Genomic DNA, 140,687 nt, shown 5'->3' with positions numbered 1-140,687 from the left:
AGCTCAAAAATATTCCTGAGAACCTACAGGGCCACATGCATGTACAGGGTTATGCACATACCCAGGAAAGACCTAAAACGGCACTAATCTCTCCCCTCTGGCTGACCTTGAGGCTCTGTGCAAGATGAGGTAAAGGATAAGGCAGAGTTGTCAGCTGCTCACCTGAATGATGAAGGCAGGCCCCCACATGCACACAGAGCCCCTTGGCAAAGACTGGGACACATTTTGGTTCCAAGCATTTTAGAAAATCTCTAGTCAGTCATTAGCTGACCACTAAACTAACCAAGTAGAGACATTAGTAGCCATATATGATGAAGAATACAGACTTTATAAATTAGTTGAGAAAAGTCACTAAAAAATAGCAAGCGGCAGTAATGACAACAAGCATGAGAGAATCTGATTTCTAGAGTGGCCACATTGTATTACTTCAAATGTCCTCTTATAATAAAAATTATGAGAAGTACAAAGAAACAAAAAAGAATGGTCCATAAACAGAAAGAAACTCAACTAATAGAAACTGTCCCTAAGGATACTCAGATATTGCACTTACTAGACAAATCAGCTATTTAAAATACATTGAAAGAGGCTGGGCATGGTGGCTCACACTTGTAATCCCAGCACTTTGGGAGGCCAAGGTAGATGGATCACTTGAGGCCAGGAGTTCAAGACCAGCCTGGCCAACATGTGAAACCCCATCTCTGCTGAAAATACAAAAATTAGCCAGGCGTGGTGGTGCACATCTGTGGTCCCAGCTACTTGGGAGGCTGAGGCAGGAGGATTGCTTGAACCCAGGAGGCAGAGGTTGCAGTAAGCCAAACAAAACTATCTTTCAAAAATTAAGAAGAAATTAAGACATTCCCAGATAAACAAAAACAGAGTATTTGTCCTTAGCAAGTGTGTTTGTTCTACATAATAAAGGAAGTCCTTTGGGCTGAAATGAAAGGACTCTAGGCAGTAACTGGAATCCACATAAAGATCACTGGTAAAGGCAACAACACAGGTAAATAAAAAAGACATTATAAATATATTTTTGTTCATAATTCTCTTTTCTTCCTACCTTCTAGAGATAACGTTTCAACTTTGCAGCTGTCTGAGGCAGTGGATAACAGTTGGGCAAATGATAAGCTTACCAAAAAACTTAAGAGGAAAGCTGGAAAATGACATTGCTTGTTTTTATTTACAAAGCAACTTCATAGAACAATACTTATAAATCAGCGTTGATTTATACACAGTATATAAAAATGTAATTTTTATGATAACAGCACAAAAGTTGGGGAAAGGAATGGAGCCATAGGCAGCTTTACTATAGGTTTACTATAGGACTAATGTTTTTCCATACAACTGAAATTAAAATGATGTATTAGTCATCTTGGCCTGCCAGAACAAAATGCCATAGAAGAGATGGCTTAAACAGAAGTTTATTTTGTCACAGTTCTGGATAGTGAAAGTCTGAAATCAGAGAGAGGGGCAGCATGATTGGATTCTGGTAAGAGCTCTCCTCTGGCTTGCAGATGGTTGCCCTCTCACTGTGTTCTCATATGGGAGAGAGAGAGAGAAAGAAAGAAAGAGAGTGGGAGAGATAAGGCCATTCTTATGACCTCATTTAACCTTAATCACCTCTTAATCTGGGGATTAGAACTTCAACATATGAATTTGGAAGTGGGGTGAGGACCCAATTAAGTCCATAGTAGATGGTATTAATTTGAACTAGATTTTTATAAATCAAGATGTAATTGTAATCCCCAGGGCAACCAATAAGAAAGTAATTTTCAAAATATAGTAAAATAAATGACAAGGGGCTGGACACAGTGGCTCATTCACTCACTTCTGTAATCCCAGCACTTTGGGAGGTTAAGATGAGAGAATCACTTGAGCCCAGGAATTCGAGACCATCCTGGACAACATAGTGAGACCTTGACCTTACAAAATAAATATGAAAAAAATTAGTTGAGTTTGGTGGTGCATGCCTGTAATCCCAGCTACTCAGGAGGCTGAGGCAGCAGGATTGCTTGAGCCCAGAAGGTCAGGATTGCAGTGAGCTATGATCATGCCACTGCACTCCAGCCTGGGAGAGAAAGTGAGATCCTGTCTCAAAAAATAAATAAAATAAAATAAAATAAAATAAAATAAAATAAAATAAAATAAAATAAAATAAAATAAATAAAAATGACAAGAGAATGAAAATGGCACACTAGAAAATGTCTATTTAACACAAAGGGGCCAGGCATGGTGGCTCACACCTGTAATCCCAGCACTTTGGGGGGCCGAGGCAGGTGGATCACCTGAGGTCAGGAGTTCAAGACCAGCCTGGCCAACATGGTGAACCCCGTCTCTACTAAAAATACAAAAAAAATTAGCCAGGCATGGTGGTGGGTGCCTGTAGTCCCAGCTACTTGGGAGGCTGAGGCAGGAGAATTGCTTGAGCTCAGAAGGCAGAGGTTGCAGTGAGTTGAGATCGCACTATTGTACTCCAGCCTGGGCAACAACAGCAAAACTCCACCTCAAAAAAACCTAAAAATACAAAAAAAGAAACCACAAAGGAAGCAGTAATAGAGGAATAGAGGAACAAAGAAGATATATAGAAAACAAATAACAAAATAGCACATGTAAATCTTAACTTATTGGCCAGGCGCAGCAACTCACATCTGTAATCCTAACACTTTGGGAGGCTGAGGTGGGCAGATCACTTGAGGTCAGGAGTTTGAGACCAGCCTGGCCAACATGGCAAAACCTTGTCTCTACTGAAAATACAAAAATTAGCCAGGCATGGTGGTGGGTGCCTATAATCCCAGCTACTCAGGATGCTGAGGCAAGAGAATCACTTGAACCCAGTGGGGAAGGGGTGGGTGGAGGTTGCAGTGAGCTGAGATCATGCCACTACATTCCAGCCTGGGTGAAAGAGTGAAACTCCATCTCAAAAAAAAAAAAATATATTCACAATTACATTAAATGTAAATGGATTAAAAACTCCATTGAAAAAGCAGAGATTTGCAGAGTAGATTTAAAACTATGATCCATGTATATCCTGTCTACAAGAGGCACAGTTTAGTTTCAAAGACACAAATAGGCTGAAATTAAAAGAATGGAAAAAAGTATACATGCAAATACTTAAACCAAAATGGACATAATACCAGACATAATAGACTTCAAGACAAAAAATCAATACTAGATATAAATAATGGTCATTTAAAAAAGATAAGAGGGAATACATCCAAAATATTTAACAATTATAAACATATATGCACCTAACAACAAAGCCCTAAATTACATGAAGCAAAACTGTCAGGGTTGAAAAGAAGAACAAATAGTTCAGCAATAATAGTTGGAGACTTTTGATAGTCCAGTTTCAATAATGGGTAGAACAAAACAGAAAGTTAACAAGAAAATAGAAGACTTGAACAACATTATAAACAACCTAGACCTAAAACACGTCTATAAACCACTCCACCCAACAACAGAAGTGCATGTGAACATTCTCCAGTATAGGCCATAAAACAAGCCTCGATAAATTTAAAAAGATTGAAATCATATAAAGTATATTGTTCAACCACAATGGAATGAAATTAGAAATCAATAACAGAAGGAAAGTTGGGAGATTAATAAATACATGGAAATTAAACAGCATACTCCTAAATAACCAATGGGTCAAGGAAGAAATCACAAGAGAAATTGGAAAATACTTTGAGATGAACAAATATGAAAATATAACATACCAAAACTTATGAGAGAAAGTAAAAGCAGTGCTTAGAAGGAAATTTATAGCTGTAAATGTCTATTATGAAAAAAATAAATATGATCTAGCAATTCCACTTCTGAGACACAATTCAGTCCATAGCAGTGTGGCTTATATCAGATGACATGAACTGAAGTAGCTGGTAGATATGGAGGGGGGTTGTTTTTGTGTTGTATATTCCTACATGGCTCTGTTTAACTAGGTGCCAGTTGTCTGTATTCACTTTCTTGCAGAAGAAATCACATATAAGTTATGCTCAAACTGTTTCCTAACATATTAATAGTGTTGGAACAAATTCAGGTTTTCAAATCAAGCATTATAGCAGAACTGACTATAACACCAGGATTTTTTGTAGATATTGACAGCTGATTCTAGAATTCATATGGAAAAGCAAAAGATCTAGAATAGCCAAAACTATCTTGAAAAAGAACAAAGTCAGAATACTAACATTACCTAATTTCAAGTCTTATAAAGCAATAGTAATCAAGATAGTGTGGTATAAACATAGACAAACAGATCAGTGGAACAGAATGGAGTGTCCAGAAATAAACACATCTACATATGGACAACTGATTTTTGACAAAGATACAAAGGCAATGCAATGAATAGTGCTGTAAAAATTGGATAAACACATGCAAAAAAAGAAAGAAATTCAGAAAGGAAGAGAGAAAGAAAAGAGCTTTAATTCATACCTTGCACCATATATAAAATTTAATTAAAAACTGATCATAGACCTAAATGTAAAACATAAAATTATAACACTTCTAGAAGAAACCAGGGCCTGGCACTCAGAACAATAAATACCGAGTTCTGAGTGGGGGCGGGCCTCCCACTGCTGCCTGGGCTATCCCTTCTTTGAGACACACTCAGCACATCCCAGAGTTCCTGCAAAACTGGTCCCACACCACAGCACTGAAGCTGTCATGGGAACATGGAGAAGTGGATTACCCCATATGGGAAATTTAATAAATCCCCACTAGACTCCCCTGATCTACCAGTGGCCTTGTTTTCCTCCTCTTCCTCTTGCTTGTTTCTGTTAGAATCTCTCACATCTCTTAATGGCCTTGAACAGATCAGCTCAGACCCCAAGCTTATACCGTCCCTTCAATATAATCCTGCCTTTAGAAGGCAGTTTGGAGAGCACGACCTCTGGGGGTGTCACTTCCCCGGATACACAGCTGAGTGGCTTAGTTAGTATTCCTCCAACGAAAGTGGATTTCCTTGGTCAGTGGGAGTATGTTCTGTGCTTAAGAAAAATTAGCATTTCTCCATTTTACTACAATTAAAAAGGATAGTCTAGTGGTTAGGAGACTGTGCTTTGGCCTGAAACAGACCTGAGTTCACATCTGTGTTCTGCATTGATCTGTGGAGCCTTGGGCAAGTTCTCTATTCTCACTAAGGCTCGGTTTTCTCTTCTGTAAGATGGGGATAAAAATCCCTACTTTAAGGCCGGGCTTGGTGGCTCACGCCTGTAATCTCAGCTCTTTGGGAGGCCGAGGTGGGTAGATCACCTGAGGTCAGGAGTTGAGACCAGCCTGACCAACATGGTAAAACCCCGTCTCTACTAAAAATACAAAAATTAGCTGGGCGTGGTGGTGGGCGCCTGTAATCCCAGCTACTTGGCAGGCTGAGGCAGGAGAATCGCTTGAACCCGGGAGGCAGAGGCTGCAGTGAGCAGAGATGGTGCCACTGCACTCTAGCCTGGGTGACAGAGTGAGATTCCGTTTCAAAAAAAAAAAAAAATCCCTAATTTTATGGGTTGTGGTGATGATGAATAAGATCATTTATGTAAAGAGCTTGGCACAGCTGGGCACAGTGGCTCACGCCTGTAATCCCAGCACTTTGGGAGGCCAGGGCTGGTGGATCACTTGAGGTTAGGGGTTTGAGACCAGCCTGGCCAACATAGTGAAACCCTGTCTCTACTAAAAATACAAAAATTAGTTGGGCATGGTGGTGCGTGCCTGTAATCCCAGCTACTTGGGAGGCTGAGGCAGGAGAATCGCTTGAACCCAGGTGGAGGTTGTAGTGAGGTGGAGGTTGTAGTGAGCTGAGATTGCACCATTGCACTCCAGGCTGGGTGACAGCGAGACTCCATCTCAAAAACAACAACAACAACAAAAAAGATCTTGGTACATGATAAGTGCTCAGTAAGAGTTATTATTAGCAGAAATCTTCCAGAATTTCTAGAAGTTTCATTCATCACTAAAGTCCCCAGGAGGGAACTCAAGAAGCCACGACAGCCACTGTGGGTCATGAAAGGTTGCTGTGTAGCCTCTTCATTTATCTGGCTCCCCAAGAATGTCTGCAGATGAGAATCCTTATCTCACGATCCCACTCAATCTTTCTTCCTAGCTCTTTGCTTAAATTTCCCTTTTGTGATGCCCCTGTACTTTCTAATGTCCTCACTCTCTCCCTCCACAACCATGGGCACATACGAAGCAGGGGGTACCACTGGGCATCGTGTGGTTCACAGCCCTCAATTGTTCAAGGAAGGAGCTAGATACATGGAAGTCCTGATGCCAGTCTCCAATGGTGGATATCAGTGGCTGTTAACGTTTTCTGGGTCAGAGACCCTTTTAGAATCTGATGAAAGGTAGCGACTGTCTGTCTAGAAAGATATATATTCTCACATGCACACAACACTTGCCTACAATCTCAGGGGCTCTTGGATGCAGGGATGCCCTTCCAGTGCCGCCTAAGTGTTCCCAAGACCCAGGTAGCCTGGATGACACCTTCAGTACCTTCCCGGGAGGTCTCTCACAGAGCTGCAGCAGCAGAAAAACAGACCTCAACTCTTTCCCCTTTTCCTGCCTTCCCTTTGTCAGGAGGTGCCAGGAGAAGGAAATAGTAACTGCTCTAAGGGGGTCAGGGAGAGAAAGGAACAAAATCAGGCTGGGCGAGGTGGTTCACGCCTGTAATCCCAGCACTTTGGGAAGCCGAAAGGGGTGGATCACTTGAGTCCAGGAGCTTCAGATCAGTCTGGCCAACATGGTGAAACACTGTCTCTACTAAAAATACAAAAATTAGCCAGGCGTGGCAGTGTGCCCCTGTAAACCCAAATACTCGGGAGGCTGAGACATGAGAATTGCTTGAACCCCACTGCTCTCCAGCTTGGGCGATAGAGCAAGACTCCGTCTCAAAAAAAAAAAAAAAAAAATTTCAGCCAGTACTTAAAGTCAGTCTGTGAGCAGTGAGAAATGACTAAGTGCACAGGAGCATGTTTTGTGAGCTTCACAAAGATTCATGGTATCAATGAAAGATATATGGTGACCAAGAAGAACTCTGTGGATTGCAGCAGAAATAGAGGTTGGAATGGGAGAAGGGGGAGAATGGCCTAGAAATGTTACTGGGGCTAAGAGGAAAAGAGCTCTGGAGATTGGTTACACAACAATGTCAGTGTACGTAACACTACTGAACTTAAATGTAAGACACTTAAATGCTAAGACAAAATCTCACTGCCACCCAGGCTGGAGTGCAGTGGCACGTTCATGGCTTACTGCATCCTCGACCTCCTGGGGTGAGCCCAGGCCAAGCTAATTTTTAAATTTTTTTTAGAGGCGAGGTCTTGTTATGTTGCCTAGGCTGGTCTCGAACTCCTGGCCTCAAGTGATCCTCTTGCCTTGGTCTCTCAAAGTGCTGGGATTACAGGCGTGAGCCACTGTGCCTGGCCTTCACCATAATTTTTAGTTACTGGCCATCATATCCTCCATGAGAATGTTTAGGGTCTACCCTACCAGACCCTGGGCAGTTACCCATCCCTACCTTCTAGAAAGTGCAGAAGCTCAATGACAGACTTTGGTCTAGGGCCTGTTTTGTCAATGGTAAGTTAATGATGGTGGGATCATTGATGGTGCCAGTGCTGGAATTAGTGTAAAGCTATAGAAAATGGGTAAGTTTAATTGAAAGGCCGGGCACAGTGGCTCATGCCTGTAATTCCAGAACTTTGGGAGGCTGAGGTCAGGAGTTTGAGACCAGCCTGGCCAACATAGTGAAACACTGTCTCTACTAAATATACAAAAATTAGCTGGGCGTGGTGGGATGCGCCTGTAATCCCAGCTACTCGGGAGGCTGAGGCAGGCGAATTGCTTTGAACCCAGGAGGCGGAGGTTGCAGTGAGCATTGTGCCACTGCACTCCAGCCTGGGCAGCAGAGTGAGACTTGTCTCAAAAAAAAAAAAAAAAAAAAGAAAAGAAAGAAAAGAAAAGAAAGAAAAAGAAAAAAAAAAGTGAGTTTAATTGGAAGGGCGGGAGGAGGGAGCACAAAGCTGGCCTGCAGGTATATCCTGCCCTCTGCCTTTCAGGAGAGTCTCACGGCGCACCCTAATCGGGAACCTGGAAGGTTCACATGTGCATTGCTACTTTCCAGTTGCATGACTTCTGAGGCAGCAGATGGTGCTGTTTAGCAAACCTGGGCGCCAAGAACAAGAAACCTGAGCTTTTAACTTGAGAGGTCAGCCCCTGCACCCGGGTAACTCTCCCTTCCATCTGCCAGGGCAGAGGAAGGTATGGAAGGTGGGAGTCTTCTTCCTCTTTAAGCTCCTTAGAGCTCCTCTGCTGGCCCCAGGGAGGAGGGAGGGCTGAGATCTGTTTTCATGTGTGTTTCCCACGTGTGTTGGTATCCCAAACGTCTCTGGAATGCGGCTCAGGTGCAGCCTTTCCGGGAGGGGTGAGGAAGTTCGAAGGCATCCTCACACACCCCTCCATCGGCTGGGCTGACTCACCCACTCCTCAGCTCAGGGTAGCTTCAACAGCTTTATGAGCTCCTCCTGACCCTAGGATTACCTCCTTTCCTTAGGAAGCTGGAATTGCTCTCAGGTTTCTGGGGCTCCACAGTAAAACAGACAAAACACTTGAAAAACCTCTCCTTACGTGCATTTTTAAATTTCATATTTTTATCCAGTGAACTACACAGGTTCCAGAACTATGGTGCTTTCTGTGTGGGTTAGAGCGTGGGATTAGGGAGGAGGTCTCCTTCTACCCTGGGGATCAGTATTTGATTGTTTCACTGGGCTTTGCCCCCAACAATGCTAGGATTCTGGGATGTGAGAACACAACACTGGTTTGGCAGCTTCAGCAAGTTTTAAAAAGCCCTGCACTCCAAAGCCTGTGGAACCTCACTGCACGCTGGTGTTCACTCTTAGCATACCTCTGTGTCCCTACCCTTGTTTTCCCTTGGCCTCACCTTTCTCATGGTGTTCTAATTTATGTTGTTTAACTTCATTTATGTGGTGTTGTAAACAACCTTAAATCTTTTTTGAAACAGGACAGGGTACAAATAAATAGAAAAACACAGCTCTAAAAGGTTAGATGTTTTGATATTTGCTGAACCTTGTGCTGATGTAAGAAAATTACTACATCCCTCAGGGACTATAATATCTAGAAGCCTCCAAGACTGGTGGGAGAGAGATGAACTCCTTATGGGAAAAGGCAGCAGAATCAGATAGCCATGACTTTGGGCCCCTGGGATTCCTGATGTCTCCCCTGGGCATTTTTCTAGGGTTGCTGCTGTTACCACCAAGTTTTCCGGTGGGGTGGAGTGGGATGTTTTAACCATCTTGTCATTATGGACTCATGAACTTTCCCTTGATGCTTTAGAAGCAGAGCTGCTAAAGCTCTAAACTCATAAGACTGAAACTTTATTTATTATTATTATTTAGAGATAGGGCTTGCTCTGTCCCCCAGACTGGAATGCAGTAGCATAATCATAGCTCATTGCAGCCTCCAAATCTTCAGTTCAAGCGATCCTCCTCCCGAGTACCTGCGACCACAGGCATGTGCCACCATGCCTGGCTAATTTTTAAATTTTTTTTGTAGAGATGGGATCTCGTTGTGTTGCCCAGGCTGATCTCAAACTCCTGAGCTCAACTGATCCTCTTGCCTCGGCCTCCCAAAATGCTAAGATTACCGGCGTGCGCCACTGTGGCTAGCTAGTTGATTCTAAAATACATATGAAAATGCAAAACTCCAGGTGGGGCGCAGTGGCTCATGCCTGCAATCCCAGAACTTTGGGAGTCTGAGGAGGCTGGATCGCTTGAACGCAGAAGTTTGAGACCAGCCTGGGTAATGTGGTGAAACTCTGTCTCTACCAAAAATACAAAAGATTAGCTGGGCGCGGTGGCACTCACCTGTAGTCCCAGCTACTCGGGAGGCTGAGACAGGGGGATTGCTTGAGTCCTGGAGGATGAGGTTGCAGTGAGCCGAGATTGTGCCACTTTACCCTGGACTGGGTGACAGAATGAGACCCTGTCTCAAAATAAAAAAAATAAAAAAAAAAAAAAGAAAGAAAGAAAAAAGAAAAAAATGAAAAAAAGAAATGCAGAGGTCTAAGAATAGCTGGTAAATCTTGACAGAGGAAGTACAAAGCTGAAGACTTTACACTACTAGATATTAAGATATGTCATGAAACTGTGGTAATTAAGACAGTATGGTATTGGGTCAGTAATAATGAAATAGACCAGGGAACAGAATAGAGTTCAGAAACATGATATTGACGAGCCCATAGGGGAAAGCTGGGTCATTCAATAAATGGCACTGGGTCTATGGGATATTGTAGGAGCTGAGGAAAAACTTTCCCTTTACCCTCTGAAAGTTCACTGAAAAATCAACTCACAAAAGGCAGATTAGGAAGAGAAATGGCCCACAAATTTTTTTAACGTGAACAGGAATCTTATCAAAATATAAGATCTCAAAGAAAAATATCATTGATGCTTTTATACTATCTTGAAGTTACAGAAAGAATAGGGGCTTGGATTCATGGCAAAATAGGTTATGGGAAGGAGAGAAGAGAGGACTGGCTAGCAAAGGTGTCTTGTTATATGGAGGTGATCTCACAGGTTGGAGCCTTCAGAGAGAATAGGTGGTAAATGTTTCTTTCAGACCTTTAATGGTGTCAGACTCTCAGTTCATCTTTCCTGGATCCAGGCAAGGGAGGATCTCAGAGAAAGCCTGGCTGCATCACGCAGATTCTCAACAGATGCAAATCTCCCCGACAAAAGACAGCTTGGGGTTGGGCGCGGTGGCTCATCCCTGTAATCCCAGTACTTCGGGAGGTCTAGGCAGGCAGATCACTTGAGGTTAAGAGTTCGAGACCAAGGCCGGGCGCGGTGGCTCACGCCTGTAATCCCAGCACTTTGGGAGGCTGAGGCAGGCAGATCACCTGAGGTCGGGAGTTCGAGACCAGCCTGACCAACATGGAGAAACTCTGTCTCTACTAAAAATACAAAATTAGCTGGGTGTGGTAGCACATGCCTGTAATCCCAGCTACTTGGGAGGCTGAGGCAGGAAAATTGCTTGAAAACCCAGGAGGTGGAGGTTGCAGTGAACCGAGATTGCGCCATTGCACTCCAGCCTAGGCAACAAGAGTGAAACTGTCTCAAAAAAAAAAAAAAAAAAAAAAGAGTTCAAGACCAACCTGACCAACATGGTGAAACTTCATCTCTACTAAAAATACAAAAATTAGCCAGGTGTGGCGGAGGGCACCATAATCTCAGCCAGTCAGGATGCTGAGGCAGGGAGAATTGCTTGAATCTAGGAGGTGGAGGTTGCAGTGAGCCTAGATGGTGTCCCTGCACTCCAGCCCGGGCAACAGAGTGAAATTCCATCTCAAAAAAAAAAAGAAAAAGACAGCTTGGTAGGACTCCTTCTGTCCACAGGTCCTCTGAACAACCATCTCAAAATATGTCAAACTAGGACGGATGTGGTAGCTCATGCTTGTAACTCCAATACTTTGGGAGGCTGAGGTGGGAAGATTGCTGGAGCCCATAATGAGCTATGATCGCATCTCTGCCCTCCAGCCTGGGGGACAGAGAGAGATGCTGTCTCAGAAAAAATTTAAGGCGGGCCCGGTGGCTTATGCCTGTAATCCCAACAGTTGGGGAGACCAAGGCAGGTGGATCACTTGAGGCCAGGAGTTCGAGACTAGCCTGGCCACCATGGTGACACTCTGTCTCTACTAAAAATACAAAAATTAGGCCTGGCGCAGTGGCTCATGCCTGTAATCCCAGCACTTTGGGTGGCCGAGATTGGCGGATCACCTGAGGTCAGGTATTCAAGACCAGCCTGGCCAATATGGTGAAACCCCATCTCTACTAAAAATACAAAAATTAGCCAGGTGTGGTGGCTCATGCCTGTAATCCCAGCTACTTGGGAGGCTGAGGCAGGAGAATCGTTTGAACCCAGGAGGCGGAGGTTGCAGTGAGCCAAGATTGTGCCACTGCACTCCAGCATGGGCAACGACAAAAAAAGCGAGACTCCATCTCAAAAAAAAAAAAATAATAATAATAATTAGCCAAGTGTGGTGGTGCATGCCTGTACTCCCAGCTACTCAGGAGGTTGAGGCGGGAGAATCACTTGAACCTGGGAGGCGGAGGTTGCAGTGAGTGATGGTGCCACTACACTCCAGCCTGGGTGACAGAGTGAAACCCTGTCTCAAAAAATTTTTTTTAAATGTCAAAGTATATTTTGGAGTGAAATCTTTTGGGTTCCTTCAGTATTCATATGGGGAAAAATGAATCTTGATCCCAACAGATACTATATGGTAGGGAAAATTTTGTGCTTCAGTGGAAAATTGCATTATCTATAGTACATTCTCTGGATTATCTGATTTTGATTCTATGATAGCTATTTTACAGCTCTGTGTCTGGTAGACAATTGAAAGCAATGCAAAATTCATAAAAGCAAATTGTCTAGTGGAGGGACACTCCCTGCCCCCTCCTCCAGAAAAACAAGCTTTGCCTCCATTTGCATATTCATTTCAATATTTCTGGTCTCTAAATGCGTCTATTCTTTGGATTCACCTTTGAACTGGTTGTAACACCTTACTAGTTTTTCTTAATAATAAGTGTAATAAAATTTTAACATGTTTATTTTTATGTCTGTATGAAAGTTCATAATTTTATGTTTTTTAAAAAATTAATTTTTGGGTTGGGCGCAGTAGCTCATGCCTGTAATCCCAGCACTTTGGGAAGCCGAGGGGGGTGGATCACCTGAGGTCAGGAGTTCGAGACCAGCCTGGCCAACATGGCGAAACCCCATCTCTACTAAAAATACAAAAATTAGCCAGGCGTGGTGGCTCATGCCTGTAATCCCAGCTACTCGGGAGCCTGAGACAGGAGAATTGCTTGAACCCAGGAGGCAGAGGTTGCAGTGAGGCGAGATGGAGCCACTGCACTCTAACCTGGGTGACAGAGCAAGACTCCATCTCAAAAAAAATAAAATTAAATTAACTTTTGGCCAGGCACAGTGGCTCACGCTGTAATCCCAGAACTTTGGGAGGCCGAGGCAGGTGGATAACTGGAGCTCAAGAGTTTGAGACTAACCTGGGCAATGTGGAGAAACCCTACACCTACAAAAACTACAAAAATTAGCCAAGCATTGTGGCTCATGCCTATAGTCCCAGCTACTAACACTTGGGAGGCGGAGGTAGGAGGCTCACTTGAGCCTGGGAGGTTGAGGCTGCTGTGAGCCATGATCATGCAGCCTGGGTGACAGAGCAAGACCCTGTCTCAAAAAAATTAACTTTGAATAATACAAAAAATTAGGTGGATTGCTAATATAAAGGTGGAAGGCAAACCAAAATGCTTTTAGAAGACAATAAAGGAGAATATATTCATGACTTTGAGACAGCAATGATTTCTTAGAAAGGACTTAAAGCACTAACCATAAAAGAAAAGATTGATCATTTGGGTGTCATTAAAATTAAGACTGCTTTTCATCAAGAAACACCACTAAGAGAGTGAAAAGGCATGCCACAGAGTGGGAGAGGATACTTGCATTACATTATAGACTTGATATCTCTATCTTTGTAATGACATCTACAAATCAATACAAAGACAGAAGAAAAATGGGCCAAAGATATGAGTAGGCCCATCACGAGAAAACCATATCCAAATGGTGAAAAAGCTTAAGAAAAAGCATACAGCCTCATTAGTCACCAGGGAAATAAAAATTAAAATTATTACACAGCCGCCAGAAGGGTGAAATGCAAAAGACAATACTAAATGTCTTCATCTGCTTGTGTTACTATAAGGAATACCCAAGGCTGGGTAATTTATAAAGAAAAGAGGTTCATTTGGCTGCTGGTTCTGCTGGCCATACAAGAAGCATGGCACCAACATCTACTTCTGATGGGGGCCTCAACCTGCTTCCACTCATGGCAGAAGGCAAACGGAAGCCTGCGTGTGCAGAGACCATAGGGTGAGAGAGAAAGCAAGAGAGAGAGGGGAGGTAGCAGTCTTTTTTTTTTAATAACCAGCCCAGGCTGGATGCGGTGGCTCATGCCTGTAATCCCAGCACTTTGGGAGGCGGAGGCGGGTGGGTCACTTGAGGCCAGCAGCTCAAGACCAGCCTGCCCAACATGGCGAAACCCCGTCTCTACTAAAAATACAAAAATTAGCTGGGCATGGTGGCAGGAGCCTGTAATCCCAGCTACTTGGGAGGCTGAGGCAGGAGAATTGCTTGAACCTGGGAGGCGGAGGTTGCAGTGAGCCGAGGTCGTGCCACTGCCCTCCAGCCTGGGTGACAGAGCAAGACTCCGTCTCGAAGAAAAACAAACAAACAACAAACGAAACGAAAAAAAACCCAATCAGCCCTCACAGGAACTTACAGGACGAGAACTTACTCACTACTTCCAAGACTGCACCAAGCTGTCATGAAGTCTTGAGGGATCCGCCCCCATGACCCAAACACCTCCTATTAGGTCCCACCTCTGACACTGGGGATCACATTTCAACATGAGGTTTGGAGGGGTCAAATATTCAAACCATAGCACTGAGGCTGACAACCATGTGGAGAAACTGGATCTCAAACATTGGTGGGAGTATAAATTGCTATAACCTCTTTAGAAAATTGTTTAGCAATATCTCTTAGTGCTGAACATACACCCACCCTGTGATCCAGCAATTCCATTCTTGGGTGTGGGTGCACACTTATGTCTATGCACTGAAAGACAGAGGAGAATTTAGAGTGATTTCATTCCCCATACCCCTGTATTCGCTTCCTGTGGCTGCTGTCACAAATTACCACTAACTTGGTGGCTTAAGACAACAGATGGCCGGGCGCAGTGGCTCACACCTGTAATCCCAGGACTTTGGGAGGCCAAGGCAGGAAGATCACCTGAAGTCAGGAGTTCAAGACCAACCTGGCCAACATGGTGAAACCCCTGTCTCTACTAAAAATACAAAAATCAGCTAGGCATGGTGGCGGGCACCTGTAATCCCACCTACTTGGGAGGCTGAGGCAGGAGAATTGCTTGAACCTGGGAGACGGAGATTGTAGTGAGCTGAGATTGTGCAACTGCACTGCAGCCTGGGTGACAAAGAGAGACTCCATCTGAAAAAAAAAAAAAAAAGGCAACAGATATTTATTCTCTCACTGTCAGTTCTGGAGGTTGAAAGTCCAGAATGAAGGTGTCAGCAGGGTTGAACTCTGTCCAGAGGCTCTAGGGAGGTGTTGTCACTCGTGTCCTCTGGCTTCTGGTGGCCTTGGGCATTCCTTGGTTTGTGGATGCATCAGTCTTATCTCTGCCTCCTCCTTCTCAGGTCTTTCTCCTCTTGTTTGTGTAGTCTCGCTCTGCCTTGTTATGTTAGGACACTTGTCACTGGAGTGAGGGTCCTTCTGGATAATCCGAGATGATCGTGTCATATCAAGGGCCTTAATTTAGTTACATTGGCGAAGACTCTTGTTTATATATATATATATATATATATATATATATATATATATATATTATTTATTTATTTTAGAGATAGGGTCTTGCTATGTTTCCCAGGCTGGAGTGCAGTGGCTGTTCACAGGTGTGATCCCACTACTGATCAGCACAGGAGTTTTGACCTGCTCCGTTTCCAACCTGGGATGGTTCATCCCTCCTTAGGCAACCTGGTGGTCCCATGCTCCCAGGAGCTCACCGTATTGATGCTGAACTTAGTGCAGACACCAAATCAACCTAGTGCCCTACAGCCCAGAACTCCTGGGCTCAAGCAATCTTCCAGCCTTAGACTCCTGAGTAGCTGGGACTACAGGTGCATACCACCATGCCCCATGAGACCCTTATTTCTAAACAAGGTAGCATTCACATGTCTGAGGATTAAGACATGGACATATCTTCTGGAGAGCCATCGTTCAGTCCACTGCAGGCCCCAGACTACAAATAACATGAATGTCTATCAGCTTTAGAATGGAAAATAAATTGTGGTATATTCATACCATGGAATACTATAAACCAATATGAATGAAAAAATTACTGCTACAGGAACTGCATTAGTGAATCTCATAAACATAATGCTGATTGAAAGAAGCCAGACTGGCCGGGTGTGGTGGCTCACGCCTGTAATCCCAGCAGTTTGGGAGGCCGAGGTGGGTGGATCACCTGAGGTCAGGAGTTTGAGACCAGCCTGGCCAACATGGTGAAACCCCATCTCTACTAAAAATACAAAAATTAGCCAGGCATGGTAGTGTGTGCCTGTAATCCCAGCTACTCAGGAAGCTGAGGCAGGAAAATCGCTTGAACCCAGGAGGCGGAGGTTGCAGTGAGCTGAGATTGTGCCCCTGCACTCCAGCCTGGATGACAGAGCAAGACTCTGCCTCAAAAAAAAAAAAAAAAAAATGCCAGACCCAAATGTCTGATAAATGTCTGATTCACTTATGTTCAAAAATGGCAAAACTAAGCTGGGTGAGGTGGCTCACACCTGTAATCCCAAGTACTTGGGAGGCTGAGGTGGGAGGATCACTCGAGCCCAGGAGTTTGAGGCTGCAGTGAGCTATGATTGTGCCTCTGCACTCCAGCCTTGATGACAAATGAGAGCCTGTCACTTAAAAAAAAAAAAAAAAAAAAGCAAAACTAATGTATGAAGATAGAAATTAGGACAGGGGGTTGGGCGCAGTGGCTAATGCCTGTAATGCCAGCACTTTGGGAGGCCGAGGTGGGCAGATCATGAGGTCAGGAGATCGAGACCATCCTGGCTAACACGGTGAAACCCCGTCTCTACTAAAAATACAAAAAATTAGCTGGGCGTGGTGGCAGGTGCCTGTAGTCCCAGCTACTCGGGAGGCTGACGCAGGATAATGGTGTGAACCCGGGAGGCAGAGCTTGCAGTGAGCTGAGATCGTACCACTGCACTCCAGCCTGGGCGACAGAGTGAGACTCCATCTCAAAAAAAAAAAAAAAAAAAAGAAAGAAAGAAAAGAAAGAAAGAAATTAGGACAGGGGTAACTTTTGGAGGGGAGGGGGACTGGGAAGGACTCACAGGCAGATTTCTGTAGGTGCTGATACTATTTCTTTACCTGGGTGGTGAAAATTCACCAAACCAAACATTTTGGTACACTTTTTCTGCATAGGATGGCTATAATACATTTTTCTTTTCATCCTCTTTCCTTTATTATAACTATGCTACATTTTAATGAAGTTTATTTTTAAAAATCTTGTTACTGGCTGGGTGCAGTGGCTCACGCCTGTAATCCCAGCACTTTGGGAGGCTGGGGTGGGCGGACCACCTGAAGTCAGGAGTTCGAGAGACTAGCCTGGCTAACATGGTGAAATCCCATCTCTACTAAAAATACAAAAATTAGCCAGGCATGGTGGTGCGCGCCTGTAATCCCAGTTACTCAGGAGGCTGAGGCAGGAGAATTGCTTCAACATGGGAGGTGAAGGTTGCAGTAAGCCAAGATCGCATCATTGCACTCCAGCCTGGGCAATAGACTGAGACTCCGTCTAAAAAAATTTTAAAAATATGTTACTGTACAGGTGTGAGCCACCACGCCTGACCTATGATGAACAGATATATTTTTAGCATCAGAAAAAAAAATATATATGTATATATACATATTGATGGCTGCTGCCCAGGCTGTAGTGGAGTGGCACAATCTCAGCTCACTTTAACCTCTGCCTCCTGGGTTCAGGCGATCCTTGTGCCTCAGCCTACTGAGTAGCTGGGATTACAGGCACCCACCATCACAGGCTAATTTTTATTTTTTTTTAGTAGAGACAGGGTATTGCCATGTTGGCCAGGCTGGTCTCAAACTCCTGACCGTAAGTTATCCACCCTCCTCGGCCTCCCAAAATGCTGAGATTACAGGCATGTCCAGCCAAAAAATAATTTTTAAATTTAAAAATAGGGATGGGGGGTCTCACTATGTTACCCAGGCTGGTCTTGAACCCCTGAGCTTAAGGGATCCTCCCACCTCAGCCTCCCAAAGTGCTAGGATCACAATCAAGAGCCACTATGCCTGGCCTAAACCTTGTATTTTAGAAAGCTAATTATACAGGGTGTAGTGCTAAAGGTGGCAAGGATTGAATGGACAGATGCTGAAGCTTTGCAAGTTATTTGTGTCTGTTCTACTTAACTTGAACTGCCTTCTATTTACAAAGAATCAGGAGAACTAGAAATGGTGGTACAAAGGTGAAGTACTGGCCTGGTACTGTGGCTCATACCTGCAAGCCACTGATTTGGGAGGCCCAGGTGGGAGGTCGGCTTGAGGCCAGGAGTTTGAGACCAGCCTGGGCAACACAGTGAGACCCCATCTCTACAAAAAATTAAAAGTTAGCCAGGCATAGTGGCACACAGCTGTAGTCCCAGCTACTTGGGAGGTTGAGGCAGGAGGATTGCTTGAACCTAACAGGTCAAGGTTGCAGTTAAGGTAGGAGAATAGGGAATCAGGGTAACTAAGGGTTAAGGCATAAGCAAAAGAACAACAGGTGCAGCCAGTTCTAGGCAAGATTAGGCAACATCCAGGCCACATCCTCGCTCCTCTGATAACACTTCAGACTCCGATTGGTTGCGTGCCAATCCTTCATAGGGTGTAACCAATGGAGGCCTCTAAAGGGCACCTGGGGTGTTACCAAATTCTCTTATCTTAATAAAAACCCTAAAGAACATTGCAGTTGGGGCTCTTGAGCCGCTTGCTAGAGCCTGCTCCCACTCTGTGGCATGCGCTTTCACTTCAATAAATCTGCGCTTTCATTGCTTTTTCCTTTTGTTGCTTTGTGTGTTTTGTTCAATTCTTCATTCAATGAGTCAAGAACCTGGACAACTCACAGTCAAGACTTCCTATCCGATAACACAGTGAGTGATGATTGCATCATTGCACTCCAGTTTGGGTGACAGAGTGAGACCCTGTCTCTAAAAACAAACTAACAAACAAAAAACCAAAACAAGAAACAAAGGTGAGGTGCCCGTTTCCTGCTTTTGAGATGATACCAAGTGAATAAAGCAAGTCCTGAATAAAGCATAAGAAATAAGCTAGGAAACAGAAGCAATCTGGCTAGGAGAGGCCTAAAGGAAGGATTTGTGCAGTGGGAAGGGAAGGAAAGGGGTGCACATTTTCTACTACATTGTGTTTGTGGGATCCAGGGGTCTTCTTTGAGGGGACCTGACAAATTGGAAAGACAATACCTTTGCATTATCTATAACATAAGCTTTGTTCAACAAAGCCGTGCTCTTAACACGGTTGCAGGGGAAATGGTTAGCCACTTGCCTGTTGAGATCATTTTCTGTCCGGTTTTCTGTCCATGCTGAAGGCTTGCATGTCATTTATGGATCTTCTACTTACCTTGAACTGCCTTCTATTTGCAAGCAATCAGGAAAGCTAGAAATGGTAACACAGAGGTGCCCTACTGGCCGGCACGGTGGCTCGTGCCTACAAGCCACTGCTTTGGGATGCCGAGGCAAGAGGATTGCTTGAGCTCAGGAATTCAAGACCAGCCTGGGCAACATAACAAGACCCCTGTCTCTACGATAAAATTTAAAAAATTAGCCAGGCATGGTGGTGTGTGCCTGTAGTCCCAGCTACTTGGGAGGCTGAGGCAGGAGAATTGCTTGAACCCAGGAGTTTGAGGCTGCAGTGAGCTGTGACTGCAGCACTGCGGGGACTGCAGTGAGTCTCAGTACAATGTGTTTTGCCTTGGTAAAGGGGAGAAAACAGCTACCAAGGTGCCTGGGCCATGGTTTCAACCTCCACATTGCCACAGCTACTGGGGCAAGGGAAAGAGAACCCGATGTCAGGCACTTTGACCTCCCTTCTTCTCACTGACCCCCCAAGGCAAGAAGCCCTTGCTCCTCAAACCTACAACTGAAAGGTGCCCATGGCCAACCAAGTGGGCAGGAGGCTGAGGCAGCTGGACACGGGGAAGCCCGAGGGCTGTTTAGAGCCAGGTGAGTGAATCACCCTGTGTGGACATTTGTCACCACACCCCAGAGTCTGAAGCAGAGCAGAAGGTCAAGGAGCCATTTCCAGCCCCTTTCTGCTCCTCCATGGGCTAGCACAAGAGCCCACCTGGAGTCCCCAGAGATGGTTTCTGAGCTAGTGTCCCTGCAGCAGGGGGATCAGGGACACTGAAGGGCTCTAGGGGAGTGACTGTCAGGAGGATTCTCTCCCTGGAACCCCTTTTCTCCTCTTCCCCAGCGTGGCCCCAGGGACTCTCTTATGGAAGAGGTGCTTCCCGCTGGTCTAGACACAGCCCTGCCTTCTCATCAGCTCTAACTGCACAGCTCGGCTGCCCAGGGCCATCCAGGTGGCTGGGAGTCCTGGCACTCTCTGCTCTGCTGCTTTTGAAGGAGGACAGGTGTCTCACCTGTCCAGTCTAACCTGCCAGGCTTGTCCATGTGCTCAGGGTTGATTGAAACTCTTCCTCTTTCAGTCCAAGCTGGAGGCAGGGCAGGATGGGAGGAAGGAGCAGCCTTCCTGTTCTGCCGCACCCTGGCTGCGGGAGGTATTTACAAACACTCCTGGAACTCAGTGACCCTGCACGGGTTCAGCCGGCCAGCATAGCCTGGCCTTTGGGAGTGGGGAGGAGCGGCCACGATGGAGTCTTCCCAGGGCCAGTGGGGAGCCAGGGGCCTGCAGGGTGCCTGCCTTGTCACTGCCCTTGTTGTTGTCCCTGTGCATCCCCCAGCCTGGATTCTGGGTCTGGAAAATTGGGAGAAGACAGAGGGTGACTCCTGGGCAGAGTCATGGGAACAACGTGCTCTGGGCTGGTGGAGGGGAAAAAACAGCCACCAAAGCAGCTGGAGGCAGCAAGGCACACCTGGTGCTGGGGCTCCGGCCTCTTCCTTCTCTGAAAAATTTCCAGTTCCTGCCTTGGGAAGCCCCCACTCCTTTGAGCTAACCCCTGCCAGTGGTCAGTGTCTGATGAGAGTGGTCTAGATTTCTCCTGGGTGGTGAGGCAGCTGTGCCTGCCTCCAAACTACCACATCTGCTTTCACCAAAGTCTATTTGTGTCTCACAGAAACTCAAACACATGAGGTCACAGGTGCTTCCCCACCCTCTTTGTCCTCTAATCCTTTCCATGGGTGGAAGACATGCTTTGTTTCATACTCAGCTGGGGAGGCTGTCCAGCTAGGTTTTATGCCTTGTTCTCTTTATTGGGGGAGCAGCACTAAAAATGTGAGTGTTGGAGAGGAGGGGGAACTAGAGCTGAAAAACTTCCTCCCAGGCTGAGTTGTTTGTTTGTTTGTTTTTAAAGACAGGGTCCCACTCTGTTGCCGAGGCTGGAGTGCAGTGGTGCAATCATAGCTCACTGCAGCCTCGAACTCCTGGGCTCCAGCAATCCTCCCACCTCAGCCTCCCCAGTAGCTGGGACTACAGGTGGACGCCACCACACTCAGCTAATTTTTGAAGTTTGTTTTATAGAGACAGAATCTCAGTATGTTGCCCAGGCTGGTCTTGAACTCCTGGGCTCAAGTGATCCTCTAGCCTTGGCCTCTCAAAGTGTTGGGATTACAGGTGTGAGACGCTGTGCCCCACCTCCCCAGGTCAGTTTTGAACTGAAATCTATGACTTTGTCCAGCTGGCGTGTAGTAGAACATTGGACAGGTAGGATAATCAAGAGGAAAGTGTATACCCTCTTATTTAATTCAGTACCAACTTAGAAGAGACTCCAAGATGGGGAAGGGGTAGGCAGATTGGGGCAGAAGGCAGACAATCCTCAGGTGAAAATGAATGAAGGCATCTGGCTGTGACCTGCCTGCCAAGCTGTTGGCTGCTGGACTCCTTCTTCTCATACCTCCCTTGCAATTTGAGAACAGCCTAACCAGGTCACTGCTCAAAGTTCTCTGAAGGCTGGCTCCCCTGGTCTCACACTGTGGCATAAACTCCTTAGCCTGGTGTTCATGGTCTGAGTGCAGCCTGTCTTATTTCTGTCTTATTTCTACCACTCATTCTCAGTGGCCTCCTAAAGCATCCTACATTCCAGCCACAATGGGGTATGTGAAACCTGGAAACGCCACGACTCTCTGGTCCCCATATCTTCGTGTAGGCTGTTCTCCTGTTCTCTCCTGAAATGCTCTTCTCATATGTCTCCTCCTGTTTCTGTCAAATCTGATATATCCTTCAGGGCCCAGCTGAGCCCCTCCTACTTCACAAAAATCCACCAACTTACAGAAATCGCTCTCTCCTCAAAACACCCAAAGCATCATAGTAATCAGGACTTCCTTTAGATGATGCTGGAGTGCCTTGGAACTGAGTCTCATTCAGCTTTGTGCCCTTGGTAGCACCTGGCACATGCCTGGCACAAAGTAAATGCTCAACAAATCGTAACAGGGTCTCGCTCTATTGCCCAGGCTGGAGTGCAGTGACATAATCATAGCTCACTGTAGCTTCAAACTCCTGGGCTCCAGTAATCCACTCACCTTAGCCTCCTGAGTAGCTGGGACTATAGGTGCGCACTACCATGCCTGGCGAATTATTGGTTTTATTTTTTATCTTTTTGTAGTAACGAGATCTTGCTGTGTTGCCCAGGCTGGTCTTGAAGTCCTGGCTTCAAGTGATCCTCCCACCTCAGCCTCCCAAAGCACTGGGATTACAGGTATGAGTCACTGCATCTGGCCTCAAGAAGCCTTTATGGAAATTAACTGAGTCATAATGTTGAATGAGTACAATGGATCATCCAGAAGGGAAAATGGCACCAAAACAACACAGTTCTGTTAGGCTTTCTTGCCCCTTCTATGCCTGCTGGCTTCTTTCCCCCACTCCTCCCATCATCGTTACATATTTCCAACATGGCCAGGTGCAGTGGCTCACACCTGTAATCCCAGCACATTGGGAGGCCGAGGTGGGCAGATCACTTGAGGTCAGGAGTTCGAGACCAGCCTGGCCAACATGGTGAAACCCCATTTCTACTAAAAATACAAAAATTAGCGGGCATGGTGTCGTACATCTGTAATCCTAGCTACTTGGGAGGCTGAGGTACAAGAATCGCTTGAACCTGGGAGGCAGAGGTTGCAGTGAGCTAAGATTGCGCCATTGCACTCCAGCCTGGGAGACAGAGCAAGACTCTGTCTCCAAAAAAAAAAAAAAAAAAAAAAAGAAAAAAAAATATTTCCAACATACTAAACAGGCCTTTCTCACACTGCAGCTGCCCTCAGTTGCAAACCTGAGGCATACCTCTGTCTTCTAATTTCCTACATGGTAAAAGGAAACACTTGGTCCTCATGGTTGGCCGACTTAACCTGCAAACTCTTGAGTTCAGTAGCACTTCCCGGGTACCTACTGTGCACCCAGGTTTGTGCTGGAGGCTGTGAAGGAGACAAGTTGAATAAGTCACTACCTGGTCCCTGCCCTCAGCAGGGCATAGGAAGTCAAACCTTGGAGAAATATGAGTGAACCCTTGCAGTGGGAGGTTGGCAAAGACAGTCAAGGGTACAACGTAAAGGCCTGGAGGTAAAAAGTGTCTGGGCTACAGGTTTGTTTGTTCGGGAGATAGAGGAGAATGAGGTAGGGTGGGGTCAAAATGGAGTACCTTGAAATCTCTGTTCAGTCCGAAGGTAATGCGGTTGCTGGTGAGGCAGCCAGCAGGTTAGTGAAGCAATGTGCAGTGTGAACCAGAGGGAGGAGAGCCTGGAGATCAGAGGGACACGAGTAGCCATCCAAGATTGGGGTTCTGTGGATCTGGAAGAATCAAGAGATGCACTGAACAGCTGTTTGGGAGTCAGGACACTGGGATCCCAGTCCCAGCTCTGCAGAGGGACCTTGGACATGTCACTCCTCTCTTCTGAGTCTTTCCTTAACTGTAAAACTTTAAAACCTTCCAAGTGACCTTTCCAATCTGATGACTCAGTTAAACAGTTGAGCCTTTGAACTAGGACCTGTGAAATGAAGGGAAGCAGCCGATCTATTAGGCATTTGGAACAAGAAAGGGACTGCCTGGGAGCCCAGGGATAGAGGCAGGGAGAGACTAAAGAGGGCCTGGCAAGGGAGAAATGGGGAACTGCGGGCTGGGGGCCTGCCACTGTCCCGATGTTTGATTTGGCAATCCCATTTTCAGTTCCTCCTTTCTTCCCTTTTTCTAACTCAGCCTCGCCTTATCTGGTGGGGGGAGGGCAAAATAGGACACTCCCACATTGAACTCATGCCCCCCAGGATACCTTCCCCTTTTCCGGCCCTCACAAGGTCCTCACCTTCCTCTGCAGCTGCCTTCCTCCAGAGCAAGGCTTTCCAGCGGGAGAAGTAGAAAGCACAGTGAATTGGGTGGGCATCTTCCTTAGCACCCTCATAGTTACCAACTTTATTTTTTTGAGACAGGGTCTTGCTCTGTTGCCCAGGCTGGGAGTGCAGTGGCACGATCTCGGCTCACTGCACCTCGACCTCCTGGGCTCGAGATCCTCCAGACTCAGCCTCCCAAGTAGCGGGGACCACAGGCGCTTGCCACCACTCCTATCTAATTATTTTTAATTTTTTTTGTAGAGATGGGGATCTGGCTATGTTGCCCAGGCTGGTCTCGAACTCCTGGGCTCAGGAGATCCTCCTGTCTCAGCCTCCCAACGTGCTGGTCATGGTTATTTACTGAGAACTCACCATGAGCCAGGCACTGGGCCAAGAACTGTAATGCATTATTATTATTATTTTTTACAGCAATCCTAGGAGGTGATTGTCAGGTGAAGAAATTGAGACTTGATGTTAGGTAATCCGCGCAAGGCCACGACTGGCGATGTGACCCTGGAAATGAGGTCTGACTTCCAAGTCAGTGCTTCGACCAGCTCCTTCCCGCCGTGCGACCTTTGGCAGCTGGGGACTCCATCCGTCACCTACCACCTCTCAGATTAGATTCTCGATGCGCCCGCCCCTGCGCACGTGATCCCCTGCCTGCCTGGCCGCGCCAGCCCCGCCTCCGGCGCCCGGGTGCCCGGAGCTGCCCGCGCTGCTGAGGCCGGCGGGGCGGGGCGGGGCGCGGCGCGGCGCAGCAGGTGGAGCAGGCGGCTCGGGCAGGGGCGTGGCCTTGGCCGTGAGGGGGCGTGGCCTGGAGGGGGTGTGGCCGGAAGCCTTAAAGTGGCCTGGTCGCCGGGGCGGGCCGTGGAGGCCGCCAGTCGCGGCGATCTTCTCCTCGCTTCTGGAGTGTTATCGTCACCATGTCCCTAATGGTCTCGGCTGGCCGGGGCCTGGGGGCCGTGTGGTCCCCAACCCACGTGCAGGTGACGGTTCTGCAGGCGCGGGGCCTGCGGGCCAAGGGCCCCGGGGGCACGAGCGACGCGTACGCGGTGATCCAGGTGGGCAAGGAGAAGTACGCCACCTCGGTGTCGGAGCGCAGCCTGGGCGCGCCCGTGTGGCGCGAGGAGGCCACCTTCGAGCTGCCATCGCTGCTGTCCTCCGGACCCGCGGCCGCCGCCACCCTGCAGCTCACCGTGCTGCACCGCGCGCTGCTCGGCCTCGACAAGTTCCTGGGCCGCGCCGAGGTGGACCTGCGGGATCTGCACCGCGACCAGGGCCGCAGGAAGACGCAGTGAGTGCGGGCGGGGAGGGGAGGGCCCGGCCTGGGGGCGCGGACCCCTCCGGCAGGGCGGTCTGGGCGCTGGACCCTTCGAGAGTAAGCCGGGCAGCAGCGGGGAAGGCCTTTCGGGACGGAGCCCTCGGCCGGTGCTGGTGTTCTCACCTGGCTTCCCCTTCTGCGGCTGTCCCGCCCAGCTCTGCCAGCTTTGGGTCTTTTTGGAAGAAGGGGCCGTATCTGGGGCGCTTTTTTTTTTTTTTTTTTTTAGACAGAGTCTCTGTCGCCCGGGCTGGAGTGCAATGGCAATGGCACGATCTCAGCTCACTGCAACCTTCGCCTCGCTGGTTCACGTGATTCTCCTGCCTCAGCCTCCCGAGTAGCTGGGATTACAGGCGCGCACCACCACGCCCGGCTAATTTTTTTTTTTTTTTTTTTTTTTTGAGACTGAGTCTCACTCTGTCGCCAGGCTGCAGTGCAGTGGCACGATCTCGGCTCACTGCAACCTCCGCCTCCTGGGTTCAAGCGATTCTCCTGCCTGAGCCTCCCGAGTAGCTGGGACTACAGGCGTGCGCCACCACGCCCTGCTAATTTTTGTATTTTTAGTAGAGACGGGGTTTCATCAGATTGGCCAGGATGGCCTTGAACTATTGACCTCGTGATCCACCCACCTCGGCCTCCCAAAGTGCTGGGATTACACGCGTGAGCCACCGCGCCCGGCCCGCCTGGCTAATTTTTGTATTTTTAGTAGAGACGGGGTTTCACCGTGTTGGCCAGGCTGGTCTCGAATTTCTGACTTCAGGTGATCCGCCCACCTCGGCCTCCCAAAGTATTGGGATTACAGGCGTGAGCCATCGCGCCCGGCCTGGGGCGCTTTTGAATCTGCAGGACGCCCCTCAGCGTCTGGCACACAGTAAGCACTAAGTGAATTTTAGATGAATTCCAACTATACGTGGGCAGGTGCCTTCTTCTTACTAGGGTGGTAGCCCGTGTCTGATACTCGCCTTCGCTTGGGTGGAAGGCCTCCTGGGTATTTCACTGAATAGAAGAACACTTCGAGCCGAGAATGACTGGGCCAGGGCGCAGGGCAGAGGAACCGGAGGCATGAAACCAGCTGACACCCCCACCCTAAAGGCTAACCCCGGGCGCAACGCCTTTACAATGCGGGGCGGGTGGAGGTTGGGGGAGGGGAATGGCGTTTGCCGGCTGTCACATGACTTGCTAACCCCTTCCCCTACCTCATACTTGCCTAGGGGGTTGGTGAAGAGAATTTGCCCCTACAGAAAGAATGTTACAACAGTGTGGTGTGTGCCCTGGGCCCCATGTTAGTAAAGATTTCTCCAGGTTGGAAGGAGCCCGAGTGGGCCCTTGACGGAGCAGAACTGGGCATTGTTTCCTTTTGGAGTTGGTAGAGTTCTTCTCTCTGGTCCTAATCCTGGTGGATGTCTGCTCGCCCGTAGCTCCCAAAGATTGTGTCAGGTTATTTCACTTCTGCAGTAAAAACTGGGCAAAAACCATTCACTCCATGATATTACCGAATTATTTGTTTCACAGGTGTTCGGAAAGGGCAGTGCTTCACCCAAAGGAACGTTTGATTATGTTCATCTAGTATGCCAAAGCTAGCCTCGATTAGCTTAGCTGGTTACTTTGTTAGATCTTAAATACACAGGCCAGTCAGTTAGCACCGAAAGCCTATAGTTTAGGAAGCACACTGATTTGCTTTGTGTGTTTTAGATATACATAGCCTTTTAACTTTCCCTTGTGTGGGAGACAGGAAAAGCCAGAGGGTTTGTCCTCTGGAGGCTCCCTTTACTGTGGGGTGAGTTCCATTTCAGCATGTAGGCTTGCAAATGGAATATTTGATGATGCAAACTTACCTGGCCAGAGATGAATAGGCATTTCTGAACTCACATCAGATAAAACTAGCCTTGATGTGAGGATGGATGGGGTATCTCACAGCATCAATTTACAAGCCATAAGGTGAGCAGTGTTTTTGCTAAGGAGGGGCTGCAGCAATGCTGATCTTCCATCTGATTAAATGACACTGGGGGTGTTGGGTTGGCTTCCCTTCAGCTTCAAATGGGTGCTGTTGGCCATCCGTTGTCTTGTGCCATCCCAACATGTGTGTATTCACTTCCTTCTCTGCCACCTGTTTCTTATGTGGACATTTTATCCCCTTGAGAGGTAGATCACATCTCCCTGCCAGAGATGGAGATTCCAGAGTCCTGGGTCCAGTGCCCACAGCAGCCCTGACTCATTGTTGGGCTTCTCTGTCCCTAAACACCCAAGTTTCTCTATTTGTAAATAGAGCATGTTGCCAGACTTAATTGATGTTTGTAAGATGTTTCTGGGTTCCTGGATTAATGGGGCCAATGTATCCAAGAAGTGATTGAAAAGGTTGGTAACTGCTTTGTGAGAGATTGAAACCTTGAGCTCTCTTTTTTTCAGGAAGAGTTCAGTCTCTGCATCTTCATTTTTCTTATTTTATCCAATGTAACCCTAAACCTATACAATAACTCCCACCTATTATGTGAACTGATTACCACCTAGTCACAGTATTGACTTCCAGGAAAATGGTGCTTAGTTGATTTTTTTTTCTTTCTTAAAATAACTGCAAAGGAAGGCTTCTTTGCATCTCTATGGGTAGATGAAATTTCCACTTTCCATCTACAACTTTCTGGGACTTTCCAAGGTGCCAAGGGTGCTGTCTGATGCCCTGGTGCCCAAGATAGCTGAGATTTAAAGAATAAGATATGCATTGAAAGGTGGAATTTTTTTTTTTTTTTTTTGAGATGGCGTCTCACTCTGTCCCCCAGGCTGGAGTGCAATGGCGTGATCTCGGCTCACTGAAACCTCTGCCTCCTGGGTTCTAGCAATTCTCCTGCCTCAGCTTCCCGAGTAGCTGGGATTACAGGCACCCGCCACCATGTCCGGCTAATTTTTGTATTTTTAGTAGAGATGGGGTTTCACCATGTTGGTCAGGCTGGTCTCGAACTCCTGACCTCAGGTGATCCACCCACCTCAGCCTCCCAAAGTGCTAGGATTATAGGTGTGAGCCACCGTGCCCGGCGAAAGGTGAAATTTTAACAGAAGGAAATGAGGTGTGCTAGAAAAGTCATTTGAACGGGTGATTAATGGTTTGACTCCATTTCAGACTTAAGAAACAAAAGCTAAAATCTTGGTCTGTAGATTGTGTGTGTGTGTGTGTGTGTCTGTCTGTCTGTCTTTGTCTTAATCTCTAGCAAAGAAGAGTTGCTGCAACAGAGTATGACTTTTTTCTTGGGTCCAGAAGCTGAAACTCAAGGAGTTAAGAGCTAACTGTGCAAATATTTCCATTTGTTTTCTTGATAAGGCCCCAGTGTCATTTATTTAGAGTCAAGATGTGATGACATACACTCTTAAAACATCAGAGGCTAACATATAAATAGGATATATCTAGTAGGGAAGAATGTGTGGCCCATTAGGAAAAATTGAAATGAATTGACTTTGCACTTACACATCTGTTAAGGACCTGGGGTCTTAGTGGGTCTCAGATAAATGGGAATCGGCTAAGTACTGTGACTGCAAAACAGACATGAATCTAACAGGTAGAATCGGGTGACCAATATGAGGGATTCTCTGCTCAACTCTCTAGTCTCATATAGTTTGGGACCCTAGACTGATAGAAACCTTTTTAGGAGGCTAGACATGGTGGTTCCTACCTGTAATCCTAGCACTTTGGGAGGCCGAGGCAGGAGGATCACTTGAGCTCAGGAGTTCAAGACCAGCCCGGGTAACGTGAGACCCAAACTCTACCAAAAAAAAAAAAAAAATATATATATATATATATATATATATATATATATATGTATATATTGGCAGGCACCTGTAGTCCCAGCTATTCCGGAGGCTGAGGTGAGAAGATCATTTGAGCTCAAGAGTTAAAGGTTAGGGTGAACTGTGATCAGGCTACTGCACTCCAGCTTGGGCAACAGAGTAAAAGCCTGTCTCTAAAAAAAAAAAAAACATATATATATATGGCTGGGCGTAGTGGCTCATGCCTGTAATCCCAGCACTTTAGGAGGCCAAGGTGGGTGGATCACCTGAGGTTAGGAGTTCGAGACCAGTCTGGTCAACATGGTGAACCCTGTCTCTACTAAAAACACAAAAAATTAGCTGGACGTGGTGGCAGGTGCCTGGGTGCCTGTAATCGCAGCTACTCGGGAGGCTGAGGTAGGAGAAATGCTTGAACCCAGGAGGTGGAGGTTGCAGTGAGCTGAGATCGCACCACTGCATTCCAGCCTGGGCGACAAGAACGAAACTCCATCTCAAAATATGTACGTATGTGTGTGTGTATATATATATATATATATGTATATATATATGTATTTATGTATATATAAATCAAAATGAAAAACCTTTTTGGATACTAAGAGCAACAAAATTTAGGGAAGTAATTTCTTAAGTATAGATTAAAACAAATATTTATGCAGCCTGGTGACTAGAAGGCTGTTGTGTAACTAAACACCATGAAACTTAATATTGCGATAGTCCTCCCCACATGAAGAGAGAGTGTGAGTGATGAAGGGCCATGTTCTTATATCTATTAAAACTCAAGAGGGAATTTGGTTGCATATGAAAGGACTTAGGTATTATAAAGGGTTAGATACTTGGAAGAACTGCAAGTTTAATAAGATGCTGAAATAAGTTGCCAACAGAAATGTTGGTTATTAAAAAAAAGAAAAAAGCAAGGGCTAGATAGTTGTTTTTCTGGGAGAGTTGGATGCAGAAAAACGACATAGATGACCACAGAGGTCCATAATCCACAAATTATAAGCAATGGGTGTTTGTTTTTATACCTTTAGGTTTCCTAAGAACATTTAGATTTTGCTTAATAGGTTGGAAAATTCGAGTAATGTTATTACTGATTACATTTTTCTTTTCTTGGAATTTCCCTTAAAGATAATATTGAGCCTTACTGGAAACCTCCCCAGGTCTTTCGAAGCCACAGTCCCCTCCCACTCTAGTGTAGGAAACTGAGATAGCTCAGTGCTCAAGCCTGAATTCTCTGTAGGTTCTAGAATAAACAACCCTAAACTGCGTATAACAAAGGAATGAAATGACTAAAAAGGATGAGAGTCCTTCAGAGTTGTTCTGGTGACATGGAAGATATTCCCTCATGGTTTTTTTTGATGGTATTGTTTATGATTTCATTTGTAAGACATTCAGTTAGTATGGAGAAAGTTCTACCTGCTTTTTTTCCATCTTCTTGTTTCTAAAGTTTATCCTTTTTTTTTTTTTTTTTGGAGACAGGGTCTCACTCTTTCCCAGGCTGGAGTGCAGTGACATGATCACAGCTCACTGCAGCCTCGACCTCCTGGGTTCAAGCAATCCTCCCAGCTCAGCTTCCCGAGTAGCTGGGACTACAAGGGTGTGCCACCATACCGAGCTAATTTATTTTTTGGTTTTGTTTTTGTAGAGATGGGATCTCACTATGTTACAGGCTGTGCTTGAACTCCAGGGCTCAAGCAGTCCTCCTGCTGTAGCCTCCTGAAGTGCTGGGATTACAGGTGTGCGCCACCTTGCTCAGCCTCATCCATTCTTGTAGTCAATATTTTTTAATGCCTACTATGTGCCAGGTGCTAGATATACAGTGTAAACAATGGTGAAGAAAACAGGGATGATCCCTGCTTTCAGGAAGCCCAGAGCCTTGTAGGGGAGTAGGCATTAAACGAATGAACATGTAATCTCAGCACTTTGGGAGGCCGAGGCGGGCGGATCACCTAAGGTCAGGAGTTCGAGACCAGCCTGGCCAACATGGTGAAATCCTGTCTCTCCTAAAAATACAAAAATTAGCTGAGTGTGGTCGTGTGCACCTGTAATCCTGGCTACTTGGGAGGCTGAAGCAGGATAATTGCTTGAACCCAGGAGGCAGAGATTGCAGTGAGCCGAGATTGCTCCACTGCACTCCAGCCTGGGCTATAGAGTGAGATTCTGTCTCAAAAAAAAAAAAAAAAAAAAAAGAACTCACAAATAAATAATCATATATTGTGGTAAGTACTGTGGAGAAAGAGGACAGGGTATTATAGAAGAAAAGGGCAGGAAGGACATGATTTAAAGAAGGAGATTGCAGGTAGCCTCTCTGAGGCAGAGAGCTGAAGAAAGAAGAGGAATTTTTCTAGTGAGGAGTGGAGGAAGGGGGCCTGGTGGAGGAGTAGCAGCCTGTGCAAAGGCCCTGAGGCAGGAATACCTGGGAAGTGGGGGCGTGCTTGTGTAAGATGAGGCTGAAGAGGAAGGTGAGGCTTTACTTAGGAGGAATGGGAAGCCACTGAGTGTTAAAATTAAAAGCAGTGGGGGCTGGGCACAGTGGCTTACACCTATAATCCCAGTACTTTGGGAGGCCAAGGTGGGTGGATCACCTGAGGTCAGGAGTTTGAGACCAGCCTGGCCCAACATGGGCTCTACTAAAAGTACAAAAATTAGCTGGCCATGGTGGCGGGCGCCTGTAATCCCAGGAGGCTGAGGCAGGAGAATTGCTTGAACCTGGGAAGCAGAGGTTGCGGTGAGCTGAGACTGCGCCATTGCACTCCAGCCTGGGCAACAAGAGCAAAACTCCGTCTCAAAATAAATAAATAAATAAATAAATAAATATAAATAAAAGTAGTGGGTTGATACGGTCCAATTTATTTGTCAGAGATCACCGTGGCTCTTGGGTAGAGAATGGATTTGAAGCTGGCCTAACCTAGAATTGGACAGACAAAATGGGAGGCTGTTGCAGTAATCTAGATGGTGGATGGTGGTGGCTTGGACTAGAATGATGTCCAAGCCACCTGTGGAGGTGGACAGAGGTGGGTGGATTTAAGAAATATCTTGGAGGTTCGACTGACCTGACATATGATGGATTGGATATGGTAGGGTGAGAGGGAAAGAAAGTAATAAGAATGAACACATAAAATCAGGAGAGCTTGGTGTTGAAAGTGAACCAGGAAGTGGCAGCTGCTTTCTTTCCCTTACAGTCACTGTGATACCAGGGTGAGGTCACCATTACAAAGACAGCTTTGGGCTGTGACACCTGTGAGTGGAGATTTCTGTTGGAGATTTCTGTTGAAGTGAATTACTAGGAAATGCCATTGAAACCAGGGCGTGTATGTATGTGTCTGCAAGTGATTACCCACTCAGTACCGCCAAGTCTTTGTCTTGTAACAGCAGAGCTGCTGTGATCTCATTGATGTGCTGTCACACAGCAGATGAAGTCACTGCTTTAAGGGATATAGGACTAAGAAAAGGAGAACATAATATATAACATTAGTAAAGTTAGACCCATAAATGAAAAAAAAAATTCTCAAGTAAGTGAACCAGTTAAATGTTTTTTGCATTACGAACTGTAAGCATAGAAAAGAGTCTTGTGCCTTTCTCATTTTACTTAAACTGCCTTTGGTTACAAAGACTTCTATTGTATTTCTGTAACTCCCATCAGAGGAAGGTTTTTATAAATAGTATCTGATATGTCATTTTAATTGTAGTTATTAACTAAAAAATGTTATAATTACATTACAAGCAGTCCACATGCTTATTAAAATGCCATCAACTCTAACATGTATTTGCTGACATTACTTTTCCTATCCCTTAACAATAATCTTAGACATCCATTAAGATACTATGGTTTTCATTGCTATACGCCCTGGAAAATTGTGCTTCTTACCCTATACTTTTGAAGGAGGGACAGCTAGCTCTGGCTTAGCTCCAGAAGGATTAAGAAGGTCTAGCCTTGAATAGAGAGAGTGATGGGAGGTCATTTTAGGCCTTATCTTCATCTCAGAGCACTTCCCTAGGTGGCCTTTGGTTCTGGGTCTGGCACAGATCTCTAGACCTAAGGGTCTCTGAATTACAACAAAATTAACCCCCAGACCCTTGTATTGGCAAAGAGAGAGGTTTTGCTCTCCATAAGATGTCCTGGTTCAGATCTCATGCCCCAGCTGGCTCAGGAGGAGACCAAGCCTGACTTTGCCCTGTTTTCCTCTGGGACAGGGACAATGTCTGTTGTGTCCTTTGCTGTGTGACCCAGCGTAGGGGCTCAATAAACGCGTCTGTGAGGGAGGGAGTGGTTGTGGTTCCTGTAGGCACAGGGCAGGCAGTAAATTGCCTGGGTGAACGTGGAGAAGCATTTAATCTTATGTTTAGCCTGGTAGATTACAGACTGGGGATGTCCGAAGTATGAAATCAAAGCTCTGCTTCTTTCGGTTTCCCAGTTTGGGCTATGGCTTTGTGGTCAGTGCCCTTTTCTTTCTTTCTTTTTTTTTTTTTTTTGGCAGAATTTTGCTCTTGTTGCCCAGGCTGGAGTGCAATGCCTCAATCTTGGCTCACTGCAACCTCCGCCTCCCAGGTTCAAGCAATGATTCTCCTTCCTCAGCCTCCTGAGTACCCTTTTCTTCTTGAAGAAGCAGGTTACTTTCTGCGGCTTGCTGGCTAATGATGCCTGTGGCAAAGGAGGCAGTTTTCACCACTAATGAGACAGAAATTCCTCTCCTGCAGGGAGACGATTGTTGATAATCTGTTAGAGGAAAATCAAGGGCTTTAGTCTCCAGGGTGTTCCTGGGGGACACATTTAGGAATGTGCCTGTGGAGAGAAAAAAGGCAATGGTAATTAAGTATCTTTTCCTGAATGCTGGCCTTTGAATGGAGTAGAGGGAAGGCATTTATAAGAAATCCCCAAAAAATATTTCTAGAGGTGTGACTGCCACTTCACTTTTTAAAAAGGACATGGCTAGCGTCTAGGTAGAACAATTAAGGCCTCTAGAAAGCCTGGTCTAAAGAGGCCTCTGGTTATTATAAAAGAATGGGCATCCTGTGTGAAATACAGTAGCAGTCGACTGGGGCCCCAGATGTTTCTTCAGTCTGCTCCTTTCCCATGCAGAGAACTGTGACATGTGGTTCACCAAAATAGAACTTTTCATTTTTACTAATCATTTGTTATTAAAACAGGATTTAGAAATGCTTTGGTGAGGCCAGGCTCATGCCTGTAAATCCCAGCACTTTGGGAGGCCGAGGTGGGTGGATCACTTGAGGTTAGGAGTTCGAGACCAGCCTGGCCAACATGGTGAAACCTTGTTTCTACTAAAAACACAAAAAATTAGCCAGGTATGGTGGCGGGCACCTGTTATCCCAGCTACTCAGGTGGCTGAGGCAGAAGAATCACTTGAACCTGGGAGGCAGAGCTTGCGGTAAGCCAAGATCCCGCCACTGCACTCCAACCTGGGTGACTCTGTCTCAAAGAAAAAAAAAAAGAAATGCTTTTGGTGTAATTATTTTCCCTTCCTTTGGACTTACCTTGCTTATGGAATAAATCATAGATACTCTGCTTCCTTGCCAGGAACTCTCATGGCAAGAAGTATGGGAGTTTATGTGGTGAGGAAGGGCTGAGTGTTCTCTGATGTCAGTCATGCTGAAGTTTGTTTTCTTTTGTCCTGGTTAAGGGGTGGTGAACCAAACTATTGCATTTTATTTTTCCATTCTTAAAGTCTCTGTATGTGAGGACCCCATGGTTGCCACAAGACAATATTCTTTGACAGAACAAATAAATGCATCAGTGGCATTTACATTTGAGCAAGAGGTGAGATACTGGATTTGATGGTAGAATATTAACATATGTGGCTTTTTGAGATAGGATCGAGCTTTGTAAAGAATTGGTAAGTCATGATGATGGGTGTGGTAGACTTAAATGTTTAAAAATGAGTTAATTTTTCTAATTCTTAGAGAATTGTTAAGATAAAGATGCTTGGTATTTCCTTTAGTCTTCACCTACAAGAAATTTAGTATTGCCCTCCACTTAGAAGACCTATCTTGATTCATAGACTTAATTATGCCATCTTGGCCTATTTCTGAGAGTTCGAGGGCCCTCTGTTTCTTGTCTCTTTCTTTTCTGTGTAGAAACCCTGAAGGGGTCCATAAGGATCATGACATCTCTCAGTAAGTTGCGGAAAGTAAAGCCAGGCGCGGTGGCTCATGCCTGTAATCCCAGCACTTTGCGAGGCCGAGGCGGGCAGATCACGAGGTCAGGAGATCGAGATCATCTTGGCTAACACGGTGAAACCCCGTCTCTACTAAAAATACAAAAATTTAGCTGGGCGCGGTGGCGGGTGCTTGTAATCCCAGCTACTCAGGAGGCTGAGGCAGGAGAATGGTGTGAACCCGGGAGGTAGAGCTTGCAGTGAGCTGAGATAGCGCCACTGCAGTCCGGCCTGGGCAAAAAAGCGAGACTCCATCGCAAAAAAAAAAAAAAAAAAAAAGTTGCAGAACGTATACACTGAGGGGCTGGGTGCAGTGGTGGCTCATTCCTGTAATCCCAGTACTTTGGGAGGATCACTTGAATCCAGGAGTTTAAAACCAGCTTAAGCAACATGATGAGACCCTGTCTCTACAAAAAATAAAACATTAGCAGAGTGTGGTGGTGCATGCCTGTAATCCTAGCTACTTCGTAGGCTAAGGTGGGAGGATTGCTTGAGCCTGGGAAGTTGAGACTGCAGTGAGCCGTGATGGCATCACTGCAGTCCAGCTTGGGCAACAGAGCCCGTCTGAAAAAAATGAAAACAAATACATTTTTTTTTTTTAAAGAAAGTACACACTGATCATGGTTTGTTAAAAATTTTATATATCTTTTAAGTTTGGAAATGTAGCTAGGTGTGGTGGCTCACGCCTGTAATCCCAGCACTTTGGGAGGCCAAAGGGGGCGGATCACCTGAGGTTAGGAGTTTGAGACCAACCTGGCCAGCATGGTGAAACTCCGTCTCTACTAAAGATACAAAAATTAGCTGGGTGTAGTGGTGGGCGCCTGTAATCCCAGCTACTCAGGAGGCTGAGGCAGGAGAATCACTTGAACCCAGGAGGCAGAGGCTGCAGTGAGCTGTGATTGCGCCACTGCACTCCAGCCTGGGCTACAGAATGAGACTCCGTCTCAAAAAATAGATAAACAGATACATAATTTTGGAAATTATATAATACAAACCAATTTTGGAAGTGAGTCATTTCTGTTCCCTTCAAATGCAAATCATTGTTATTTATATTTGGTCGATAAGTTAGGGTGGTTAGTAATACAGTGTGTCAAAACTGTTAAAATCCTAAGTTCCCTTTTGAGAATCACCTGAATGGGTAGATAAACTATGGCATATACCCACTTCACGGAATATCATTTAGCCATTCAAAATTATAAGTTTGACGATTATAAGCCAGTAATGTATAATGCACTACAAAGAAAATTGCATATGTACAGCTAAGTAGGAGTTATAGCTAAGACTTATGGCCAGGTACTGTTCTAAGCACTTTGCATACATTAAGCCATTTAATCTTCCTAACATTCTTATGAGGTGGGTGTTCCTAACCCTGTTTCAGAAGAGGATCATGTCCCACAGAGAGGTTAAATATCTTGCCTAAGGTTTCTCAGCTGCTAGTTGTTAAAATGTATGGGAAAAAGACTTAAAGAAGATTTATAAAAAGGCAGTGGTCAGATTAGCATGGGACTGAGTCCATTTTTGCTTTTTTTTTTTTTTTTTTTTTTGAGATGGCGTCTCACTCTGTCACCCAGGCTGGAGTGCCGTGGCGCGATCTTGGCTCACTGCAACCTCCGCTTTCCAGGTTCAAGCAATTCTCGTGCCTCAGCCTCCCGAGTAGCTGGGATTACAGGTGTGTACCACCACACCCGGCTCATTTTTGTATTTTTAGTAGAGGCGGGGTTTCACCATGTTGGCCAGGCTGGTCTCGAACTCCTGACCTCAAGTGATCTGCCCGCCTCGGCCTCCCAATGTGCTGGGATTACAGGCGTGAGCCTCCATGTCTGGCTGTCATTTACCAGTTCTTAGAATTCAGTGTGGTGGCTACAAACAGCCTTTCCATGCTGCTGGAGTGGCTGTTTTGGGAATTAAGGTCAAAAAAACGAGCCATGACCTATTTGCCAGTCTCATGATTTACGAATTTTTCCAAGTAGCTGACAATGGGCAGAGGGCAAGGTCTAGGGAGGCAATGTTGGCTGATGGGTAATTCTGTGTTCAGAGTTAGGTTATGATGACTAGCTACCTTCTTCAATACCAGCGCTCGTTAAACTGCATAGCTTCTGGAAGGTACACAGCACAGATGTTTTATAGGTCATAAACATTTCTGTCTGTTTGCTGTGCATTGCTTCTAGGTGACCAGAAGAAGAGACTGGACGTTTTACCCATATGCAATCACTCCTTTTCAGATCCTTTTTAAAAGATGTTCTCAGCTGCTAACTACATGATTTGCAGCCTGATTTTTTATTTCCTGGGGAAGACAGTTCATGAACTGCTTTTAAAATTTCTTCATCTAAGAAAGGTTGTGTGTCCTCTGTCCCACACTAGGTCAGGGGTGGTTCTGTTCTTCCTGCTTCTTTCCTCACTCGAGGCCATCATCCCCTGTGTCATGATGCCTGGTTAACGTGGAGATGACTCATGCTATAAGTCAGGATTGGGATTTTGTATAGCCAAGGAAGTAGGCAGTCCTCACCGAACCCGGAGTCCAAACTGGATACAGAAATGATGATCCCTTGAAATTAACACTGACACATGTAAAGTGTGGAGGTAACCCAGAGAGCTGGTGGTCCTCCTTGCCTGGCCTTTCCTGGAGACCTGTGTTTAATACGGGGATGCAGTATTTATTCACTTCCTGAACAGTCCCTAGATAGGTGGTTCTGATAGCCTGTTGGGGCTTAAATGACCTGAAACCTTATTTGTATGTGAGTCATTATTGTGATGAAATTGTGTACTTCAGCAAGAGTTTTACCTGTAATTAATTTCTCTCATGCCTGAAAGTTAGAAAGTTGGAAGCAGTTGCCCCAATGTAACAAATGCTTTGTGATCTTGAGTGAGCCTGTTCCCCATCCCATTGCAGGGTAAGCTTTTTAGTCCTCCTCATTCTCTGTATTTCCAGCGTCTGGCATGTAAAAACGTTGGAACTGAATCTCCGAAGGCATCATTTCTCTGCATATGTCTGCTCTCTGGAATGTTCTAAAGGGAAAAAACATGTTTGTTTCAGCTGCAGAAAGATTATTTTTGAGACATACCAGTCAGTCCTTTACCAGCGTAATCGTGAATATCTGCAGGGCTGCACGGGAAGGCTTTTCATTTCCCCATAGCAAGAGCCATGCTGCCCTGACCCTGCCACATTCCGACAGAAGGCCCCCTGGGATCAGCTCTGGGTATGTTTGGGAAGCCAACTCCATGTTCTGAGGCACACCGGCCCTGAGGATAGGGCATGGTTGAATGGTCTTAGCTGTTCCAGAAGGACTGAAAAGCCCAAGAGATTTCACAGTATGGATGCAGGCACGGGCTTCCCAGCGGGCTACTCAGGAGGTGGGCTGGTGCCCTGCACCCCGCTCTTGTGTGTGGGCACAGGCTCATGTTTTTTTCTGCATTGTATTTAGCTCATTCTTTTTCTGTGTTCCCTTATTTCTCTTCATAAAACATCTTTTTGAAAGTGTAGAAAACTTAAATGACTTTTTGTATACTTTTATCTGTGCCTTGTCTTGTGTTTGACCAAAAAAAAATAAGATCCCCAAAAACAAAAACTGCAGGGTAGCCTATTTGGATAATACACAGTTTTGCTTGTCTGTGGCAAGACCACCATTTGGGAGGGTGTATAAAACTGATAATAGTGGTTGTCTCTAGTACGGAGACTGAGGGGCATGGGATCAGGAGGGGTGGGAAGATGGAATTTTTCATCCTATACCATTTTGTATGATTTGAATTTTTACCCAATGCCTGTTATTACTTAAAAATATAGGCTGGGGGCCGGGCCTTGTGGCTCACACCTGTAATCCCAGCACTTTGGGAGGCCAAGGTGGACGGATCATCTGAAGTCAGGAGTTCGAGACCGGCCTGGCCATCACGGTGAAACCCCGTCTCTACTAAAAATACAAAACTTAGCTGGGTATGGTAGCACATGCCTGTTATCCTGGCTACTCAAGAGGCCGAGACAGGAGAATTGCTTGAATCTGGGAGGCAGAGGTTGCAGTGAGCTGAGATCGCGCCACTGCACTCCAGCCTGTGCAACACAGTGAGACTCCATCTCAAAAAAAAAAAAAAAAACAATTAAAAAATATAGGCCGAGTGCAATGGCTCACACCTGTAATCCCAGGCACTATGAGAGACTGAGGTGAGAGGATTCTGTGTGGCCAGGAATTTAAGACCAGCCTGGGCAGCATAGCAAGACCCTATCTCTAAAACAAAACAAAAGACTAGCTGGCATAGTGGTTCACACCTGTAATCCTGGCACTTTGGGAGGCTAAGGCAGGCAGATCACTTGAGGTCAGGAGTTCGAGACCAGCCTGGCCAACATGGTGAAACCCTGTCTCTACTAAAAATACAAAAATTAGCTGGGCATGATGGTATATGCCTGTAATACCAACTACTCTGGAGGCTGAGGCATGAGAATTGCTTGAACCCGGGAGGTGGAGGTTGCAGTGAGCCGAGATCATGCCACTGCACTCCAGCCTGGGCAACAGAGCAAGACTATCTCAACAACAACAACAACAACTAGTTGGGTGTGGTGGCACATGCTTTTAGTCCCAGCTCCTCAAGAGGCTGAGGTGGGAGGATGGCTTGAGCCTAGAACTTTGAAGCTGCTGTGAGCTATGAATGTGCACTGTACTCCAGCCTGGACAACAGAGCAAGACCCCATCTCAAAATATATATGTGTGTGTGTATAGTTTATAGAAATTTTATGTTGGCCGGGTGTGGTAGCTCACGCCTGTATTCCCAGCACTTTGGGAGGCCGAAGCAGGTGGATCATGAGGTCAGGAGTTCGATACCAGCCTGGCCAAGATGGTGAAACCCTGTCTCTAGTAAAAATACAAAAATTAGCCGGATGCAGTGGCGTGCGCCTGTACTCCCAGCTACTCGGGAGGCTGAGGGAGGAGAATCACTTGAACCTGGGCGACGGTGGTTGCAGTGAGCTGAGATCATGCCACTGTACTCCAGCCTGGGCAATAGACAATAGAATGAGACTCTGTCTCAAAAATAAATAAATAAATAAATAAATAAATAAATAAATAAATAAAATTATGTCACTTTGTACATATCCAGAGATCCTTTTAATTCTTGCAGGACTGAGTTTAATGATAAGCAATAATAATTTGCTTATTGAAGGGATCATTTGATTTTTACTTTTGATAGGTGGCAAGATTTTTTCAGAATATGGGCTTAAAAATAAACTTGCTACATTGGGATTATGGCTCTCTTTTTCTGCCCTTTGGACTAGGGAAATGGACCCAACCCTGATTTCTGAGATAATTCAAGCTTTCGGGGCCTATGTGAAAGATAATACTGGAACACACCCACACTGCCATCACATGCTGTGTTGCTAGGCTGGGACTTTATTATTTATGAGCTACTTCTGTGAGGTGCAGGAATTAAGTGAACTTTAAAACACATGGGCAGTAACACTTAGAAACTGAGTTGATCTTAAATATAAAAATCCCCAGATGTGTTCTTCTGGTTTGGGATTTCTTAGGGCAAGATATTCAAGCACTGTGGCTTTCACTGTCTTATCAAAGTATGCTTCTATCAAACATCCCTTGCTTAAACTGTTTTTGAATTTGAGGATAATATTGCTAGTAAAAGAAACAATTCTTGGCCGGGCACAGTGGCTCACGCCTGTAATCCCAAAACTTGGGGAGGCTGAGGCAGGCGGATCACCTGAGGTCAAGAGTTTGAGACCAGACTGGCCAACATAAAATTAGTTGGGCATAGTTGCGCATGCCTGTAATCCCAGCTACTCAGCAAGCTGAGGCAGGAGAATCGGTTGAACCCAGGAGGAGGAGGTTGCAGTGAGCTGAGATCACGTCACTGCACTCCAGCCTGGGCGATAGAGTGAGACTCCGTCTCTAAAACAAACAAACAGACAAACAAACAAACACCAAGAAAAAAAAAACCAGAAAAAAAAAAACGAAACAATTCTTGTTTTGCTTTCCAGCTTTAATACATCGAGCACAGATTTGTAAATTCTGCCTCTTTGCCTGGGCTGTTTCCCTGCTGGCCTGTGATTCAGCCTGTTTCATATCCTTCAATAGCCCCGTGGCTGGTGCCTGGCTACCTGGTGTTTGGCTTTAGGTTTGCTTGTGAAATTAAGCAGCAAGAACAGTTGGTGACGTTTATATTTGCACTTCCTAATGGTGTTGGAAGTTTCCAAAGCAAATCCCACTTTAGGACCCAGGGATTGGACCTGAGAATCAGGTAATAATTGGTCCCGAGGGAGGATTCTGGAATCGGTTGTAGTTTTGCTCAAAAACCATTAGGAAGTGCAAAGAAAACCTCACTGATACTTTCGGAAAGGCAAGGCTGGCCCTTGGAATTGTCAACTGGCTATGTTACAGGAAAGGGGTCCTGATCCAGACCCCAAAAGAGGGTGTTTGGATCTCCCGCAAGAAAGAATTCAGGGCAAGTCTGCAGTGCAAAGTAAAAGCAAGTTTATTAAGAAAGCAAAGTTTTGAAGGTACAGCTACTCCATAGACAGAGTAGGACGTTCCCGAAAGTAAGAGGAGGAACGCATCCACTCTAGGCACTATGCTTATTCATACACACGATAGAAAGATCATTGAGAGATGTGCCCTACTACAAGGGTTTGTGATAAAGGATTAATTTTCTTAATTACTATATTTTGTGAGAATCAATATTATTAGCTTCAAAGCAAAATTAGGATAGCCTTTGTTCTCCAGATTTGGGGCTATTAGAACACTCCCAAGTCTGGGTCTGTTTGGTAAACATTATCCATCTGTTCCCTTACCCATAAACATCTAGAGGCTAGGAATACCTAACTTTCTGGGAATGCAGCGCAGCAAGTCCCAGCCTCATTTTCCTAGCCCTCACTCAAGATGGAGTTGCTCTGGTTTGAATGCCTCTGACAGCTGCTTTGGAGGCCTGTCACATTTGTGCATCCCCGCGGAGGGCTAATAGAATGGGCTGTGTGGAAGAGCTGTGGAGAAACCCCTGCCTGAAGCTCCTGCCCTGGGCGGGGAGGTGAAGCGTGCTGCCCGCCTGCGGTTGGTGAGGTCATCGAAACCTCCTCAGTTAGCGTTCAGCAACTTCTCCTTTTCAGGTGGCTGCAACTGGTATTTACAAAAGCTAAACACCCTTCATCACCAAGGCTACCATTTACCACATGACTGTCAGAAGAGAAAAATATAAATAATCCTCTCAAAATTGAAGTGACAAATATGCAAACGATTCCAGGCCAGGCCCTGGAAAATGTATTAGACAGACACTAGGCTGGCAAGGGTGACATTGTCTATAAAGACCTTGCATTTTCCACTTGAGCCCAGGAGTCCAGGGCTGCAGTGAGCTATGATCGCACCACTGCACTCCAGCCTGGGCAAGAGAGTGAGACCCTGTTGCAAAAAATAAAAAATAAAAAAAGACCTTGCGTCTTGCAACACCCACCACTCCCCGCCTGCCCAGCTCTGGATTGAGGTTATAAAAACCATAAAAGATTTGTCTCCTAAGGGTCCAAAATTATAGCTCATATAATTTTATCCTCTCCTTGCTGTATTTTGTGAATTCATTTTAAGTTCTTCTTGATGACTTTGTATACTGGCCTTTAAGTAATCTCAACGATTTATGACTGATGGCAAGCTATGTTAGTTTCCTTCCTTTCTTCTTTCATCTTTGGACATTTAAATGAGAAGCTTAAATGTTTCTCAAAAAGAATTTAAATTTGAACCCTCCTTTCTCTATGTTACAAAAGATGGCCCATCCAAGATAAATTAGGAGAGAATTTAAAGCAGGAGTCTTGGTGTAGGAGAAAGAATAGGAGAAAGAATAGGGGAAACTGATTTGGAATCCTAGCTGTACCCCATAGTGGTTGCAAGACCTTGTGCCAATTCTCAGACCTCTGAGCTTCAATTTCTTCATCTATAAAATGGGTATAATATCTACTCCGTGTCGTTCTTGTGAGGCTGAAATGAAGATGTCTCTGTGCGTATGCAGTGTCAGGTATGCCACAGGTGCTGTTTAGGTGTTAGGTTTCGACTTTCCCCTGTGCCTTTCCTCTAAGTGTAGAAGGAGCCGTAGCAGTGGGGGCAGGGGTCTGCCCTGTGAGCGAGCCACCAGCCATGGCTGAAGGTGAAAGAGGAAGTTGTGCTCATTTGGGCAAAACCATCATTTCCTTTAAGTCCACTACCTTCCGCTCTTAAATAGGTCACCGAAAAGAACTTCAGAATGTGAGTTCTCAGTTTGTGAGGGTGACCTGGTGGACAGCTCACTATAGACCAGGTATTTGGAGTTATTTGTCCCATTGTATGGTCTTGCTACAAACTGGGCTCACATTTTTTTTTGAAAGGGATAGGGTCTCACTCTGTTGCGCAGGCTGGAGTGCAGTGGTGCAATCATAGCTCTTACTACAGCCTTGAACTCCTGGGTTCAAGTGATCCTCCTGCCTCAACCTCCCAAGTAGCTGGGACTATTAAGTACGCACCACTGCACCCAGCTAATTAAAAAAAAATATTTTTAGCCACGCTTGGTGGCTTATGCCTGTAATCCCAGCACTTTGGGAGGCCAAGGTGGGTGGATCACTTGAGGTCAGGAGTTTGAGACCAGCCTGTCTAACCAAACCCTGTCTCTACTAAAAATACAAAGAATAGCTGGGCATTGTGGCATATACCTGTAGTCCCAGCTACTCGGGAGGCTGAGGCAGGAGAATCACTTGAACCCAGGAGGCGGAGGTTGCAGTGAGCCGAGATCGCGCCATTGCACTCCAGCCTGGGGGACAGAGCGAGACTCTGTCTCAAAAAAAAAAAAATTTTTTTTTGGAGAATGGGATCTTGCCTTGTTGCCTATACTGGTCTCAAACTCCTGGATCCAACCAATCCTCCTCTCTCAGACTCCCAAAGCACTGGGATTACAGGTGTGAGCCACTGTACCCAACCTGGCTCACATTCTTACAGTTCACCAAAGGTATAGGGCTCCTAAATGGAAAATGAATGCCATGAGATCTCCTTTTTCTGAAGCTTGTCTCTCAGTGGAGTTGGACTGGTATAATGTCATTTTTCACATCTTGAAGTGGGTTGCAAATGACCAAGTGTAATTCTTGGATAGTGTTTGAAATGTGACATTTTCTGATTATTAAGCTAGGGAAGAAGGCTTCCTTTCCAACTAACCATTTTTTTTTATTGTGGCAAAATATATGTAACATTAAATTTACCATTTTAACCTGTTTTTTTGAGACAGAGTCTCACTCTGTCACCCAGGCTGGAGTGCAGTAGTGTGATCTTGGCTCACTGCAACCTCCCTCTCCTGGGTTCAAGCGATTCTCCTGCCTCAGCCTCTAGAGTAGCTGAAATTACAGGCATGTGGCACAACACCCGGCTATTTTTTGTATTTTTAGTAGAGATGGGGTTTCACCATGTTGGTCAGGCTGGTCACAAACTCCTGACCTCAAGTGATCTGCCTGCCTTGGCCTCCCAAAGTGCTGGGATTACGGGCGTGAGCCACTGTGCCTGGCCCCATTTTAACCATTTTTAAGTGTGCAGTTCAATGTCATTAAGAATATTCACATTGTTGTGTGATCATCACTGCCATCCATCTCCAGAACTTTTTCATTTTCCACAACTGAAGCTCTATACCCATCAAACATTAACTCCTCATTCTCTCCTTCCCCTCCTCCGGCAATCACCATTCTACTTTCTGACTGGATGAATTTGACTAACCCAGGAACCTCACATAAGTGGACTCATATAGTGTTTGTCATTTTCTAACTGACTGATTTCACTTTTTTTGTTGTTTTTTTGAGATGGAGTCTGGCTCTGTCGCCTAAGCTGGAGTGCTGGAGTGCAGTGGCATGATCTTGGCTCACTGCAACCTCCGCCTCCCGGGTTCAAGCAATTCTCCTGCTTCAGCCTCCTGCGTAGCTGGGATTACAGGTGCTCGCCATGATGCCCGGCTAATTTTTGTATTTTTAGTAGAGACGGGGTTTCACCATGTTGGCCAGGCTGGTCTTGAGTTCCTGACCTCAGGTGATCTGCCTGCCTCAGCCTCCCAAAGTACTGGTATCACAGGTGTGAGCCACTGTGCCTAGCCTGATTTCACTCTTTTAAAAAATTCTTTATTTTTATTTAGTTATTTTTAGAAACAGAGTCTCACTTTGTCACCCAGACTAGAGTGCAGTGGTGCAATTATAGCTCACTGCAGCCTCGAATTCCTAGGCTCATGTTGAGTAGCTGAGAGTATAGGCGCACACCACCATGCTGGCAAATTTTTTAATTTTTTATGGAGATGGAGTCTCGCAATATTGCCCAGGCTGGTCTTGAACTCCTGGCCTCAAGTGATCCTCCTGCCTCAGGCTCCCAAATCTCTGGGATTACAGGTGTGAGCCACCATGCCCAACCCCCTCCCCACTTTTTTTTTTTTTTAATTCTGTGTTGTATTATTATTATTTTTTTTACTCCCTGGCAGGGACCATTCCTTACTACAAACTTGATTTTCTCTGAGATTTAATTATACATCATTTGCACGCCACCCTTCTTAGCTGTTTGTGTATGATCTTTGCTTTTTTTTTTTTTTTTGAGATGGAGTCTCACTCTGTTGTCCAGGCTGGAGTGCAGTGGTGCGATCTCGGCTCACTGCAATGTCTGCCTCCTGGGTTCAAGTGATTCTCCTGCCACGGTCTCCTGAGTAGCTGGGACTACAGGCGCCTGCCACCACACCCGGCTAATTTTTTATATTTTTAGTAGAGATGGGGTTTCACCATATTGGCCAGGCTGGTCTCGAACTCCTGACCTTGTGATCCACCCACCTCAGCCTCCCAAAGTGCTGGGATTACAGGTGTGAGCCACCGCACCTGCCCTGATCTTTGCATTTTTACCCTACTGAAGGAAAACATCACTCATCGGAAGTGATTCCATGGAATATTTTTTTTTCTTTATTTTTAGAATGAGCTCTTTATTGAATCAGGATTTGAGGTGATTATACGCTAAGCACAACACTGGATCCTATCTTTGTCTAGCGCATGTCTTCTCAAAAATAAAAGTGCAAAATAAAAAACAAAACAAAAGAAATAAAAGTGCAAATTCTGCTCTCAGCCGGGTGCAGTGGCTCACGCCTGTAATCCCAACATTTTGGGAGGCTGAGGCGGGCGGATCATCTGAGGTCAGGAGTTTGAGTCCAGCCTGGCTAACATGGTGAAACCCCATCTCTACTAAAAATACAAAAATTAGCTGGACATGGTCACGCGCTCCTGTAATCCCAGCTACTCAGGAGGCTGAGGCAGGAGAATCACTTGAACCCAGGAGGCAGAGGCTGCAGCGAGCCGAGATGGTAGCATTGCACTCCAGCCTGGGTGACAGAGCAAGACTCTGTGTCAAAAAAAAAAAAAAAAAAAAAAATTCTGCTCTCATCTACCACTTCCCGAAGAGAAAGCATGAGAATGCATGCATTGAAGAGGCTGCTGGTAGCAGAGAGGAGAGGCCAGTTCATGGGGATTGTGAACATTGTTGCAGTTGCTTCCATTCAAAGGTAACTCCTCAGCCTTTCTCCTTTCAGGTGGTATAAGTTGAAATCCAAACCAGGAAAGAAGGACAAGGAGCGAGGAGAAATTGAGGTTGACATCCAGTTTATGAGAAACAACATGACTGCCAGCATGTTTGACCTTTCTATGAAAGACAAGTCTCGGAATCCATTTGGAAAGCTGAAGGACAAGATCAAGGGGAAGAATAAGGACAGTGGGTCAGACACCGCCTCCGCCATCATCCCTAGCACGACACCTTCGGTCGACAGTGATGATGAGTCTGTGGGCAAAGACAAGAAAAAGAAATCAAAGATCAAGACCTTACTTTCCAAGTCAAATTTGCAGAAGACGCCTCTTTCCCAGTCCATGTCTGTCCTGCCGACTTCAAAGCCAGAAAAAGTGCTGCTTCGTCCCGGAGACTTTCAGTCCCAGTGGGATGAAGATGACAATGAGGATGAGTCCTCCTCGGCCTCGGATGGTGAGTTTCTGCCTCTTCCTGCTTGACCTCTCTTCTTCCACTTACCATGCTTCGTTCTGAGAGAGAAGAAACAGGCAAATCTCAAGAGAAAGAGTTTAATTCAATTCCTCAATTACAAAATCATGGTGGTGGGGGTGATGATAGCGGTGGTTAAGATGCCCTCTCTAAGGCCAGGCGTGGTGGCTCACGCTTGTAATCCCAGCACTTTGGGAGGCTGAGGCAGGCAGATTGCTTGAGCCCAGGAGTTTGAGACCAGCCTGGGCAACATGGTGAAACCCTGTCTCTACAAAAAATATAAAACTTAGCCAGATGTGATGACACACTCCTGTAGTCCCAGCTACTCAGGAGGCTAGGCTGGGAGGATTGCTTGAGCTCAGGAAGTAGAGGCTGCAGTAAGCTATGATCGTGCCACTGCACTCCAGCCTGGGTGACAGAGTGAGACTCTGTCTCAAAAAAAAAAAAAAATGCCCTCTCTGTTTCTTTTTTTAAAATATTTTTTGTTTGTTTGTTTTAGAGACAGGGTCTTGCTCTATTGCCCACGCTGGAGTGCAGTGGCGCGATCATAGCTTACAGCAGCCTCCAACTCCTGGGCTCAAGGAATCCTCTCACCTTGGCCTTCTGAGGAGCTGGGACTACAGGTGTGCACCATCACACCTGATTAATTAAAAAAAATTTTTTTTTTAGAGATGATGTCTCACTATGTTGCCCAGGCTGGTCTGAAACTCCTGGCTTCAAGTGATCCTCCTGCCTCAGCCTCTCAAAGGGCTCTTATGACCGGTGTGAACCATTGCCCATGGCTGAGATGCCCTCTCTATTTCTAAGCCCTCTGGTTTCTTTCCTTCTTTCTTTCTTCCTTCCTTCCTTCCTTCCTTCCTTCCTTCCTTCCTTCCTTTCTTTCTTTTCTTTTCTTTTGAGATGGAGTGTTGCTCTGTCACCCAGGCTGGAGTGCAATGGTGCAATCTTGGCTCTTTGCAACTTCCGCCTCCTGGGTTTAAGCAATTCTCCTTCCTCAGTCTCCCGAATAGCTGGGATTACAGGTCCGTGCCACCACACCCGGTGAATTTTTGTATTTTTAGTAGAGTTGGGGGTTTCACCATGTTGGCCAGGCTGGTTTTGAACTCCTGACCTCAAGTGATCCACCTGCCTTGGCCTCCCAAAGTGCTGGGATTATACCCTCTGGTTTCTAAGAATGTATAAATTCCTTTTCCAGAGTTCCTGGCTCTATAAATGATGTCCACTAGTACAAGCTTTTAGAGCTGACAGAATGAGTGTCTTCCAAGTTTTTTTTTTCTTTTTTTTAAGGGTAAAACCATGGAACCTTATGGTAATTCTGACATTTCATTAATTCATCAGGTAGTTATTGAGTTCCTGTGATGTGCTCAACCCTTGTGGGATATAGCCTTATCAGAAGCCAAGGAATCTGCTTCCTTTAGCTCTGAGTTAATTATGTATTTTGAACTTCAATTTCAATGTCTAAATCCCTCCCATTGGCCGGATTCTGCTACTCTACCAAGAGTGCTACCCTTTTCATTGGTTTAATCCAGAGTTTCTCAACCTCAGCACTGTGGACAGTTTAGACTAGACAGGCCTTTGTCGTGGGGGGCTGTGCTATACGTTGTAAGATGTTCAGTATCATCCTTGTCCTCTACCTGCTAGATACAAACAGCAGCACACCCCCTCCAAGTTGTGGCAACCAGAAAGGTATCCAGACGTTGACAGATGCCCCTACACTGCAAACCACCCGTTTAACATCTTATCCCCTTTCTGTTCTTTTTCTTCCCAAAGTCATGTCTCACAAGAGAACAGCGAGTACGGATCTTAAGCAACTGAACCAGGTCAACTTTACCCTTCCCAAGAAGGAAGGACTTTCCTTTCTTGGTGGCCTTCGGTCTAAGAATGATGTCCTTTCCCGCTCTAATGTCTGCATCAATGGGAACCATGTTTACCTGGAGCAGCCAGAAGCCAAGGGTGAGACCAAGGATAGCAGCCCGTCCTCCTCCCCATCCCCCAAGGGCTTCAGAAAGAAGCATTTGTTCTCTTCTACAGAGAACCTGGCGGCTGGGTCTTGGAAGGAGCCTGCTGAAGGAGGTGGGCTGTCTTCTGACAGGCAGCTCTCCGAATCTTCCACCAAGGACTCCTTGAAGTCTATGACCCTGCCGTCCTACCGACCTGCCCCACTGGTCAGTGGGGACCTCAGGGAAAACATGGCCCCCGCAAACTCAGAGGCCACAAAAGAAGCTAAGGAGAGCAAGAAGCCAGAGAGCAGGAGGTCCTCTTTGCTGTCTCTGATGACGGGGAAGAAGGATGTGGCTAAGGGCAGTGAAGGTGAAAACCCTCTCATGGTCCCAGGGAGGGAGAAGGAAGGCATGCTGATGGGGGTTAAGCCAGGGGAGGACGCATCGGGGCCTGCTGAAGACCTTGTGAGAAGATCTGAGAAAGATACTGCAGCTGTTGTCTCCAGACAGAGCAGCTCCCTGAACCTCTTTGAAGATGTGCAGATCACAGAACCAGAAGCTGAGCCAGAGTCCAAGTCTGAACCGAAACCTCCAATTTCCTCTCCGAGGGCTCCCCAGACCAGAGCTGTCAAGCCCCGGTGAGTTTTGGCTCTTCTCGTGCAGGGCATTTCTGCCTCGCCATTGGTGGTTTTCAGGCTTACGTTAGACCAGCTCTTGTGGGTCCCATAATATCATAGTACCCATATATGCCAAAGGTTTGCTGGTCTAAATTATTTTTTTAACCAGTCCCTACTGCCAGCCTGGCCTGCCCTGTATAAATTGCAGTGATGTTTCCCAGCTCAGAGCTACTGCCCAGCAGGCATGGTCTGTCCTTTCAGTCAGCTTATCAGATCTCAGTGGAACGCAGTGGTTTGTAGCAGATTGTGGGTGTTGCAAGTTGGGAATACTGAGTTTGGGTTGTAGTGTATGCAGAACCTGTGTTTTCGAAGTTCTTATCTCACATTTCCCTTTGAGCCAGATGTTATCCTGCCTCCTTGCCTTTTGGCATTGGTTTCTGGTATGAGAGACCCTCGGTCCTCTCTCAAGTGACAGTGACGGTTCTTTGTGTCCACTCTGCCCCTTGTTGTAAGAGCCGGCATAAGCCTTGGGGACTGGCCTTGGGGACTTCTGCTTTTCTGTGTGACTCACATTCACATTGACAATATTTCTGTGGTCTGGGGAGTGAGATTTTTTTTTTAGAGATTCTGCTTACTTTGACATGCACACACACACACACACACATACACACACATACACACTGTTCCTCTTAAACTTATCTGTGCCTGTTGCTTTGTGTTACATCTTTAACCACTTTAAACCTTTTAGGTGCATTTTGTCCTGTAATAATCAAATGCTCGGGCCTTGTGTTAATCACCACAAGAAACCAGAGGCTATTGCTTTACCAGGATCTTTTCATTTCTATTGCAACAGACTTTTGTGTGACGGATCTGCTTGGTTATAAAAGTGTCTGTTGTGTATGTTAAGTGTTAGTGTTCCTTTTTTTTTTTTTGAGACAGTCTCCCTCTATCGCCCAGGCTGGAGTGCGGTGGCACGATCTCAACTCACTGCAACCTCCACCTCCCAGGTTCAAGCAGTTCTCCTGCCTCAGCCTCCCGAGTAGCTGGGACTACAGGTGCACACCACCACACCTGGCTAATTTTTGTATTTTTCAGTAGAGATGAGGTTTCACCATGTTGACTGGGCTGGTCTTGAACTCCTGACTTCAGGTGATCCGCCTGCCTCGGCCTCCCACAGTGCTGGGATTACAGGCGTGAGCCACCGCGCCCGGCTAGCATTCCTTTTTTAACTTCTTAAGGTACTGCCCCACGTGTAAAGACGTTCTCCCCTGGTGAATGACTTGTTTTTGTGTATTTTCTTTGTCTCTCGTGATGCATCTGCACTGACCTGCAGATTTTATTTTGTCCTTTTTGCAGACTGGAAGTGTCTCCAGAGGCGCAACCCACAGCCAGGCTTCCTTCCCCCACTGACTCCCCTTCCTCTCTTCCTCCTCTTCCTTCTAGCTCTGGCCAGGCACCTGTCCCCTCTGAATTGGGACATGGTGCAGACACACAGTCCTCTGAGAGTCCTTCTGTCTTCTCCCCTCTCTCATCTCCCATAGCAGCTCCCATTTCCACATCCACTCCAATTGAAAGCTGGCCTCTCGTAGACAGGGGCCAGGCCAAGTCTGAAGAACCACCCCTGCTCCCTAAGGCAGAGTTGCAAACTGAGAGTTTAACACCGGTTCCAAATTCTGGTTCTTCTGCCCTGGGATCACTTTTCAAACAGCCATCCTTTCCAGCAAATAAAGGGACAGAAGATTCTCTGATGGGCAGGACCCGTGAGACAGGCACAGAGAAGAACACCAGCAGCCTTGAGTTGGAGGAGTCTCTCCCAGAGCAGCCTGAAACAGGGCGACAAGAGGAAGAACTTCCGAGATTCCCCTGCAAAAAACAAGACTACAGCCCATCATCTGGAGAAGCCCAGGAAGTACCGTTTGCCCTTTCACTCAGCAGTGATGGAGCTGTGAGCCCTGTTGGGGAGCTTGCAGCAGGAGGAGACAGAGACTTGGAGAGTCAGGCTGGGTCTCTTGTGGAGAGCAAAGCCAGGGATGCAGTTGAAGAAGTGGCGCCCCCTCTTCCCATGGGAGCATCGGTCCCTTCCATTGATTCCATGATGCAGAAGCTGGAAGAGATGGGTCTGAACCTCCGCAAGGACCAGAAGAAAACCAAGAAGCGTGTGTCATTTTCTGAGCAGCTCTTCACGGAAGAGGCAGTGGCGGGGGCTGCCTTGCTGGTGGAAGGACACAGCAGTTGTCCCCAGGAGCTGAACCCTGCATGGTCTGTTGCTGGAAACGCGTCTGACGGAGAGCCTCCTGAGTCTCCCCACGCAGAGGACTCAGAAAGGGAATCGGTGACCACACCTGGGCCAGCGACGTGCGGTGCGCCAGCCTCCCCAGCGGATCACCTCCTCCTCCCCTCCCAGGAGGAGAGTTTCTCCGAAGTCCCCATGAGTGAAGCAAGCTCAGCGAAAGACACTCCACTCTTTAGGATGGAGGGAGAGGATGCCCTTGTGACTCAGTATCAGAGCAAAGCCAGTGACCACGAAGGTTTATTGTCTGACCCCTTGAGTGACCTTCAGTTGGTCTCAGATTTTAAATCTCCAATCATGGCCGATCTGAACTTAAGCCTTCCTTCCATTCCTGAAGTCGCATCGGATGATGAAAGAATAGATCAGGTTGAAGATGACGGAGATCAGGTTGAAGATGATAGAGAGACAGCAAAGTCGTCAACTCTGGACATAGGAGCTTTGTCCTTGGGCTTGGTAGTCCCCTGTCCTGAGAGGGGAAAGGGGCCCAGTGGCGAGGCAGATAGGTTGGTACTGGGGGAGGGCCTGTGTGATTTCAGTCTGCAAGCACCCCAGGCATCTGTGACAGCTCCTTCAGAGCAGACCACAGAGTTCGGAATTCACAAACCACATCTTGGCAAGAGCTCAAGCTTGGATAAACAGCTGCCAGGCCCCAGTGGTGGCGAGGAAGAAAAACCGATGGGAAATGGGAGTCCAAGCCCGCCTCCTGGCACATCCCTGGACAATCCTGTACCCAGCCCTTCCCCTTCTGAGATCTTTCCTGTCACACACTCTTTCCCCAGCTCTGCACATTCTGACACTCACCACACCAGCACAGCAGAATCTCAAAAAAAAGCCACAGCAGAGGGCTCCGCTGGTAGAGTTGAAAATTTTGGCAAGAGGAAGCCACTCCTCCAGGCCTGGGTCTCACCCTCGGAGACACATCCAGTCTCAGCTCAGCCAGGCGCTGGAACTGGGTCAGCCAAGCACAGGTGAGAGATGGGGGAGATTGTCTATGTAAATGTGAGCAATGTCCCCCTTTGCTTCCTACCTGCAGAGGTTATGGCTTTCTAACCACACAGACGTCTGATGTGACAACCCACCTGTCACTGTCCTGCTGGTAGGGCTGCCCCTTGTGGTGGTAATACCTCAAGACACTGCTGCGTTTATAGCAAGAACATAATAGTAGTCTGTAAATATAGCTTAGGAATTGTTCTGCACGGTCAGATTTGGAGCTCGCACATTGCAGAAACGCAATGCCACCAGTATCTTAACTGTCTCAGAACTAACTGGCATTGAGTGGTAGTAGTATCTAGCAGTGTCAAAAACTTCTTCAAGCACTCCCCAACGTGAGGCTTGTAAGTTTGTTTTGAGCTGTCTTTACTGTGGAGGGACAGAAGCCTCTGCAGAGTTTTACAGTGAATGCCTAGGCTCTAGTTGACTTCAAAAAATAAGAGACTGCCTTTAATGTTCTGATGTTTGTAACAAGACCAAGCGTCCCGTGAAGATATCAGGACATCTGGACAAGGACATGCTTTCCTGGCTTGCATGTGGCAGCCGTGTCCTGACTGCTTTTGTTTCCACAGGAACTGAGACATTGGAGTGCTTTGGCCCAGAGATGAGGGCAGCATATGACCCACCTGCCCCTTGTCTGGCTTACTGGCTGCCGTCTTTGCAGTGGGCAGTTGCTCAGTTTTGCCATGACCGGAGGGTCTAAAGATCCTTTTCCCCTTCTCTTTAGACTTCATCCTGTGAAGCCAATGAATGCAACGGCCACCAAGGTTGCTAACTGCAGCTTGGGAACTGCCACCATCATCAGTGAGAACTTGAACAATGAGGCCATGATGAAGGTATGTCCTCTGAGAAGCTGGTGTGTTCGTTAGGGATTGACAGAACACCCGTTTCCATAGTCACCATCGTATACCTCTCCCTGGGCAGCAGGTGGTGCCAGGAGCACTTAGTCATACATCTTGAGTCTTTGAGTAAACTTTGGAAGCCCCCAGACATTCCATTGGATAATTACTTTATTCCCTTATACTTGTTTAGTTATTGTTAATTTTTTTTTTTTTGTCTCAAGCAACATGATTGACACTGGCCCTTCTTTTTTAAAAAAATTATTTAAAAATTTTCCTTCTTAATAGAGATGGGGTCTTGCTATGTTGCCTAGGCTGGTCTTGAAATCCTGGGCTCAAGTGATCCTCCCACCTTGGCCTCCCAAAGTGCTGGGATTATAGGCGTGAGCCACCACACCCAGCCTGGCACTTCTTTTTAAGGAGAAGAAAATGTCACCCACAGTCTGGCCCATTCAGGTCAGGTATTTTCTTTTTCCCTCATGTTTCCTTTCCTTTGGCAAGAATGTAAAATTCTGATAATTGCAATCATTGCATAGATATACTTTTTTGGTAACATTATTTTGAAATAATTTCAAATGTTAAAAAAAAGTTGCAGGAACAGTACAAATAGCTCCTACAAACCCTTCCTCCCAGTTCTCTAGTGGTTAACATTTGACCACATTTGCCCATCAGGCTCATCCTCTCTGCTTCCTCTCCCCAACCTTCTCTCTTTCTGGATATACACACGCAGGTGTATGCCTAAATTTTTTTAAAAATCATTTGGAAGTAAGTTGTGTACCTCATGTTCCTTTTAACCCTAAATACTTAACTATGTAATTCCTAACAGTAAGGACATTTATTAAAATCAGGGAACTTTTTTTTTTTTTTGAGATGGCATCTCACTCTGTCACCCAGGCTGGAGTGCAGTGGTGCAATCTCGGCTCACTGCAACCTCCCCCTCCTGGGTTTAAGCGATTCTCCTGCCTCAGCCTCCCAAGTAGCTGGGACTATAGGTGCGCGCCACCACGCCCGGCTAATTTTTGTATTTTTAGTAGAGACAGGATTTTGCTATGTTGGCCACGCTCATCTCGAACTCCTGACCTCAGGTGATCCACCTGCCTTGGCCCCTCAAAGTGCTGGGATTACAGGGATGAGCCCCTGCGCCCGGCCTACCTCATGCTCCTTTTACCCCTAAATACTCCTAACAGTAAGGACATTCATCAAAATCAGGAATTTTTTTTTTTTTTTTGATACAGGATCTCACTCTGTTGCCCAAGCTGGAGTGGAGTGGCATGATCACGGCTCATCATAGCCTCGACCTCCTGGGCCCAATCAATCCTCTCACCTCAGCCTCCCAAGTAGCTGGGACTACAGGCGAGCACCACCATGCCCAGCTAATTTATGTATTTTTTGTAGAGATGGGGTTTCATCATGTTGCTCAGGCTGGTCTTGAACTCCTGGGCTCAAGTGATCCACCTGCTTTGGGCTCCCAAAGTGCTGGGATACAGGCGTGAGGCAAGATGCACAGCCTGTTTTCTGTTTTTCAGTATGAATTAATACTATAGTCAACAATTTCCTATATGGAATTTTTTCTTCTCCTTTAGATTTTTTCCTTAAGGTAAATTTCCAGGAAGTATCTTGCTCATTTGGAGGGTCTCTAAAAGTATGGGCTAATATTAAAAAACAACTCCCCACAAAACAAAACCAGCCTCCCAGATGAACTCTGCCTAGGATTGTCTTCATCCTGCTCTTTCTGGTTCTAGAATCTGAAGGATTTAGAATACTGCCTTGCTGCAAATCCCTGGTCTTCAACTCATTATCTGGACTAGAAGAGAATGATTTACTGAGGGATTGGTGACCTTTAGTGGGCAAGGATATATTGTATTTCAAATATGTAGAGAGGGACTTCCCAACTGACACTGGGAACTGCAGTCTATAGAAATAAACTTTGTTTTTATTTTAGTTCAGAGCAGCTAAAATTTCATTCCATCATATATTTTACAGTCCCATGGACTCTGGATATTGAATAGTTTTTTTTCTTTTTTTTTTTTTTGAGATGGAGTTTTGCTCTTATCGCCTAGGATGGAGTGCAATGGCGCCATCTTGGCTCACCGCAACCTCCACCTCCCGGGTTCAAGGGATTCTCCCACCTCAGCCTCCAGAGTAGCTGGTATTACAGGCACCCGCCACCATGCCTAGCTAATTTTTATATTTTTAGTAGAGACGGGGTTTTGCCATGTTAGCCAGGCTGGTCTTGAACTCCTGACCTCAGGTGATCCACCCGCCTCAGCCTCCAAAAGTGCTGGGATTACAGGCGTGAGCCACTGCGCCCAGCCTTGTTTTGTTTTTTAATGGAGATGGGGTCTTGCTCTGTTGCCTAGGCTGGCGGGCAATGGCTATTCACAGGTGCAATCATAGCTCATCGCAGCCTCGAACTCCTGGGCTCAAGTGATCGTCCTACCTCAGCCTCCCAAGTAGCCGGGACTACAGATGTGCCACCATGCTTGACTGAAAGTGTTTTTCAAGTGCTGGGTACTTGTTATTCCCTCTGGCTTCACTGCATGTCTACCAGTAAGAGCTGGGATAAAGGTTTACAGGAAGCTGGAGGTCCAAGTTTTTGGTAAAAGAAGAGAAGTAATCATAACTGATGATTGCTGAAAACAAGTCAGCATCTTCTTGCTGCCTTGCCCCACTTTTTTCTTCCTTCCTTCCTTCTTTCCTTCTTTCCCTCCCTCCCTTCCTTCCTTCCTTTTTTTTTTTCTTTTTTGATGGATTTTCGCTCTGGTTGATCAGGCTGGAGTGCAATGGTGCAATATCAGCTCACTGCAACCTCTACCTCCCAGGTTCAAGCAATTCTTATGCCTCAGCCTCCCAGGTAGCTGGGATTACAGGCATGCACCACCACACCCAGCTAATTTTTTTGTATTTTTAATAGAGACGGGGTTCTACCATGTTGGTCAGGCTGGTCTTGAACTCCTGACCTCAGGTGATCCACCCGCCTCGGCCTCCCAAAGTGTTGGGATTACAGGTGTGAGCCACTGCGCCTGGACCCCACTCTTTCTTTGTAGGACACATTGACAGGGCAGGTGGCAAGCATTGGTCTCAAAATTATCAGCCACAGCCAGAATTGTGTACCTACTACATTTCAGCCCTAGCCTAAAAATGTACAATATGTCAACCAGCTTGCCTGGCTTCTGTGTGTTGCAGATAGATGAGGCAGCACTTGTCTTCCTGGAATTAATGATATTTATCAGGAAATGGGATAAAAGGACAGCATAAAGGGACAGCAATGAAAATTGGAGTCATTCAGCAGCTTCCCATCCATCTTCCTTTTACTGTGGAATGCAGTGTGGCTCCAAAGAGAAACAAACACCTTGTTTCTGGGAAGTTAGCAAGACCTTTGTCTCCCATTTTATTTCCTCTTCAAAGCTCATTTAATTCAAGGGCTTATCTACTGGCCCTAAGAGAATAACTTAGCTCAAAACAAAGGCAACTGCTGCTTATTTTGCTCATGATTTGTAAGCCTGGCTGCCACCCCGCTGCCTGCCTGCAACACATCTCTTGGTTCTGGACCATGCCTAGTAAACATTCTGGGTAAATATGGGACGTTTCCTGGAGGCTCTGCAATTGGCCTGCCACATGCTAGATGCTTTGTGTTAAGGCACAAGACAGTATTTATAAAGATACCTACTCTTTGGAATGTTGCAAAGTAAGAGAGGTTTAAGGGAAAGAAATTGCATAGCTAAAGTTATGAAATGCTAGCTGGATCATTACTACAGTGTTTTTTTTTTCTTTTCTTGGTTGTTGTTTTAGCGCCTCCATCCTTTATAGATGATTTATAACTGGGAGAGTATTATTTACCCAGGTGGCTTTAACATTTCCGTTTTAAAATAGTAAAGCCAACTAGATCCAAAAATCATCTGTGATATGGAAAAAGTTGGATGTACATTTGAGTGTATGTCATTATCACAACTATGTAAAAGGAAAAGTCCAGGGTAAGAATCCTGGTGAGAAATACATGACAATGGGCACCATTCTTTCTTGCATTTGTGGGTATTTTCTCTGTGCTTCTTCTTCTTCTCCAAGGCCATTACTCACTTTTTATGATGCTGGCTTATTTATAATTTTTTTTTTTTTTTTAGATGGGGTCTCGCACTGTTGCCCATGCTGGAGTGCAGTGGCACGATCTTGGCTCACTGCAACCTCCGCCTCCCGAGTTCAAGCGATTCTCCTGCCTCAGCCTCCCGAGTAGCTGGGACTACAGGTGCCCGCCACCATGCCTGGATAATTTTTTGTATTTTTAGTAGAGAAGAGGTTTCACCATGTTGGCCAGGCTGGTCTCAAACTCCTGACCTCATGATCCGCCCACTTCAGCCTCCCAAAGTGCTGGGATTACAGATGTGAGCCACCATGCCTGGCCCTGTTTTATAATTTTTAAATATTGCAAAACTAGGCTCTTCTAATGATTTTAAAGTCCTTTATATCCTTTTTCCCTTTGAATTACAGAATCCAAATTAAATAGCTGTTTGACGGTTCGTATGAAGTACCTTAAGTGTGTACACATTTTCAATTCTAGGCATTTATCTTAAGGAAGTACTTAGAGATATGGCCAAAGATTTATGTTCATGCATTTTGATAAAAATGTTATATATAATTGTACAAATTGAAAACAACATAAATATCCAGCAATAGAGGAATAGTTAAAATATAATGAGATTTTAAGCATCCATTAGAAAAGCAAGTTTTGCTAAAATGTTATGATGGAAAAAATGCTTATTAAATAGTAAAAAGCTGTAAAACTATTATTTTGTATGAGGCTGACATTATAAAACATATCATCAAGAACCCCAGGAAGGCCGGGCTCAGTGGCTCATGCCTGTAATCCCAGCACTTTGGGAGGCTGAGGCAGGTGGATCACTTGAGGTCAGGAGTTCAAGACCAGCCTGGCCAACATGGTGGAACCCTGTCTCTACTAAAAATACAAAAATTAGCTGGATGTGGTGGCAGGTGCCTGTAATCCCAGCTGCTCGGGAGGCTGAGGCAGGAGAAGCACTTGAACCTGGGAGGCAGAGGTTGCAGTGAGCCGAGATCGTGTCACGGCACTCCAGCCTGGGTGTCGCAGTGAGAATCTGTCTCAAAAAAAGAAAAAAAAAAAGAATCCCAGGAAAAATAAAGAGACCCAAATGTTAGGTGTTGGAATTAATTATATGACACCCTACAGGTGTCAGCCTCTGCATCCCTCTCTCTTTCAAACTCCATGCAGAGTATCTTATGTATTGAGACTTTTAAAAAATAAATAAATAAGATCCTTATATGACAGAGATATAATCTAAAATCCCTTGAGGACGTATTCTTTGCCATTATTTACAAAGGTGACTCTTTTTTCTTGATATAAAATGTAAGGCTGGGTGTGGTGGCTCATGCCTGTAGTCGCAGCACTTTGGGAGGCCAAGGTGGGAGGATCACTTGAGCTTGGGTTTGAGACCAGTCCAGGCAACATAGAGAGATCCCGTCTCTATGGGGGAAAAAAAAAAAAAAAGGCATCAAGTACATTCACATTGTTGTGTAATCAATCGCTAGGGCTCTTTTCCAGACTTGCAACTTTTCAATGAAATATTGTTTTGGAAGTCACATCTACAGTGACTGAGGTCCAGAGGAGGTGTACTGTGAATGCATGCCTTCAAAGTTTTAAAAAACAAAGATTAGGGGAGAAGCAGGTTTTGGAAAAGCAGTCCAGTGTCTCACCTCTGAATGTGCAGCCTGTGTGGGGTTGAACCCGCTCTGTCTATGGAAACGTTGGTGTTGTGTGTCTAAGTTAGTACCGCCATCATCTTGCTTTTGTTCCTGGCCAGGATGGGAGGGCTGGGATCCCTCCTTTGACTTCTGGCTCGTGTCCAGGCAGTTTGCGTCACTGACTGAACTGGGGCTCCTATCATGTCACTGAGGAACTAGTGTTGATTCTTGGATAAGGTAGTCTCTTGGCCTTCCTGGTAGGCAGTGAAACCGTTAGACCCTCAGGGCGGTAAAGCTATTCCTGCCTCAGAGCTCTGCCAGCAAAATCATCTTGATTCTTTAAACATGTAAATCTCAGGCTACAGATTTCAGGAAAAGTCACTTTTTTTTCCTTACTGGGGACTTACACAGCATGTGACTTTTCATTTAAGCTTTACCTTACATCTCCTCCTGGTTCAAGCTGCTTGGGCTTGCAGGGGCCCCAGATCATAAATGCTGATAAAGCACAGTGACTCCGCAGGGTGTGTGCTCTCCTCGGGAGTGGAACACTCAGCTCTGGGACACGCCGCTGTGTACCCAAGGGCATGCCTAGACGGCCGCGGGTGAGGACGGGGCATGGTGGCACCTGGCTCTGACTCCGCATATTTCTCAAATATGAAGTGATGTGAAGTGGGGTCCCTGGGTGTCCTCTGCATCCACCTGCTCATTGAGTCCTTCTGAGCGCAGCTTTGGCAGGAGCAGACAGTCTGGGCTGGACCTCGACCTGCTGCCCTGGAAAGAAAGCCCTTGCCCCCTGCACTTGCTGTCACAGCTGTGTCTTCCTGGGCCCCCTCTGGCTTGGGAGTCATCTCCAGCTCTGCACTGGTGTTTGGTTGTGTGAGCTCCTAGTGTTCCCAAAGGAGTGAGCACTCATTTGGAGAACTGAGTCCTCCCATGATGGCACTGCTTAAAATCCAAACCCAGAGTCAAGTCCAGAGGTCCTCGACCTGTGAGGCAAGTATGGTTTTTACATTTTTAAAAGTTCATACAACAAAATAAAACAAAACAAACAGACCAAAAAACCAGGGAAGAACATGTTAACAAAGGCTGTCTGTGGCCCGCAAAGGCTCAAATATGTGCTATCTGGCCCTTTCCAGAAGACTTCATCAGTCAACAACCTGTTTTCACTGTAAATTGAAAACAGATTCCCTGGCTGGGCACGGTGGCTCACGCCTGTAATCCCAGCACTTTGGGAGGCTGAGGCAGGTGGATCACCTGGGGTCAGGAGTTCAAGACCAGCCTGGCCAACATGGTGAAACCTTGTGCCTACTAAAAAAATACAAAAATTAGTCAGGCATGGTGGTGCACGCCTATAGTCCTAGCTACTCAGGAGGCTGAGGTGGGAGAATCACTTGAACCCAGGAGGCGGAGGTTGCAGTGAGCTGAGATCGCGCCACTGCACTCCAGGCTGGGTGACAGAGTGAAACTCAGTCTCAAAAAGAAAGAAAGAAAATGGATTCCCAAGAGACCCAGATCACTAGTCACTTTTTCCTCCTTTGTACTTCTTTTAGGTTTTAGATTTCTGTGCTAATTTTATAACTCCTTTTTCCCGACTATTTCCCCCCCTCCAAAGAAATACAGCCCCTCGGACCCTGCATTTGCATATGCGCAGCTGACCCACGATGAGCTGATCCAGCTGGTCCTCAAACAGAAGGAAACGATAAGCAAGAAGGAGTTCCAGGTCCGCGAGCTGGAAGACTACATTGACAACCTGCTTGTCAGAGTCATGGAAGAAACCCCCAATATCCTCCGCATCCCGACTCAGGTTGGCAAAAAAGCAGGAAAGATGTAAATCAGCAGAAAAAAAACACCGAGACGTTTCTGTGACTTCACTTTCACCTGCTCCAGGGGTCAAGGACTTGCCTTGCCTGATAACCAGCCAGCAGGCTCCGAATCACCATCTCCCTCACATGTTATCCGGCAAGAGTGAATTCTACCAATGGAAGCCAGGTTAATGATTACAATTAATCTTTTACTGTACATTCCCAAGGCTTTAGTTTTAAATGCCACTGTGCCTTTAACAAGGTTGTAAATATTTTATGCCCACCAGAGATGTGGTCATAAGATCTGATCCTGAGCCAGAGATTCAGATGGCACAGAAAGTATTCATGTATTTTAACACTGGGGTTTTCTTTCTTTCATACTGAGATTTTTTTTCAGTATGTATCCTCCAGCTCTTAAAGCTTACCTGAGAAAGCTTTAAATGAGAAAAGGACCATGCGATTGGTGCTGTGTTACATACACATACTTTCTTGGCTTCTGAGTAGCTCAGGTGTGGCTTTTGGCTGCAGATGTTAAATTTTGATACCATGTAAACCTACCCAGCTTCTCAGACTTGGGTCTTGTTTTTTGATGGGAGCAGAGGTGTTTAGAGAAAGCCTCTGAGTGTGCCTTTCAGATTTTGAACAAGCGGCCTTTTCTAAACATCGACTTCTACTACTCTCTAGCCTTAAAATAACTTCTGCTTAGATCCAGGGCCCTTCTACTGGAGATAGGAAAAGTAGAATTCAGGAATTAAAAGAATTACTCTTTATTCAATTTGAGGAACTTGGTGAAAGCCCCTCCTCTTATGACAGCCAGGTTCCTGCTGTCTAGACCAGCCTATTCAGCGCTTTGCTAGGGGATCGGGTGGTCCACGCACTCGCTAATACAGTTCTCCAGGTGTGGAATGATGTCAATACGATTGCTTGGCCTTTTCCCCCTGTGCCTTTGCTCGGTGCTCTGGTTTCCTCAGCAACACTCCTTGTAAGGGGCAGAGACAGGGTCCACCAACTCCCCAAGATGAGGAAGCCCCTTCAGGCCAGGCGCGGTGGCTCACGCCTGTAATCCCAGCACTTTGCAAGGCCGAGGAGGGTGGATCACTTGAGGTCAGGAGTTCGAGACCAGCCTGACCAACATGGCGAAACCTCGTCTCTACTAAAAATACAAAAATTAGCTTGGCATGGTGGTGCGTGCCTGTAATCCCAGCTACTCGGGAGGCTGGGGCAGGAGAATTGCTTGAACTTGGGAGATGGAGGCTGCAGCGAGCCAAGATCGTGCCACTGCACTCCAGCCTGGGCAAGAGTTTTTTTAAGACTCTTAAAAAAAGAGCCTGGGCAATTTTTTTAAGACTCTGTCTTAAAAAAAACTAAAAAGAAAAAAAGAAGCCCCTTCACTCTACAGGGGACGGGAGACCATGGATTGGACCCCAAAGGGATTGAACTGCATCTGCATGTCTGTCCTTTGAACACTTTCTCTCCCTGCCCAAAAGGAAACCCAAATTATTTGTGGGATACTGGGGAAATTGTAGTGAAGGGCTTAATGTAGTTAATAAAAGTTAAAAGTCAGTAGAAAACAGGTGCCTCCGCCTTCAAATGGTTGCTTTTTTTCCATTTTCCCTCATGAATAGACTCACCAGCATTTTACCCCCTTGTTATAAAACTGTGCAGAGCAAGAAGATGATACTTATTTTTGAATTTGTATTTTTAAAACTAGATTTATAGACTTTTTTTTTTTTTTTAACTAGGGCACTTGCTTCCTTCTTAGCTAAAAGCACCAGTTGAGATTTTTCAGGTAATTTTGTTGTTACTCACTTAAGACTGGAATTAGAATGTTTCTGGTATTTCTCATTTTTTTCCCTGGCTATGATAGAATCTCATCTAATCTTGACATCTCTCCTAGGGGAAGAATATCACAGGCTAATAGCGTGGGCGGGGGTGAAGATGATAGCAGTTATTAAATCAGGAATCTCTTTTATGTATGTCCTTGTTACACTGAGGTTAAGAGACAAAATCATTGGCAGTGCAATCTCTTTCCAGGATTTCGTTTGCTGTGGCATTGGTTATATCAGAGCACTTTAATCTGAAGGATGATACTGTAACTTGATTTATCTAATTAGCTTTTAATTATCTACAGCTATTTTATTTTATTTAATTCTCTCCTACAGTACCGGGACCACTGTAAACTTCTCAGATGACTTGTATTTTTGTAGTGCTATGAAATTTATTTACATACTTATAAAGAAAACTGTATATTCACTTGAACTCTGAAAATGTACATGTATGGCTGGACGCGGTGGCTCACGCCTGTAATCCCAGCACTTTGGGAGGCTGAGGCGGGTGAATCACTTGATTGAGGTCAGGAGTTCGAGACCAGCCTGGCCAACATGGCAAAACCCCGTCTCTACTAAAAAATACAGAAATTAGCTGGGTGTGGTGGCAGACAGCTGTAATCTCAGCTGCTCGGGAGGCTGAGGCACAAGAATCGCTTGAGCCAGGGAGGCGGAGGTTGCAGTGAGCTGAGATCACATCATTGCACTCCAGCCTGGGCAACGGGCGAGACTCTGTCTCAAAAAAAAGAAAGAAAGAAAATGTACATGTATATATTTGTCCTGCATTATGTTTTTTACTTGATATAAATGTATTTTTACTGTGATAGTCCAAGTGCACTGGGGGGCAGGTGTGCTCTGTGTGGTTCTTCTTCCATTGGAGAGCTGGCGTAGAGATCTGCAGTGTTCACAAGGATGTTGGTTTGGAGATGTCTGCTGCTAGGACCTGGGGTGTGTGACTCAGTCCATATGAGAGGGACATCTGGGTGGAGGAGTAAATTCCTGTGCTCTGAAATGCCACTTGGTAGCTCTGGACAATGAAGGACAATTGACTCGAGGGTGCCTGGCTTCTGCTGCTGCTGGGAAAAAATTCAGTTTATAGCATTCCTGCACCTCCCAAAGTAGATAACCTGGAGGTCATCCAGTTAACAACTGTCCCTGAGGACTCAGTTTTGGGGGAGGGGTTATCTGGGAGAAGCTTTAGCCTGTTCTGAGCCATTAGGAGACATTAGTGAATTGGAGCACTGGAGAATCCTACAAATGGACTATGTCTCAGAAGAGCTGGGACCTCCTTCCAGCTGCTGCAGATGCTGACAGGCCCTGGGAGGCTGCTGTGCTCTGGAGAAGCTGGAGCAGCTCATTTCTTGGCCTAGCCTGGCTGCCTCAGAAAGAGCAGTCAGGACTTGAGGGAAGCATCAAATTCTATACCCATAAACTGCAGTTGGAAGTCAGCTTTTTGAAATGTCCAGCCTTTGCCCAATTGTTTCAGATCATCTCATTCCTCAGGCTTTGGCAGGTATCCTGCCCTCCATCTTATTCCAGTGTGTTCACCTCATCAAGGCAGCAGAGTGGATGAAGGAGTAAGTCTGCCCTTTGCCATACTGAACAGCTGTGGACCCCGATTGGTGAGGGCTCTGCATATGCCTGTATGAAGGAGATACAGGTGTGTGTGCACATGCTGGTATGAAGAAGATACAGGCATGTGCTTCTCAGTTTTGCTAACAGTGGGAGCTCAACGGGGCAGAGGGAGGAAGGTCCATGATGCTCAGCCACATACTGTAGAGAGAGGCAATTTAATGTTAAATGACGCACCATCCTCCCTCCCACCCTTCTTCCAGTCAACTTTTTTTCTTTTTCTAGAACTACTAATTATCTCTCATGGCTGAAAAATTAATTGCCTTAGGTGGAGAACTTAATTCCTAGTATCCACCAAACTTAACTCCGTATCTCCATATGGTGTCTCCATATCTACTGTGTGAGCTACTTAACTGACACCCTCTTCCTCCAACTGAAGGATCGCCCAACGTTTTTGGATTATAGAATTATTATTTCCTGCTTTCTTTCTTTGGGACTTTTGAATTTCTTTGGTTTCGTTTTTAAGAAGTAACCCAACATTTCCTACAACACTAAATAAAATGGTACTTACCTTTCAAAGATTTGTGTCTGTAGTTTGGTATGGGTGCAATAAAAATTTATTTTGTCTTCCTGGAAAACCTCTCTTGGTGGGGGTGGGGGGATGACCAGTGTTTCTCATCCCATGAGGGTCTCTCACTGGGATTTCTGTTGCTGCCATCTTGCCTGGTTCCCAGGAGTCCCAAGGCCCTTTTTCTCAAAGAGGACGGACATGTCTGGTCCCTTCGGATGCACCCTTCATCTTGGCCTGAGGGACCATGGCACTGGCCAGAGAAACTGAGTTGGAACGTGCTGCCCCCTTTTCCTTTGCAGCCGGTACCCTTGGCTGAGCATTTGGACAGGGTCTTTCCTCAGTTCCCACCCCCACCACACACACAGGTTCCCACAGAGTGATGTCTTCACTTTGGGGGCATGAGTTGAATTCAGGCTGGGCTCAACTGCCCCATCTGGGAACCAGGTCCTTGTTCAGTTGACTTAGTTGGTCCATGTGTGAATAGAGGGTATTAGGGATGCACAGGAGTCTCCTGGAGTTCATCTCTCCAAACCCCAGGCCTTTCCCAAGGAGGTGAGAGGTGTGCCTGCCCCGCGAGCGGTGCACGTGGTCCACACTCCAAGGTCCCAGACCTCTTGGAATGGAAGCGATACTTTTGCTCTTAGAGATGAGTCACATTGTAGAGAGACAGAGGCAGGCGGTGCCTGTGAGACTCCTGGGCTGGGATGGGGGAGCTTCCCTGAAGGCCTCCCTGGTTTTGGTGGAGAGGCCTGGTGATTCCAAGTGGACATTGACTGCCATGTGTAGTGACATGAAGACACTTAATAAATTTTATTTTATTTATTAAATCTCTTAATAAAACAACCCTCTAAATGGAAGGTCTTCAAGGAAGGAAAGTTTAATTACACAAATGACCCCAACTTTTCTCTCCCAGATTTATTCCCCTTGCTTTGGAGTTCTGTTTGGTTCCTGCTATTACCACCAAACCCAGCCCTCAGGGCCAGGCTATTATATTTTTCAAATTCCAGCCCAAGGAGGGAGACACAACCATCTTTTCTTTTGAGTCCCCTTAGCCCAGCAGCTAGTAATGGAAAGCTTTAAAAAAAAAAAAAAAACCAGGCCTGGCACAGTGACTCACTCCTGTAATCCCAGCACTTTGGGAGGCCGAGGCGGATGGATCACCGGAGGTCAGGAGTTCAAGACCAGCCTGGCCAACATGGTGAAACCCCGTCTCTACTAAAAATACAAAAATTAGCCGGGCATGGTGGTGGATGACTGTAATCCCAGCTACTTGGGAGGCTGAGGCAGGAGAATTGCTTTAACCCAGGAGGCAGAGCTTGCAGTGAGCCAAGATCATGCCATTGCACGCCAGCCTGGGTGACAGAGCAAGACTCTGTCTCAAAAAAAGAAAACAAAAAAACAAGAAAATAAGGGAAATAATTATAGGATATATGAACAACATAAAAGGTGAACTTTCCCAAATCCAGAATTCTGAGTCGAAGTCAAGCCCCAAAGGTCTAGAGGCACCCAGTCACTCGGCTAGGTGGCCCCAGTTGTTCTTAGGTGACCTGAGTTCCCTTGTGCTCCATTCTGGAGGAGCAATAGACGCTGTTCCCCTCCTCCACTCCCCTGTCTGCTCACTTACTCTAGATTTTTCTTTTTTTGAGATGAAGTCTCACTCTTGTCGCCCAGGCTGGTGTGTAATGTTGCAATCTCAGCTCACTGCAACCCCTGCCTCCCAGGTTCAAGCGATTCTCCTGCCTCAGCCTCCTGAGTGGCTGGAATTACAGGCACCCGCCACCATGCCTGGCTAATTTTTCCATTTTTAGTAGAGATGGGGTTTCACCATGTTGGCCAGGTTTGTCTCTGAGGCCAGCTTGACCTCAGGCAATCCACCCGCCTCCGCCTCCCAAAGTGCTGGGATTACAAGCATGAGCCACCGCTCCCAGCCCTCACTCCAGATTTTTCTAAGTAACAGCATAACATGTTTGTTCTTGGAAAAGAAAAAAGTCCTAATTTCCTCACTACCAAGAGGTAACCACTGTAGTTTTGACTTGTCTCAGGATTTTTCCTCTCATGTAAATAGCCACACTTTACAAGGAAGATAGGATCACACCGTCTGTACTGTTTTGAACGTATCTCCACGACTTGGTAGCTGGCAGCTATGTGTGTTCTGCGACAAGGACTGATAGGATTCCCAGGAGAAACTTTCCTGGCTAACAATTCCCTTTGGCAAAAAAAAAAAAAAAAAAAAAAAAGCTGCAGCAGTCACAAAGATAATCTAGGTCCCTTCCGGCCCAGGTTATAATCGTAGCCACCTGTGGACCAAAGTGGGGACTTGCCGGGGACACCCTGCCCACTCCCAACCAGGAAAACAGTCACTTACTGGGCGTGGTTACCATTCTTTACTGGGGCCAGTGGTCAGCACGACAGCCGCCATTAGCCCTTGGACCCAATCTCTCAACACAGGCAGCTTGCCCCTGGGCTGCTCTGCGGGTGTCAGCTTTTGGGCCCTGCAGTTTTCCCCTACTGGGACGTCATGAACTATCACTTCTGACTCGAAACTGGCTTCCTTGAGCCCTTTGAGGGCAGGGTTTCCCAATGCCAAAAAGCCTCCTAAGGGGATATGTCCTTACTCCGCCTTTTGACTTTCTATTACTTTACACAGAAACCTGTGTCTTGAGCCTGGGAAAGAATCGCCTTGGGGACATGATATGGCTCTCACAGAGTTGAGAATAAGCTGCCTCTGTCCTTATGGACTGCTCACTTCAGGCTAAACCTTGACTGCAAAAGGAAGGCCTGCTTCTTGAAGCACTGAGGTGTACTATTTTTAATAATTCTCATTCAGGTCAATGTCTCCATCGTGCAGCTGGGCAAACAGACCCAGAGAGGCAGCAGCACTCTCATTTGCCTAAGTCACACTGTGAGTTGTTAAGAGAGGATTCGATCTTATAACCTGTCTGACTTGCAGGCCTAGAACAGGGGTCAGCAAACTACAGCCTGCCTCCTGTTTTTGTACAGCCTTTTCAAGTCAAGAATGGTTTTTACATTTTTTTTTTTTTAATGCTTCAAAAAAAGTCAGCTGGGTGCAGAGGCTCACGCCTGTAATCCCAGCACTTCGGAAGCTGAGGCACAATACTGTGAGCCCAGGAGTTTGAGTCCAGCCTGGGCAACATAGTGAGACCGCCCCCCACCACCATCTCTACAAAATAGAGAATAAAAAATGAATAAGTTGGGCATGGTGCACATCTATAGTCCCAGCTTCTTGGGAGGCCAAGTAGGGAGGACTGCATGAGCCCAGGAGTTTAAGGCTGCAGGGAGCCTGGGTGACAGAGTAAGACCCTGTCTCCAAAAAATAAAGAAAACAACCAAAACAACAGTATTTCATGACACATACAAATTATATGGAGGGCTGGGTGCAGTGGCTCACATGTGCAATTCCAACACTTTGGGAGGTTGAGGTGGGCAGATCACCTGAGGCCAGGAGTTCAAGACCAGCCTGGCCAACATGGTGAAACGCCATCTTTACTAAAAATACAAAAATTAGGCCGGGTGTGGTGGCTCACGCCTGTAATCCCAGCACTTTGGGAGGCTGAGACAGGTGGATCATGAGGTCAGGAGATCGAGACCATCCTGGCTAACACAGTGAAACCCCATCTCTACTAAAAATACAAAAAAAATTAGCCGGACGTGGTAGTGGGCACCTGTAGTCCCAGCTACTTGGGAGGCTCAGGCAGGAGAATGGTGTGAGCTTGCAGTGAACCGAGATCGCACCACTGCACTCCAGCCTGGGCAACAGAGCGAGACTCTGTCTCAAAAAAAAAAAAAAATTAGCCAGGCATGGCATGGTGGCGGGCACCTGTAATCCCAGGTACTTGGGAGGCAGAGGCAGGAGAATTGGTGGAACCCAGGAGGCAGAGGTTGCATTGAGCCGAGATTATGCCACTGCACTCCAGTCTGGGCGACACAACGAAACTTCCATGTCAGGGGAAAGAAAATTATATAGAGGCCTGTTCCAGGGCAGGGGCGGGCCCTGAGGAGGCGCCTTGGCCAGACCAGGCTGCACCCAGAGACCACAGGCTGTCTGCTCACCTCATGCCCGTCAGCCACCCTTCCCCTCCCTGCTCCCAGTCCCTGGTAGGGCCAGAGAGGCCACCACCATTGTCCGGTGGGGATCTGGTGGGAGTCTGGTGAAGGGAAGCCGAGAAATGGGTCCTGGGCAGGAGCTCACTGTGCTCCTGAGGGACGGGAGATGGAGGCTGAGTCACTCTGCTCATTGCTGGAGGCCGGGGTGCTGCCTTTCTAACGTGACCATTTGGCTCTCAGCTCTCACCCCTGCCGGTTTGATTCTGTTTTCCCTGGGTCCTGAATACCTAGAGACCCAGCAGAATGTCAGCCAGTGCCGCTCCTGTTAAAGCACTTCTGACTGATTTCTGTTAGTTTAGCTACTGTTCACTAGTTGATGCTGAAATTGCTCTTATTAAAGTTAGATAGCATTAGGATTGTATGGTACTATTGGTACTATTTTTCAAATAAAGATTGTTTAATACGATTCTTACGAATACATGACTTCCACATCTCTGGACCCTCCAGAAGTACATAGGATAAGTATTGTATTTTCATTTAGAGAAAGGGTCTCTCAGCTGGGTGCAGTGGCTCATGCCTATAATCCCAGCACTTTGGGAGACCGAGGTGGGTGGATCACCTGAAGTCAGAAGTTCGAGACCAGCCTGGCCAAGATGGTGAAACCCTGTCTCCACTAAAAATACAAAAATTAGCTGGGTGTGGCGGCACACACCTGTAATCCCAGCTACTCAAGAGGCTGAGGCATGAGAATTGCTCGAACCCAGGAGATGGAGGTTACAGTGAGCCGAGATGGTACCACTGCACTCCAACCTGGGCAATAGAGCAAGACCCTGTCTCAAAAAAAAAAAAAAGAAGAAGAAGAAAGGGCCCCTTTTACCTCAACATCATTGTGTTCAATATGGATAGGAAGGTTTAAAACAGACCATTTCTGATCTATGAGCTGTTATCATACCAGTACGATAAGTTGGCCGGAATAAACTTTGGTTTTAAAACAAAACAAAAAATTATATGAAATTGAATTTCAGCATCCATAGATGAAGCTTTATTGGATACAGCCATGACCGTTTGTTTGTTTACGTAACTGTCTATGGCTGTTTTCACATTACAACAGCTGAGTTGAGTAATTCCAACAGAGTAGCTATTGTCCCAAAAACCCAAAATATTTACTATTTGGCCTTTTATAGAAAAGGTATGATGGCCGGGTAAGTCTGATGGCTGGGTGTGGTGGCCCATGCCTGTAAACCCAGCATTTTGGGAGGCGGAGGCAGGAGGATCGTCTGAGCCCAGGAGTCTGAGACCAGCCTGGGAAACATAGTGAGATCCTGTTTCTACAAAAAAAAATTTTTTTAAATTAAAAATATTTTTAAAAAATAGAAAAGAATAAGTTTGCCAACCCCTAGGCTAGGATCGCTTTGAGGGGCAGGAACATAACATTATATCATTCACTTGGAATTGCGGAGGATTGGGGCGGGCAAGGAAAATGGAGGCCATATGACTCAATCCTCTCTCAGGACTTTCCATAAGGCCAGATGAGCCTCAGCCTCCCAGCAGAGAGGCGTTCCAGGTCAGGTTGCCCTGGACTACGCAGTGCACCAGGTCTGTGCTGTGACCACCTTCCTGGAGTTACCAGATGCCTTTGTTCCTAGGAGTTCAAGAAATTGAACGTGTGAATCTTTAGCCCAGAGAGAAGTGGCTGGGAGGGGCAGACTAAACTATGCAGAGGGGAAGCTGCATATGAGTGAGGAAAGGTGCTTGGCACGGGGATTTGGGAAGCCCTGGCCATGCTCTGCCCTGAGGCTATCTCATCGGGAAGTGCCCACTAAAGAGTGGTGGGAAGGAAGTCCAGTCAGAAAGGCTCCAAAGCCTGAGGCAACTGCCAGGCCCAGTGCCACCGTGCGAGCTGTACTCAGGGCTCGGTGAAACTGGGTCAGGGTCGCAAAGCATCATCAGCTAAGCTGAGAGGAGCCCAGGGCTGAGGCTGGAAGGCAGGCCTGGAGAGCAGCCCGCTCTCAGCAGTCACTTGCTCTAGATGGAAATGGGTCTGCTTCGGAGGAACTGGGTCTATGTGGTGCTCCTTCTTCTTCATCTTTTTTTTTTTTTGAGTCAGGGTCTCACTCTGTTACCCAGGCTGGAGTGCAGTGGTGCAATCATAGCTCATGGCAACCTTTTAACTCCTGGGCTCAGGTGATCCTCCTGCCTTAGCCTCCCAAGTAGCTGGGACTACAAGTGCACACCACTATACCCTGCTATTTGTTTTGAGAGGGGCTGCGGTCTCACTATGTTGCCCAGGACAGTCTCGAACTCCTGGCCTCAAGCTGTCTTCCCACATCAGACTCCCAAAGTGTTAGGGTTACAGTCATGAGCCACGTGCCTGGCCCATTTGGTGCTTTGGATAGGCCCACCTAGGACAGGAATTCACGGGAGTTGAACTCCTCTTTACTGAATGCCAGCCCTCATTTTAGGAGGTACTCCTGGGGACACAAGGATGAGAAAGCCAGCTTCTTCCCATAGAGACTTCCATCCAAAGAGATAGTCAAACAACGAACTAGAATGTACACAGCCAATCGAGGGAGGAAGAGGACTGCATTCAGGTGCCAGATCCTCCTCTTCCTCAGTGCCTTCCTCTACTCTCCCCTCTACAAAGAACTCTGGCCTCAATGTCAGCATTATACATCTGGACCACAGCTGGGCTGCTGTTCAATGGCCTCCCCATGACTAGCTTTCTGCTCTGGCCAAGCCTACCCTGGGCACTCGGGGCATCTGTTAAAAAGATAATCACTGCCAGGCATGGTGGCTCATGCCTGTAATCCCAGCACTTTGGGAGGCCGAGTTGGGCAGATCACCTGAGGTCAGAAGTTTGAGACCAGCCTGGCCAACACGGTGAAATCCCGTCTCTACTAAAAATACAAAAACTAGCCAGGCATGGTGGTGGGCGCGTGTGGTCCTAGCTACTTGGGAGGCTGAGGCAGAAGAATTGCTTGAACCCGGGAAGTGGAGGCTGCAGTGAGCTGAGACTGTGCCACTGCACTTCAGCCTGGGCGACAGAGTGAGACTCCTCTCAAAATAAATAAATAAATAAAATAAAAAAATAAGATAATCACTACCAGGAATGATAACTCTTAGAAGAATTGGGAGCAGTGGAGAGGGCACCGAGATGATTTCCACGTCTGTCCAGATTTCCTGGAGCAAGGCAAATACATTTCCCAAATAAATGGACTTCTTCCTGAGAAAGTGGAGAACCCCAAACTTACACATCTTAGTAGAGGGCGCCATCTTCTGGCCTGGACCCTGCCCCCTCCCAGCCTGTGTGTGCCCGAGGACCAGGCTCTCCTAGGCTCCCAGTAAGTACATCATGTGTGACTGGGAAAGACAACCAGCTTTCTCCTTCCGTGGCTGGCTGCAGGATCATAAAACTGCTTTTCCACTTTACAATCAATCAGGTTGGGTCAGGCAGGATTTCAAGGCTTCTGTCCTAGGTAGATGGGCTCTGTAAAGTCCCGCTTAAAAAAAAAGTGAAGGTAGGTTCAAGATCTGCACACAACTGGGGATGAGGGGAGTCTGATGCTCTGCTGTGTGATCATGCAACGAACTGTTCCCAGTGCAAGTTATGTCGCTTTCAGGGACACTTTCTTCATCCAAATAAGAATGTCAACCACACTAAAACTAATGGATGTCTCTGAGTGGTTTGTGTGTGCGGGTGCGCATGTGCAAATGTATCTTAATATTTAACTGTCAGACAGCCAGAAATAAGCTCTCATCCTGTATCTCACGCTAGTGGGGAGGTCTAGAAAAGGCGGGGGGGGCTTGGACTGCCGGATCCCACCCACGATTAATGTGCTGAAGCCCCCTTCTGTTATGATACTAAAGTAATTCAAATTGAAGAGAAAGGACCGTTGGATATTATTGTGTCTCTTGGCCCTCCAATGTGAGCAATCCCCATGGGAATGGATGGGATGTCTCTGAAAAGGAGTAGTGATTCTAACACTCTGAGAAAGCAGTCTCTTAGGGAAGGGATGGTGTCTTTAGGTTTGGATATCACGTGTAAAAACTGGGTGTGGAAAAGAAGGGAGTGACACTTCTTAAAGGTATGTTTTATTTTGTTTGAGATGGAGTCTCGCTCTGCCACCCAGGCTGGAGTGCAGTGGCGCGATCTTGGCTCACTGCGCCTCCTGCGCCTCCTGGGTTCAAGCGATTCTCCTGCCTCAGCCTCCCGAGTAGCTGGGATTAGAGACGTGCACCACCACGCCCAGCTAATTTTTGTGTATTTTTAGTAGAGACGGGATTTCACCATGTTGCCCAGGCTGGTCTCAAACTCCCGAGCTCAGGTGATCCACCTGCCTCGGCCTTCCAAAGTGCTGGGATTACAGGCGTGAGCCACCACGCCCAGATAGCTCAAGGTTTTTAAAAAAACATCTGAATCTGCGTGCTTGCGCCGCTCCAGGTCTCCATCACTCCATATTCTTTCACTCCAAACTCCTTTAGACATTCCTGCCTGGCCTCCAAAAGCATTTGGGTTTGCCTCTCTGGATTTTTTTTCAACTTCCTCATTTTACAGTTGAGAAAAACAGGAGGTAAAGAGAGGAAGGAATCTGCTTTAGGAAGCAGCTCTGGAAAGCAGAACACAGTTTCCTGCTCCCGCTCTCTCTCCACTACTCTCCCTTTAAAAAATATACTTTCTTCTATGGCCAATTAAACATTCATTACCAACCTGCGATTCCCTTAGGACTTTAAAAGGAGGGTTGTTCAGGGGTGACAACAATCTTCTGTCTGTTATACGTGTCCATGTAGGCAAAAACTTTCCCAAATTCAACCCCAGTCTAGGTCCCAAAAACTAACTACAGAGTGCAGGGAAACCAGACAGCTACAGTTCACACCAGGAACCTCCTCTCCTAGCTCACGTTTCTACCCGAGCCCGCGGAGGAACAGACCGGAAGTGGCGCGCAGCCTCCCAGCGGAGGGAACCGCCTATGCCGCCGTCGCGCTGGCCGGAAGACGGGGGTGCAACCCTTTGAAGTGTCCCCTCCTACTTCTTGCTGCCTCACGGTTGCTGTTGCAGACCCAGGAGTCTCTGAAGGCTTCCGCGGCTTTGGGGCCGGTTGTGAGATGCCAGGCAGAGGCCGCTGCCCCGACTGCGGCTCCACGGAGCTGGTGGAAGACTCGCACTATTCGCAGAGCCAGCTGGTGTGCTCCGACTGCGGCTGCGTGGTCACCGAGGGGGTCCTTACCACTACCTTCAGCGACGAGGGCAATCTCCGAGGTACTTGTGGCCCTGGGGACAGCCTGGGGCGGTGGAGGGATTAACATCAGATTCCTTTTGTCTCCCCGCTCCCCCCATACTCCTAACTGTAACGCACACACTTAATTTGAGAGAAAATGACCTAAAGTGAGCGAGGGAGCTGAAGGAGATGGGGGCTGCCATTCATCTGTGTTTTCCCAGCACTTAGTATCGGGCATAGATGGTGCGTGTAATAAATATTGAATAAGTGAGACAGAAACAAAGTTCCACTCATCTTGCCATGTCTGATCATTGTGGAAGGATTGCCGATATGATTATAGCAGGTATTATTACCCTGAAATAGTTTTAAGCACAAACTGGCAAAACATCACTTTTCTTTGCTTTCCAAGTTTCTGACCAGTGCAGCCCTCAAAATCTGCAGCCATTGTCTGGGTGGGGTGGCTTACGCCTGTAATCTCAGTGCTTTGGGAGGCAGAGCCGAGAGGATTGCTTGAGCCCAGGATCTCGAGACCAGCCTTGGTAACGTAACGAGACAAGTGCCTAAAAAAAATTTTTTTAAATTAGCCAGGTATGGTGGCATACACCTGTAATCCCAGCTACCCAGGAGTCTGAGGTAGGAGGATTGCTTGAGCCTGGAAGTTGAAGGCTGCCGTGAGCTGTGATCGCACCACTGCGCTCCAGCCTGGACTATAGAGGGAAACTCCTTAAACAAACAACAACAAAATCTGCTGCTAGGAAAATTGCCTGTATGGAATGTACTGGAAGGATGACTGGAAATTTGGAACACTTGGAGCTGCTTTAATGCAGTCCTAACCTTTCCCAGTCTCTGTGTATTCGGAACCGCTTGTAGACATAGAAAACCAGATGGGGCCTTTAACTGTGCAGCAGCAGATGCTCAATGATTTGAATTTTGCGTCCTGGTTTTGTGTGGTGGGAGGGCAGGGGTCTGATGAATAAAGGCTAAGCACACTATTTGTTGTTTATTATCTTACAGAGGTAACATATTCCCGAAGCACAGGGGAAAACGAACAAGTTAGTCGCAGCCAGCAACGAGGTGAGAATTGACCTTTTACAACACAGTGGCTTTAAAGAAAACTATCCTAGGCCGGGTGCTGTGGCTCACGCCTGTAATCCCAGCACTTTGGGAGGCCTAGGCAGGTGGATCACCTGAGGTCAGGAGTTCAAGACCAGCCTGGCAAACATAGCGAAACCCCGTCTCTACTAAAAATACAAAAATTAGCCGGGCATGGTGGCATGTACCTGTAGTCCCAGCGACTCGGCAGGCTGAGGCAGGAGAATCGCTTGAACCTGGGAGGTGGAGGTTGCAGTGAGCTGAGATCGCGCCACTGCACTCCAGCCTGGGTGACAGAGTGAGACTCCATCTCAAAAAAATAATAATGAGCCGGGCGCGGTGGCTCATGCCTGTAATCCCAGCACTTTGGGAGGCCGAGGCGGGCGGATCACGAGGTCAGGAGATTGAGACCATCCTGGTTAACACGATGAAACCCCATCTCTACTAAAAATACAAAAAAATTAGCCGGGCGTGATGGTGGGTACCTGTAGTCCCAGCTACTCGGGAGGCTGAGGCAGGAGAATGGCGTGAACCCGGGAGGCGGAGCTTGCAGTGAGCCGAGATCGCACCACAGCACTCCGGCCTGGGTGACAGAGCGAGACTCTGTCTCAAAAAAAAAAAAAAAATAATAATAATAATAATAATAATAAAAAGAAAACTATCCTGGTGGCCTAGCCCAGCTTTTCACTTTTCCTATTTTCAGCACTGCTGGTGTGAGGTAGAGTAGAAGAGAATGGTAATTAGGAATTTAAAATGGGGATGGTGGCTCACACCTGTAATCCCAGACTTTGGGAGGCCGAGACGGGCAGATCGCTTGAGGTCAGGAGTTCAAGACCAGCCTGGCCAACATGGTGAAACCCCGTCTCTACTAAAAATACAAAAATTAGCTGGGCCTGGTGGTGCACACCTGTAATCCCAGCTACTCGGGAGGCTGAGGCAGGAGAATCACTTAAACCTGGAAGGAGGAGGTTTCAGTGAGCCAAGATGGCGCCACTGCACTTCAGCCTGGGCAACTGAGCCAGACTCTGTCTCAGAAAATAATAAAATAAATAAAACAAATAGGGATGGTTCTGAGAGAGGCAGCAATTCAGTATAAGGTTTGGGTTTGATCAGACGTATGTTTGAGGTAGCCTCTAAGAGCCTGGATAAAACTTGGGCTTGGCCCTGAATCAAACCAGCCTGCAAAAACTAGTGGGCTGAAATGTGACTTCTTTACACAAATGTTTTTGTGTCTTTAGAATGACTATACCAAGTGTCACTCCTGTCTATGCAGAAAGGTACATAATTTGTGCATCTGATATCTGAGGCAAGTTTAGCAGATCTAAGTAAGTCCTAGCAGAATTTTCTAGGAGTTGCACGATAGCTCCTTTGACCCCTCTAACTCTTGCCGTGGGTTTTTCCTAGGTCTCCGGCGAGTGAGAGACCTTTGTCGAGTTCTGCAGTTGCCACCAACATTTGAGGATACCGCGGTTGCCTACTACCAACAGGCATATCGGCACTCTGGCATCCGAGCGGCCAGGCTGCAAAAGAAGGAGGTGTTGGTTGGGTGCTGCGTCTTAATCACCTGCCGACAGCATAACTGGCCCCTAACAATGGGGGCCATCTGCACGCTGTTGTATGCAGATTTGGATGTGTTTTCTAGCACTTACATGCAGATAGTGAAGCTCCTGGGACTGGATGTGCCATCTCTGTGCTTGGCAGAACTGGTGAAGACCTATTGCAGCAGGTACGTCCCTGGTGGGAGACAGTAGGATGGGATGGGATGGATCCTTAGACCTGAATCCTTTGACCTTTGGCCATCTCTTTTTTTTTTTTCTTGGAGTCTCGCTCTTGTCACCCAGGCTGGAGTGCAGTGGCACGATCTCAGCTCACTGCAACCTCCGCCTCCGGGGTTCAAGCTATTCTCCTGCCTCAGCCTCCAGAGTAGCTGGGATTACAGGTGCCTGCCACCATGCCTGGTTAATTTTTTTGTTTTTCTTTGCATTTTTAGTAGAGACAGGGTTTCACCATGTTGACCCGGCTGATCTCGAACTCCTGACCTCAGGTGATCCGCCCGCCTCGGCCTCCCAAAGTTCTGGGATTACAGGCGTGAGCCACCGCACCCGGCCTTGGCCATCTCTTTTTTACCAAAGCCCATGTAAAAGGATGTGGGAGAAAGATCTTTAGTTTAAACTTGTACTAATAAGTTTAATATTGTTTTACATTTTTAGAATGCTAAATTTTCTTTTTTTTGAGACCGAGTCTTGCTGTGTTGCCCAGGCTGGAGAGCAGTGGCATGATTTCGGCTCACGGCAACCTCCACCTCCCGGGTTCAAGTGATTTTTGTGCCTCAGCCTCCCAAGTAGCTGGGACTACAGGTGCATGCCACCATGCCTGGCTAATTTTTTGTTTTTAGTAGAGATAGGGTTTCGCCATGTTGCCCAGGCTGGTCTTGAACTCCTGGACTCAAGCGTTCTACCCACCTCAGCCTCCCAAAGTGCTGGGATTACAAGTGTGAGCCACTGCACCCCGCCAAAGAATGCTATAATTTTCAAACCCCTTTGCCTTCACAGCAACCTAATGACTTGGGGAACATAGGTCTGAGTCTTGGCACAGGGCTGCTGAGTTGCACCACTCATGTTTTGTGCTCTGTGCGTGGCAGTTCCTAGAGTTGTGCTGTGCCATGGGCTTTGTGGCTGAATGCCCAGCTCTGTCTCAGCAGGATCATCTGCAGAGGAAGCTGAAAGTATATTAGTTAATGACATAACTGGGCTTAGAAGCTAAGTCTTTTCTAGTTTTTTTAAAGACAGGGTCTCTTTCACCCAGCCTGGAGTGCAGTGGCACCATCATAGCTCACTGCAGCCTGGAACTCATGGGCTCAAGCGATCTGCCCACCTGATCCTCCCAAAATGCAGTTATTACAGGCGTGAGCACTGCGCCTGGCTCTTTTCTCATTTGAAGTAGCTATGTTCTTTTCTTTTTTCTGATAAATAACGTTGAAAGCAGAGGCTGTTGGTGTCAAATAGCCTTGTATTTGAAGCTTGGTTACTGCCTGGCTGGATGACTATGGGAAAGTTTTTTAACTATACATGCACATAAGATGGTGCACGTGCACGTAGATTAAATGAGAACGTTGTAAAGCACTCAGAATAATGGCGATTGGGAGGCGCCCAATAAATATTTGTGCTCTCCTCCATCCCTCCACCTTTCCCTAACAAGCGGAAGACGCCCTGTTTTCTCTCACTACCTTTATTAACTTGCTGCCCAGTGAGCTTGAGTATTCCTGAGGGCAGAATAGCTTCCCCATCTTGAGTGGGCTGTCTTTTCCTCACTGTGGGAGAGCAGCCGCTATATCATTAAGATCCAACCCTCATTTTGGTTATTTCAGCTTCAAACTGTTCCAAGCTTCACCTTCTGTGCCAGCCAAATACGTGGAAGACAAAGAGAAGATGCTGTCTCGAACAATGCAGTTGGTGGAGCTGGCAAATGAGACGTGGCTGGTGACCGGGAGGCATCCCTTGCCCGTCATCACTGCTGCGACTTTCCTGGCTTGGCAGTCGCTGCAGCCTGCAGATCGGCTTTCATGTTCCCTTGCCCGATTTTGTAAATTGGCAAATGTGGACCTGCCCTACCCCGCGTCCTCCCGCCTGCAGGAGCTGCTGGCTGTGCTGCTGCGGATGGCTGAGCAGCTGGCCTGGTTACGAGTTCTGAGACTTGACAAACGGTCTGTGGTGAAGCACATCGGTGACCTTCTCCAGCACCGCCAGTCACTGGTCCGCTCGGCCTTTCGGGATGGGACAGCAGAAGTGGAGACCCGAGAGAAGGAGCCACCGGGGTGGGGACAGGGGCAGGGAGAAGGGGAGGTGGGAAATAATTCCTTAGGTTTACCCCAGGGGAAGCGGCCAGCCAGTCCTGCCCTTCTCTTGCCACCTTGCATGTTGAAGTCCCCGAAGCGGATCTGCCCTGTACCCCCTGTCTCCACTGTCACTGGAGATGAGAACATTTCTGATAGTGAAATAGAACAGTATTTGCGTACCCCTCAGGAAGTTAGGGACTTTCAGAGAGCCCAGGCTGCTAGACAGGCTGCCACGAGTGTCCCTAACCCTCCCTGATGGATATCCACTGGGAGCACTTCATCCTATTCTGACAGCTTGATAACATTCCTGTTATAACCAAGGACAGAAGTGTACACCAGTCCGTAGGTATTGCTTTTCTTGTTTGAAGGAACCAAGAGGGGCTCTGCCATTAGTTGGACCCTGGGTCCTGGAGTAAAGTCAGGAGTGCAGGGATGACTATAGGTAGAGATTCCCATCCCTTGGTGTGGGAGAGCAAGTTGCCTATATCCATGTTCTGTGAGATGGCTTTCCTCATAGATGGATGGGAAAATGTCAGGCTCTTTGCTGCTGGTTTGAATTGGACACACTGCTGCGGCTCCTCCTGCAGGCCTGAGGGGGCTTCCCTCTGCTTGTGGAGTGGTTGGCATTCCCAGCAGTATCAACCCTCAGAGGAGCGGGAACTGGGGAATTCTGGCCCTACGTGCATTCACAGGCAATGTTGGGTTTGTGTGTATGGTGTCATGAGATCCTCTACCTCATAACAAAAGGACAGTGGGTAGACTAAGGCAGTAGCTCAAAGGGCTTTGCAAAATTTTAATATATTAAAACAAGAGGCATCTGCTAGAAAACATTCTATTGTATAAAACCCGAGTTCTTAAAAACATGTTTTCTTTGGCACTTTCATTCCCTCCCTCCCCTTTCCCCAGCATATTGCAAAAAGCTCTCCAGTGCTAAGGCATTGGCAGGGTGTGTAAACAGCAGCCAGCATATGTGGAAGAATAATACAAAGCTTTTTTTTTTCTTCTAATATGTCTGTGCAGCAAGCATAAATAACAGGACCCATTCCAAGGAGTGTGTGTGGGTTTTCCCCCTCCCCTGTGTCCTCTGTCACCTTGGTGATGAGGCCAGAGTGATGTGAAGACTGGGAGGGAACCCTAGGTCAGACCTTGGTTTCCTGTTGTTCTTCCCAAGACCCAGGGTTCCCTCTGTTTCCATTTGGTCCTGTAGTGAAATGCTGGTGGTTGGTTTTAGGTTGGGGAAAAGATGGGTGCTGGTGTTTAAAAGGAGTAAAGGCATAGGCCCCTCATGACCTGCAGGGACCCCAGCCACTGCCTCTGGGCTTGGCTTGAGCTCCTGGGAGTCGGGAAGCTGGTTTGACATTTTGTAGGTTTCTCTCTACTGTGGAGCTGGAGACCAAATGATTGGGATGGTTCTTCCTCTGGCCTTATGGAGGCAAGGAAGTGCTCTTCCTTAGTCCCGTGGTGTTGTAAGGCTGAGACTAGGGAGATGGGTCTTGTAACTGAAAAGTAACTGCTTCTCCAAACACCACCTGCAGCTTTCTGGGGCACCATTGTTTACAGGACTAGCTTTAGGGCATGACTAGATTCTGCCCCAGTTCCACCTGCCCTCTCCCTCTACTCCCCTCAGTTCACCCACAGGCACCTGGCAGTCAGCTGTTGAGGTGCAGGGCCTCGGCTTTGTTCCGGTGTGCCACCTCTGAACCCTGCTGTCTGGTTTAAGTACCACTCCTGTGGGAATGGTGGCATTGTTCCTAGTTGTGCCCGGTTCCCATTCCCCTCCCCCAGGACTGGTTGATGTCTAGAGCTGCCTTTCACGTGGCCCCACCCTCCCCTCTTGCATAGTGGATCTGAAAAGCAGCACCTTGTGACTTAACATCACCTGCTTCATGTGCTGGGCTAGCTCTCGTGCCAGCCAAACTCGGGAGGAAAAGGGACCTAGGATCTAGGCAGGGGCTGGGCTGAAATCAGTAGAGGGCAGGGAGGAAAGAACACAGTTCCCACGCTCTCATCTCTGCTTTGCTGGTGAGGCTGATGGCCCCCAGTAAGGCCGCATGGACAGTAGGCGGGGTGGGAGTACTTGGGGAGGGTGCACCTGGGATGTGCTGTGCCCTTTCACACAGACGGAGGCCTTCCCCGTTCCTGGGAGGGCACCGACAGTCAGACTGCCCCGGGCTGGACGGAAATGTATTATGCGTGTTTCTGGGATTGTCTGTCGCTACCCCAGAGGGATGCCCTCTAGGCAAGTGGGGAACATCCGCCTGTGGGCTTCCTCCAGCCATCGGCTCCTCTGCCTCCAACCTGCTGACTACGGAGACACCTTGGAGGGCCCCGAGGAGCGGGGGAACGAGCCGCGTGGCCAGCCCGTCTACCGCGTCGCCCGCCCCACCTTAGACGGTGGTTTCGCTCTTCCAGAGTCCGGTCTTCATGCAGCCGCCGCTGGCTACCTCCGCGCCCATCACGGTGACGTCGTCGTACTTGCCCCCCTTGGGGGCGCCGTTTAGGCTGGCGGCGTTGAGCGGGTACGAGCGGCGATGGCTCTCCTTCTCCAGCGCGCCGCCGCCCTTGAGACTGTCGCGGCTGGCGCTGCGGCGCTGGCCTGCCCGGCCCGCCTCAGAAAGCGGCGCGGCGCTGGTGTCGCTGCCCTCGGACGGCGTGAGCATGGGCTCGCCTTCCAGCTGCAGGCCGGCGCCCGGGCTGTTGCGGCTGCTGCCCAGGTAGCTGTCGGTGGGGCTGTTGTGCAGACTGCCGCTCTCGCTGGACAGCAGCTCCGGCGCCCCCGCCGCGCCCCCGCGCAGGGCCTTGAGCCGGTTCTTGCCGCAGGCCTCCCCCGCGCGGTGTCCCTTGGCCCGGCTCTTGTGCGCCCGACGCCCGTGGTGCACGTTGTTGGGGTGGCGGTGGGCGAGGTTTCCCCGGGTGCCCGCGGGCTCCGGCTCTCCTTCCCCGCCGGCCGCCGCCCCCGCCTCGCACACCTGACTCTGGGCCAGCTGCAGGTTGGTGAGCTTGCAGGGGCCCAGAGCCAGCGGGTGGCCGCTGCTGCCGCTTGGGGAGGACTTGAGGGAGGGGGGCCCCTCCCCGAACACCGGGGAACCGTCCTCTGCGGCGGCGGGCAGGGCCCGGGGCGGGGCATGGGGGGCCGAGGGAGAGGCAGGGGGGCAGCAGGCGCGCCACGAGGCTCTCACGTCCCTCCGCCTGGCACAGTGGTGAGTGAAGACGAAGAGGCCCAGGGCGGAGGCTGCCACCCCGTACAAGCAGCTGCACACCACCCGGGGCAGCCAGCGCTGGGACACTGCCAGAGCCCCGCAGGCCCACATGGCCAAGTACAGGAAGTGCGTGGTCACCAGCGCCCCTAGCTGGACTCCCGGAGAATAGAGGCTGTCACCATCCTCCGGGGGCCCGGGCGTCCCCACTCGCGCGCTCCCAGTAGCAAGAAGGGAACCTGAGTCACTCAGGAGGGGGCCGCTGCCCCTGAGCCTGGTGGAACCCCTCAGCTCCTCCCCTGCCTCCAGGGAGGCCCTGCTGTTGCCCGCCTTGGGGTTCTGTGCCAGAGGACCCCGTAAGCGTAGCCCGGCGCACAGGAAATAGATCCAGGTGATGAGCAGAATCAAAGCCACAGGGATGTAGAAGGCGCCAAGGCTTGGACGCCACACCAGCCAGCAGCTGCAGGAGACACAGAAGCAGTGATGAGGACAGGGGGCATGGCTGGGGTGGGGCTGGGGGCCGGGGTGGTTGGGGAGACAGGATATGGTGAGTACGGAGACAAGGACGGCTTGGTCAGCATGCATGGGCTTGGGTTGGGTTATGGCTGGGTGGACCTGGCAGATGGCCCTGCCAGTGGAGTGGAAGGCATCTGGTGTTAGGTAGGTAGGCTTGGGGCGGGAGGGAGGGGTGCTCACTAGGGGCTGTGGTCCCGGTAGTTGTGGATGTTGACTGCAGCTGTGATGCCACAGATAATGAGTGGAATCCCTCCAGCGATCAAATAGAACCTGGAGGGAATGAGGGATTGGGGGTCCCAGAGATGGGGAAAGGGAAGGGAAGAACTGGGTGCTTAGAGCCCTTTGCTTGATGTTTCTGTCCCATCCTCTTTCCCCTTTAAATTATCAGAATTTTTTGCCAGGGATGCAAGGTCCCTGCAGGGACTACTTGGACTTGGCCATGACTGTTCTAAGGGGCAGAGGCCAGAATTGCTCTCTCACCCTAAACAGTGCAGAAGTCAGGGGTGCCACTCAGGTTCCCAGGATCCTTGCCATGGCATTTGGAGTCATCTCCTTCCCTGGCTTTGTCATGCCCCAGAAGCCCGCAAGATGTCCCCCACTGCATGGTCTTGTGTGACCTGCTGAGTCTAGGGCCTAGCCTCTCCCGTCTTTGGAGAGTGATCTCCCAGGGACCTTAGACTCACCCTTCACCCACCTTGGGAGGTTTCCTACGCCTGCGTTGGAGTCCCTCCCCAATTGCAAAGCTGGAATTGAAAGTATGTACCGGAGCATAGGACTGGGAGTAGGCAGAGCGGGGTCCCCTTCTTGCGGAGGGGGTGCCCTCCAGGTGAGCTCCTTGTGGAGCACTCGCGCCTTCACGCCCATCCAGAGCAGCGTGGATAGGGAGGAGTAGTGCAGGGTGATGCCCACCTGCGGGGTCAAGGCACGGAGGCTGGGGACCTGGGGACTACGACTGGACCCTCCCAGAGCTTCAGTCCTGCTGGTGTCCTCCCAGGCTTCCAGCCTCCGGCCCCCAGCTTTTTTACTTTACCCAGCCCACTCCCCATACACTCGCCAAGCTTCCATCCCTACTGCCACCCTCTGCCTCCACCCCAGGGTTCTCTCCCATTGCAGGGCTTCCCATGACCCTGATATGGCTATCTGGCTGATCCCCCACCTCCCCACCACTGCACGTCTCCATTTCCACTTTGAAGCCCATCTCCCATTCTCTCTAATCTGGTTCTTACCACCCCCTACTTTCACTCGCCACGACCCACCATCCCTGCCTTCCAAGGCTGCCACAGAGGAAGCCATGGAGCCATGGCCTACGAGCACCAGCCTTTTTCTTCCAGCGCATCTCCCCACTCTATGCCTAGGTGCCAGCACTCATCTCGGAGCACCACCCCCAGAGCCCCTTCTCCTGCTTACCGCCTGGCAGACCATCTGGTAGTTGGTGAGTGTGATGCCCCCCGCAAAGACAGCAGAGGTCATGGCCATGTGGAAGCACAAGTTCAGCAGCATGTGCCAGCCTTTCCGGGACACACGGATGGAGCTGCCCGGAAACAGTCTCAAATTAATGGCCGTCCAACCCAAGGTCAGGCCCATGGGGTCTCAAGGCCATTGGGAGAGCCACGGGGGGCAGGCACATATCTGCGTGTGTGAATGGTTGGGAATGTGACAGAGGCCATAGGGTAGGGAGTCCTTAACCCCTCAAAGTGATTCCAACCCCAATGGGTGAGAGGCTGAGAAAGTCATGTGGACCCACCTGGGGAAAAAACCCCTGCCAAGTCCTCAGTGAGTCCACCCTGCACCCATGCTGGGAGGTTTCCTACACCTGCCTCGGAGTCCCTCCCCCATTGCAAAGCTGGAATTGAAAGTATGTACCGGAGCATAGGACGGGGAGTGGACAGGGTGGGGGCCCCTTCCGTGCCTGCCCACCACGCCCTCCCTCCTGCAGGAGCACCCACCTGTGGTTGAGGATGTAGGTGATGATGGTGGCGAAGAGGCAGAGCAGCAGCAAGGCCGTGCAGGGGTATACCACGGGGTGCAGCCCTGCCCCGGCGCCCCCCACCTCCCTGGGAAAGGCGCTCAGCTCCTGGGAAAGGGCAGGAAGGAGGACGAGAGGAATGTGGACACCTCGCCAGGCCCCCAGGCCAGCTTTCCTCTTCCCAGGCCCCATCAGCCTTGGTCCTGCACTTTGGTGCTTAGTTCATCTGGGCAGGGAGGAAAGCTTCGGGCTGTCCACTCTTAGGAAGCCAGCCCTATGGAGCCAGCTACTGCAGCCCCTTCCCTGCCTCCAGTCCTGCTTTGCTGAGGACTCTTCACACCCTCAGCCTGAAAAACCAGAGATGAGGAGAAAGGGAGCAGGTGCTGCCTGTGACCAGCAGCAGGCCTGCAGGACTGGAGAGTGGCAGTACCACGTGCCACGAGGGAGGGGGTGACCAGGAAGGAGAAGGGTTCCCAGATTATTTTTTTCTTCTTTGTAAGAATCTAGTCTCGGCTGGGCACGGTGACTCATGCCTGTAATCCCAGCACTTTGGGAGGCTGAGGTGGGCGGATCATTTGAGGTCAGGAGTTTGAGATCAGCCTGGCCAACATGGCAAAACCCTGTCTCTACTAAAAATACAAAAAATTAGCCGGGCATGGTGGCACACGCCTGTAATCCCAGCTACTTGGGAGGCTGACTCAGGAGAATTGCTTTGGACCTAGGAGGCGGAGGTTGCAGTGAGCCGAGATCATGCCACTGCACTCCAGCCTGGTGACAAAGCCAGACTCCGTCTAAAAAAAAAAAAAAAAAAAAATCTGGTCTCAGAAAGTGCAGGATGTGAAGGCCAGGCTAGGGAGTTCCAGATCCATCGGGAGTTCCAGATCCATCAGATCCAACTATCTGGATATAGGCATGGAGGCCGGACCTCCCTGTCTCCTGAAAGATGGAGAGGTAGGAGAGGCCAAAGGGCCATTTCCCCACATCCCACCACTCATGGGGCCCAATTAGGGCTGCAGTCCTTTCTGTATTTCTCCATGGTCCCAAATGGTCAGAGTACACCCACCCCCATTTTCCACCCAGCCCGTGTCCCTGCCCCCCCGACTTGTCACCCCTCCGCACACCCACCATGAGCACGGCCACATTGCCCAAGTGCTGGCAGTGCAGGGCGCTGACATTGGGCTGGCTGGAGCGGAGCTGGCAGCCCTCTGAGGTCCAGCCCCCGGCCTCCCCGGGCCCCTCCTGGCTCCACCAAGCGGCCACAGGTTCGGCTCCCTCAGCCCAGTGCCGCAGCGAAACGGCCACTGGCTCTGTCAGGTTTCCCACGCCACAGCCACCTACAGCGGGAGAGGGACGTCCACACAGACACACACAGGGTGTCAGGGAGGTGGGCTCAGCCGGGACTCAGTAGCGGCAGCAGTGACAGGGTGTGTACTAGGCACCTGCCGGGCAGGGCACAGTGCTGGGCTGGGGGCATGCAGTGAGATGCCAAGGACAGCCTCAGTCTAATGGGGGACCCTGGAGGGGGTGGGTGCGGATGATGGTGGAAAATGTGAGCCCTCTGTGGTGGCCCACCCTGAGTGCTGGATGAGCAGTGATGTCATGCTCCATGGTGAGGACTCAGGCTGGCGGGGGCTCAGGGACAAGAACACAGAAATGCAGATGGAGGGAACAGAAGCCAGGTGAAGGGAGGAAGGAGGAGGGAGGCGGGCGGGATGGAGAGAGGACTAGGAGGAGGCGTTCCCAGTGGGAGAGGGGCTCCCGGAGCAGGCCCTGGGCTCCACAGACCCCTCACCCACCCGCCTCAACCCACACACTCCCACAGCCCACGCGGTTGCGGACACAGGGCTTTCACCTTCCTCAGGCCACCTTACTTGTCCTTTAAGTCTTAGTGGTTTTCGGGAAAGGCCTCGCTGGCCTCCAGCTAGGTTGGGTGGTCCCTCATCCCTGTGCCCTCCAAAACACTTCACTGCTTCTCACTTACAACGAGCTGCTCTTCACTGCTGCTCACTTACAACGAGCTGCACTCACAATGACTTGTCCACTGCCTGTCCTCTCTGCTGAAGGGTGTGTTCCTCAAGGACACAGCCATAACTGTCTGTGCACAGGTGTGTCCCAGCTCAGGCACAGTCTGGCACATACCAGATACTCAGTGAGTGTCCCCGGCCAGAATGCAAGACCTGACAGCAAGAGTCTGTGCTAGAAACAGGATGGAACCCACGGTGGGGTGGCAGCACCTTCTGGCTGGGCAAAGGGGGTACAGCCACATCGCTAGGACCCTAGAGGGCTCATGGAGGGAGGCAGACGTCCTGATGATGGGAAACAACCCAAGACTTTGAAGGGGCTCTCTGATGTGCAAAGTGCAGTTTGCAGAAGGTGAATCTGGTGACGGCATGAGGGATGGACTGAAGGTGGAGGTGTGGGGGCCAGAGATGGGCTGGTGTCAGCGTGGATGGTGGGAGCAACAGTGGAATCACTGGCAGAAAGAAGGCAGGTGTGGGGTCGCTGGTCCCGGGGGAGAGATGGAACGACAAAAGGGGGACTGCAGGTGATCCATCTGCTTTCTGGGTGCCAGGCCCCCAGCTGGGTGGCGAGTCAGACACTCGGTGTCTCCCACCCACCACACCTCTGCTCATGTTGTTATTCCTCTGCCCTGGTCTCTGCCCTTCCTTGGTGTCTCTGAAAGTCCTGATCATCCCTCAAGGCCCATCTGTGTCAGTCCCACCTCCGCCATGACAGCTGGAGCCATGTTGCCTTTTCAGGATGCTTCTCACCTGGGCTGCCTGTGCAGCAGCTGCCTGGAACCTCTCCTGTGGCTGCCCTGGGAGGTTACTTCACCCTCTACTGCTTAGGTAGCCTCTGGGAGCAGGGACTATGGCCTAGATGTTTTTATTCCTTCCAGCACCAGTGACAGTGCTGTTTCTAGCAGGCACCTATTCAGCATTACTTGTCTGCATTGGGCCTGTGGTGTGTGTGTGTGTGTGTGTGTGTGTGTGTGTGTGTGTGTGTGTGTGTTGGAGGGGGCTATGCTCATAGCCCTCTTGAAATTGAACAAATCTGGGATATAGAAGGCAATGTCTTCCTGAGGCTTTTCTCCTCCAGACCCTTTCTTTATGGGGTATCTCTACCCTCTGCCCTGTTGGGAAAAGGTGAGAGACCCAACATCCTGTGTCAGTTCCACTAGGGCACTGGGGGGCTGTGGGCCAGGGAAGGGCAGGATAAAGGGGAACAGGGCGGACACACGAGAGGCACCCTGGGCGGGGCGGGGAGTTCAGTCCCTTACTGGTTCCTGCGAAGATGACGGGGGTGGCCACGCCATGCCTCTTGCCAGGCCCAGCAGCTCCAGGGCGTGAGGTGTTGCTGTGGCTGCGGAAGAGGCGGCCATTTCGGAAGACGAGCAGTTGCAGGGTGCAGTCTGGGGGCACTGGGGGAGCCAGGGCAGCCGGAAGGGATGAGAATAGACTCGGGGGCAGCTGGATGGAGGCCAGGGCCACGCTGTTCTGGGGGGACATAGGAGCTCCTCAGAGACACCAGGACCCCCTAGAGCACTGATGTCTTGCAGCCCCCTCCTCCCACCTCCTCTCACTGCCCCCACCAGGCACCTGCATCTGAGTGCCTCCCTTCTCCCACCCTCTCTCCCTCCCCCAGCGCCCACCTTGATGTGGAAGGATGACAGAGAAACATTGGGCCTCCCGGTGGTGCAGCGGAAGCGGAGCTGCTGGTCAGCTGGGGGCTCGGGCTCAGGTGGGGGGTTCTGGCCAGGGCTTCCTGGCCGTGTGCCCGGCACCCCTCCCTCCCTCCTCTGGAAGGCTGTGCAGGTCAGGCCCACGTAGCTGTGCGGCTTGATGAGGTAGGCCTCCAATGCCACGTTCCTCGCATTCTGGGGACAGGGACCTTGTCATCCCACCATTTGAGATGGTGGCCTTCTGCTTGGGACTGCACATCTCTCTCAATGGGCCTGCTCAGGCTGTAGTCCTCCCCTTCAATCCTCAGTTTTTTCAAAGCCACCTCTCTCTTTTTTTTTAGAGGAACAGATTCTTGCTATGTCACCCAGGCTGGAGTGCAGCATCACAACCAGCTCACTGCAGCCTACAAATCCTGGGCTCAAGTAATCCTCCCACCTCAGCCTCCTGAGTATCTGGGACTACAGGCATGCTACCATGCCCATCTAATTAAAAACTTTTTTTTAGAGATGGGGTTTCACCATGTTGCCCAGGCTAGTCTCAAATTCCAGGCCTCAAGTGATCCTCCCACCTTGGCCTCCCGAGTAGCTGGGACCACAGGCGCATGCCAACACTCCTGGGTAATTTTTGTATTTTTTGTAGAGACCAGGTCTCTCTGTTGCCCAGGCTGGTCTCCAACTCCTGGCCTTGGGAGATCCTCCTGTATCGGCCTCCCAAAGTGCTGGGATTACAGGTGGAGCCACTGCGCCTGGCCTCTTGCTCACCTCTTAAGTATGCCAGTTCTGTTGCCCGACTCAGTTGTAGAGCAGGCTCCATGTCTCACCCCTTTGCATCGCCCCAAGGGCCTAGCACAATATCTTGAACATACACGATGCTGTACTGTGGTTGTTATCAGACTGGATCACTCACCTTCTCTCAGGGAACTTCCATTACTCTTCACTCAATCCTGAGTGCTGTCTGCCCTGCCACCAAGCCTTCCTCCCGTCCCTTCTACTCCTTTCACTCTTCCTCCTGCTTATTCCCATCAGGCTGGCCCTTTGGCTCAGTTCCCCACCACGGAGTCTGGCATCACTTCTCCAGGGTCACCGGCCACCTCTCCTTAGCACTGCCCCTGACAACTTGGAAGTGAACCCCATGGCTCAGAACTTTGTCACGTCTGCTGCTCTTGCTAGCTGGGGCACGGCAGGTGCATGCCTGAGAGGGAGCGCCTCCTTCCTCTGCATGCCAGGGCCACCCCCTCTGCTGACCCCCATTACCACTGAGATGTGCTGGGCATGGGGGCTGAGGGCGGCCCCCCCGATGCGCTCCAGGGCACCCACGATGCGGCTGCAGGCCTTGTCCTCGCGCTGGGCCAGCCACAGCAGGTGCTCGTCCACCAGCATCAGGTTGCTGGCCATGTCCACCATCACCTCTACCAGCTGGGGGGACAGGGAAGTTGCTGAGGGCAGGGGCGGGGTTTGGGACCCAGGAGCTGGAGTGAGAGAGAGGCTTGAGCAAATGAGGGATGGGGGCGTTTTCCGAGCTCCTGAGGTCCAGCTGAGTCTCACCTCTTTGATCTGGTCGACATAACCCAAAAATTTCTGGATCATCTGAGCCACATAGACTACATCCATCATGTCTGAAAAGCTAGCGGCCTCGGCTGTGTACACACGCAGCTGGTGAGCCAGGGTCAGCGCATTGGAGGCATTGATGGGCATCTGGGGATTGGGGGAAGAGAGAGGACCATCTCGCCTGTTCCTTCTGCCCCCGAACTGCCCCTGGGGACCCTCTGCTCTGTGCCAGTGCTCAGTGCCTGGGGACAGGAGTCCAGCCTACCTTCTGGGTCTCATCAAGCTAGGAGGGCAGAGGAGGCTGAGACCATCACAGCCCAAGGCCACCACTGCCAGCACCCCTGGTGTAAGGACAGTGGGACTCTGCTTTTGGCGTTGGTGAGTAAAGGGGCGTGAGGTGGCCAGATGGGGACAGAGGACTGGTGCCCTTCCCCACTGTGGCCTCAGTGGGTCTGAATAGCAGAGGGCGGCTGGAGGAGAGGAGCCGGCTCCTGGCTCTGCACAGGCAGGAACAGGAGGCACAGCCCAGCGGCCTGGAGATAGGGCTCCCCTTGCCCGTTAGGTTGGCTTCTCCCTTCCCTGTGCCCCCGAAGCAGAGCTGGTGGGGTGCCCCAGCCTCTCCTCACCAGCACGAAGGTGTACAGCACCCTGGTGATGTCGTTGGTGTAGAGACAGTGGGAGTAGTCCCCTGGCTCCCAGCGGCCGGCACGGTCACACCGGCGGGAGGCTCGGGTGCCCGGGGCACCCCCGCCCAGGGGCACTGAGGTGAAGGGATACTGCAGGCAGGACTGGTAGGCTGTGATGCCAGCCAGAGTTCGGGGCCACCTGGGGGGAGAGGCAGGAAGTTGCCGATGAACCGGGCTTCTCAGAACAACAGCCCTTCTCCCGACTTTAGAACGGTGAGGCCGGACTCCTTGGGGCCTTGGGGAGGGATCCAGGAGCGGGGTTCAGACCAGCCTTCCAGGGGTTCCCAAGTTCCACTCTCTTTGTTCTGACCGGGCTGTCACAGGTGATAGGGGGCTGGACTTCAGAGTTCTGAGTTTAAATTCAAGTTCTGCCACTTATTTGCTATGGCTTAAGGCAAGGTATTTATCCTTTCTCAGCCTCAGTATTCTCAGCTGTACAGTGGGGAGAATAATAGCTTCCCTGCATAACAGAGAGGGTCACTGGGATCTTAAAAGGTGATACTCTTTGTGGGTGAGCTTTTGCAAACTATGAATATAAGGAAGCAAATAAAAGCCTTTTTGTGGCCAGGCACAGTGCTTGAGCCCAGGGGTTTGAGACCAGCCTGGGCAACAAAGTGAGACCCTGTCTCTACAGAAAATAACACAATAAGCTAGGCATAGTGTCTGCGCCTGTAGTCCCAGCTCCTTGGGAGGCGGAGGTGGGAGGATTGCTTGAGCCCAGGAATTCGAGACTGCAGTGAGGTATGATTGTGCCACTGCACTGGAGCCTGGATGAAAGAGCAAGACCCTGTCTAAAAAAAAGTCGCAGTGGCTCAAGCCTGTAATCCCAGCACTTCGGGAGGCCGAGGCGGGTGGATCACTTGAGGCCAGGAGTTCGAGACCAGCCTGGCCAACATGGTGAAACCCTATCTCTACTGAAAATACAAAAATTAGCTGGGCGTGGTGGCACAGGCCAGCTACCGGGGAGGCTGAGGCAACAAGATCATGCCATTGCACTCCAGCGTGAGACTCTCTCTCAAAAAAAAAAAGTCTTTTTCTGCAGCACATCTCAGATGGTAATTTTGTTTGTTTGTTTGTTTTTGAGATGGAGTCTCGCTCTTGTCTCCTAGGCTGAGGCTGGAGTGCAATGGTGTGATCTTGGCTCACTGCAACCTCCGCCTCCCAGGTTCAAGCAATTCTCCTGCCTCAGCCTCCTGAGTAGTTGGGATTACAGGCGCGCACCACCATGCCTGGCTGATTTTTGTGCTTTTTGGTAGAGATGGGGTTTTGCCATGTTGGCCAGGCTGATCTCCTGACCTCAGATGATCAGCCTGCCTTGGCCTCCCAAAGTGCTGGGATTGTAGGCGTGAGCCACTGCACCCGGCCTCAGATGGTAAGTTTATACATAAAGTCTATCTATTCGATAGCAAGGCTTCAGGCTGAATGACAAAAGGAAGTGTCTTCTCCATCTTTAGGACCCAACAGAGACAGCGGATGGGGAAACTCTGGCCACCTGTGATGTCAGGTGCAAGGGTGGGGTTGGGGGCTGGGCAGCCCTCTACAGGGTGGAGTGGGCCAAACCTGAAGTCCCCGCGGTTGTTGGCAACACGCTCGGCAGGGCAGTAGGAGGCAGAGGTCTCCAGCACCACGATCTCCACCTTCTTGCTGGCGTTGCCTTGGGCCATGGACACGGTGCACTCCCACTCGCCTGAGGCCCACACGCCGATGTGAGACAGCGTCAGCTCACTGCGGGTGGCAGGTGGAGCTGGCTCGTGAGTCACCCTTGGGCCCAGCCACGTTGCCCTCCCTCAGCACCGTCCTACAACACTAGCTGCAGGTCCTTTTTTCTTTAATGAAACAAGGGATGCAAGTATGCACTCCTTTTATTCTGATTGGCCTTATGATACTGTTTTTTTGAGCTTCGATTTCCCCATCCTTATCATGGAGCCGATAATATCTCTCTTGCAGGTCTACTGTAGAGATTAAATCTGGTGCCATAGATAGGAGCCACTCTATACAATGTAAGAACACTAAAGAGATGTGAAGTATCATCATTTTGTTCTATCAGATATTTATTTCTAGCCTCTATCTAGACCATTGATAACTTAGTCCAGGCTTTCCATAAATATACACGCACAGTCTCCCGGGAACACATCTGGGGGCAGCTCTTTTGCGGGGTGGTGACGGGTAGGGTAGGTCCCCCAACCCCATGCTGAGGCCTGAGGAGGGGCAGCGGGGCTCATACCTGGTGATGAAGGTGCAGTCGTGGATGAGGCTCTCGGCCAGGAGGATGCCCGCCTGCTCATCACCCTCCACAGGGGCTCGGTTGTGGTACCAGCGGATGCGGGTGTCGTTGCCCAGGTAGCTGGCAGAGCACTGGAAGGGCAGCCGATCCCCCTGGAACACCACTTGGCGTAGGGACGGGATGAGGTGGTGTGTGTGCAGCTCCAGGGCCCCCTCTGTGGGAGGAGACACCAGGCGTGAGGCCCGAGTGCACACGCATGTGAGGCTGCACGTGTGAGTGAGAGTCCAGCAGGATGGGGTGGGGCGGGGCGGGGCCCTCGGCCTGCAGCCTGCTCCAGCTGGGAAGGAAAAGGGGTCAAGAGAAAGTCTCTAGGGGTAAGGGTAAAGGGGAGGGACAGGCGGTTTTTGGACAAAGAAAAGTACTCCTTTCTCAGCACACGTGTTACCCCAAGAGGTGGGGCCAGATGAAAACATAAACAAGCAGTCCCAAGGGGGCTTAGAAAAGCTGATGGAGGACTGACCCTGGGACACCGAGGGAAAGGGGATGCCCTGGAGGACACGCCCAGCACACAGTCATAGGCGGAGTAGGGAGAATAACACTGGCCCCGCTTCACAGGGAGGGTCGCTGGGAGAGTAAATGTGATTCTTTTTGTGGGAGAGCTGTTGCAAACCTGTAATGAAAGACAGCACAGAAAAGCCTTTTTGTGCTGGGCAGCACTTCTCGGATGGTGATTTATACATAAAGATAAGGTCTCCCTAAATGCAAGAGCAGGACTCAGTGTCGTGGTCTTTTGCAAATTGCAATACAAAGGTAAAAATCTGTGGGTCTGAGGGGAGGCTCGTGTCTGGGCCCTGGGTTGGTGGAGAGGCAGGGTCCCTGGGAGATGTGTAGTTGGGGGGACTTGCTCACCGCAGCAGAGCTGGGCCTCCTGGAGGCTGCCCAGGGCCTGCGCATGCAGGGCACTGGGGTAAGCACAGAGCGTGTGTTCCGACAGCTGCAGGGAGCGATTCTGGGCCCAGGGCAGCAGCCAGCGCAAGTGGCAGTCACAGGTCAGGAACTCGGTGCCCAAGTCCCTGCAGGGTGGGCAGAGGGGTCACGGAGCAGAGCAGAGGGAGTGTGGGCTCATGGGTGGCCTGGGGCCCCAGGGAGGGATGAAGCTGGAGAGGGTAGGAGGGGCAAAATCGGGTCTATGTGCACCATCTCTGCCCCGGGCCATCGCGGGAAGGTGATCATGGGGGCATTTCAGGCACTGTCTGCTGTGGCCACTTGTGAGGCCAGTCCTGGTGGTCATGATACTTATACATCTCTCCTGGGCAGAGAAAGGGACAGGGGTCTGGGTCCTTGAGCTAGGAAGAGATACTCACACAACCTTAAGGGCTGGCAGCTCATCAAAGACCCCAGGTTGCAGACTGGAGAAGATGTTTCCAGATATGTTTCTGCAGGGAACAGGGGACAACTGAGATGGGGTCTTAGGGTGTCCATGGGCCGGCGGAGGAGAGCAGGTGGGATGTGGAAGGGTTGGGGGCCACATTTTGCTTCCTATGCACTTCTTCCCTCTCCTCCCCTCCCCACTTCTCACCCCATCACTTACAGTCGGAGAAGCCTGGGGAGGCCCTGGAAGGTCTCGGAGGTGAGACAGCCAATCCGGTTGTTGGAGAGATCTCTAGAGAGACACAGGCAACCTCAGCGTGTCGGCCACGTGGCAGCACGTGGGTCCACTTGTGAGGAACACATGGGTGGGGCCAGGGCTTGTGTTGGGGGGTGGGATGAAAAAGGAGATGAGGTTGGGGCCAGGCCGCAGCTGGACTGGAAATGCCAGCTCCTTTGACCCCAGCCAAGGCACCCAAGCGGAAAGGAGGGGCAGGTGTGGGTGGGTGAGAGGAAGGGGGTGGGCATGGAGCAGGAGGTGTGACTTTCTCCCTCGGGAGGGGAGGGGTGGGGTCAGGGGAGGGCGTGCCACTCACAAGCGCTTCAGCTCCCCCAGGCCCAGGAAGGCGCCCGGCTGCACTGTGCTGATGATGTTGTTCCTCAGGTCCCTGCAGAGGCAAGTGCAGAGGCCCTCACATCTCTCCCCGCCGGAGCCGCCCTGCTCCCCGGGAGGGGTCCTCACTGTCACCACGGTGTTGTTGCTGGGTTTCTCAGGGACTTGACTTCCTGCTAAACCTCTGCTCTCCTCAGCACCGGGTGGGAGGTGGGATTAAAGAACCACCCCTGATCAAGGCCATCCTGGCCAACATGGTGAAACCCCGTCTCTACTAAAAATACAAAAAAAAAAAAAAAAAAAAAAATTAGCCGGGTGTGGCAGTGTGCACCTGTAGCCCCAGCTAGGCAGGAGAATTGCTTGAACCCGGGAGGCGGAGGCTGCAGGGAGCCAAGATCGCGCCACTGCACTCCAGCCTGGGCGACAGAGCGAGACTCCATCTCAAAAAAAAAAAAAAAAAAAAGAACCACCCCCTCGGACAGGCCTCCTCCGCCTCCCTGGCTACCATCAGCGGGCACTGGTCAGAACAGAGAGAGGAGACGAAGAAGCCAAGAGATGGGATCACAAGGGCCTCAGACAACATGGAGAGCGTCCTGGATTGGAAGTTAGGAGGCCTCCTTTCCCACCCTGCCCCACCTCCGGGCTGCCCTGGGAAGCATTTGAAAATAGGTGTCATGGTGTTTTGTAAATTGCTATGCAAAGGTAGAAGCTTCTTGAGCCTGGCCTTTGTGGGCAGGGGAGGGGGCGCATGGGAGGGGTAGTTTTTTTGTTTTGTTTTGTTTTGGAGGCTGGGTCTCTCTGTCACCCAGGCTGGAGTGCAGTGGTGTGATCATGGCTCATTGTAACCTCAAATTCCTGGGCCCAAGCCATCCTCCAACCTCTGCCTCCCAAGCAACTGGCACCACAGGTGTGCGCCACCATACCCGCTAATTTAAAAAAAAAAATTTTTTTTTGGTAGAGACAGGGTCCCACTATGTTGCCCAGGCTGGTCTTGAACTCCTGGGCTCAAGTGATCCTCCCTCCTGGGCCTCCCAAAGTGCTGGGGTTACAGGTGTGAGCCACCGCGCTTGGCCAAGGAGGGTATTTTTATGGCTGTTTTATCCCTGTGCCCCTCTCTGTCTGACAGGCGAGGAAACAGGTCAGGCAGCTGGCCGAGGCCCAGGTGGACTCTGCCTGGCTCCTCTCCAGGGCAGGGGTGTAAGTCCTGTCCAGCCTCCTCCTTCAGATGAGGAAGCCAGGGAAGTGACAGCTTGTTCAAGGTCCTCAGTCCTGTCTTCTCCATGGGTCTCCGCAGGAGCCCGCAGTGTCGGGAGACAGGACAGAAGGGGGCTGTGACCCCCCAGGGATCCCAGGGGCCAAGCCTGGCCTGGAGGAGTGAGCGGCAGGTAAGTCCGCAGCCTTCCAGCCCTGAGTCTGTGGCTCAAATTCAATCATGGCCTAGGCACAACTCTCTGCCCCCTTCCTCACCTGCCCCTGGGGCTGCAGGGACAGTGCTGAGGAGACAGTGCCCACCCACAGGCGACCTGCTGGGTATCTGCCTGCCCTAACCCCACACCTGCCAGGGCAGCCCCCTGGGCTCTTGGGGCAGGCAGGACCACAGAAGACCAAGGTGGGTGCCTGCTCACTGGCCTTCTCCCTCACCCTGTCCTCTGTGCCCTGCACAGCCAGGGACAGATGCCTAGAAGGCAGAGTGGGTGGGGCCAGTTGCCCACCTACTCAAAGGCCAGCTGGCTCTTTCCTGAGCTAAACCAGGACAGGCTTCAGGCTCCATAGAGCTCATAGGCCTCACAGCCCAGTGGGCCTCCCTGTCCTGGGTCTGAGATGGAGGCAGTGGCCTCTTGGCTCCCACCCACTGGCAGGAGATTGTGAGGCCACAGGCAAGGGTGGGTGGACCCCTGGAGCAGGCAAGGGTGGGGGCCCCCTGTCTGAAGGGGCTGTGGCGGGAAGACAGGAGATCCACAGAGATTTCTGGGGCCAACTTGCTTTCCCAGGCCTTACCACCCCTCAGCCCAGATGGAGGAGGGGGTCAGGGTTGGGGGCTGAGGGGACTCTTGGCCCTGCCACCCCTCAGCCCAGATGGAGGAGGAGGTCAGGGGTGGGGGGCTGAGGAGGCTCTTGGCCCTGCCCACCACAACCTCATCAACGTCTCTGGATTACTGGGCAGGAGGGGGTTAACCAAGCCGGCTGCCCGCTGGGAGGAGAGGAAATGGGTGTTCAGGACGGGGAGGTACTGTCCCACCAGGGGGCCTGTTTGTGCACAGTCCCGCTTGGGGACAGAAACACTGTGCACAGCCCTTCCCACGGCCAGGGGAGCCCTCACCCTCAGCTCCTTCCCATAGGAAGGACTCGAAGGACTCAGCCGGCCTCCATGACCCCAAGTCCCTGGAGAAGGAAGGGAAGGGGCCACCAGAAGGGGCCAGTTCCCTAGAGGAGGGATGGCTTCCATGCTGGGGTGTGCTGGGAGGTGCCCCCCAGTGGGGCGCACACAAGGACGGTGCCAGGACACTGATCCTAGGCCCCTGGCCGAGGGAGAGGGATGCAGGATAAGTATCCTGGCTGCCAGGGGTGCCCCTCTGGCCCAGCCCCCACCGTTTTGCCGCCAGACCCCATCCTCACTGCCTGCCCCTCTGGGACTGTCCCAGCATGTGCCCCCTGGCCCCTGTTGGGGTCTGGCCATTCTCAGGGCTCAGCCTCCCACCCCCACGTGGGGGACGGGCAGAGGGAAACACATTCCTCATTGTGTCACTTCCCTTCATGGGCTGCCAAGGGGCTTAGGCGCAGCCCCCCTTCCCTCCCCGCTCACTTGTGTTTATTCTCATTTCCTCCCCGGCCCCCCTCAAAAGCCCCCACCCGCCTACCCCACTGATGCTCTGCAGATGGGAGCGAGGCGGCGTCCAGGCCCCAGTCCCTCTTCCTGCCCTCGATTTCCTGCAGCCCAGCCATGCTGGGGCCTTGGAGAGGGCACCTCCACCTCCACGGAGGGTGGGCATGCCTTCTCCCTTGCCTCAAGCCCGCCTGGGGAGGAGCCTCGGGGTGACCAAGGCAGCCCCCACGAGTGCCCTTGGGAGCTGGCCTGTCTCGGCTCTCTGGGCTGAGCTCTGAGAGCCTGAAGGACCCATGGGAAGCCGATGCTGCCTGGTCCCTCTGGGTAAGAAGCTGTGTCCTCCCTCGGGGCGGGAGAAATGCTACCATAAGACTTGGACATTTTTGGGACCTGCAGGTCTCCTATAGATTGGTTGTTTTGAGCCTTTTTTTTCTTAGCACATCCTTTTGAAGATCTATGAAGGCCATGAACTTCTGCCCGAGAAAAACTCACTACACCCATCACTATGCATACAATTTCCAGAGGGGCATAGAGCCCAAGTTAAGAAGCCCCGGCCGGGTGCGGTGGCTCACACCTGTAATCCCTGCACTTTGGGAGGCCGAGGTGGGCAGATCACCTGAGGTCAGGAGTTCGAGACCAGCCTGGCCAACATGGTGAAACCCCGTCTCTACTAAAAAAAAAAAAAAAAAAATTTAGCCAATGTGGTGGTGGGCGCCTGTAATTCCAGCTACATGGGAGGCTGAGGCAGGAGAATCACCTGAACCTGGGAGGTGGAGGTTGCAGTGAGCTGAGATTTCGCCACTGCTGCACGCCAGCCTGGACGAGAGTGAGACTCTTAAAAAAAAAATGACAGAAGTCCTTTGCTGGATGGTCTGATCTGATCCCTCCGTTTCTCAGGTGAAGCTAGAGTAGCTTGTGGAAGCACGCGCAGATATGCTTCCACAGGGCCCTGTCCTTGGAACCTGGGAAAGACGCAGGGTGTTGAAGGCACTTCCCCTCCCTGCTACCCATTGCCCCTTGACTCCAGGCCACCCCCTCCCTGTATCTCTGTCAATATGCAGGAGGATTCCCCTAAGCCAGATGTGGAGGGAGGATTCCTGGGAGCAAATCATGCCCTATGCCATTGTTGGGAAAACAGAGGCTTTGGGAGCTGAGTGTGTAAGAGTGAGTTTGTGAGCAGAAGCAATGAAAGGAGGAGGGAGTAACGGATGAATAAAAGTTCAGAAAAAGCAAAACGGGGTGAAATAGGAAACAAAGCAGAGTGTTAAGTTGAATTTAATAACAACTTAAAAATTTTACACCTTTGGCCAGGTGAGTGGCTCATGCCTATAATCCCAGCACTTTGGGAGGCTGAGGCAGGTGGATCACCTAAGGTCAGGAGTTCGAGACCAGCCTGGCTAACATGTTGAAACCTTGTCTCTACTAAAAATACAAAAAATTAGCCGTGTGTGGTGGCGGGAGCCTTGTAATCTCAGCTATTCAGGAGGCTGAGGCAGGAGAATCGCTTGAACCCGGGAGGTGGAGGTTGCAGTGAGCTGAGATCACACCATTGCACTCCAGCCTGGGCAACAAGAGCAAAACTCAGTCTCAAAAAAAAAAAAAAAAAATTGCACCTTAAAGGATACCATCAAGAAAGTGAAAGAGAACCACAAAACGAGAGAAAATATTTGCAAATCAGATCTGATAAGGGATGTCTATCTAGAATATATACAGAACTCTTACAACTCAATAGCAAAAAGACAAATAATCCAGTTGAAAAAAATGGGCAGGCTGGGCATGGTGGCTCATGCATGTAATCCCAGCACTCTGGGTGGACAAGGCGGGCAGATCACGAGGTCAGGAGTTCGAGACCAGCCTGACTAACATGGTGAAACCCATCTCTACTAAAAATACAAAAATTAGCTGGGCGTGGTGGTGCACGCCTGTAATCCCAGCTATTCAGGAAGCAGAGGCAGGAGAATCACTTGAACCCAGGAGGCAGAGATTGCAGTGAGCTGAGATCATGCCATTGCACTCCAGCTTGGGCAGCAAGAGTGAAACTCCATCTCAAAAAAAAAAAATTGCATCTTAAAGGATATCATCAAGAAAGTGAAAGAGAACCACAGAATGAGAGAAAATATTTGCAAATCAGATCTGATAAGGGATGTCTATCTAGAATATATACAGGACTCTTACAACTCAATAGCAGAAAGACAAATAACCCAGTTGAAAAAAATGGGCAAAGGATCTGAATAGACATTTTATCCAAGAAGACACACAAATGGCCAATAAGCCCATACAAAGATGCTCAACATCACCAGCAGTAAGGGAAATGCAAATCAAAGCCACTTGACACCTACTAAGACAGCTGTAATAAAAAAGAGAGACTCCAGCAAGTGTTGATGACGATGTGGAGAACTGGAACCCTTACACATTACTGGTCGGAATGTAAAATGGTGCAGACACTTTGGAAAACAGTTTCACAGTTCGGGTTACCATATGACCCAGAAATTCCACTCCTAGGTATATATCCAAGAGAAATAGATACATCCACACAAGAACCCATAGCTGAATGTTCACAGCAGCATTGTGCATAGTAGCAAAAAGTAGAAACTGGCCACGTGTGGTAGCTCAAGGCTGTAATCCCAACACTTTGGGAGGCTGAAGTAGGAGGCTCACTTGAGACCAGGAGTTCAAGACCAGCCTGAGCAACACAGTGAGACCCCTATCTCTACCAAAAAAGAAAATTGGCCAGGCATGGTGGTGCGTGCCTGTAGTCCCAGCTATTCAGGAGGCTGAGACAGGAGAATTGCTTGAGCCCAGGAAGTCAAGGCTGCAGTGAGCCGTGATCATGCCACTGCACTCTAGCACTCTAGCCTGGCGCCAGAGTGAGACCCTGTCTGTCAAAAAAAAAAAAAAAAAAAAAAAAGGTTGGGCATGGTGGTTCACACCTGTAATCCCAGCACTCTGGGAGGCCAAGGCAGGCAGATCACAAGGTCAGGAGTTCGAGACCAGCCTGACCAACATGGTGAAACCCCGTCACTACTTAAAAATACAAAAATTAGCTGGGTGTGGTAGTGCGCGCCTGTAATCCCAGGTACTCAGGAGGCTGAGGCAGGAGAATCGCTTGAACTCGGGAGGAGGAGGTTGTAGCAAGCCGAGATCGCACCACTGCACTCCAGACTGGGCAACAGAGTGAGACTCCATCTCAAAAAAAAAAAAAAAAGTAGTGTCCACCCAAATATTCAAGAGATGAAGGGATAAACAAAATGTGGTGTAGTCATACAATGGAATATTATCTGGCCATTAAAAGGAACGAAGTGCTGATACGTGCTATAACATGGGTGAACCCTGAAAGTACCATGCTGAAAGAATCGAGTTATGAAAGATTACCTATTGCATGATTTCATTTATATAAAATGTCCAGAACAGGCAGATTTATAGATCTATAGACAGAAAGCAGATTAGTGGTTGCTTGGGCCTGGGGAAGAGGGGGTGGAGGAATGAGGAGTGACTGTTAATGATTCAAGGTTTCTTTTGCGGATGATGAAAATGTTCTAAAATTAGATTATGGTGATTACACAATTCTGTAAAATATACTAGAAACCATTGGATTGCACACTTTTTTTTAAACGGGTGAACTTTTATGGCACGTAAATTATATCTCACTAGAGCCGTTAAAGAGCATGTGAGTTTTTATGACTGTGTGTGTGTGTGTGTGTGTGTGTGTGTGTGTGTACCCACATACAGGCAGGGTGGGGCCGCAGAGAGTCAGCTCCCTCTGGCCCCACAGACCTCCCTGCTTGTGGGTTTGAAAACCAAATTATAGGTTCGGAGGCCACAAAGCAGCCTTCCCTGGGCCTACAAGACTTCCAGGGTTCACTAGAAAGTGGGGGCTGGCTGAGAAGTGGGCCAGGACACCCTGCAGGTATAGAAGTGTCTAGGGGAGGAAGGGAGAGGTTCTAGTCCCATCCTCCAGGTGCCTCTTGTCTCTGATAACAATCCACAGGTTATTTATTGAGCATGTACCCCATGCCAGGCATGGGGGCTACCATGGCAAACAAGAGGGCCGTCCCTGAACACATCAGCCTTCCCTCCTGGGCCTCAGTGGTGCAGGAGTCCAGGCAGCTTGTCTGCGGCATTCCTCCCCAGTGTTGTTGGGGACGGGGAGGGGAGGAGGGACAGAGCCCAGCAGCCTCACCCTCGGCCCCACCCACAGATTAATGGAAGCCACCTGGCGTTGGGCAAGCCTCACTCCACCCCCAGGCCGCCACTTTCGTTCGTTCCCATGAGCATCTGCTTCTAATGAGCGCCTCAGCACCCCTGCATACCAGCCCCCGGGGCTCATTAATCTCATTAAGTAATGACAAATCATCCCGGGGCTGACCGGGCTCCCCTTCCCAGACTCTTTCCTTTAGCCGTGCACGAGCCTCTGGGGGCCAGTGTCCACACAGACCCATGTGCTGGCAGGCACGCAGTCTCGCTCCCTTGGCCTCTCTTGGGGCTGTCTGCCCTGGCCGGCTTGGTCCCTGGTCTAGAGGCATCTTACTGTGACTGACACCCTCAGAGCCCCCCAGAAAAGTCTTCCTGTGGCCTAGTCCCCATTGCATGTGCTTGGCAGGGGATCCCAGGGAATGAATCACCAGCTGTACTTGGAGCATGTATATTTCAGCTACACAGTTGCCTGCCCAAGGCTGGGAACTGTAGGCAAATCTATGCAAATGATAGGCGGCCAGGGTAACATCTAGCAACTGGGAAATCTTCAGAGGGGAAGGGAACTGCCTGCCATATACTGGAAGCCTGTGCTGCCATGCGTTCTGTGTAAGGAACTCTTCCTCTGTTCCTGTAACAACTCCTCATAGCCCTATTTTCCAGGTGAGTAACCCAGGGCTGGGAGAGGCACTGGAAGGTAAAAGAAGGAGGGATGATTCCACTCCAGGCTGCTTTTCACACCAAATGGAGTCCAGCGCTCTTTCATCAGCTTCTCTCTGCCCCAAAAGTCTTTCCTTTGGGCAAGAAACAGTCTTGGCCATGCTGGAGGGTGGAGAGAGAGAGGGCACAGACGTGCAAGGAGGGTCTTCTGTACACTCCCTGGGCGGCCCAGGAGGTGTTTCTGCAGGGCTCTGTTTCAGGTCTTCCTGTCTATCCTATCTGGCTGATAAAGGTGTGTGCCCCCCCATCTCCACCCCTACCCCCAACCTCTCTGGACGATCATCTCTGACACATTCCCACTGGGCATCCGCTCTGTGGCCCCTTCCTTGCCCATCCTGCCCATGCTGGCCTCAGGACCCTGCATTGCAAAACAGATACCACGCAGATCTACTCCCAGCTCCTGTACAACAAGGCGACCCCCTCACGTACACACAGCCCATTTGCAAAGGCCCAAGGGGCTCTCAGCCAAGGAGGCCATGCAAACACATTCTGCAACAGCCTGGAGCTTCCGTTTCAGTTAACAGACTGGGCCTCAACCCTCCCACTGGACGTGCTGCTCATAGACTGGGATGTTAAGTTGCCATGGCCTCAGCCGCCCAAGCCTAGACATCTGAGTTTGACAGGACAGAGGGATCAGTGTTTCCTGAGCACCAACTACATGCCAGCCCATGGAGTCTTATTCCTGATGAATAGGCCCTCAGTCTAGGGGTCATCTTGCCCACTGGCACCTAACCCTGGATGAGCATGAGAATTGCCTGCATAGCATGTAAAAAATTCCCAGGCCCCATGGGACAGATGAATTAGAATCTCCAGGAGGGAGGCCCAGCATCTGTATTACCCAAGGGCCCTCTCCTTCTGGGGGGATAGTGGTTGTGATGGTTAGTTTTGTGTCAGCTTGACAAAGGCTATAGTACCCAGTGGTTTAATCACACATGAATCTAGATGTCGCTGTGCAGGTATTTTGTAGATGTGGTTGACATCTTCCATTAGCTGACCTCATGTGAAGGAGATGCTCCTGTATGATGTGGGTGGGCCTCATCCAATCAGCTGAAGGCCTTAAGAGCAGACACTGAGGCTTCCTAGAGAAGAACTTCTGCCCCAAGACTGCAGGGTCTGCTCCTGTCTGACTTCTCAGACTGCTGGCCTGCCCTACAGATTTGGGGTCTGCCAGCCCCCACAATCATGTCAATTCCTTTTTTAAAAAATGTCTTCGTGGCCAGACGTGGTGGCTCATGCCTGTAATCCCAGCACTTTGGGAGGCTGAGGTGGGCAGATCACTTGAGGTCAGGAGTTCGAGACCAGCCTGGCCAACATGCTGAAACCCCATCTCTACTAAAAATACAAAAATTAGCCAGGTATGGTGGCATGTACCTGTAATCCCAGCTATTCAGGAGTCTGAGGCAGGAGAATCGCTTGAACCTGGGAGGTGGAGGTTGCAGTGAGCCAAGATTGTGCCACTGCACTCCAGACTGGGTGACAGAGTGAGACTCTGTCTCAAAAAAGAAAAAAGAAAAAGACCGGGTGCAGTGGCTCATGCCTGTAATCCCAGCACTTTGGAAAGCCAAGGAGAGCGGATCACAAGGTCAAGAGATCGAGACCATCCTCATCCTGGGCAACATGAAACACCGTCTCTACTAAAAATACAAAAATTAGCTGGGCGTGGTGGCGTGTGCCTGTAATCCCAGTTACTTGGGAAGCTGAGGCAGGAGAATCGCTTAAAACCCAGGAGGCAGAGGTTGCACTGAGCCGAGATCGTGCCACTACACTTTAGCCTGGTGACAGAGCGAGACTCCATCTCAAATAATAATAATAATAATAAGTATTTGTATATATAAATACAGCAGTGATCAGTGACCACGTTGGAGACCCTGAGCTCCTCCAGCCCTGAACAAGCACCATCCCTGTCCTGCTGCCCACGGCACACCCTTCTGCCCAGATGGCCCCTCCTCTGGAAAGCCTGGCCCTGTCACTGGGTCCTGTGATTATCTTCTCCCTATGGGCGCTGTGGGTGTCCCACACACATCCAAGGATCATAGAATTTTAGATCCATAATGCACCTCCCAAATCACCCCATCTACCCTAGCTCTTCTGACAATGAGGAATCGAAGGCCACCCCAGTAGCCACCCCAGCATCACATCCTACCTGTCTCCTGCCACCTCCCCCTGGCTCGCTTTGCCAGCTCACACTGCCCTTCTATTTCTCAGACTCCCCAGGCATTCCCTGAACCCAGGGGCCTTGGCAATGCCTGCTCTCTTCATCCTTCCTGAGAGCTCCAGGCTTCCTTCCTCGTCCCTTCAGGTCTCAGGCCCAGGCATGTCATCAGCAAGGCCTTCCTGACCTCACTACATAAAATAGCACCCCTGGCCCTCTTGCTTTCTCACCTCCTTACCCCGCCTTGTTTTTCTCTGCTGCACTTAGGCCTCCAGACACACCACACACCTATTTGCTATTTTCTGGGTCCTATCAGTAGAGGTAAGGGCCGGGAGGGCAGGCACCTGATCTCCTGTGCTCACTCCCAAAGCCTAGAACAGAGCCTGGCACATAGAAGGGCTCAGTGAGCACCTACAGAATGAATGGATGGGGGTGACCAGCACAAAGCAGGAGCTGTGACTCAGCGTTTAGAATTCCCACTCTAGTACTGCTCCTACATCGCACGACTCGGCATCAAGCCAGATGCTGCCTCTTGTGAGCTGCTGCTGCCCTGGTTCTTCTGATTGCCTGCCATGCTCAGGGTGCACTTGCTATGCAGCCTCCAGAGCCTTGGTGCTGGAGAAGGACAGGCCGTCTTTTCATCTTCATCAGAAAAATGTGCTCTCATGAGACTGAAGGATGAGGAGACAGGGGCAAGGCTGAAGTAGGGGAGATGTCAGTGAGGCCACCAGGGGCTCTGTGCAGTACCTTCTCACTTGTGTGTGCTAAGGAGGAGGAGGAAGAGCCATTGTGGGAGGTGCCAGCCTGAGAGGGGCAGGGCAGGGGCTGAAGAGACCACTGCGGCTTGCCTTCCTCCAAAGACCCCTGGAAGGACATCTGGTTTCCTGCGACTCCAAGACTTCCTCCAAGACCAAGCCTGGGCTGAGCAGAGGACACAGAGCTCTCGAATGCTTAGCTGCTTTCCCTCTTTGTTGGCACCCAAGAGGACTTTTATTTCTATTTATTTATTTATTTATTTAGAGACGGAGTCTTGCTCTGTTGCCCAGGCTGGAGTACAATGAGTACAATGGCGTGATCTCAGCTGCAACCTATGCCTCCCGGGTTCAAGCAATTCTCCCTGCCTCAGCCTCCCAAGTAGCTCAGATTACAGGCACCCACCACCACACCCGGCTAATTTTTGTATTTTTAGTAGAGACAGGGTTTCACCATGTTGGCCAGGCTGGTCTCGAACTCCTAACCTCAGGTGATCCGCCAGCCATGGCCTCCCAAAGTGCTGGAATTACAGGCGTGAGCCACCATGCCTGGCCTATTTATTTATTTATTTATTTATTTAGAGAGACAGGGTCTCACTCTTTTGCCCAAGCTGGAGTGCAGTGGCACAATTATGGCTCACTGCAGCCTCAACTTCCCCAGCTCAAGCGATTCCCACCTCAGCCTCCTGAGTAGCTGGAACTATGGGTGCATACCACTGTGTCTAGCTAATTAAAAAAAATATTTTTTCTAGAGACAGGGTCTCATTATGTTGCCCAGACTGGTCTTGAGCTCCTGAGCTCAAGCAATCTGCCTGCCTCCCAAAGCTTTGCAATTACTGGCGTGAGCCACCATGGCTGGCATCAAGGAGACTTTTAGATAGCAGCTTGGTGGCAGCCCTTTCTGTGCATCAGGACCACTCTGTCTGTGAGCCACAGAGCAGACGGTCAGAGGGACCTAGTCACGGAGCCGCGTGCAAATGTCACTGTCACCATCCCGGGTCGCCCTGCTACTCCAGCTTGTCCCAGATTGGTAGACAGCCTGCTCTACCTTTCTGCCCAAATATGGGATTTGTGCCTTCCCACTCCCAGGAACCCAGCCAGGCCATCACTCTTTCCTCCCAGCTTCAGGGGCTTGGGGCCAGAGGCTTTCCCTTCCACGGTGGAATGGGTGTCATGGAGGCTCCCTCACGAGGCTGCTGTCATGATGAGAGATCTCAACACCATGTCACATCCATACTGTGTCTCCATTACCTGTGAACACTTCTTTGGACTTTGCTGACACCTCCTTTGAACTTGACAGGAGCCCTAATCTATGTGTGTGTGTGTGTGTGTGTGTGTGTGTGTGTGTGTGTGTGTTTTGCTTTCTTTTTGAGACAGTCTTGCTCTGTCGCCCAGGCTGGAGTGCAGTGGTGCAATCTCAGCTCACTGCAGCCTCCACCTCCCGGGTTCAAGCAATCCTCCTGCCTCAGCCTCCTGAGCAGCTGGGACTACAGGCACATGCCACCATGCCCAGCTAATTTTTGTATTTTTAGTAGAGATGGGGTTTTACCATGTTGGCCAGGCTGTTCTCGAACTCCTGACCTCGTGATCCACCCACTTCGGCCTCCCAAAGTACTGGGATTATGGGCACGAGCCACCGCACCCAGCCGTGTGTGTGTGTGTGTGTGTGTGTGTGTGTGTGTGTGTGTTTGAGACGGAGTCTCGCTCTGTCACACAGGCTGGAGTGCAGTGGCGCAATCTCAGCTTACTGCAACCTTGGCTTCCCAGGTTCAAGAGATTCTGGTGCCTCAGCCCCCGAGTAGCTGGGATTACAGGCATGCAGCACCATGCCCAGCTAATTTTTGTATTTTTAGTAGAGGCGGAGTTTTACCATGTTGGCCAGGTTAGTCTTGAACTCCTGACCTCAAGTGATCCACCCGCCTCGGCCTCCCAAAGTGCTGGGAATACAGGTGTGATCCACCGCGCCCGGCCTAAGTGTGTGTGTGTTTTTAAGAGACAGGGCCTTACTCTGTTACACAGGCTGGAGTGCAGTGGCACAATCATAGCTCACTGCAGCCTTGAACTCCTGGGCTCAAGCCGTCCTCCAGCCTCGGCCTCCCAGAGTGCTGGGATTTACAGAACCACCACGCCCAGACCCCAATATACTTAATTCTAGTATACATGGCATTGTTTGTGGTCTCCCCTGGACTGCAATTGCCTGGGCTGTTTTTGAGCAGGAGAGTCACACCTTATTCTTTTGTGTCTCCCATTGCGCTGACCCATTTGGGCAAAATGGCGCTAGAGGGGCCAAGGGCCCTCCCTGTTGGAGGAACTAGGAACGCCTAGCAGGATGAGAGCAGAGATGGGAGACGGGATGGGGGCGTGAGAGAGAAAGCAAGAGTCAGGCTCTAGGAGAGGTGGGAGGCCCAGGCTTCCTCTGTGGAGGGGCAAGGACCCAGAATTGTGGTCCAGGCTGTGGTCCCTGGATTGTACCGACGGAGCAGGGGACTTAGAGGGTGATTACATTCCTGAGTCTGGCAGCTTCAGTGACTGGCCCAAGTGGCTGAGTGAGGTCTCCCACCCAGGGCTTACCCTACCTCTCCATGAGCCCCGTGAACACTCTCCCCATGAGGAGAGGGCAGGGCTTCTGCATCCCCCTATTTCCCTAACAACTCACAGCCACCAGCTCCTCCTCGATAACCCTCTTCCCCACACTGGCCCCACCAGACGCAGGGGCCCCAGCTCTGGGAATGAGGTTCCAGCCGGCTAGCGGGGAACGCCCAGACCTGGCTGGCAGCCTCAGGGCCAAGGCCAGCCTGAAGGCTGCCACTGCCCAGGCGGCTCTGAACCAGGGTGGGGTGGGCTGGAGTGGGGGAGAGGCTTGGAAATGATCGGCCTTCCCCACCCTCAGCCCCCTTGGGGCTTTGTTTGTTGATTTGTTTGTAGGAAAGGCGGAAAAGGGCCGCAGTCAGTCGCTTTAAGCTGCCCTCAGCCCTTTTATGCTGGGCCCCCAGCTGGGAGGGGGAGGCCAGTCGAGAGCTCGGCCCTCACAGCTAATTGCTCATTAAAGAGCGTTAATGAGCTTCTCAGAACCCGCTCCCCACTTCTCTCGCCGTGGCTGGCAGAGGAGCTGGTCTCTCGTTCCATACCAGCGCCTCTGTGGCTTCTCCTTGTTGGTCAAGCCCTGGGCAACTTTGTTGGTCAAGTCCCAGTGGGTCTAACTCCGGGCCCTGCTCGGCCGGCAGGTTCTGGAGTAACTCAGCGACCAGCGTTCCTCCTCCTCCCCGGGGTGACCTCTTGCCATCACGGCCACCCCCCTCCTCCGCCTCACCTTCCCCAGCACTTACAGCTTCTCCAGCAGCGACAGTCCCAGGAAGGAGCCATTGCGGAGCCCCGTGATCTTGTTATTGCTCAAGAGCCTGAAGAGACAGAGAGAACACAGACAGGACAAGGTGCTGTTATGTGCCGGGCATCCGCTTTCACCACTGGTGGGGCCAGCTTGCATCTTTGTCAATGGCGCCCCCTGGAGTTGTGCGAGGCAGCAGCCCCACCCTCTACTTCCGGAGATTATAGGGAGAAGCTGGCCAACGGTCCACCCAGCCCCAAGTCAGACCTTCCTGCCCTGAGTCTCCTCCAAGCCTGGCTCTGACGTGGGGCTCTGTGTGCAGGTGGGAGGTGGGCTGAGCAGGTGGGGGTGACGCTGTGATGCCCCGTTTCCACTCTGGAACCACAGGGCTGACCCTCGGTGCCCCCTCATGATGCCCTTCACAGTTCCATCCTTGCTCAAGCCCTTCACCCAATATCCCGAGGAGAGTGGTGGGGAGAATGGCTTGAACGGAGCCAGGATGCCCAGAAGGTCTGGAGGCAGGCGGGAGCTGCCCTTCCTCAGAGGCTCGCACACTCTCACCCGTGAGCGAAGGACCTCACAGGCACCCATCTCAGAGGGCCTGAGTGCACAGTGGCCGCATCCTGGCCTCCTAAGCCTTCTGAAGCCTTGGCAGAAAGCCAATGGAGCCCCGAGTGTAGGGGAAGCCAGGCCTCAGTCTCAGCCTCTGCGCCTCGGGGTTCTGTTTATTTATTCGTTTGTATTTAGGGGAGGAGGAAAGGGGCCCCAAGTGACTGAGAGAGACCAAGTGTCTCATCTCCGCCCACCCACTCAGCCTTTCTCTGCCAAGCTCCCTGCTGGGAGGAGGGAGATCCAGGCCAGCCAAAGGGCTCATCCCCCAGTTAATTGCTTATTAGAAAGCTTTAATGAGCCTCTCCGCCCAAACTCTTGCCTGCCCTGGGCTGAGGCAAAGGGTCTCCCTTCTTTGGTCTCAAGGGTAGAGAACTGACGTGGGAAGGCCAGAGGTGCAGGCCCTGGGCCTTTCCTTGAGGGAGCGGCCTCCAGGCTGGACTGGAAGGGAGGGGGAAGTGGGAAGGAACAAGCCCTAAGAAGAGCTGGCAAAGAGATGAGCCTCGAAGCTTCCTGGAAGTGGTGGGTGAACAGACCAGGGGCAGTGGGGAGACCCCCGACGGCTGACATTCCAGCTGCTCTGTCTTCCATTGGCTCGTGGAGAAGACAGTGGCCAGGATGGAGGGAAGCATGGAAAAGAGTTGAAGGGGCTTTCTAGAGTGAGGGGTGGAGGAGGGAGGGGTGGAGACCTCATCTCCTTCCTTCCTTCTCCCCACTCCATAGATCCCTCCCACCCGTCCAGTCCCTGCCTAATGGTCCCTCCAGTGGTGACATTTCCTGGTGGGAAGTGATGGGTAGGGGGGTAGGTTGGCTGAGTTTCCAAAATGCTTACACACACACAAACACACACACACGCACAATGTTGATATGTCAAAAAGTACATCACAGTAGTCGTTATATGGGATATTAGATCTTCTATGAACTCATGTTATTATTTTATTTATTGGTGGGGGTGATTCCTCACATTTTCCCAACTTTTTAGCCTTTAACCCACTTCAAATACCCCAAATTCTTTAACAGAGAGCTGACGACAACAACAACAACAACACCACCATTGCAAGTGCATGTCATTTTAAATTTTCTTTTCTTTTTTTTTTTTTTTCTGAAACAGAGTCTCACTCTGTGGCCCAGACTGGAGTGCAATGGCACGATGTCGGCTCACTGCAACCTCTGCCTCTCGGGTTCAAGTGATTCTCCTGCCTCAGCCTCCAGAGTAGCTGGATTACAGGTGCCCGTCACCATGCATGGCTAATTTTTATATTTTTAGTAGAGGCGGGGTTTCACCATGTTGGCCAGGTTGGTCTCAAACTCCTGACTTCAGGTGATCCGCCTGCCTCGGCCTCCCAGAGTGCTGGGATTACAGGTGTAAGCTACCGCACCCAGCCCATTTTAAATTTCCTAGTAGCCACATTTAAAAAGTTTAAAAGTTGGGCCAGGTGCGGTGGCTCACACCTATAATCCCAGCACTCTGGGAGGCTGAGGCGGGCAGATCACCTGTGGTCAGGAGTTTGAGACCAGCCTGGCAAACATGGCGAAACCCCGTCTCTACCAAAAATACAAAATTAGCCAGGCGTGGTGGTGCATGCCTGTAATCCCAGCTACTTGGAGGGCTGAGGCAGGAGAATCACTTGAACCTGGGAGGCGGAGGTTCTAGTGAGCCGAGATTGCGCCATTGCACTCCAGCTTGGGCAACAAGAGCAAAACTCTGTTGCCAAAAAAAAAAAAAAAAAAAAGTTGGCTGGGTGCAGTGGCTTACATCTGTAATCCCAGCACTTTGAGAGGCTGAGGCAGGCAGATCACCTGAGGTCAGGAGTTGGAGACCAGCCTGGCCAACATGGTGAAACCCCATCTCTACTAAAAATACAAAAAAATTAGCCAGGCATGGTGGCAGGCGCCTGTAATCCCAGCTACTTGGGAGGCTGAGGCAGGAGAATCTCTTGAACCCAAGAGGCGGAGGTTGCAGTGAGCCGAGAACGCGCTATTGCACTCCAGCCTGGGTGACAAGAGTGAAACTCCGTCTCAAAAAAAAAAAAAAAAAACAAAACACACACACACACACAGTATAAAAGTTCTTCTTTTTTTTGTTTTTTTTTTGTTTTTGAGACAGAGTCTTGCTCTGTCGCCCAGTCTGCAGTGCAGTGGCGTGATCTCGGCTCACTGCAAGCTCCGCCTCCCGGCTTCACGCCATTCTCCTGCCTCAGCCTTTTGAGTAGCCGGGACTACAGGCACCCGCCACCCTAATTTTTTTGTTTTTTTTTTTTAGTAGAGACAGGGTTTCACTATGTTAGCCAGGATGGTCTTGATCTCCTGACCTCATGATCCACTCGCCTCGGCCTCCCAAAGTGCTGGGATTACAGGCATGATACGGCCACCGTGCCCGGCCTAAAAGTTCATTTTGAGAACATATGTTATTTAGGCCTGGTGCAGTGGCTCATGCCTGCAATCCCAGTGCTTTGGAAAGCTGAGGCAGGAGAATTGCTTGAAGCCAGGAGTTCAAGACCAGTCTGGGCAACATAGCGAGACCCTGTCTCTATAAAACATTTTTTAAAAAGTAGCCAGACGTGGTGGCCTGCCTGTAGTCCTAGCTACTTGGGAGGACGAGGCAAGAGGATCACTTGAGCCCAGGAGTTTGAGGCTGCAGTGAGCTGTGATTGCACCACTGCACTCCAGCCTGAGCGAGACCCTGTTTCTTTTCCTTTTTTTTTTTTTTGAGAGAGAGGCTTGCTCTGTCGCCAGGCTGGAGTGCAGTGGCATGCTCTCAGCTCACTGCAACCTCCGCCTCCTGGGTTCAAGCGATTCTCCTACTGCCGCCTCCCAAGTAGCTGGGACTACAGGTGCATGCCACCACGCCCAGCTAATTTTTGTATTTTTAGTAGAAACGGGGTTTCACCATGTTGGCCAGGATGGTCTCGATCTCTTGATCTCATGATCCGCCCGCCTCATCTTCCTAAAGTGCTGGGATTACAGGCGTGAGCCACCTCACCCAGCCTAGCGAGACCCTGTTTCTAAAAATATATGTGTGTGTGTGTGTGTGTGTATATATATTTATATATATATGATCTAAATGTATCCAAAATGTTATTTCAATATGTAATCAATATAAAATTATTAATGAGATACTTTCGTTTTGATTTTGGTAGAAAGTCTTAGGACTCTGGAATGTCCTACTACTCTATTCTCTGCCAACACATCTAAATTCAGACCAGCTGCGGGCCAAGTGCACTGGTGTCCGTGTGCAGGGCGGCAGCAGAGCGACAGATCGGGGACCTGCCCCAGAGGAGGGCAAGGACAAGCCTCTGGCCCAGAATAGCTTATCTCTGGGACCGGCTCCCATCTCTCCCCAGGCTGCCCTGAGCCCAGACTTCATGCAGGCCCGGTCTCGGCCTCTCTCTCTCTTCCCTCCACCCACCCCTCTCTCTCTGAGGCAGCCTCTGTGTGTGCTGGGAGGCAAGGGCTGAGTTGAGTGGGGGGCAGCTGCAGCCCACGCTTCCGGTTTGGCTAGCCCAGCACAAACTCCAGCCCTGAAAGTCTTGAAATGAGATATTTTCTTGCTGCAGAGAACATGGTCCTGATGCCCCACCCTCTGACCCACTCGCAGATGCAGGCATCAGGCAAAGGCCTTTTCATCCTTCTCCTCCAAGGGGCCCCCTTCTTGCCAAATTTCTAGCTCTTGGAAAGACCTCAGGCAGATTGCTGTGTGATTCGAGTCCTCAGATACCCAGTGTTGGATCTTTTGGCCTTAACAACCTGGAGAGGTCTAAGGAAGTTTACTCTAGACCTAGATTATCCAGAGAGGGGCCTCCATTGACATTGAGCTTGCTGGTTCTATTCTCCAGAGGGTGCCTTGTGGTGGGTCTATCTGGGAAGAGGAGGGCAGGCAGTTTTAGACAGATAGTGCAGGGGTCTGGTCTTTTTTTTTTTTTTAAGAGAGACAAGTTTCGCTCTATTGCCCAGGCTGGAGTACAGTGGCATGATCACAAATCACTGCAGCCTCCACCTCTTGAGCTCAAGCAATCCTCTCACCTTGGCCTCCCCAGGAGCTAGGACTACAGGCATGCGCCACCATGACCAGCTAATTAAAAAAAAAAAAAAGTTTTTGTAGAGGCTAGATGCGGTGGCTCATGCCTATAATCCCAGCTTTTTGGGAGGCCAAGGTGGGTGGATCACTTGAGGCCAGGAGTTCAAGACCAGCCTAGCCAACATGGTGAAATCCCATCTCTACTAAAAACAAAAATTAGCCAGGTGGGGGCACGCACCTGTAATCCCAGCTACTCTGGAGGCTGAGGCAGGAGAATCGCTTGAACCTGGGAGGCGGAGGTTGCAGTAAGCCAAGATAGATCATGCCACTGTACTCCAGCCTGGGCAGCAGAGCAAGACTCTGTCTCAAAAAATAAATAAATAAATAAATAAATAAAAATAAAAATAAAGAAAGAAAGAAAAAAGTTTTTCTAGAGGTGAGGATCTCACTATGTTACCCAGGCTAGTCTTGAACTTCTAAACTAAAGAAATCGACTTGCCTCAGCCTCCCAAAGTGCTGGGATTATAGGGATGAGCCACTGTGCCTGCCTGGGTCTGGCATTTTTATGGGCAGGTAGAAAGCTGGGTGTTACAGCACTGTTGATGGGGATGAACATGCACGCAGGCCCATGCACACACACACACACACACACACACACACACACACACACAGCTTCATCCAATGGGCAGAAAAATGTTCCCACCATTCTAGGCTGTCCCCTGGGAGGAAAGCAGGCAAAGTGGCCACAATTGGGCAGGGAAGGAGGGAGCCTTGGACCCACAGCTCCATCCAACACAGATATAGGGTCAGCCTCGGCCCTCTTCAACCCCCACAAGACAGACGCCTCCTCAACCTGCTCCGTCCTCTGACCCTAAAACCTCACGGGGGCCAGCCAGGTAGATTTCCTGCCCAACCACACACTAGCTCTGCCCCAGAGCCCTGGCTGGCCTGGCCAGGCATCTTTGGCTTCTTTCTTCCCTCCCTCCCACGCCCTTCTCCTACTCCTAATGTCAAGCTTTTCACAGGAAGGAGGGCCAGTCCCTGGAGTCTCCTGTTCTCTACTTCAGAGTTTGAAATCTGGCCAGAGAGAGGGGGCACACCGAGTCCATTCCAGAACTCTCTCCCGGCTGGGGTCCTATTTTGGGGAAGAGAAGCAAGCAGAGTTCCCACTAATGAGGCTGGAGGCCAAGGGAGCAAGCGGCTGGCGTCTACAGAGAGGCTCTGTGGGCTCTGGGCAGCCGCAGGAACGTACCAGATACCACCCCAACATCAAAGATGACCCTGCAGGAGTCACGTGGGCACATAGCACATGCCTGAACTAAATGTTTCTCACATGTGCGGGAAGAGTCATGCATGTCAGCCCCCTGCCAACCACTCAGACCCAATGAGCTCCTCTCTGGACTTGGGATATCCATACTCCCTAGGGAGTCTGATCCTGGAGCCTCCATCGGTTCAGGCCATCACTAGGTTCCTAGAGGTTCCCAGAGTCTGGGAGGCCCTGTCTCCAACACCTGCCACTGGCAGCTTGGCCGTGTCTTAGGGAAACCATCATAGAACGGGTAGGGGGCGGTCTGCTTGCTGATGCCAAAAAGCCCTGTGGCTCGAACACCCACCGAAATCAGAGCTCTCAGCCTCCCCCTGCAGCCGCTGTGCCTTTGAGCATTTCCAGGGCTCAAAGAGATGCCTAAAACCTAAAAAAGAAGCATTGCCTCTAAAATATAGATGCTGCAAAGACGGAAATTAACCAATGCTTAATGACATAATTACCCAATGTCATACTATGTCATTAGCAATAATTATTATGTTCGATGACGGATGTGGGTACATTTTAGTATGGTTGATACGACAGTAAGACCTCCAAAAGTGAGGATGCTCGCCGTGCACAGGCCCTGTTTCAACACACAACCTCAGGCGAAAGGCTGGCCTGTGGCTTCCCGTCCCTCCGTGGCTGCCTTCACATGCATTTAGCCTGACTGCAAGGGACATAAATGTTGGTGAGGACATGTAAGGTGTTCTGCCCGCTCCTGCACTTCCCTGCCACCCTTCCCTGGGCTGGACGCCTGTCAGGTCAGCCCTGAACACCGACTGGCAATAGAAGGAGGCCTAGGGAGGGGCTTTAGGGGGTTGGGTCCTGAGACTGCCCCTGAACCCAGCCTGGAAGCTGGGCTGTCCAGGCAGGGCTGGAGGCCCAGGCGATGAAAGAAAACAAACCTGCAGTGAGTCCTGCTCCACCCTGCCTTCTCTCATAGGTCTAGTCTCCTTTCTCTAACCTACCCTCTCTACAAGGGCACCCCAACTTGGTGGTGAGCAGGGGGAACCAAGAAACTGGGGCTTGGATGGGAAGGGAATCTGTGGCTTTGGGACAGAATCTGGAGACAGAAGCCTAAGAAAATGGGCTACATGCCGGGCGCAGTGGCTCACATCTGTAATCTCAGCACTTTGGGAGGATGAGGTGAATGGATCACTGGAGGTCAGGAGTTCGAGACCAGCCTGGGCAACATGGTGAAACCCCGTCTCTATTAAAAATACAAAAATTAGCCGGACAAGGTAGCATGCATCTGTAGTCCCAGCTACTAGGGAGGCTGAGGCAGGAGAATCGCTTGAACCCAGGAGGCAGAGGTTGCAGAGAGCCAAGATCGTGCCACTGCACTCCAGCCTGGGTGACAGAGTGAGACTCGACTCTGTCTCAAAAAAAAAAAAAAAAAAAAAAAAAGAAAGAAAAAGAAAAAAGAAAAAAGAAAAAGAAAATGGGCTATGGGTATTCGTTGGGGGTAATCAGTATACCTTGATGGGGATTTGGGGGTCACAGCATCCTGGCTTGAGCACAAGGAACATAGTCTGCTGTAATCATCCACAGTTAGGTATTCATTCATTCATCCATTCATTCATTCATTGCTCAGAGCTACCTAACAGCCACTGTGCACTCAGCCTTGTGTAACAGGCTAGTCCTACAAACATAAATCATACATCGCATATCTGCAAACTTCCATTCATAGGAGGTGGAGGGAGATGTGTCCAACAGGATGGAATGTTCATCTATGTGTGTGTCTGTGTCCCCCTGATTTGTGGAGGCTGGGAAATTACCCCCAACTGACCTTAAACATTTCCTCCATGCACAACCTAAAAGCCCCCCGGGGGAGCCAAACTTTTGAGTGAAGAAAGCAGACCTCTTTGAGGGGTAGGTGGTGATGGAGGTCTCACTATGTTGCCCAGGTTGGTCTTGAACTCCTCTTGCCTCAGCCTCTGGACTAGCTAGTATGCCACCATGCCCAGCTAACAAAAAAAAGTTTTTGTTTGTTTGTTTGTTTGTTTTTGTTTGAGACGGAGTCTCACTCTGTCGCCCAGGCTACAGTGCAGTGGTACGATCTCGGCTCACTGCAACCTCCACCTCCTGGGTCCAAGTAACTCGCCTGCCTCAGCCTCATGAGTAGCTGGGATTACAGGCGCGTGCCACTACACCCGGCTAATTTTTTGTATTTTTAGTAGAGACGGGGTTTCACTGTGTTAGCCAGGATGGTCTCGAACTCCTGACCTCGTGATCCACCCACCTCGGCCTCCCAAAGTGTTGGAATTACAGGCGTGAGCCACCGTGACTGGCCAAAAAAGAAAAAAAAAATTTAGACACGGATCTCTATGTGTCCAGACTGGTTTTGAACCCCTGGCCTCAAGTGATCCCCCTGCCTCAGCCTGCAGAGTAGCTGAGATTACAGGGAAGGGCCAACACACGCGGCGCAGACCTCTTTTAAAACACAAACAGACCCAAAAGGATGGAAGTTATCAATGTTTTCTACCTACACAGATACTCATCTTTGACCTTTCCTCCATAGAAGCTATATTTGCTACCCTGATCCTGTCCGGCGTTGTAAGCTGGTACCTGTCTCCAGGAGACTGTAAGGACAGAAGGGCAGAGCCTGGGTCTTTTGCCTCCTCCCATGGGGCGAAGATACACTGTAGGCATTGGCTGAGTGACAGGGGCAGAGCTCCAGGATGGAGGGGATGTTTGGTCAACAGAGAGTTCACTGCTGAGCCCTGGGTTTCCCCAAGCCAAACGGCAGTTTCTTTCTACCTCCAATTCCCTCTCTCTCTCCAACACCTAGGAGATAGCATCCATCCTTCTCTGAGTGAGCCTGGCTCCACGGTACAGCCTTTCTGGGATGCCACACCCATAGGGGTCGCATTGTCTGAAGCTACCCGAGGTGGTGCCAGAGAGGAAGAGGAAACAGTTGGAAGGGCGTTTTAGAGACCATGGGTTGCACATTTCCTGGGTCAGACTGATTTCAAATACTCCATGCAGTGCTTATGTACAGGGACCCCGTGAGTACACTTGTACTTGTTAGGCCATTATGGGGTCGGGGGAGCCCCTTTTCCCTGGCTCATGTATCCATGTGGAGGAAAACGGATTAGGGCATCTGCTCTGTCCCATCTCCAGGGATGGCTCCTCTGATTGGTCAGTGTGCAAAGAGGCCCCAGACCTTCCTGCCTGCAGAGCTGTTTAATGTGGGGGCTCTCCTTCAGAGGGGCTGGGAGTGGGACTCGGATGTCCCCTGGGTGGGCAGCTCTGACTAAACTCATTGCTGCTGAACCTCTAAGCTAGGTCTTCCAACAGTTTTTATCAACAATAAACCTGTAGTTTGATCTCCTGTCTGCTAACCTATTCTGTATCTCGGCAACCCTCCTCAAGTGAAGTCAGGAAGTACTATTTTTGGGGTCAGGCCGCTTAAACTCCCAGTCCCACGTGCCTGCATTTTCATCAGAAAACACCCTTGCCATCAGCAGAGTGGGCAGGTGTGGCCTCCAGGGCCCCTGCTGCCTGGGGCAGTGTCACTGTTTGAGACTGAGGGTGGTGAAGCTTTCAAGAGGTCTGAGAAGCTTCAGAGTCTCCAGATCTCTCTGTCTTGCTTCCTCTCCCTTTCTCCTGGAGATGTGGCTGCCCTTGGTGGCTTTGTCTCTAGGTTCCCACCTGCACAGACTAACAGCAGAGGGGATGGGAGGCAGGAGCCCTGGGGTCTAGTTAGAGCTGCCTGGCTAAGAGCCGTGTGTGTGTGTGTGTGTGTGTGTGTGTGTGTGTGTGTGTGTGTCTGTCTGTCTGTCTCACCGTGGGCAGGCTGGCCCCTCCCTGGGGGTGGACTGGAGACCCCACACCTTATCTTTGATGATCTTTCCCATCCTGGATGCTGAGTCTCCTGAAGCCTGAAGTCATAGTTTCTGCCTTGATACACAATTCCCAGCAAGGCTAGGAGCCCTGGCAGGGGAAGGGAGGAGGAAAGGGAGGAACAGAGGCGGTAGAGGGGGCCCTGAGACCTTCTCTTCCCTTCCCAGCTGGGAGATGTCTGGCCCCTTGGTTGAGGCTGGAACTCCGTCCCCAGGACTCGCTTTCCCACCCTGTCCATTGCCTGCTCCTCTGTGACAGATGGGGCTCCCGTGCCTCACCTGGCCCCATCCATCCTGCACACATCCCTGGCTCCCAGGAAAGGGCTGGGAGAGCTGAGAGTGTCCTGGGAGGCTGCTGGAGTGACCTACACTCCACGGCTTCTCTACCCCCTCCCCCCATAACCCAGTCCTGAAAGCAAAGGAATGTTCTGGAGTTTGGGAAGGATGGGGGCCCCCGGAGGAGGGAGGAAGGGGAGGAGGCAGCTTCGTCCTGTCAGTGTCTGAGCTGTAAATAGAACAGAGCGGCTGGGCTGGGGGAATGAAAATAAACAGCCCCTCTGAGCAGCCCTTCCTAGCGGTTAGCGGATCTTCCTTCTGGTCCCCCAGTCCTGGGCCATTTCCCTCCTCTCCCCGCCCCTGCTCTCTGGCTGCTCCCAGGGAGGCTGGGGCAGCCTCTACCTCTGGGGTGATGGGGAAGATAGCAGTGTCTGGGTCCAGGCTGTCCGGGAACTCTCCTCCCCTCTCTGGACTTTGCTGAGGGGAGCAGCCGGTGCCTCCACGGAGTGGAAGGACAGCGATCAACTCAGAGGTGGCTGGAACTTATTCTCCATCAGGAAAGGGTTCTTCTCCCAATGACTCCCATGTGGGATAAACTTAGAAACACTCTCTTTCTTTAAAAACATGACCCCGCATTGAAGGGTCAATTTATGGTTAGGTTCAAATTACATTGGTTTGCCTGTGCCTTTGGGGGAAATTCTCACACTCCCCCCAGGACGAGGGGTTGCCACTCCCCCTCCCTAATCACAGAGGGGAGAGCCGTGGTAGCCAGCAGGCAGGGACTTCGGTGGCTTCAGGAGTGGTTGGGTTCATGCACATGCAGGAGTAACTCCGGCCAAATAACACATTCGGGATCTTGGACCCACTGGGGGCGGAGTCACAAGTGCCCCCTTAGGAGCCAGCACGATGGCCTCTGCAGTGTTTTTCATTCAACCAGTGAGCCCCAGAGAGCTCTGAGCTCTGCCCAGGGCTCTCCCTAGGATGGGACCCTGACTCTAACATCCTGCAGCAGAGGGAGCCCTCAGGGGAGGGGCTTCCAGGCCCCAGAGGATGGATGGGTGGAATCCCTGTATCCTGAGCTAGCGACCTCCAGCTTCTCCAGTGGGTGGTGGGGAAGAGTCCAGGAGAGACTGAGGTTTCTGCTGGGCCCCTGCCTTTGAACAGGCGAGGTCCCGGAGCCCAGGTGGGGGTGCCGCAGCTGAGACCTGCACCCCTGGGTGGGGAGGGGAGTGGGTGCTGGAGTCTCTGGGCTTGCTCTGGCCTTCTCTGTCTCTGGCCTCTTCCCTCTCTTCTTTCCTTCTTTTTCTTTGCTCTTTCCCCCTCCCCCTCTTCTCTCACAAAAGCTCTCTGTACACAGCCACTTCCTCTGGCTGCTGTCTCTGCGCCCAGACCTTATGAGAACCATATGGGGGAAAGCTGGTGGAAGAGAAGGGGGTGGGGGCGCCGGCCTGGGCCCGCCCCTCCACCAGCATCCTTGTCCTGCCCTCGGGCCATGTGCACGACGCTTGGCACACTTTGCCCAAATTCCCCTAACTGGATCCTGGTGGCTGTAACGAGGGGCCCTGAAGTGAGTCCCAGCCAGCAGCTGGAGGTCCAGAGGGAGACCTGTGCTCAAGAACCACTTCCCATCTTCCTCAACTTCCCCTACAAAGACCACTGAACTCCCAGCAGAAGAACCCAGCCTGTGCTAGGCACACCTGCGGCAGACAGCCTCTTCTCCCCTAGGTGGGCAGCCTGCGTGGTGGGCACCCCCGCTTCCCTGAATGGGAGGCTGAGCAGGTTGAGGGTTTGCCTGTTCTGGGGAAATTCAAAGTGACCTCTCCTTGCCCAGCCTGGAATGTTCCCAGGTCAAAAGGGCTCAGATCCTGCTGGGAAGGAACCGGGTTTTTTAAAGTGTCTTTTGTGTCTAATGGGTCCCAAGTTCAGCCAGGTGAGCAGCGAGGCCCTCACCTGGCAGGAATGCAATGCCCATCCCGGCGCCAGCCCCAGCCGGCTGTGTGACTGTCAGCAAGGCACCCTTCTTCTCCTGGCCTCAGTTTGCTCAGCTGTAAGATGTGGGACTGGGCTTCCTTATCGCTAAGATCCTTTGGAGCCCAGGCCGTCTGGGAATTTATGACACTGGCTGGTATCCTCGGAGTGCCTGCTCAGATGTCCTAGGAGGTCTTTATAGATTTCCTTCTGGAGTTATCTACAAACAGTCCTTTCCTGGAATTCCTTATCCTCAGCCCCCTTCCCCCTCACTCACTCCCAGAGCTGAGAACCTCAGCCCTCAGCTGCTGCCGAGTAATACTGGGGCTCACAGTGGTCTGCACCTTCCTCCCACACCCAGGTTCTCCCTGTCATAAGCCACCCCCCGTGGGACCTTTTCCCTGGGGGAGGCCCACAAAGGCTCCTGCTCTCTCTGTTCAGAAGCACGGGTGCCCACAGCTGCCCTGCAGACTGGGCTGGGAGCCTGGGGGGTGGGGTGAGACAGAGGGATCAGGAAGGAAGCCAAGAGCTCAGCTTTCCTGGAAAACTGCGAATGAAAATCCACTAGAGAAAAAAATGCAAAGGATGGGGGAGACAGGGGATGCAAAAACAGAAGGCAGAGTTGAGATAATGGGTGGAGGTGGCAGGAGGGCTTTCCATGCGGTAAATGGGACTGTGAACGGGGTCGCCTCTGACTGCAGGAAGGCTTTCTCAGAGTGCAGGAGGAGGCTCTCCGCAGACAGGGACCCCACCTTCATGCCTGAACAGCCCCCAGCACTCAGACTCCCCAAGGATCAATCCTGAGTGCCCCGGGGCCCCATCTTGGAGGAAAAAAAGGGTCTTCCATGGGAATGTGGGGGAGATGGGGAGGGAGGATAAAGCCAAAATGCAAAAATGAATGGCTCCGGTTTTATTTGCACCAGGTGACAAGCTAAAAGGTGAAAAGGAAAATGTTCGTGGCAGGAAAAAATAAATAAATAAAGTACGAAGGAGGAGTTTGGAAATGAGTCTGGCCATTTGCGTGGGGCGGCTCTCAGCTCTTGTCCTCTGGCTTTGCTGCTGGGCAAAAGAAGCGGCAGCTCCCTCCTTCCCAGATGCAGGGGCTGAGAGAGCGATACCTCAAAGTCCAGGCACTTTGACACACTGAGAGACCTTAGGGGCCTCAAAACTTGGAGTTCAGAACCAAGATCCTCCTAACTTATCTTGTCCCCTGTTCCCCCAGCGCAGGGATGGGGCACTCTCCCTGGAATTCCCTTACCTGATGGAGAAAACTTCTCCTCGAAATAAAGGCAATGGTCTTAATACCTCCTCCCTAGAGATCTCAGCAAATAACCAAGACAGAGCAGGAGAAGAGTCTGGGAGTTGTCACCGCACCCAGACTTCTCATCTACTCGGAGAGCTCTGAGAGATCACCTGAGAGGTGTGATCCGCATAAATCCGCATAATAAAACCACCTTTGCTTCTGTGCAGCTCACCTTCTCTGGAGTCCCATCACCTGCCAGCCACCTCCCACCTCCCGGTCCATACATCTCTCCTCTGTGGAGAGAGAATTTCAGCCTTACTGACTCCCGTGCACACATGTGTGCATAACAGTAATACGTGAGTTATGCTTTTCTCTTGTTAACCTGGGGTTTTTGTTGTTGTTAGAGGGCTGTTGGCTGTAACCCTTCCTGATGGGGAGGAGACAGATCATCCCCTTTCAGCCCCTACACAGACTTTCTCCTGCTCCCTCCCTCAAGATGCATCCTGGGGTGGGTGTGGGGGTGCTGGAGGGACTGAGCCTCAGAGGAAGGAACCTTTCTTTGCCCAGCTTCTGCTGAAGGAGAGCCTGGGTTCTTTTTCTTTCCGAAGCCAGCTGGTGGGGATTGGGGGGTGCCATGAGGATGAGGATTATGCAAAGTCTGGTGGGAGAGCTAAGCAGTAAGTCTGTGGCTGGGGATTCCATTACCCTCCAGGCTGAAGGACCCGTGGGCTCTCCAGGGTGTCCCTGGCCTGCCCTGTTTGTGTCCCTGTGGGGAAGTCCAGAGCCAGGCTCTGGGGCTGCTCCTTAAAGGGTATCCTATCCTAAGCCTGATGGCTCAGTGGCCTGGGAGGATTTGGGATTGGAGGGTGAGCTAGGGGTCACCTTTGCTGCCACCCGGTTCTAATGTATTCTTACCAAGCGCTGGCCCAGTTCTCTCCGTGGAGTGGCGTGGATAGGAATTAACCATGGCCTGATCATTCTAAGATGTACTGCAAAACTGCCTTTCTATCTACCGCCTCCCCCACTTCCTTCTGCCTTTGATATGTTAGGATTCCCTAACCCTGACACAGAGACACGCAGAGAACACACCTCCCACATATGTGCATGAGCAGACACAAGAGTGTGCACACATGCACGCACAGCTCTCAGCTCTGAATTCTTTTTTTTTTTTATACGGAGTCTCGCTCTGTCGCCCAGGCTGGAGTGCAATGGCGTGATCTCGGCTCACTGCAACCTCCGCCTCCCGGGTTCAAGCGATTCTCCTGCCTCAGCCTCCTGAGTAGCTGGGATTACAGGCGCGCGCTACCACGCCCGGCTAATTTTTGTATTTTTAGTAGAGACGGGGTTTCACCATGTTGGTCAGGCTGGTCTCGAACTCCTGACCTCGTGATCCACCCGCCTCTGCCTCTCAAAGTGCTGGGATTACAGGCGTGAGCCACCGCACCCGGCCTCAGCTCTGAATTCTTATGCAGCTGGGACTCACGCAGACGCTACCGACTGTTCCGCAGAGCAAGCATTTTTCTCCTCCAGAGCTAAGTGAGCTGGGGAATGCCCAGGCCTGCCTGGACCCTCAAACCCCAGCGGACAGTCAGAGAGAGCTGCCCTGAACAGCCACAGGTGCCTTCCCTGGCCACAGCCTTACCCTGAGCAGCAGGGAGGCGGCAGCGAGCAGACACACCGCCTCCACCCCTAAGGCACACACATGCACACACACACCCGGGCCGGGGAAAATGCAGGCCGGGCGGCCAGCGTCAGAGGCTGACCAGTTGTGTCCTGTCAGGAAGCGGGCAGCCTCTGAACTCACCCAACCAGAGGCGTTACTGTATTGTTCTGGACACAATCGAAAAGACTGGGCCAGCCCCGACTCCGGGCAAGGGGCAGTGGAGAAACGGTTGCCACTGGGGTCAGGAGGACAGGGAAAGGGAAGCGGCTCTTAGGCTGGATTTGGGACAGGAAAGGAAGCGGCGGCCGCGGGGGCCCGACCCTCAAATCCACGGCGTGCGTGGAGCTGCGAGCACGTGGTCGGCGCAGGAAATCTCTGCGGTGGGGAGGGGTCGCCAAGGCTCGCGCGGCTGCTGGGACTTGCGACCCCCTTGTAGGAGGCTTGGGGTCGGGCTGCGGCGCTGCAGCGCTCGCTGCCAGCAAAGCAAAGGCGTACTGAGGCCCTGACTAAGAGGGAAGTCGCGGAAGGAGGCCCGGTTAGGCTGCGGTGAGGGAACCCCGCTTCCCCGGCCGCGTTTCTTTCTTCGCAATCTTTGCGCGAAGTCAATGGAGAAACAGCCAAAGCTCGAGTTACTTCCAGGGGAGGCAAAGGAGAGGCAAGGACGCGGGACCCAGCACAGAGCTCACTGCACAAACGCCGCCGTGGGAGAGGGGCCTCTAGAGGGATGGGGACGCCAGGGTCTCCTGCAGCCCAGGAGCGCCGGTATTCCAAGGGCCGACTTTTCTGAGCCCAGCCTCCCCTTGCCCTAAGGAGACCGGCTGGAAGCGGCGCTGGCAGGCCAGGGGGCATGGATGGGATGACCCCAATTGAAGGGACAAGGCCAGCCAGGTAAATCCGGAGACTCCTCCAGCCCAGTCCAGGACGCGTCCGTAGTGGTTAGGACCACAGCCCCCTCCTGGGCCACGAGCGTCGATCTTTCCTGAGCATTCCCCGCTCTCACCCTTCTCAGGTCCCCAAAGTCCGCAACCCTAGTCCAGGCTGGAAATCCGGGGCGTGGGTGCCCTGCAGGCGTGCTCTCCACTTCACCTGTGCAGGTGAGTGGGCGCCTGCGGTGCCTTTCTCTGGGGTGCGCCTGTCCCCCGCAGCCCCTTCCCGCCTCCACGCTCCTGGAGCCCCAGTCTCTCCCCTGCTCCTCCAATCTTCCCCTCTGGGCGCCTGAACCCAGGCCTGTCCAGAAATCTCTGAAGTGGGGGGATAGCCCCCTTCCCCCTGCTCCCACCCCTCCCGTCTCGCCTCCCTTCGTCCCCAGTCCCGGCTCGGACGGAACTGGCCTGGTAGGGTACTTACAGGGTAACGGTGCCGTTAGGCAGAAGGCCGGGCTCGGGAGGCTCCGGGAGGTCCCCGCCGCTGCACACCACCCTCCGCCGAGCCGGGCCAGGGACGCCGCCGCTCAGCCCCTTGGGCCGCTCCCCCGAGCACTTGCAGCTGCGGATGGGTAGCGGGCAGCCGGGCGCGCCCCGAGCCTCGGGCGCCAGGAGCAGCAGGAGCCACGGCAGCAGCGGCAGCAGCAGGCGCGCGGGCGCCCCCCGCATCCTGCGTCCCCCGGCGCCCATCAACCCATCGCCCCGCGGGGACCCACAGCGCTGGGGCCGGGCTGCGTGCCGGCCGGAGGGACCCAGGCGTGCGGGAGGACTGCTCAGCGGGGGCCCGGGGCGCCCGAGGGTGTGGAGGGGGGCCCTGGGCGGAGGCGAGCCCCGGGGTCCCGGCCGCCGCGCCCCGGGGGCATGTCCGGCGAGCGCCCCGGCGGGGAGGACGTCGGCGCGGCTGTCAGCGCAGCGCGGGCAGCTCCCAGCTGCGCGGCCCGAGTCTCAGCGCCCGGCCCTCGGGACACTGGAGGCCCGGCCCCTCCGCGTCGCCTGCTCGCTGGGCGCTGGGCTGGGACCTAGCGGATCGCGCCGGGCTCCTGCTGCCGCCGCCGCCGCCGCTCCGTGCCATGGATGGAGGCAGCTCCGCGCCGCGCCGCTCCCGCCGCCGGTCCCCGCCCGCCCGGGCCTTCCGCGGGGCCCTAGCGCCGACCGACACGGGGCCAGGCCGAGGCCCTCTGCCGAGTGGGGGCGGGCCAGCTGGCTCGAGGACCCTGCGTCCCCGCGCCCGCCCTGCACCAACACTCCTCTCCCGCTTGTCCCCGCGCCCCGGGCCAGGACCCTTCCTTTCCGCAACCCATCTCAGACCTCTGAGCCGACCACCACCACCTTCCACAAAATTTCCCTCGTCCGTGCTGGTGCAGCTTGCGTCTCCAGGCTGCTGGGGCCCTCCTGGACCCGCGGACTTGGACAGAGACGTCTGGGGCGCCCTGTTTTGGGTTGAAATTGGTGGAAGGCTCCGAGGTTTCCTTTGGCCCCTGACACGATGATCAGTGTGGAAGTCGTCTCTCACTCTCCTTCCAGCTCCGGTGGAGGCAGCCGCAGGAGGATGGCAGCCGAGACAAGGAGGCAGCAGACCCTCCTCCGCTGCGGTGACCTCGCTCAGCGGGGGGTGCATGTCATTCGGCCAAGGAGAGGTCAAAGGCCAAGGCAGACAAGGCTAGAGGCTAGACTGGGCCTCCTACATTTTCCACAACGCTGTGTGTGTGTGTGTCTGTGTGTGTGTGTTTCGGGGACAGTGAGTGGGACAAGGGAAAAGTAGATGAGAAGGAGCAGGGCTTTGCAGCAGGGTGTGGAAAGAGCACTGCGCAGTGAGTCTGGAGACCCCTATTCCAGACTCGGCTCTGCCTCTTACTACTGTCTGACCTTGGACACAGCCCCTAGCTTGCTGGGGTAGCAGATCTCTGGGGTTGAAATGGGGCTCTGCCTGCTCCCCAGTTTATAGAGTGGCATTAGATGCCCAGTAAATCGTGGCATTAGAATAAGAGAGTGTGGTGGGGGGGAGGGGCACATGGTTTCCAAAGGCAGAGGACTGGTGGTGGCAGGGGTGACCTTGACAACTAGTGGTGGGTATAAAGCTGCCTGCAGGCCGGGCGTGGTGGCTGACACCTGTAATCCCAGCACTTTTCGAGGCTGAGACGGGCGGATCACTTGAGGTGAGGAGTTTGAGATCCACCTGGCCAACATGATGAAACCCTGTCTGTACTAAATATACAAAAATTATCCGGGCATCGTCGTGGGCGCCTGTAATCCCAGCTACTTGGGAGGCTGAGGCACGAGAATTGCTTGAACCCAGGAGGCGGAGGTTGCAGTGAGCTGAGAGCGTGCCACTGCACTGCAGCCTAGTGACAAAGTGAGACTCCGTCTCAATAAATAAATAAATTAATTAAAAAAAAAAAAAAACGGCCTGCAGTACACCGGAACCAGGGCTGGGGACAGGCAGTAAGAAGTGCAGCCCAGGGGTCTGCTTCTTCTGTTTCCCCACAGAAGCTCACCTTTCTGTTGCTTAATAGAGCTGCCGGGATGGGGCAGGACTCCCGTTCCCCCTCCTTCACTCTACCACCCAAGCGGTCCCCAAGGTGAATGCCACATTCTTTAGTGAGCTTAGCCCTGCTGGTGTGCGATGGTGCCTTTTCTAGGGCCCCTGTGCCTGTCAGCCAAGTCTACCCTGACTATGCAGGGAATGGCTTTTCTCTCTTGCCCGTTGGCGTTGGCGGCAGGCAGGGGCCTAGATGTTGGCTTCTTCACTTTCCCTCCCTGGCTCCACAGATCTCCCCCAGTTGCAGGCTCTCTGGTTCCTTGAACTTCCAAAGATAAATAAATAGTGATTGCAAATGGAGGAAGGGAGAAGGGGAATGGACTCCCCCAGCAGGAGCCCTCACAGGCGGTGGCCCAGGCTGCATTCCTCAGGAAAGAGCTGACAGCAGAGCCACAGCCCATAGGCAGGGCTGTGCAGCCCTCCTGCTCACAGGCAAGGAAGACTCTGAGATCTCTGGCCTGGGTCATATAGCTTTTCTGTGATTTCCTTTGGCTAAATGAAGACACTCAAAGTCTAAAGAAGAATTCTACTGGAACACCCACTCCTGGAGGCTGAACAGAGGCCAAAGGCCATTTAATGAGGCGAGGCTTCCCCACCACTAGGAATGAAATGTCTGATGGAGACATCTACAAAACACTGGACTGTCCTGAGGGTCACCACATTTGACTTCTTACCCACCCAGGGAGGTGATGAAGTGGAGGTTACTTTCTTATTTTGCAAGTATGGATGAAGAAACTGAGTCACTGAGACTAGAGTCCAAGGGTAGGAACTTACTTTCTGATTCCTTTTTTTGTGTATGTGTGAGACAAGGTCTCTCTCTGTCACCCAGGCTGGAGTGCAGTGGCAGGAACACTGCAGCCTCGATCTCCTGGGTTCAATCCTCCCACCTCCGCCTCCCAAGTAGCTGGAACTACAGGTTTGTTATTGCATGCAACTAATTTTTTTTAATGTTTTGTAGAGATGGGGATCTCGCCATGTTGCCCAGGCTGGTCTCAAACTCCTGGACTCCAGCAATCTGCCTGACTTGGCCTCCCAAAGTGCTGGGATTACAGGTGTGAGCCACCATGCCTGGCCATGAGCATGTTTGTCTGTTTGTTTGTTTGTTTGTGATGGAGACTAGCTCTGTCACCCGTGCTGGAGTGCAGTGGCACAATTTCAGCTCACTGCAACCTCTACCTCCTGGGTTCAAGTGATTCTCCTGTCACAGCCTCCCAAGTAGCTGGGATTACAGGCGCCTGCCACCATGCCTGGCTAATTTTTGTATTTTTAGTAGAGACAGGGTTTCACCATGTTGGCCAGGCTGGTCTCAAACTCCTGACCTCAGGTGATCCACTCGCCTTGGCCTCCCAAAGTTCTGGGATTATAGGAGTGAGCCACCGCGACCTGCCATGAGCATGTTTTAATCCTTTTTTCTTCTTATTTCTAGTATACCGTGCCCGGCCATGGTTCCTTTTTAAGTGCTTTCTTCTCTGAGCCACAGGGAGACCTTCCCCTGGGAAGCTTCCTGCAGACCTCTCCTCAGAGGTGCAGTGAGGAGTGAATGAATTGCCCACATCAAAATCTTTTTGTTTTGAGGTTTGTTTGAGATAGGAGAATGACTCGAATTTAGTTCCAGACCTCAAAAAATCTGCTAGGGAGCCTGACCAATTAAACACACCTTGATCAGAGGTGATAAGCTCTTCAGTGGCGATCACAGAGACAAGACTGAATTAATTCCGACCAGAGCAAGGGAGAGGGGACTTTCCGAAAGAGTCTGTTTAATCTGGGCAAGAATATAATCTACCGGACTCTATGAGACCTTATTCTCCTAAGAGTCTAGGGGCTCATATCTGCTGTCTCCCTCTCGAAAGAAGTTTGCCTTTGCTGGGAGCTAGCTGCTAGCTGATCTCTCTGAGACTGAGCAGATTGGAGCTACCGTGGGAGTCACATAAGGAAAGTGGACAGCCACTGAGTGCTTATTATGTGCCAAGCGCTTGTTGAGTACATTTCGTAAGAATTAGCTCATTTAGCCAGGCACGGTGACTCATGCTTGTAATCCCAGCACTTTGGGAGGCCGAGGCGGGCAGATCACCTGAGGCCAGGAGTTCAAGACCAGCCTGGCCAACAGGGCAAAACTTCATCTCTACTAAAAATACAAAAATTAGCCGGGTGTGGTGGCGGGCGCCTGTAATTCCAGCTACTTGGGAAGCTGAGGCAGGAGAATCGCTTGAACCTTGGAGGCAGAGGCTGCAGTGAGTCGAGATTGCACCACTGCACTCCAGCCTGGGGGACAGAGTGAGACTCCATCTCAAAAAAAAAAAAAAAAAAAAGAATTAGCTCATTTAGTTCTCAAAACAGAGTGAGGACCTTTATTTTTATTTTTATTTTTTTGAGTCAGAGTTTTGCTCTTGTTGCCCGGGCTGGAGTGCAATGGCATGGTCTTGGCTCACTGGAACCTCCGCCTCCTGGGTTCAAGGTTCAATTCTCCTGCCTCAGCCTCCCAACTAGCTGCCTGCCACCATGTCCAGCTAATTTTTTTTTGTATTTTTAGTAGAGACGGTGTTCACCATGTTGGCCAGGCTGGTCTCGAACTCCTGACCTCAAGTGATCTGCCCGCCTCAGCCTCCCAAAGTGTTGGGATCACAGGCGTGAGCCACCGCGCCTAGCGGTTAGGACAATTTTTTTTAACAGACAGGGAACCCAAAGAGTACCTCACCCAAGAATATATAGCTAGTAAGTAACGGAACCAAGATATGGACTCCTGGAACCAAAGTCGAAAAATTTTTTGAGACAGGGTCTCTCTCTGTTGCCCAGGCTGGAATGCAATGGTACAATCATAGCTCACTGCAGCCTTGAACTCCCAGGCTCAAGCAGTCCTCCCACCTTAGCCTTCTGAGTAACTGGGACCACAGGCATGTGCCAGCATGCCCGACTAAATTTTTAATTTTTTGTAGAGATGGGGTCTCGCTATGTTGCCCAGGCTGGTCTCAAACTCCCAGCCTCAAGTGATCCTCCTGCCTCAGGCCCCCCTAAGTACTGGGATTACAAGCATGAGCCATGATGCCTGGCCTAGAGACCAAATTTTTAACTGCTGTACTCTGTCATTTCTAGGGAGGAGAAGAGCTCACAAAAATTCTCCCAAGAGTTTCACTTCCCCTTGTGTGTGTGTGTGTGTTTTTTTTTTTTAATTTTTTTGACGGAGTCTTGCTCTGTTACCCAGGCTGGAATGCAATGGCATGATCTCGGCTCACTGCAACCTCCACCTCCCGGGTTCAAGCATTCTCCTGCCTCAGCCTTCCGAGTAGCTGGGATTACAGGCGCACGCCACCATGCATGGCTAATTTTTTGTATCTTTAGTAGAGACGGGGTTTCACCTCGTTGGCTAGGCTGGTCTCCAACTCCTGACCTCAGGTGATCCACCTGCCTCAGCCTCCCAAAGTGCTGGGATTACAGGTGTGAGCCACCACGCCTGGCACCCTTTGTGGTTTTTTTTTTTAACTTTGATTCTCTGGCCTTCTCTGAGCGAAACCTTTAGAGATGTCCACTCTTAACCTATAGCTGGTAGTAGAACCAAGACACACTTGGCTTTTTCCCTAATAGAGTCCGGGAATGGAGAAACTTCCTGAAGGAACTTCACTACTAAGCTAGGAGAAAGTAATGGGTGGATAAAGAATACACACAGACTGCCGGGCGTGGTGGCTCATGCCTGTAATCCCAGCACTTTGGGAGGCCGAGGCGAGTGGATCACGAGGTCAGGAGATCGAGACCATCCTGGCCAACGTGGTGAAACCCACCCCCCATCTCTACTAAAAATACAAAAATTAGATGGGCGTGGTGGCACATGCCTATAATCCTAGCTACTTGGGAGGCGGAGGCAGGAGAATCCCTTGAACCAGGGAGTTGGAGGTTGCAGTGAGCTGAGATTGCGCCACAGCACTCTAGCCTGGCGACAGAGCAAGACTCCATCTCAAAAAAAAAAAAAAAAAAAAAAAAAAAAAAAAAAAAATTAGCCGGTGTGGTGGTGTGCGCCTGTAATCGCAGCTACTTGGAAGGCTGAGGCAGGAGAATCGCTTGAACCCAGAAGGTGGAGCTGAGATCGTGCCATTACACTCCAGCCTGGGCAACAAGAGTGAAACTCTGTCTCAAAAAAAAAAAAAGAAGAAGAATATACAGACTGTAAGCATGCAGAGGTGCTGGGGGTAGCAACAGCTAACAAGCTTCCAGCACCAGGCCCTCTTCTCTTCTGTGGTGTGTCAGAGGGCCCCACCCAGGCTGTTCACCATTTTTTTTTTTTTTTTTTGAGACAGGGTCTTGCTCTGTCACTCAGGCTGGAGTGCTGTGCTGTGACCATAGGTCACATCAGCCCTGAACTCCTGCGCTCCGGCAGTCCTTCCACCTTGGCCTCCCAAAGTGCTGGGATTGCAGGTGTGAGCCACTATGCCTGGCCTTACCTTTTAATGCTAAGGTTTTCTAATTTCCTTCTGTGCCTTGTTGTTTTTCAGATTTTAACAATCAGACTCAGGTCAACAGTGGTTGAGATAATGGCCCATAATTGGCTCCAGAATGCAGACGTGGCATTTCTCCAGGATTCCATTAGCTCAGAATGACAAGGTGACTCCCTGCCCCCACCTCCCTCACAAGATGGCTCCCCGGGGCTTCCTCTGAGCTCTGTCCCTGTCCTGCACCTCCCTGTGGGGACGGCTGAGCTGCTGGTCCTATTGGAGCAGCATGAACACCTTGCTGGTTGTTCATGAGGGAGAAAAGCTCGTGAAGGAATGAATCAGAACTGTTGGATGCTATGCATAGAAATATTTAGGCCTGTGAGGGCTTCTCTTTGGTGATCTGATTCCACCACATACCAGGTACCTCAGCATAATTCAGACATTCCTGCAGGAAAGGGTCATAATCTCTGTCTCTATTAAAGTCCAATTTATCCTTTAAATGAAATCTACTCACAGTCCTGCAGATGAGGACTACTTCCTGCACGATGACCACAGCGGCTAAGAGGCTGAGGCAGGAGAACCGCTTGAACCCAGAAGGTGGAGACTGTGGTGAGCGGAGATTGTGCTGTTGCATTCCAGCCTGGGCGGCAGAGCAAAAGTCTGCCTCAAATAAATACATAAATAAATGTCCTCTGTGCTGTCTGTCTGGAGGATCAAGAGTGGTGGGACCAGTGGGGGAACAGGAGACAGTGAGGAGGCTGGGCCCACAGGCCAGTGGAGGCCTCTTGGACAAAGGGGATGGGGAAGGAGGTGAAAAGGGGCTGGATCCCGACGTAGTCTGCGGGTGGAGTCCCACAGGATTTTCCAACACATGGGAAGAGGGGTGTCAGAAGCATTGGTCAAGAACGTCCTCTTGGGTGTTTGGCATGAGCCATGAGAAGAATGGAATGACCATTTCCTAAGCTGGAGAAGACTCGGGAAGGGTAAGGTTTGGGGAGGAAATCAAAGAGTTTGACTTGTCGCTCTGCTAGGTGCTGCGGATTTCATGGTAAACAAGAAAGACACAGTCACTGCCCTCGTGGAGTTGACAGTCCAGGAGAGGCAGCTATTTTATTATTCTTTTTTAGAGACAGGGTCTTGCTCTGTCTCACAGGCTAGAGTGCAGTGGTGTGATCATGGCTCACTGTTACCTCAAACTCCTGGGCTCAAGTGATCCTCCTGCCTCAGCCTCCTAAGCAGTTCGGAGTATAAGCACACCCTACCACACCCGGTTAATTAAAAAAATTTTGTGTGTGGAAATGGGGTCTCGCTATGTTGCCCAGTCTTAAACTCCTGGCCTCAAGCAATCCTCCCACCTCGGCCTTCCAGAGTGTTGGCATTACAGGCATGAGCCACCGCGCCTGGCCCTGAGAGGCAGTTATTGAGCAAACACGAACACACGTGACTATAATTCGACATTGTGTCAGTGCTGTGAAGGGAAAGGGGGCATTAGAGAGGATTGGGGCAGAAGCACTGTTTCCATGAGGATCAGGAAAGGCCTCTCTGTGGATGTAATGGCTAAGCTGACCTGAAGTATCAACAGGTGTTAGCCGGGTAAAGAGGGCAGCAGGGAGCCTTCCCAAACTCTGGGCAGGGAAGAGGTTGGCACCTTAGACAGATCTGCCTTGCTGGAGGGAGTACAGGGGAGAAGGAGGGAGAGAGCCGGTGAGGGCTACAGGCCCGGCCTCCACCCTCCCTTCCTCCTCCTGTTCCTCCCCTGGTAGCTCCCAGGCTCCTTGGAGCTCAGGGGAAAGTGTGGCTCTCTCTTGCCCAGGGTCTTATGGATGGATCAGGAATGAGGAAGCTTTCCCATCTGCAGCCTTACCAGGCTATAACAGGGAGGGTCCTTTCGGGGGATTGAGGGGGCTGTGCCCATCCAGGCCTGGCTTCCCATCTGGTTTCAGGGCTCCTGGGGGCATGGTCTGTAACCTGTTCCAGGCCCATGCAAGGGGCTGCTCCATCACCAGCCTTTTTTCCCCAGAGGCAGCCAAGATGATGAGTCCCTGCTGCAGGCCAGCACCCCTTTCCCTGAGCCCCATGGGGTTAGACATTCAGGTCTCAGAAAGGTGGAGGCAGCTCTAGCCAAGAGAAGGGTGTGTGTGAGCATGGGGAGTGGGCTGGGGAGAGGGGGCGACAGAGGGGCAAGAAGGGGTTACGAGGCCAGCATTTTTGTATGGGTGTGTGGATGTGTGGCTTTCACGCTGTAGAAAATAAAATATAGAGGATGAGGGGGAGGCAGTAAGGCCCGTCACGTGCAGTGTCTGGTTTAACCCTCACACCATGCCATATGTGGCTACTGCCTTTCACAGATGAGGCACTCAGAGAGGATGTGTGCATGTGTGTGTGTGTGCGTGCATGCACATGTTGGGGTGGGGAGAGAGGGTGTGTGCATGTGGAGAGAGGGTGTGTGCATGTGTGTGTGCATGCGTGCATGCACGTGTTGGGGTGGGGAGAGAGGGTATGTGCATGTGTGCCTGCGTGCGTGCACATGTGTCGGGGTGGGGGCTTCATTTGGTCTCGCTTCTTTCTGTGATGGAATGGGGTCACTTGATGGAGAAGCTAGGGTGAGCCTGGGCTCCCCGATGGCTGCTGCTCCCTGATGACCCTGCTCATGCTCCCTGCTGCGGTGCCCTGTGGTGGGTGAGTGTTGGCAGGTGCGGATCTCTGCTCCGCTGACCCATCTGCACCCCCATGCCCCGCAGGAGGCCTGAACCGCCATGGAAGGGAACCGGAGAGGAGCGCAGAGCCGGCTGGTGGAGAAAGTCGCAGGCGTTCTTCCAGGCAGGAGGAGGGGTAGGGAACACCCCGGGCAGCTTGGAGTGTTTGGGGTCATCCCCAGGGCACTGGGCCAGGTGGGGGCTGGTGCGAGTGAGGGGTGGGAGCCCCCTCTGCCGGGCCTGTGGCGGGGAGCCTGAGGTTGAGGCCAACCTCAAAAGTGTGCCTGCCTGCAGCTCTCACCACTGTTTAAGAAACTCATTTTTATCGAAGCAACACACACATGTGGCTGAGACGTGGACTAGCCTGGAAGAGCTTGTGATGAAAAGGCCGCGGGCCCTCCCAGTCCTACTCCCCAGAGGCGGTGGAGTTGGACAGTTTCTGCTTTGAGTTTTCTGCTCTTTGTTGAAGCAGTCACGGAACGGGCTTAGTGCCCCGAGAGATCGACCCTGTTTGAGGATGGGTTTTCCAATCCAGCATTTAGGAGCTGCCCACCAGGCCTCCTGGTTTTCAGAGCTGTGGCTCTCCGCAGATTTCCCACCAGCTTCTCAGAGTCACTGTTGCCTTCTTCCCACAGACCACTCCACTCACCCCGGAGCACTTGGACCCCAACCCCCGTCATGCTGTAGCCTGAGAAGTGCCCTCATTAGCACACAGCCCAGGCTGATGGCAGCTTGGATTTTTAATTTGCTGGAAAAGTCCATCCATGCACAGAACCTCAATTCCTAGCAGCAGCTGGACTCTTGATGGCTTGCTGGGGCTGACCTTTTTTTTTGTTTTTTTTTAGGGATGGGTTCTCATTCTGTCACCTAGTCTGTAGTGCAGTGGTGCCATCATAGCTCACTGCAGCCTCCAATTCCTGGATTCAAGCGATCCTCCTGCCTTAGCCTCTAGAGTAGCTGGGATTACAGGCATGTGCCACCGACCCTGGCTAATTTTTAAATTTGTGTAGAGACAGGGGTCTAGCTATGTTGCCCAGCCTGGTCTTGAACTCCTCGGCTCAAGCAATCCTCCTGCCTCGGCCTCCCAAACACTGGAATGACAGGTGTAAGCCACCATGTGGGACACGCTGGTCCTTTTGTGTGTGTCTCTCTTGTCATCTCCCCCTGCTCTCTCCCTTTCTCCTCCACCTTTTTTTTTTCTTTTTGAGACAGTCTCGCTGTGTCACCCGGGCTGGAGTGCAGTGGTGCTATCTAGGCTCACTGCAACCTCCACCTCCTGGGTTCAAGCAATTCTCCTGCCTTGGCCTCCCCAGTAGCTGGGATTACAGGTGCCCACTACCATGCCCGGCTAATTTTTTGTATTTTTAGTAGAAACAAGATTTCACCATGTTGGCCAGGCTGTTGTCGAACTCCTGACCTCAGGTGATCCGCCCACCACGGCCTCCCAAGGTGCTGGGATTACAGGCATGAGACACCACGCCCGGCTCCTCCACCTTGCTCGGTGCTTTCCTTCCTCCTTTCCTCTCCTGCTCTCTCTCTCTCTCTCTCTCTCTCTCTCACACACACACACACACACACACACACACACTCTCTCTCTCTCTGGCCTCAGGGGGCCCTGGGTCTTCATCCAGAAGGAGAAGGCCAGGCTTCTGTGCAGGTAGTTGTGGGCTCTATTTCCTAAGCCCTGTCAGCTGCCCTGTGGCCCTGCAAGGCCTGGGTTGAGGTCGGGAGAGATGTGGGAAGAGGAGTCCCTCTGTCCAGGCCCCTGTCCTGTGCCTGCACTTTGAGGAGTTTGGGTGTGTGCTGGAGTCTGGATGCCCAGGGCGTGTGAGCCAGAGTATTTGGTTTTGGTTTCACTCTGGGCTAATTTTGCTGTTTTTAGGCCTCAGTCTTTAGTTAGGTCTTTAGTTGAAAGCTAGGGAACACTCGGGAAGGCTTGGATGTCCATGTTTGGGCAGCATCAAGGGGAAGCAGGGCCTTTCCCCCTCTCCACGTCCAGGCTGGTTATATCAGCGGGGCTCTGTAAGTGCCATGAAGGGAGCTTGCTTGAGGACTTGGAGTTTCAGTTGCCTTGTGGAGGGTCCTCCTTCCTCCCCAGTCTTAGAAGATCAGGTTTCATGTCTGAAGGCCTGGCAGTGTTTCTGACAGTCCTTATCTGTTTGGGCCATCAGAGCTCCACCCCATTTCTCCAGGGAGGTTCAAGCTGACTGCAAAGCCCAACACAGCTGGGGCCAGCAGAACAGCCGACCTGAACTTTCACCAGCGCCAGGCTTTGTGTGAGGCACTTTCCATGTATGGCCACATTTAATCTTCACAGCAATGCCATGAGTAGTTACCCTTAAGATCACTCCCATTCACAAAGGAGGAAACTGAGGCACAAAAGGGGCTAAGTACTTGGCCTAAGATAATTTGTCTGATAAAGAACAGATTTGAGATTCAAAGCCGGACAAACCAGTGCCAGAGTCTTAGAGCAACTACTGTGTCTGTGTGTCTGTGCGTGCGGATATGTGTGTATATGTTTGCATGTATGTGTATATGTGTGCCTGTATGTGTGTGGCTGTATGTGTCTCTCTGTGTGTATATGTGTGCCTACATGTGTATGTGTGTATATGTGTGTATATTTGTGTATGTGTGTGGCTGTATGTGTCTCTCTGTGTGTATATGTGTGCCTACATGTGTATGTGTGTATATGTGTGTATATTTGTGTATGTGTGTGGCTGTATGTGTATGTGTATTTGTGTACGTGTGTGTATGTGTGTCTAAGTGTGTATATGGGTGTCTGTGTGTGTAGGTGTGTTTGTCTCTGTGTGTATATTTGTGTGTGTATGTGCATATGTGTGTGTATGTGTAGGTATGTGTATGTGTGTCTGTATATGTGTGCATATGTTTTTGTGTGTATATATGTGTCTCTGTGTATATCTGTATCTGTGTGTGTACATCTGTGTGTGTCTGTGTGCTTGTATCTGTGTATCTGTATCTGTGTATGTGTGTGTATATCTGTGTGTGTCTGCTTGTATCTGTGTGTGTATCTGTATCTGTGTATGTGTGTGTATATCTGTGTGTGTCTGTGTGTGTATCTGTGTATCATGTATCCGGATCTGTGTATCTCTGTGTATCTGTGTGTGTGTATCTGTATCTGTGTGTGTGTATCTCTGTGTATCTGGATCTTTGTATCTGTGTGTGTGTATCTGTATCTGTGTATCTGTGTGTGTACCTCTGTATGTGTAGCTGGATCTGTGTATCTGTATCTGTGTGTGTATCTGTATCTGTGTATCTGTATCTGTGTGTGTACTTGTATCTGTGTATCTGTGTGTGTGTATCTGGATCTTTGTATCTGTGTGTGTGTATCTGTATGTGTGTATATCTGTGTGTGTGTGTGTGTAGCAGCTCCCCACACCCCTCACAGGCTACCTCCTTATTTCTGCAGCCCTTACCCTTGCAAATGTGTTCTCCAAGCGACTGCATAAAGCCCTTTTGATGACTGGTTCCTTGACACGGACACAGTGAGAGCCCTGTTCCCCATCCCCACCCCTGCCCCAGGCCCTGGGCCTCCACTCAGAGGCCCAACCAGCACCCTGGCTGCCAGCGTGGGCCTGGGCCTCACGGCTGAGCCCAGCCCTGCTGGGGACAGCACACTCCGCTGCTGGGGCCTGTGAGTAGTCTTGGAGACAGGCCTGTGACTGGTCACAAGGAGGCACACAGAGCCGCCTGCGAAGCCCTACACCCTGGGAGGGGAAGAGGTGTCTCCTTCAGGCCTGGCCTCCCACTCACCAACGTGGAGCAGGACGGGACCTGTACGCAGGCAGCACCGTCCCCCACCAGAGGGTTCTGCCAAGGGGCTGCCCTCTACAACGGCGCAGGCCCCAAAGTCCCAGCCCCTTGTCCTGGCCGCCGTGGGGTGCAGGCAGCTCCTGCCTCACACACCTGGTTGGCCAGAGCAGTAAAGCGAGGCAGGGCCACCTAGAGCCCTTTGGTTTGGGGATCTTCCTGTCACCAGTGGTTTGTCGGAGGTGGATGAGAAGGATGATGAGAGGAAAAGTAGATAGAGACAGGATACAAAGAGGAAAAAAAAGAGAACAAGAGAGAGAGGCTCACCCAAGGCATCCCAAATAGGAGGGCACCTTCCCCTTTCCTCCATGCAGGAGATGCTCCCGGGGAAACCAGTAGAGGAAGGCAGCCACACAGCCAAGGGAGAGATGGGCTGGCCGGGGTTCCAGGCCCTGCACAGCGGCTCTCTCTGCACGATGGTGTCTGGGGACCCTGGAGGATCAGCTGCAGTTCTGTGAGCTGGTGGCCCAGCTGCTCACCCCTCCCTAGAGCCCTTGCCCTCCCAGCTGAGGAGCGCTGCTGTCAGAGGCCGCTCCTGCAAATGTCTGGCTTTATCCTCCCCACACATTGAAGCCATCAGGCCTCGGCCCTGCGACTGCAGCTTGCCTAGCTCCGTGGGTCAGAGACAAGTCTGGAACACGGCGCTTTCATGCAAACCAGACCTAGCCTCCTCCAGCCCCTCACTCCTGGGGAAGGGGGGCGCGCCAGGGCCCTTGCTCAGGCTCTAGTTTCAGAACTTTGCAACTACTGTCCTCTATTTTGATCCCTCTGAAACGTTTTTGAGGTCACCTTCCACTCTTGCCGCTTGCTCCACCCTCAGTTTCCAACCGGACTTTGAGTCAATGCTGCAGAAAACAGGGAATTTGAGGGGCCCCAAAGTCCTGGGTTGCTCCATCAAAGCAGTGAGCACCCCTCAGTGCCTCATGTTCTAGGGAAGCCTAAATCAAAGGCAAACCCTGAATTCCTCTTGCTCACGGCCAATAAAAACCTTGCTCCAGTGCCGGTTTCCTTTGCTGAAATCAGATATCTTGGTAATAAACAAGTCCGAAAGGCAGGGAAAAGCTCTTGCTTGCTTCTTTCTTCTGATTAGTTTTTCTTCCTTTAAAAAAAAAATTTCTCCTATAACAGGATGCCTGCCCCAGAAACTTGAGCACAGAAGGCTGCCCTCTCCTGCCCTGCTTCCCTCACTCCTCCAGAACCTTCCCCACTGGGCTCCTGTTGGGTGGGGGTTGGGGCCTGGCTTCCCCAGGACTAGACTGCTTTAGCTCAAAGGCGGGTCAAAGGGGCTGGGGAGAAGAGGCCTTTGCTGCCTGGGGAGTTGGCTGCTGGCTCACAGGCTTACAGCAATAGCTGACTTCTCAGCCTCTGGCTGGTGGCCGGCAGCAGTGGGAAGGCGGAGTTTTGACAAAGTGGAATCCCCCCACCTTTTTTTTCTTTTTCTTCCTTCCTTTCTCTCTCTCTTTTTTTTTTTTTTTTTTTTTTTAAGAGACAGTCTCCCTCTGTCACGCAGGCTAGAGTGCATCACAGCTGGTGTGATGGTGTGATCACAGCCACTGCAGCCTCACTCTCCTGTGCTCAAGCGATCCTCCTACCTCAGCCTCCTGAGTCACTGGGACTACAGGTGTGCACCACCATACCCAGCTAATTTTTAAATTGTTTTTAGAGACAGGGTCTTGCTACGTTTCCCAGGCTGGTCTTGAACTCCTGGCCTCAAGCAATCCTACTGCCTCAGCCTCCCAAAATGCTGGGATTACAGGCGTGGGGCCACCACGTCTGGCCAAGGAACCACTTTTCCCTAAGGCAGTTCTTCTTAATTCCTCTGAGTGTG

At 50.3% G+C, this 140,687-nt stretch overlaps 3 protein-coding genes across 8 annotated transcripts; 2 read left to right on the top strand and 1 right to left on the bottom strand.

Annotated features, from left to right (window-relative positions):
* Window positions 1-24,886: 24,886 nt before the first annotated feature.
* RAB11FIP1 (RAB11 family interacting protein 1) lies at window positions 24,887-63,842 on the top strand. Of its 3 annotated transcripts, XM_034965943.3 has the most exons (6): window positions 24,887-25,438; window positions 46,936-47,378; window positions 49,164-49,971; window positions 51,307-53,208; window positions 53,958-54,066; window positions 61,394-63,842. In XM_034965943.3, the coding sequence occupies exons 1-6, from the start codon at window positions 25,068-25,070 to the stop codon at window positions 61,610-61,612; spliced, it is 3,852 nt and encodes a 1,283-aa protein (XP_034821834.2). In that variant the 5' UTR covers window positions 24,887-25,067; the 3' UTR covers window positions 61,613-63,842. The 3 variants fall into 3 exon arrangements, with proteins under 3 accessions (XP_034821834.2, XP_034821835.2, XP_034821836.1); XM_034965945.3 differs by lacking the exon at window positions 51,307-53,208 and having other exon boundaries at window positions 24,893-25,438; XM_034965944.3 differs by lacking the exons at window positions 53,958-54,066; window positions 61,394-63,842 and having other exon boundaries at window positions 51,307-53,212.
* A 10,709-nt stretch (window positions 63,843-74,551) lies between these two features.
* Window positions 74,552-80,621, top strand: BRF2 (BRF2 RNA polymerase III transcription initiation factor subunit). Its single transcript, XM_003830738.7, has 4 exons — window positions 74,552-74,874; window positions 75,848-75,907; window positions 77,330-77,651; window positions 79,293-80,621. The coding sequence occupies exons 1-4, from the start codon at window positions 74,721-74,723 to the stop codon at window positions 80,014-80,016; spliced, it is 1,260 nt and encodes a 419-aa protein (XP_003830786.1). The 5' UTR covers window positions 74,552-74,720; the 3' UTR covers window positions 80,017-80,621.
* On the bottom strand, window positions 80,529-126,452 carry ADGRA2 (adhesion G protein-coupled receptor A2). 4 transcript variants are annotated; one of them, XM_034965941.4, is made up of 19 exons: window positions 125,800-126,452; window positions 109,526-109,597; window positions 95,544-95,615; window positions 95,171-95,242; window positions 94,944-95,015; window positions 94,489-94,652; window positions 93,580-93,793; window positions 92,916-93,080; window positions 91,296-91,494; window positions 90,667-90,816; window positions 90,376-90,537; window positions 89,092-89,316; window positions 88,720-88,936; window positions 86,565-86,773; window positions 85,420-85,547; window positions 84,881-85,004; window positions 84,237-84,382; window positions 83,654-83,743; window positions 80,529-83,417 (listed from the first exon to the last, which is right to left on the bottom strand). In XM_034965941.4, exons 1-19 carry the CDS (start codon window positions 126,063-126,065, stop codon window positions 82,148-82,150), a joined length of 4,017 nt encoding a protein of 1,338 aa, XP_034821832.1. In that variant the 5' UTR covers window positions 126,066-126,452; the 3' UTR covers window positions 80,529-82,147. The 4 variants fall into 4 exon arrangements, with proteins under 4 accessions (XP_034821832.1, XP_063462784.1, XP_063462783.1 ...); XM_063606714.1 differs by having other exon boundaries at window positions 109,510-109,597; window positions 125,800-125,938; XM_063606713.1 differs by lacking the exon at window positions 83,654-83,743 and having other exon boundaries at window positions 125,800-126,424.
* Window positions 126,453-140,687: the final 14,235 nt, after the last annotated feature.

The sequence above is a fragment of the Pan paniscus genome, chromosome 7 (genome assembly GCF_029289425.2).
Source record: "Pan paniscus chromosome 7, NHGRI_mPanPan1-v2.0_pri, whole genome shotgun sequence".
NCBI classification, from domain to species: domain Eukaryota; kingdom Metazoa; phylum Chordata; class Mammalia; order Primates; family Hominidae; genus Pan; species Pan paniscus.
The sequence above is the reverse complement of the archived record's forward strand: the minus strand, read 5'-3'. Positions and strand labels throughout refer to the sequence as shown.

Bases quoted from the DNA above. Each gene is read 5' to 3' on its own strand.
- RAB11FIP1 (XM_034965943.3), top strand. From the start codon at position 25,068: ATGTCCCTAATGGTCTCGGCTGGCCGGGGCCTGGGGGCCGTGTGGTCC. The intron at 25,439-46,935 runs GTGAGTGCGGGC...TTCTCCTTTCAG, and splicing joins CAGGGCCGCAGGAAGACGCA to GTGGTATAAGTTGAAATCCA. The intron at 47,379-49,163 runs GTGAGTTTCTGC...TTCTTCCCAAAG, and splicing joins GTCCTCCTCGGCCTCGGATG to TCATGTCTCACAAGAGAACA.
- BRF2 (XM_003830738.7), top strand. From the start codon at position 74,721: ATGCCAGGCAGAGGCCGCTGCCCCGACTGCGGCTCCACGGAGCTGGTG. The intron at 74,875-75,847 runs GTACTTGTGGCC...ATTATCTTACAG, and splicing joins CGACGAGGGCAATCTCCGAG to AGGTAACATATTCCCGAAGC. The intron at 77,652-79,292 runs GTACGTCCCTGG...TGGTTATTTCAG, and splicing joins GTGAAGACCTATTGCAGCAG to CTTCAAACTGTTCCAAGCTT.
- ADGRA2 (XM_034965941.4), bottom strand. From the start codon at position 126,065: ATGGGCGCCGGGGGACGCAGGATGCGGGGGGCGCCCGCGCGCCTGCTG. The intron at 109,598-125,799 runs GTAAGTACCCTA...CTGTCTCTTCAG, and splicing joins CCTAACGGCACCGTTACCCT to GCTCTTGAGCAATAACAAGA. The intron at 95,616-109,525 runs GTAAGTGCTGGG...TTGCCTCTGCAG, and splicing joins CTGTCGCTGCTGGAGAAGCT to GGACCTGAGGAACAACATCA.